At 39.5% G+C, this 144,179-nt stretch overlaps 4 protein-coding genes and 1 long non-coding RNA gene across 6 annotated transcripts; 2 read left to right on the top strand and 3 right to left on the bottom strand.

The window, feature by feature from the left end:
• Nucleotides 1-38,734: 38,734 nt before the first annotated feature.
• Nucleotides 38,735-55,745, bottom strand: LOC129452148 (uncharacterized). The gene is made up of 6 exons (XR_012358150.1): nt 49,494-55,745; nt 48,504-48,605; nt 46,475-46,922; nt 46,349-46,387; nt 45,979-46,198; nt 38,735-40,831 (listed from the first exon to the last, which is right to left on the bottom strand). It is a non-coding gene; the product is annotated as an uncharacterized lncRNA (long non-coding RNA).
• A 24,166-nt stretch (nt 55,746-79,911) lies between these two features.
• Nucleotides 79,912-113,141, bottom strand: rab3gap1 (RAB3 GTPase activating protein subunit 1). 2 transcript variants are annotated; one of them, XM_073854713.1, is made up of 25 exons: nt 112,997-113,141; nt 112,828-112,883; nt 112,397-112,470; nt 111,889-112,023; nt 111,733-111,811; nt 108,041-108,160; nt 105,615-105,780; nt 104,722-104,821; nt 102,938-103,019; nt 102,516-102,584; nt 100,034-100,107; nt 99,858-99,950; nt 99,511-99,680; nt 98,873-98,980; nt 98,568-98,740; nt 97,272-97,326; nt 96,497-96,814; nt 91,443-91,580; nt 86,468-86,698; nt 84,347-84,443; nt 84,159-84,262; nt 83,838-83,950; nt 83,018-83,120; nt 81,070-81,090; nt 79,912-80,692 (listed from the first exon to the last, which is right to left on the bottom strand). In XM_073854713.1, exons 1-25 carry the CDS (start codon nt 113,012-113,014, stop codon nt 80,468-80,470), a joined length of 2,922 nt encoding a protein of 973 aa, XP_073710814.1. In that variant the 5' UTR covers nt 113,015-113,141; the 3' UTR covers nt 79,912-80,467. The 2 variants fall into 2 exon arrangements, with proteins under 2 accessions (XP_073710814.1, XP_073710815.1); XM_073854714.1 differs by lacking the exon at nt 81,070-81,090 and having other exon boundaries at nt 112,997-113,139.
• A 9-nt stretch (nt 113,142-113,150) lies between these two features.
• On the top strand, nt 113,151-126,714 carry ubxn4 (UBX domain protein 4). The gene is made up of 13 exons (XM_073854715.1): nt 113,151-113,292; nt 114,125-114,221; nt 114,303-114,331; nt 115,413-115,531; nt 115,760-115,886; nt 116,108-116,231; nt 116,755-116,809; nt 117,383-117,547; nt 117,676-117,807; nt 121,465-121,563; nt 121,746-121,877; nt 125,175-125,407; nt 125,745-126,714. Exons 1-13 carry the CDS (start codon nt 113,205-113,207, stop codon nt 125,881-125,883), a joined length of 1,539 nt encoding a protein of 512 aa, XP_073710816.1. The 5' UTR covers nt 113,151-113,204; the 3' UTR covers nt 125,884-126,714.
• A 1,466-nt stretch (nt 126,715-128,180) lies between these two features.
• On the top strand, nt 128,181-136,946 carry nmi (N-myc (and STAT) interactor). The gene is made up of 9 exons (XM_055216482.2): nt 128,181-128,401; nt 128,478-128,528; nt 128,606-128,764; nt 130,050-130,166; nt 130,469-130,631; nt 130,814-130,920; nt 131,007-131,193; nt 135,866-135,969; nt 136,059-136,946. Exons 1-9 carry the CDS (start codon nt 128,375-128,377, stop codon nt 136,260-136,262), a joined length of 1,119 nt encoding a protein of 372 aa, XP_055072457.2. The 5' UTR covers nt 128,181-128,374; the 3' UTR covers nt 136,263-136,946.
• Nucleotides 136,947-138,009: 1,063 nt separating this feature from the next.
• Nucleotides 138,010-141,675, bottom strand: gpr39 (G protein-coupled receptor 39). The gene is made up of 2 exons (XM_055215851.2): nt 140,414-141,675; nt 138,010-139,885 (listed from the first exon to the last, which is right to left on the bottom strand). The coding sequence occupies exons 1-2, from the start codon at nt 141,177-141,179 to the stop codon at nt 139,353-139,355; spliced, it is 1,299 nt and encodes a 432-aa protein (XP_055071826.1). The 5' UTR covers nt 141,180-141,675; the 3' UTR covers nt 138,010-139,352.
• Nucleotides 141,676-144,179: the final 2,504 nt, after the last annotated feature.

The following is a 144,179-nucleotide window of genomic DNA, read 5'->3' as shown; positions in this document are numbered from 1 at the left end:
TGCATTTGGCAGATGCTTTTATGCAAAGCTACTTACAGCGAATTATGCGCAACACGTTTGATCAGTATGGAAATCAAACTCATGACCTTTTGCTCTGCCAATTGAGCTACAAGAACTTTGGTTTATTTGATCAGCTGGTGGGTTTAGTTTGTGTTTATCTGTTATTATGAGGGTGACAATATCTCGGTTCCTCTATTAAAACTGCTTCAAAAGATCAAGCACACAATCCAGACGCGGCTCATGATGATCTTTACTTGGCAGGAAGACACGAGTGCTGTAGATTTATCTTGACCAGCGTCACTGCCGTTGCTCACCGCAGAAGTCAAAGTTTCAAGGGCCAACATGTGTGTCAGCCAATCAGATGGTGTTATGCAAATAACCTAGTGCAGAGCCAGCCAATTACGATTATGCAAGACCAGAGAACAGAGGAACATGTGTTGCGGCCACCGTGATTGGCTGTTGGCCACGCTTCAAACACGCCCTTTGTCAAGCGTCAACGGTGGCGCACCGTGTGAATGCACCGTAATTGATTAAACTGAAAGAATAATGTTTGATGAGGCTCACGGGTGATAGGATGTGATTGGTGAGCTGGTGCTGCGTTTGTAGATTACAGCGCTGCCGTCTGGATTCACAAAAGACTGAACTGTGATGAGTAAAGATAACCAAACAGACAGAACTGAAAGATACAGTTATTTAAGCACCCAAACCTTTCAGTTGCATTTATACTGAAGTTTATCTGTCCTAAAAATACTAACAAGGTTTCTTTAGTTTATTATTGACTGTTTGCTTCAACAATTGCATCCTACAATTTAAAAAAAGTATTAGAATAAACCACTCATCTTCTTTTCAGATCTAGAAACAGCCAAATGGTTTATAAATGCTGGTGTTATGGGTCACTACTCACTGAAGGAGTTAAATACAGAAGTCACAGGTCTGAGTACAGATTATCATACACTTACAAATGTCTCACTTTCACTTAATAATGAAGAAGATTATCATGCAAATATCATCAAACTAAAACCCACTGCTGAGATCTGAGAAATGTCCCATTTACAAACAGTTTTATGAAAAGTGGATAAGCAATAGCAAACCCAAACTGCCTCTTTAAAACGTGTCACTGCCGGAGACAACAGCGGTCTCAAATGAGCTGCAATATTTTACACTTGTGTTATCACGACACATGACGATTACACTGTCTGATTACCCAGCAGCACCACAGGAACACAATCAGACAAACACTACAGTCACTGAATGAACGCTCGATCACTATACAGAGGAAAATATTTATATGAAGACAGACGACTCGCATTAAAAACAAAAGTTCACAGTTCTTGTTGTTGTGTGGATGTTTTGCTATTGTTTAAATGGTTTCATTATAAAACTGATCAAATACAATTGTATCAAATGCAGTTCTCTTATACAATTTGTCAACACACATTTAGATTTTTCTTTATATTTCAAATACTTTATGGTATTTTCTGTTATTCTGTAATTAAGTGCAAAAATCAAGTATGTGAACACTGAGGAAGATTTAATGATGTGGTATAGTGACTGATCTTTCTCTTTGTATATTGTGGTGTCTTTAAGTATTGTCATTTTATATAACAACATTCTGCCCAGGGATTGCAGCGTAGCTTTATATTTTACTCTGGGATTTGTGATATGTTAAATAAATAATACTTTATGTTCAAGTAAAATTGAGTACTTAATAGTTTAACTGTAGTCATATTTATTTAGAGTATCTGTTCTTTTACTTGATTTGTGTTTGACTGGATACTAACCTGTGTGTGTGTCTTCATGAAGTCCAGGTGAGATTCCAGGGGAGCTATCTGAAGGCTCACGGTGTAGACGGTTACTGGCGCTGACGGCAGGGTCTGTCGGGGGGGCCGTGGACTGTGTTGGGTCCGGGTCTGGTGAGAAAGTGAACCTCTGCTACTACAAGACTCTGAGCCTATGAATGAAATAAAGATCAACCTTAATTCACAAACACTGCAGAAGAGAGATCGGTTCTGTCTCAATTCACTGCTGATTAGTGCTGCCTCACGATTAGTCGCGACTAATCGTTTGCAGAATAAAAGTTTTTGTTTACATAATATATGTTGGTGTACTGTGTATAGTAATTATGTATAAATTCAAACACACACATGCATGTATATATTTAAGAAATATTCGCATGTGTATATAAAGTTTTATATTTATATATAATTTAAATTATATATAAATATAAATCTATGTATTTCTTTAAATTATTTATACATAATTATTATACACAGTACACACACATATATTATGTAAACGAAAACTTTTATTCTGCAAACGATTAGTCGCGACTAATCGTGAGGCAGCACTACTGCTGATATTGAAACATACTGAGAAAAATATTATTTAAATCATTTATTATAAGAAGGTAAAGATAGTGAGGTCAGATAAACTTCAAAGATGATGCAGAATTCAATTTCATCTCTAATTACTTCAGGGACCAAAGCAATGAAAGAAAAGATGAATTGTATTAGCTTAAAATGACATGTTAATTAATTTCTAATTAACGTCTTGGTTCATTTAGCATTTTTTCTCATATTTTCTCTCAAATATGTAAGATGTAGGTTTATCTCTCTTTAAACAGTAACTCTACCCAACAACACGAAGAGGACTAACAAATAATACAGTAAATAAATAATAAATTAATTCTGAACAAATAATGCTTCATGAAATATTACAGAATGTAAAGGCAAAAATACAGAGCGTATGCATACAACAGTAGCTACGAAAAAACAGATGAGTGTGTGTGTGGACATATACAGTATAAAAATACAGTAAATAAACACAAATACTATAATGTGTGTCTCATTGACCCTAAACTGAGTTTTATAGTAAAAGTACAAATGTAACATCCAGTATATGATATATTCATGTCCATTTGCATCCACGGTTCTGGCTTCTGGTCTGGACCTCACCTGTCTGTCTTTGAGAGACGTCTCGCTGAAGCTGCTGACTTTTGGCTTCAGGTTTGGACTGCAGCTGTCCGAATCCATGTCGCTCCACGGCCGAGGCTCAGAACATCTCGGTTCTTTCTCAGAGTTCTTTTCCCGATCGGCCGTCTTTTAGTCTGTGTGATGACATCATCAGACAAACGCTGACGAGCTTTATTTCAGATGAAAGTCATTTAAAGGTGGAAAGATCTGTTGTCTCTGCTGGATGTTGTGACCAGCCTCATCATCTTCAATCCTGTGGAGGAAGAGCAGTTACTCCTCATGAGACATTTCTTTATGAATAAGACATCAGTTAAACATATTATATAGAGTTCACATTGACTTCAAATGTAGGACAGACTCTGAACGGATATCACATAGACTACACTGATCAGACTATCCTGAATCAAAACGCTATCTGCTTGTTGACCAGAATTTCCAGTCCAAACGCTCCATCTGATGCCTTAAGCAAACAACAAACTACTATACTAATATCCAGTGTAAAAATCACCATCCTAACCTTTATCTCCACACTGAAATCCCTGATGGCCAGAAAGTCATGAATCTTTTAAAAATGGTTGAAGCTTGATGAATGTGCTGTCTGTAAACCTGTACAAGATTTAATTGACTTCAAAAACCTGAAAAATTAAGTAATGTGAACTAAAATAAGATTACATTTCACTTAAAGTCTCTAGTGATTTTAAGATAATTCAGCAAGACCAGTAAACTTAATTTTAAGTTGGTTGAATTGCTCTGTCAGACATCTCTATTTAGTTATCTGAGTTACTTTAAGTGTTATAAATGGCATTATAACATCAAATGCCTGATTAAAAGTCAATCATTGAATAAACTTGATTCCTCACAGAAACACACAAAACTGCATTTTTGACATGAATTGTTAATACTGTGGAGAAAAACACAATAAAATGTGCTGAACATGTAAGTAAACACTGATCATATGAACACTGATCATTTACAACAAAACATCATTAAAAATATAAAAGCTTAAAACTCTATGATATTTTATTAACAAATATTTAAGTAGTTAAAGTTCTTATTCTGTAAAAAGGCATAAATAATCAACATATTCAAGCACAAAGGATTATGGGTATTCCTCATACTGATCATTTTAAGTTCATTTCATTAACTGAATTTTATACACCTAAAGGGTTAACTCAACTAAGATTGCTTTAAGTATATTAGCGAAACACTAAATATTAAGTGATGTTAACGTCATTGTTTAAGTAAAGACAATATCTGGGTTAACAGTTTACACCGCAAGCTTATGAAAATATAAAGCTTAAATGTGTGATATACTGTAAATACATACAGCTCATAAAGTGAAGGGTTGGATATGGAAATGTTATTCTTTACATCAAGCGGATAAGCAGTAGCGATGGATCGGTATACCTCCAGTAAATATGAAATACGACCTCATTCAGATGAAAGTGATGGGACAGAACAGCGTTTACTGAGGGCTTCACGCTCACCTTTCATCAAATGTGTCGACTCAAAACCCTGTAAAAGAAATTCAAGGCTGTTAAGATGATGTCTGTGTGAAGTTCAGTATTGTCTGAATCACACACAGTATAATGATTATATTAAAGATGATGGACAGAGGCTCCAAAAAATTTAAATAATGACTCTAACCTCAGCAAATAAATGATAGTCCTCTTCTCGTCTTCATGGGGATCTGAAACTCAAAACCGTTTCTGTGCAGTACCATACTGTCCTGTACAGGTCTCAGTAAAGCTCGTACGACATCATGGGAGGAAACTTCTGCAACACAATCATTCACACAAAAGTTAAGTTGGTACCTCAGGTTTACACAGAGTGAAACATGTCAATGTTTTTGAATATGTTTGTCATATCTCAACATCAATAAACATGGCTCCTCTGTAATTAAACACGGATCTGTGTTTGGGAAACCCGTTTGAAATGACGCACTTTATAAAATGACAAATAAATGAAAAGGCATGCTGGTTATCAGTAATAAAGTCATGGACCTCCAACTTTACCAACATCATTCTGTCCCTATCAATCATTATGTTCATTTAGCAACACTTGTACGCATGTATCGTTCACATGACTTTATTTTACAAACATTTATGAGCAAAAAGACGTTTTACTCTTAACTTTTCAAGTCAGTACTCAGTGATTGACAGCATGATGCAGTTGTATTCCCCTCCAACATTCGGTACACCAGGGGTGTCCAAAGTTGGTCCTGGAGGGCCGGTGTCCTGCAGAGTTTAGTTAAAACTTCCCGCAACCTACCTGCCTCAAAGTATCTAGTCTGCCTAGTAAGACCTTGATTAGCTGGATCAGGTGTGTTTGATTAGGGTTAGAATAAAACTCTGCAGAGACACCGGCCCTCCAGGAGCAGGATTGGACACCTCTGCAGTACACAGTATAATGATATAACACTAAGGTTTCTCTGAAGGTTATTAAATGAGATGCAGGGCAGGGAGTGACTGACAGCTCATTCATTCATTCTGTTTTTAAATATTTCCTTTCTTTTAATATAGCGGAAAGTCATGGTGAGTGTTTAAAACACACTAGGCGTCGCATTCATTTTCACAATAATCCATGAGCATTTAAAGCATCAATAATGCACAGTCACTTTAATTAATCTGTAGGATGAGGACAAATACAAAACACATGACTGATAAGGAACTTTTACATTGTGAACATTATAGTGTCAGCTTATGAGAAACCATCAGGAGAAAGACTCATCCAGATCATTCACCCATCATCTCACCGGAGAAAAGTATGAAACAATATATCAAATCAACTTTCAAAACATTCATCTATCTTTACATCTGTAAATGTTTCTTCAGCACCAGAAGAGCTGACAAATGTTAACAGATGAATAGAGATGATAAGCATTAAATCAGCACATGCTGTCCAAAAAACAAACAAACATTGGACTGGACTGGTTATAAATTATTTTCTTTAATCATAATGTCAACAAAATCTCATCCTGTAAGCTTCATGCAATGACTTAACTGAAACAAAGGGTCAAGCTTGTGGGGTTGTGGTACCCTAGACAAGATCATGAAGATGATAGCAATGTAAATCTACTAGTGTGGATTACTCAGATTTATTTTAATATTAAATATTTGTGGGCTTAATGCAAAAGTGGCCTGCTCAGGCAAGTGGTTTTACTCGGGCTGCACCATAAAAAGTAAATAAAATAAACTAGCCTAACTTTTATACATTTCAAATATTGTTATTTATTAAGCATACGATCAGTAATAAAAGAACAAATAATCAGATTATGAGAACTAGCACAAATGTGCGAATGAAATACACAATGGTGTTTAGTTTTTTTTTTTTTGGTATATGACTAGTTTTTGGGGTTTATAAATTGAATAATAGTGATCAAATGTTAAATAACACCACCTAGTCTTCACTGTGTAAGTCAAATATAGATGAATTCTTATCAACGTTACAAAAGTAAATCATTCATCAATCATCCAATTAAATGTGTTTTATTTTTCCACTGTTCACATTTACTCGTCAGTACAGCCATTATTGTGACACCATTTTATGCTTAAGCGCACAAAGATGTGAAGGAGAATTAATAGCACACTATTTAAGATGCGGCTTTCTGGGCTGTTTGTGGCCAAAAAGCTTCACACAACACAGTCGCTCTCCTTTGTATCAAATGTTTAAGGCTTAAACAGTGACAGTTCTGTAAACTATCATTCACACGGACCATCGGGCAGTTCTGACGTTTCTGGGATTTTTATGTTAAATCTCTGCGCACATGGTAGTTGCTTCTGACTCGTGTCCATAAGTATACTGTAATACAAGTACTAATGTTGTGTTGTGGACTCGCGTGGGCACGAGTAAATACATGGACACAAAAAATAATTTGATATGTTATTAGCTCATTTGTAAGAAATGGAAAGCATTCATATTAAACTGTACTGCAGTAACCAGATGAGGCAGAGTTATTAGTTCAGGTGGTTTTGTCACAATGGTAATTTAGTGCTCAATATTTTGTGTGTCATATGTGTTGCTGTCAACATCAGACATGAACATCTTTGTGCTCTCTTCAATGCTTAGAGGACTTCAGAGATTATAAACACGATCTATCAGGATAATAATGATACATGACATGAATAATACGCGATACAATGTGTCACAAAAACAAAAAGAGAATTTACAATTTAAGGGTTTTTCCTTTCAGACAAGAAATGATTGTTTGTTTTGTTTTTTCAGACTAATGCAGACACTAGTGGTCATTTGTTATTAAAGCACACAGTGTCTCTACCAAATAATGATGGATGGTTATTCAGCCTTAATTGGCTACCTGTATTCCCTAAAGACTGATGCTGGCACAAAGACACACAAAGCCACAATGGCAAGCGATGCTGGAAGAATCCATCTGCCGTCCGGGGATGCAGGAATCGGCCAGATCAGCACAAGCGCTGGGAGAGAAGAGGCAGATGGCTGCAAAGCCTTTTGCTGTGAAACCCCCATACACCCCCCCCACCGCACGGCACACGGGAAGTTTCCGGATAATCTGTCACTCGATCATCTGCTTTAGTCTTTTAACAAGCGCTTGGTCATGAAGGGAATCAGACAGGCAGTCAGTGTACAAAGAGAAAGATTACAGATATTAATACGGTAAACCTTCAGACAGGAGATCTGGAGAGAGTTGTGGCCCATGTTTAGTCTTTTTCATAACACAATTAACTACAGATTGATCGTCTGCCGTCTCCCCTGAGATTCTGCAGCCGCTCGAACGCAACAATCGTTTGTCTGATCTCTGCTCTCCAAACAAACAAAAGCACAATCCATTTCTGAAGGCCACAACTAACCTTGATGATCAATATGTGCATTGCTAGCAAACCCACCACTACCCACTACTGCATTTCCACAGTGTTTCTTCAAGAGTATTCACATCTAAATGTGCAGCTGTTTGCTCAAGAAGACAACAACATCTCTTATGCTTTTACAATTTAAAACTCGGACCACTTCATCGATCAGCAGGAGATTTTTAAACCTTTCATAATCCTGAAAAATGTAAAAACACCAGCATTAGAAAGCACAACTAAGACTGCCATCAAATAATTCTCTCACAGTTTCTCAGTTGTGTAATCTCTCTTCTCGTCTCTTTCAGGATGAATCACACTTAGGGGGCGTTCACATTATAGCTTTTACGCCTGCGGCCGACGCATGTTTCCAACGCATTGATTCCAATGGAAACTCTGCGTTTTTCAAATAAGCCTGCGCTCACCCGTTTTTCCACGCTCGGTGCTGAGAGATTCAACTTTGGGTGAAAAGCTCCACTCGTCAATGTCAGTTCTCACACGGCTGTCCAAACACAGTGGAGGAGGGGCGGGACAAGTATCACAACAACCAACCGGCTCACAGCTCAAGAATCACAGCTACAAAGCGCTCGGCTGAAAAAACAGCTGGCATTCGGTGTCCTCCAGGCGTTTTCAGGTGCGTTTAAAAGTTTCGGTGCACAACCATAGATATGTATAAAGGCTAGATGTCTTGCCCGCGCTGCTGGCCAATTGAGTGGAACGTCCGCATTTTGGCGGCCATCTTACCACAGGGTGTATGTTTTCAATTGTTTCCAATGGAAGCGTGCCGTTTTTTCAAAAAAAGCCAGCAACTGGCATTTTTTCCGCACTGAAAGCCAGCGCTCTGCAGTTTTTCACACTGAGCACCGAGGATTGAAAAATTTTCAACTTTGATTGAAAAGCTCAGCTTGTCAATGTCAGTTCTCACACGGCCGTCCAATCACAATGGAGGAAGGGCGGGATAAACGTCACAACAACCAACCGGTGCATTGTTCAACAACAGATAAACAAAGCAGACGTATTACAGCAACAATAGCGCGTCCTGTGATTTTCAGACGTGTTTAAAAGCTTTGGTGTGCACATCTCCTTTTCGTTTATCTTATTTAGGATAAAAAATAAATTCCTCGCAACATGTTTCTCTCCCATAAGTCCTGTGAGTATGAATGAGCTTATGGACTGAGACTTACAGGACATTCTGTGAAGGAAAGATTGGGTGATGTCATGAGATTACAGTACCTGCGTAGTTCCTCTCTATCATGTTGGTTTGGTGGTGGCACTGATGATGTACGGCGAGGTCCTCCGCTGGATGAGAGTTTCATCTCACTTCTGTTCTTCACACTAACATCAGACATCCTCAGAGAAACAACACAACTCTGAGCTTCTCACAAGAGCCCACAACCTAAAACATACATGACCCCGCAAATAATGACATGTGAAGAACCGTTTACAGAGGACTGACATACACAATAACAAATATATCCAAATATTCAAGAGATTTTTTAAACCAATAAGCAAAGAAACAACGTGCTCTGACTGAGTGCTTCTTGTTAATTAAAAAAACTAGATGTACTTTAACAGTAACTAGTTTAGTGTAAAATGTCTGGCTGGGTGTGGGTCACATAAAGGTTTAAATTTCTGTTTGTATAAATGAACCCAAGCTCACCACATGCATTCTGTTGAGGAGCTGATAATGTTGCCTATAAAGACAGCGTGAAGCCTGAGATGACGCAGCCGAGCTCTCTAGAGAGACGACGTATCCGAGCTCCGCTACCCAAACCAATTAACCTCAACCATTATGAGCCGAGTGTATTGCAAAAGAATGCGAAGAGCGAACGAGCTAATGAGCATTACACCAATCTGGAGCTTTCATTAACACATTAACACAGAGTGAGATTTCTAACGCTCGGCGTGACGGTCCAGATCTCCAGTGAGATTCAGAGAGAGACGAAGCTTCGCCCCCAGATGGATCAAAACCCGTGAACACAGTCAGCTTTAACACTGCCTCACTCTTTTAATTCACTATAAACTAACAGCCTGCTTTCATTATAAAAACTCTCATTTCGTGCACACACACACACATGATGTTTCATTTAAAATCGTTTTCTGGCATGGTGCACAGAGACAAAGCAACTATATTATAAATTGCTCATCAAAAGACATTTCTAAGTAGACCTGCAGTTTTAGATTCATATAAATGATTTGTATGAAGCACTGACATGACTGTAAGAATACTACATTTATTCACTATTATTCACCTATCTCATCAAACCATGTTTAACTATTTCTTTAGCATTTATTAAATGGTTAAGAGAGGTGCCAATAATACAATTACTTCAATATTTAAAGCTATCATGTACAGTAGCAGTTTACAGTTATATGACTTTTTGTATAATTTCCTTGATTTGTTACGCAGTGTTGTTATGTTGTTACCCTTTTTCAAAAAATGTTTTAGTAATCTTATGGTTTATTTTCTGGAACAAACAAACGGTTTTAAAACAGCATTAATAATAATACAAATACAAATGATTGTTGACCCATGACATTCACCTGATGTTCTGCTACGTGCTCACGTCGCCCCGGTGAGACGACCGAACCCTCGTTCTTTTTGGCGGTCCTGAAAGCCCCGGAGCAGCGTCCCATATCCGTGTCACCAGCACCGCCTCAAGATCAGGAGAGGGCTGAGCGCTGAAAAGACCCTCAACATGTCCTTCAATGATCTGAACACAAAGACAAACCAAATAAAACTCAAGAGAGTCACACTTGCAGAGGTGCTCAAAGAGCGATCGCTAATTATTAGGAGTCTGTCTTCTGCAAACGCACACATATATATAAGACTAAGCGTTAAGTTATTACATAGTGATGCACATTGATTGAAACACACACACACACACGCACACACGCACACAGGAAATCAGGTTCCTCTCCACAGATAAAGGAGACGGTTGAATGGTTAAATGCAGTCAAGAAAACAGTCGGTGGACCCGAGCTCAGAAGAATGTAACACATTTATCACTCTAATGTGAAGCGGACATTGCTGCATTATTTAATAGACCGATGGCCACGGCTGATTTAGATTCATGAGATCTGTAGCCTCAGGGTGTGTGGGGTGTTTTCATTGATGGGGACAGGTGCGAATAGACACACACGCACACACACACACACACAACCACACACACAGCTCTCTGACAATCGACTTGCACAAGGTTACTGTCAAATCACTGCAGCAGTGCCGTCTGCGCACCCCATGTGACAGTGACAGGGATCTCAACATCCTTAAAAATGAATCCTACAAACTCCAGCACAGCAGGTGTGGTGGCTCTGCAGATTCTTTCTAAACACTCAAACAATATTCAGTGTATAACCCTGACATTAAAGGCCTGATGTGAACCATCCGCTGTACTCGCCAGCTTCACCTGTCCTGGACATGCCAGAAAGATGGAGTCTCGACAGGGGACGAAGACCCAAAACGAGACATGTGTCAAGGCCTGTCAATAGCACACGGTTATACCGACATAATCGACATCTTACAAACACAAGGCCATCTTAACGTTTAATTTTGAAAAATAATTCAATCCTATCAGCCATCGAAAACCATCAACATGAGTTATGTGAGCAGCACATGTATCTGCAGACCTTCAGTACAGTCACAGAAGTCTCAAGTGTTTTATGAGATGTGTCCACATTCAGCACTTATAAGAAACCAAAGTGATGTTTGAATGAGACATTAGAGCTTCACAGCTCAACGCGTATACAGATCCACAGATGCCATATCAATCAGATCTTCACATTACATCTGCGCAGATCTCAATCACACAAAGGTTTTGCCTGCTAAGCGTGACACGTGTATTGATTTTGTCAACGTATACAAATAAGCGGTTTGCTTTACAGGAGATTTGTAAAATGATGTGCTGTGTGTATTGAAATGTACAGATGACAAGACTGCTCTTCAGTAAAGCACTGACGTCTCACATGATAAACTCGGTTATAACGATCAGCTATTCTAAGATATATAAACCTGAAGTTCAGTTTATTTTTACAGGAACAAAATCTCTTTATAAAAAGGAACTCCAGCCCAGCAAGAATTCAGATCAACAGTATTTGTAGAGCACTTTTCTTACCGCACATTGTTTATAAGTACCTTTAAAGATGCATACAAGTTCATACTGTATAAAGCAACAAAAAATGATGTCTCATATCTTTATCTGTACACATCCACTGAGCGACTGTTGCAATGAATGATAAACCTAATAATGTGTTTGTAAAACATCGAAATTGTGCTGGGTTACGCCGATTGTTTCTCTTCTATCCATGCAGTGGGAAGAATGTTAGTTATGTATGTCAGACTTGGAAAAAACTCATTTATTCTGTGATTCAAAAAATTATCATGTAATAATAATAATAATAATAATAATAATAAGGGTTATCTTTCACAGCCAAGCATTCATTCATAGTCACAGCATCCTTATTAAAAAAAGCAACATTTGCGACACAAAGACTCATTATTTCAGTCAGTTAGGCTAAAATGACTGACAGCTGTCACAGTATAAACAAAAAAGTACAGTAAGTAAAAACACTTTTTAATGAGGACAAAGTGTATTACAAACTGAATTTTTATTTTAAATGACTGTATGCATAAGAAGAATACCGAAGAGCTATTATTAGATCAAATGAAAACTGATTGAGTTTGAAAATGAAATCGGTGTAAATCATTGTAAGAAGGTTAATGAAGTTTTTTTTTTTTTTGAAGAATTTAATGCTGTTTGTTGTGAAAGTTCAGAAGTGAGATCGCTTTCAGTTCACAGGTGAGCAAACTATCATTTATACACACACGTGTCATCCTCACATTAAAACACTGATTCACAGACCTATAAAACTCACTATCATCACATATATCAGACATCTCTTTTTAAACATTAACAGCCCAAATGAGATCCTGAAAGCTGAAGAACCACAGCGTCATACAATCTCTTGATAAAAGAGCTCATCTGCAGTACAAATGTCCTCAACTAACCCTCAAACACAAAGAGACCTGCTGTTAAATCACATACTGAAGCGCTCGGATGCTGGAGATATCTCAGCGGTAGCCAAATGAAAACCAGACAGTGCTTAGACGAATCAGACAAGACACTGATGATCGGGAATAACCAGTACTTGACTGAAGTTTTAATCTAAACACATACATGCCTGCTTGTGTCAACAAAACTATTGAGTGCAATGCATCCTAGTGCGCGTGGCTCTCACCTGATAGACGCTAACCATCATTATTTCCACCGGTCAGAGGGGTTTAGTTTCCATAGCGTCGGTCGCCACGGCGCTGATCACTCTCCTCCCCCTGCTCTTCTTCCGTTTCTCCTTCTGCACCTAACCGACAGAGCCCATGGCTCACGCTCTCGCCCCGAAGCCTCGGAGACAGCGCCAAATCAACGGATGGGTGCCGTGATGTCAGCAGCGCACTCAGCCAGTCAGAGCGCACGGCTGCGCTAGCGGCACGTCACTGGCTAAATTGAGCTCTTCATTACGGATACAGCCACAACCCGTGGTGTCAGGGGGAGACGTGGGTGGTTCACAACCCCCCTACCCCTAAAATAACACCCGTGCAATATTGGAGGGGGGGGGGGTGTACTAAAGTCCACAGAGGTCAGGCCACAAATGAGCTTCTGCCTCAATGTGTCTTCAGTCAATAACTGTACTGTAGCTCATCTCACTTCATTTCAGCGCTTGCACACAAATGTTAAAACATGAACAGATACTGTAAATAAATAAAAAACTGTTTGTGAGTTCTGTTTAAAAGAAACTACAATCAGTTTTGTGAAAAGAAAGAACAACACACACACACACACACACACACACACACACACACACACACACACACACACACACACACACACACACACACACACACCTATATTTACTGTATATATTTAGCTAAATGAACGAAACCCTGTGACACTGTGCTTCATATGGTCGAAAAAGTAAAAAATCTATTTCAGAAGGCAAATATGACAGACAACAAAACACTATTGTCACTGTGTTTCAAAAAGACAAGGACAAGACAGCAGGACGTGCCGTGTAGAACAACTCTCAACGTATGAGCAGTATTTGTGTTGTTTTATTGATGCACAAATCACAACGCAAAAGTCACAGATTAAAATCATCACTGAAGTGTTTATATTTGAAACTAAATGCTCCCAAACATCGGAGAAACGTCCCAGTGTCACGCACAGCCGGCGGGCGTGTCTGTAACTGCTCAAGGGGACAATGAGGTGCAGAAAACAAACCAAATTGACACGCGTGACATTGAGCTGCCACGCAAGTTTATTACCCGTGTTCATGTGGCACGCTCGGATTGACAGGCGGAGGTGCAGGTGGGCGAGAAGCGTCAACACATCAGGACACACGGGTAGAGCCGTTGCCAACAACTGTGGCACAACCTTCCTAAAAAACATCACCACCCGACCTGACAAACGCAGTGCGTCTTAAAGATTGATAAGCGCTGCTGTCACAGGACAATACTCACAACATGAGTCTGTGTAATTGTGCAGTTAAAGGGGAGGTAATAACATTGATACCAGAGCTTTGCAGCAGTGCTAGACAGAGAGGATGACGGGAAACACACGCTCAATCAAACTGGGAGAGCGCACCTGCAGCACACGTCTGCATACAGACAGATGTTCACAGTCAGAGATCACAGAAATCATGTGACATCGTGCAGCTGAGATGACGTTCTTGCTAATTGCTCCTGGCGGCTCCCTAAAGGGAAAGATCACTTACAGCACATGTCAACAGTTCAATACACGACAACACAGCATTGATCATCCATGATGAGTAGGATCGTCCTTTAAATAATTACAGACGCTGAGATACAGAGACACATTTACAAATACAGCACATGATTTATATTACACAATACCACAGCTGACGTTTTAAATACTCTACTATGCTACACGCATATGACTGACATCAAATTTCTTGAAAATAGAAATGTATATGATTTATAAAAATTGAAAATCAAAACATTTATAAGGTCACCCCTAACCCTAACCCTAACCTAACCCCAATCAGAGGTACAGGAACTTCTCTAATCATTTAAACCTACTATAAAAATATAAACCAAGACCAGTATATAACAAAGTATGGCATGATTTAAAGGCGGAGTCCACGATGTTTGAAAGCCAATGTTGATATTTGAAATCACCCAAACAAACACGCCCCTACCCCAATAATATCTGGACCTTCTGTTGATAGACCCGCCTCACACATACGCAACCCGGCATTTGATTTGATTTGATTGGCTATAAGTGTGTTTTGGTAGTCGGCCCGTCTCCTTTTCCAACGCGTTTTTCAAACATCGTGGACTCCGCCTTTAATGACAACATCTCTAGATCAAGCACAGCACACTTCTTCCTTCTCAGTCACTGATAGTCACAATATTTCTCATCATCATTCTCTGTTGGTTTGGACTGCAAGAGGAACATGCTACATTCCCCCCTTCATGATACCACCTGACCCTAAACTCGTTCACTAGCTGCTGAACTTTTTTAATATGAATCAAGTGCTAACCCCCACCCAGCTCCAAGCATTTTCACTCCAAGTCATGGATATCCGAGTATCAAGTTGTTCTGCGTTCTCCAGGAAGGTGAAAATGTCAGAATAAGCGAATTATAAGCATTACAAGATGACGCCTGACAGCCGCCACAATCTAAGAGTCAAACGGCCCGAACAAAGCGCCGCTACAGCGCTAAAGCTGTGGATCGAGAGGAGGGGAAAATCATCTGTTCAATAATTATAGCTCATCCTACGATTCCTCAGTACGCTTGTCTTTTCTTCTGCAAGCGAATGAAAAAAAGCACAGCAGCATTCAGCCAGCAAACACCTGGCACAAAGCTTGCGCGAGACAACAGTTCCAAGCGCTCGGCCGATTCATTTACATAATAAAGAAAGCATAATGGCAGCGCTTACTAATTAAGCCTCGCAATGCAATTTTTCTTCCTCAAAAAAGCGAAATGGGAGGGTGCCAAGAAGCAAACGCATTTATTTACATTTTTCCCTAAGGATGATGTGATTCCTACACGGAGACAGTGGAGAAAAGCTTAATGAGGTCCCCGGGGGCCGAGCGGAAGAGGAGCCTTCATCGGTGTGCTGAGGTACGTGACAGAGCTCCACGGACACTGTTCCATCCTCATTAGAGCCGGGGAAAGATGCCGCTCTGGTTTAGGATGTGTCAGCGAACAGCGACAGTGTTCCTCCCCGCTGTGACACTCTGGTTCTGTAACACACGACAGGTGGTACAGCACAGGAAAAGCAAATGGTGACAATATGATGGTTAATGCACACTAACTGACATGAGCTCGCGCACATCTCGTTTCCCCGTCTATCAGCAGGTCACGCAGAAACTATAGCCCAGGCAAAGTTTGATGGTTTCTTATTACACATGACTGAGGGCAGCTGAGGGTGCTCGTTCAATGGAGACTTATTCAACTTCATCTGATGTGACTGTTGTCTTACACTTTTCTCTAGTAGATTGTATTCTTCTTGCATAAATCCATCTACAAACTCATTTGAAAAAACGCAAACATCTACACTATAGACGACACAACAGCTAAAATAATAGCCAAGAACTTTTTGCTTATTAATGTTGTGAACACTTTGTGCTTTGGCCAGGTTTTGAAGTGCCCTGTTATGTTTATAGAGAGAATACCCAACATCGTATATATTCCACATTATTATGGCACATTCCTTTTTCATTCTTTACTACTGTACATGTTTTGTATTTTACATTTTTCTTATAATACTAAGCTACATATTTTTTCTTATCCTTAAAAAAACTTTCTATACTGTTCTTTATATTAGTATTATGTGGAACACTGCTGTGGACTGCATGAGCCTTAACACAAAGCATTTCAACATTTCATCACTGACATTATTTACATTGCCAACATGTAACTTATTTTAAGTTCACTTGCATATTGTGCAAATGCACTTTACATGCACATTGTAATTAAACTTTTATATTGTGTATCAAGGTTATCGGATTAATACTAGTTAGAATGCGACATGTTTACAAAGCACTTCCGTTCACTTCACGGTGTACGCAGTTATTCCTGTTTAAAATAAATGTTTAGTAGTGTTCAATTTCCTGTAATATTTTATGTGACATTGATTTTTGTAAAAGTGCTTCAATAAAATTATTTTCATGATCACAATGATGCGTACGCCCTGCCCTCCATGCATGTCCCGCCCTCGAGCACTCATTTTTCAGTCCTATGGAGAAATGAAAAAAAACCCTGCACATGGTCAACCAAATGATCAGCTATCACTGGCTCATCTGTATTATGTAAGAGAAAACATAAAGCCAGCCGACTGCAAATCTCGACAGGATGATCAAGACCCCTGCGCAAAGTGGAGGAGTCTTATATTACCCTGATCCGGGCTCGACAGTGGGACTATTGAATTTATTTCTAAGTATTAAATTGCACCTGTCAAGATGACTCGCAGTACACAGATGAAGCTGTGTTATTAGTTTCAGGTGGTTGTGTTAATCTGGGAATAACAAACCATGGAATGTCACCACTGGCCAATCAAAATCAAGGATTCCGAATTGCCTTGAAATAAAACAAATAAAGCTGCAAGATGTTCTCTGGAAACTATGCTATTTTTTCAAAATCCTAGTTTATTTACATATATCCCTAGCCTGGGTTTCCCCATGCGGTCTTGTGTGCAAATTTATTCACGCTGCAAGTCTAGCATGGAAACTATGGACCATTTTCCCCCCTGAAATAGGGAACCAACCACAGAACGGGGAGGGGGCAGCAAGGCGATGACGAAGTCTATGTGACACACCGAAGCAGTTTTGTTTATCCAACACGGCAGCAGAGGCGAAGTTACCTTTCAATGTAGCCTTAAATAGTGTTCGAAGTAGTTTTGAACGCAAGTTAATTTTTTAAAAAGAGCAACTTTTGGCGTTAAACAATTTCATATCCAAGACGGATGTTTGTATATATGGCAAGACATGATAGCCACAGAGATTTATAGGACCAACCTGCTAGGCATTGTCGTAGACAAAGTACAATTAACTTGGTAAGTGGTATTTATTAATATCATATTGTCATTATGCCTTTTCTGTGGTTGTCACAGTGCCACTAAGTTGTGTTGCTTTTCAATATCAATATACAGCTACCGGTTTAGTTGCATAGCTTTCGGCTATGTGCAAACGTACCCGATAAAAGTTGTTAAAGCTTGAATTTATGTCGCTCTATACGTCATCTGGTATAATTGAAACGATTGGCTATGAGTTACATACAGACGCATTTGATAGACATTCACCAATAAATGGCTCTGGGCATTCGTAAGCCACGCCTCAAATACGAGAAAATTAGCATATGGTTCCCAGACCACGTCTCATTCTCTGTGTGTTAGCCAGGCCTGTATATCCCTCTTAATTTTCATGAAAAGTTTCCAGTTTGGAAAATAAAACATGTGCAATGTCTACTTCCTTTAAAAAATCTCGTAACTGAAACACATGAAATGTTGCCTACCTTCTCATTTAATTATTTTCTTTTTTTATTGGACACTTAATGAACACAAACAAAAAACAGCCCCCCCTCTCTGAGTTTAATGGATGTCACTTGAGAAACGTCTGTAGCAATTAAAAACTGAAAATCACCTCATCAATTGACCAGTTATCAGCATCTGTGGCTTCTGGCAACACACATTTAAATCAAATCAACCTGTGCATTACAAATAGACCTCTAGCTGGATCTGACAGAGCCTTCATACTGTACTTACAGCGGGGGGGACACAAGGATTTCATTCCCATTCATGGGAACAGCAAGTGCAGTCGAATTGAAATGATGACATTGAGACTTCATCTCTCTCCTTAGAGATCTGTGCTAATTTTACAAATCAGAAAAATGCAGAATTTTATAGATCTTCTATTTCGTTGGACAGCTGAGCTCATGAACTACACAAAACACTTTTCCCTTCACGGCACAGAGGCAAAACTGTAATGTTGTGGAAACTTAATTGACTTTGTGACCCGCTGCATTGATGGATGGCTCTGGATACCTCAAGCATTCAGAAGACAAGAAAGACTGATGGGCAGAGCCTGTAATCCTGTTAAACCTGTAGCAGAGGTGGATGGATGCGGCCACCCACTGCGTCAAAATAAGAGCTCGACAAATGTCTGGTGTCAGTCGTTTCGTATAGAGATGGACCGTGAATGTCTCTAATGGATGATGGAGGATAAGATGCAGAAAAGGCAGAGCTCTTTTAACACAGATCACTTCAAATCTATCAGGAATTTTTCAAAGCAAAAGGCCAGGAGAAAGGAAAAAAAACTGCATAACAGAAATGCTGAAGGGTTGTAAAAGTAACCGTAGAGGGCTTCCACAAGGCCGGGCAATCTGCTGTGCTACACAATATAATACAGTAAAGCAGTGGTCTCAAACTCAAGGCCCATGGGTCATTTGCGGCCCTCCCTCCCCCTGCCCGCATCTGCTGTGACAGAAAGATTTTTATTTACTTAGTTTCATATTCGTTTGATTATTGGAGTAAACGTTTAAGAGGCCGTTCACCGTCGCGTCTAAAAAGGCCTGTTTTTGAAGTGTTCGGGAGGTTGGCGTCTTCCGTTGCTATGCAACCATGAGCCGCGTTCTCCGTGATGCTGAGGAAAACGGAACGCGTGATCGGATTTTAATTGCTCATCTGCTTCTCATGTCAATTATTTGAGTCACCATGCAATCAGATAATCAGGTCGGGACTTTGGAGTGTTCGTCCAGAGAAGAGCTGTTACTGAAAGAGCTGTGACGAGGTTAGTTCCTGTTAAGTAACATCTTCCAATGGTGACACTTCATATAGAGATGAAAAGGTGGAGATGTAATGCAACACATATTAAACATCGGATGAGCAAAAGAGCCGTCAGGTGCCCAGGTTAAGAAAAGAAGAAAGATGAGAAGAAACGTGCAAAAGATAAATACCGCTCACTCATCTATATACAAGTATAGTATGATCATTATGTTTCTTGCTATGCAGTTACACATAGAGCAGTAGCCCAATATACATTTTTACAGAGATGGAACATAACCAAGTCAAATCTTTGACTAAAAAAAATACTAAATAAATCAAAACAGAAAGACTACCTAGTTGCAAAAAATGTATAATAGTTAATAAATGTGTATTTGAATTTGTTAGATTTGCAAAGTTTTAATATAAAGTTATTTAAGATAATGTTATAAAATATTTATAGGGTTAAAATAAATAATGTATAAAAAAAGACAGAAAGCACTGTTTATTTTTTGTATGTATTATTTATGTTAATAACAGAAAAACTGTAAATTTATGTCACGGCCAGGGGCTGGCTGCTAATGACTAAAGCCACGCCCCTTCTCAACTTCCACCTCGAGGAGGTCCCCAAAGTCAACCCAATGACCAGACAACATGAGAACAGGTAAGTATAAAATAATCTTTATTTAGTAAATATTTAAAATATACTGGGGAGATGGGGGAAAGGGGAATTAAAACTAATATCGGGCTCTGTTCTCCAGGTAAGCCACGGCCAAGAGTGTGGCAGAGAGAGGGGGCAACGGGGGGGACCAAAGGGAGGGGGGACATGGAAAGCAGGCTCCTGCCTGTCCCCGTTATCCGTGGCGCCCTCCTCTTCTTTCCTGGAGGCAAATATAAAATAGTGTGAGTAATTTGGGGTAAACGCTCTTCTTCCGGCGTACCTGTATTGCGTTCTGCAGGGACTTCACCGCTCAGGGTTTACACAATGCCTATGTCAAGCTCACTCTCCTTCCTTCCTCGCTCCTCAGGCGGCGGTTTTTTGCTGTGTGCAGCTCTTGGCAGATATAACTCTCCACAGTTCGTCCTCCTAATGTTTCCTCCTTTTTCTCTCTTGCTCCACAGGTAGCCGCTTGAACACAAAGACACAGTTGAGTTGGACTTGGGCTGCTTCTCACCTTTCCGCTGATTACAGCTCTAGGTAGGTATAACTTTCCACAGGTTGTTCTCCTGACGTTCACTCTGTCCTCCTTTACCACAGGTAGCGGCTTGAACACAAAGACACAGTTAAATTGGACTTGGGATACTTCTCACCTTTCTGCTGTTTACAGCTCTTGGTAGGTATGACTTTCCACCGTTCATTATCTTAACGTTCACTCTCGTTCTCTATTTCGCTACAGGAGGCAGCTGGAACACAAGACACGGTTAGCTTGGGCTTGGGATACTTCTCACCTTTCTGCTGTTTACAGCTCTTGGTAGGTATGACTTTCCACCGTTCGTTTTCTTAACGTTCACTCTCGTTCTCTATTTCTCTACAGGAGGCAGCTGGAACACAAGACACGGTTAGCTCTGACTTGGTTGCTTCTCACCTCTCCGCGGATCTACAGCTCCAGGTAAGTGTCGCTTTTCCACAGCACACCCACTGCGCTCTAAGGTCAAGGCCGGATCGACACGTAAGGGGGCGGACTTACAACGGCTGCATGCACAGGGAGTCGAACGGGCTGCGATTTTCTCCACAGGGCGCCGGGGGCAGAACCCTCTTGGCGAGTCCAATGGTGAAGCAGAGGGGCGGAAATGACACGCCGTCTCGCCGGGTCAAGCGCTGCCCTATCCTCGCTACCCGTAGGGCGATCGAATACCACACAGGGGCGCCCTTTTGTAGAGACCACGGGGCAGCGGAACTCCTTCCCTCTAACTCTGCGACAAGGGCATACACACAGGTAAGGTATCACTGTAAATAACCCGTATTCGTACTCACACACACTGCCAGCTTCTAATCTTCACCGCCGTTCTCCGAAATCGGCCGACACACAGACGGGGAGGGCTTTCAGAGACTCACGTCGTCACTTCACACTCTTAAGTACTCCTCTGTGTGCCTCCGTCTTCCAATCACCCGGTGCGCCGCTTAACTAAGGGTCTCATGTTCGCTGTAAACTACAACCTTACATTTGGTGCTTAGCGCTACGTCACGCCTCTCAGCCCGTCCTCTTGGGCCGGCTGTTTTGAGGCCGGTGGAAAACGGTTTCAATGGGAGCTATCTCAGACTGAGTACAGAAGCAAAATGAAATTGAGCGGATGTGCGAAGTCTGACGTAGTCAGGCTACAAATCAGATACCCTGCCTTTAAAACTGGAAAAAGGGATTTGGTTAAAAGCTCTGTTAATATGAGACAGCCAATATAAAGACATTATTCCAGCAGCTATGGTTGTTTTTCACACGGCTTAAGCTATTTAAAGTCCAAAAGTATTAAGGCTGATGATTAAATATTAAACTAAATTAATTTAATTCATAGGACTTTTCACTCACTTTAGATGAAGGGCCTCAGCTACAGTTCAATCACATCAACACTTTTAATGAGTGCATTGAGTTTGTCAATGAAGAAACTAACCTGTCTGTCTCACATCTTCTTCTGCATACAGTTAGCATCATTAGCAGCAGATCTGTCCAAGCTCACGACAGACATGCTTAGCACTGCACACGCCTCTTTTAGCAGAGGCGCTAATTAGCGCCTGGTTAAACACACAGCACTTTCAACGTTATTTCAGGATTCATGGTTAAAGCGAGCTATGAATAATTCTTACCGGTTCCGTAAAAGTGTGACATGATGATAAAAAACTGCGTATGTTTGTTGATATTAACTGTGGTAATGTTCGTTGAAACTCACGATGATGCAAAACGTCTCTGACAAGAACAGCGTGGAATAATTGATTGACAGCTCAGTAGCACCAATCAGAGCAGTCCACTCGCTTGTGAGCGCGGATCACTGTACAGCAGTTTTAACCTGAGGGGCGGGATCTGCAGACACGAGAACCGCTGCGCCCGAAGTTCGTTCGTGCTGCATTCATGCTGCGTTTACACCAACCACGGTAGAGGCGTGTAATGCGAATTTGCGGCTGACGTCCAAGTTGAAAAATTCGAACTTTGGCGGAATTTTGCGCTGGGTTAACCAATCACGAGCCTCCTTGCTGCTGTGGTGGCAGCCCCACCCGGAGTCAATCACTCAACCAATGCTTGATATTGTCCATAAGCAGTCACCCGGAGCTATACGACACAATTATTTCTATAGAGGAGACAGGAATAAAAAAGACCTCGCTTGGAAGAGTGTCAGTGAGGACATTGGGCAACCTGGTACGTTGTAATACACACTTCACTTTTGAGTCACGTGACGTTTATCGACCTGCACCGTTTATTTTCCCCCTGTAAGGCTACCAAATACAAACTGGTAACGCAATCAACATCAGTCATCTTGCAAACAGACAACCAAGCACTTGCCCCTCCCACAAGAAGCGGAGTTTGCCTCTGACGCGAGTCAAATGCTTGCTTTTTCCACGTGTCTACTCTGCTCTACACGCGCGAATGCATTCAAATTGTTCAAGTGGCAAACCACGCGCGGTAAACACGATATTGACGCCTGAAACGCGGTTGGCGTAAACTCAGCATTAGACGTCCCGTTCTTTCTGTGTTTTTGAAGCTTTGATTGTGCGCAATATAACATTTCATATTTCACGTGTAACAAACGCGGTATTTTTCACACAATCTCTATACCGCTGTTTTCAATGTCCTAAAAACAGGCTGATGGAATTCCTTATTCAGAACATATCGAGTTCTAATTGTGTAGTTTGTTTAGAGCATAATAATCACGAACTTTGCTGCCGTACCATGGCTGCAGGAGGCGTAATGATATTAGGCAGTGCCCGAAAATAGTCCCCTGCTGTACAGACAGAGCGCAGTTATGCTAATTTGAAAACCACACCCACTGGGGGAAAGCAATCCAACTTCTCAATTAACTTTGTATTGCAAGAGGCCGCCTCCTTTTCATTTCTGGCTTATAACAAAAAGCAGAATAATGCCTAAAAGCTGCTGTGTGACAGAGTGTAAAACCGACAAGCAAAAAAAAAAAACAGAAATACATTTTTAAAAGCTGTCGACCCGGGTGTGCCTCATAAGCCTTGAAAAGTGAAGCCTCTGGCTCTTTGATCGCCCCCCCAGTGGCTGGCTGCAGTACAAGTCATAAACCCCGCCCTCTCCATTCAAACGAATGGGACTCTGCTCTAAATAAAAAACTTATTTACACTTCCTATAAAAAGTTCCCGAAAGATGGTTTTGGTCTTTTCAAGTAGTTGTTATCACGCTGATATATATTCAAGTGTTCATTATTGTGGTAAGTTTCATTTTAGCTAGTAATTTAATGCTATAGAAACGGGGCGTGTCATTTTGATTGGCGTGGTTGAATTGGTCGCGCGAGCATTTGGGCGGAAGTTTGATACAGTGGCTCCGCCTCTGGCTCCACGGACGATTCCTTCTGCGCATGCCTTGGCTCCAAACTGACGTTTTCACGTAACATGGCGGCGACAGTGGTCGGACATTTTTGGCTTCAATTCATTACAATGGTGGGAGGCAATGTCGCGTTGTCCATCTTTTTTTACAGTCTATGTGTCGACCCCAAAAAACGAGCATTTAAAGACAGAAAAGTGGATTTCCGATTATGTTTCCCTCCAGTGGGCGTAGTTCTAATAATAGTAGTACTATGAAAAGTTGCCTGTATCCACTTTTGTGTCTTTAAACACTCGTTTTTTGGGCTTGACAGCTCATAAAAAATGATTTCTGGGTTTTTGGGCTTGTTAGTTGTACATTCTGTCACACAGCAGCTTTTAGGCATTATTCTGTTTTTGTTATAAGCCAGAAATAACAAGGAGGGAGCCTCTCACAATACAAAGTCAATGGAGACAGATGGATTGTTTCCCCCCGGTAGGCGTGGTTTTCAGGTTATGACCAATGACCATAGACTGTAAAAAAATATGGACTTAGTGTCTGTGACGTCACCCATTGGTTAACCCTTAACCTAACCCTAACATGGGTGAAGCTGAGGTGACTGGTTGCTCAAACCACGCCCGCCTAGCTCGACTCTAGCAGTTGCAGCTCCCAAGTGGCCACGCCCTTAATTATGCAGAAGTTTAAGGCTTATTATAAAACGGTTAGTTCCAATCCTTGATTCTGATTGGTCAATAGGTGTGCTTTATTCATGATAAAACACTGCTATGACCGCTTCACCCAACAGTTCTATTTAATATCACTGCGCCCTTAGCAACACCCTTAGCAACACATAAACATATAATGAGACAAAGTCTTAGAACAGTTTGTTGTTTTTATTTGAGCTTTCATGTTGTTGTTCGCAGTCAGTGACTATTTTTTTCTAGCAAAAGGAATGCTTTTATTGATTTAACTTCATGAAAGTTGCACTAATATTTTTTTAAATTTAATATTGTGTAGTAACCGTTTTATAAAAGCAATAAGGTACTCGAGGCAAGTGCTGTATCGTGAATAAGTAACGGCTGAAGGATACAGCACAGCCTCTCGTACCCTATTGCTTACATATAATTTAAATGGATTAAACTTTTTGTACCAGGCTGTAAACATATTTATCTGCTCTAAAGATGGCCATTTATGATCGGAAGGTTGCCCCTCAGTTATGACGCGTTGCGCTCTGTCTCTATTAAAAATTATCAAGGGGACTGTTTGCTGTGTAATATCATTGCGCCTGCTGCAGCTATATTACGGCAGCAAAGTCCTTGATTATTACGCAAGAATGAGAGTGTAGTTCCTAGTCATATCTGCCTAGAAAATCACAACTTTTAATTTTACGTCGTCTTAGTACACGATGTAACTACAGAAGAGTCAAGTTTTAAAAAGGGAAAAATATCTAAACTCTTTGGTCATATTTTAGCTCGATGCTAATGGTCTAATCAGATTCAATGGATTGTGCTAAGGGTTCCCAAACTTTTTCAGCATACGGCCCCCCTTGTGTACATTGCATTCCTTCGCGGCCCCCCAAAGAAAATTTTTGACAAAGAAACTGTTCTAAAACTCAACATTTTAATAAAAAAAACATTAAATTATACAAAAAAGTAGTGCTTTTGGTTAGTAGCCTTGTTTTTTTTAGGGTTAATTACACAGAATTCATGATAAATTAATGTATTTCATAAAATGTCATAAAACTGAGGCCCCCCTGGCACTATCTCACGGCCCCCCTGGGGGCCCCGGCCCCCAGTTTGAAAACCACTGTGCTAAGCTACAGTGGGGCAAAAAAGTATTCAGTCAGCCACCAATTGCTCAAGCCCTCACACCCAAAAAGATGAGAGAGGCCTGCAACCTCCGTCAAAGGCACACGTCAACCATGAGAGACAAAATGAGAAAAAAAAATCCAGAAAATCACATTGTCTGACCCTCCAAGAATCCATTTGCAAATCATGGTGAAAAATAAGTATTTGGTCAATAACAAAAGTTTATGTCAATACTTTGTTATATACCCTTTGTTGGCAATGACAGAGATCAAACGTTTTCTGTAAGTCTCCACAAGGTTTTTACATATTGTTGCTGGTAGTTTGGCCCATTCCTCCATGCAGATCTCCTCTAGAGCAGTGATGTTTTGGGGCTGTCGCTGGGCAACACGGAATTTCAACTCCCTCCAAAGATTTTCTATGGGGTTGAGATCTGGAGACTGGCTAGGCCACTCCAGGACCTTGAAATTATTCTTACGAAACCACTCCTTCTTTGCCCGGGCGGTATGTTTGGGATCACTGCCATACTGAAAGATCCAGCCACGTTTCATCTTCAATGCCCTTGCTGACGAAAGGAGGTTTTGAGTCAAAATCTCACGATACATGGCCCCATTCATTCTTTCCTTAACTCGGATCAGTTGTCCTGGTCCCTTTGCAAAAAAACAGACCCAAAGCATGAGGTTTCCACCCCCATGCTTCACAGTAGGTATGGTGTTCTTTGAATGCAACTCAGCATCTTTCTCCTCCAAACACAAGAAGTTGAGTTTCTACCTAAAAGTTATGTTTTGGTTTCATCTGACCATATGACATTCTCCCACTCTTCTTCTGGATCATCCAAATGCTCTCTAGCAAACTTCAGACGGGTCCGAACATGTACTGGCTTAAGCAGGTGGACACATCTGGCACTGCAGGAATTGAGTCCCTGGCTGCATAGTGTGTTACTGATGGTAGCCTTTGTTACTTTGGTCCCAGCTCTCTGCAGGTCATTCACTAGGTTCCCCCATGTGGTTCTGGGATTTTTGCTCACCATTCTGGTGATAATTTTTACCCTACGGGATGAGATCTTGCGTGGAGCCCCAGATCGAGGGACATTATCAGTGTTCTTGTATGTCTTTCATTTTCTAATAATTGCTCTCACAGTTGATTTCTTCACACCAAGCTGCTTACCTATTGCAGATTCAGTCTTCCCAGCCTGGTGCAGGTCTACAATTTTGTTTCTGGTGTCCTTTGACAGCTCTTTGGTCTTGGCCATAGTTGAGTTTGCATTCTGACTGTTTTAGGTTGTGGACAGGTGTCTTTTATACTGCTAACAAGTTCAAACAGGTGCCATTAATACAGGTAACAAGTGGAGGACAGAGGATCCTCTTAAAGAAGTTACAGGTCTGTGAGAGAAAGAAATCTTGCTTTTTTGTTATTGACCAAATACTTATTTTCCACCATAAATTGCAAATAAATTCTTAAAAAATCAGACAATGTGATTTTCTGGATTTTTTTCCTAATTTTGTCTCTCATAGTTGAAGTGTACCTATGATGAAAATTACAGGCCTCTCTCGTCTTTTTAAGTGGGAGAGCTTGCACAATTGGTGGTTGACTAAATACTTTTTTGCCCCACTGTATGCTAAAAAAGTGGTACCGCCAAACCCGGAGATCAGCTGAATGGATTCAAAAACGATGAAAATGAGATGTTTAACTCTAGGGCAGCTGGAAAATGAGCATTTTCCAAAAATATTCTGTAGTGTCCCAGTCATCGACTGACTGCTGGCTCCAAAAAAACAGTCAATCCGATGTACCTCCGTGTTAAAATGCCCAACTTTACAGCAGAAACTAATATACAGCGTGGTACAAAAAGTGTTTTTAGTCTTTATAGCTAATTTTGGCCTTCATGACAACTGTGAGAGGGGTGATTTTTTTTGTAACACATCTGTTTAAATTATATTAAGCCTTAAAGTTCTTTAAAATTAAGGGTGTGGCCACTTGAGTGACAGATGAACTGCCACTGCTGTCACTCCTGCGTGGTTTCTGCAACTTGCCACCTCAACTCCACCCATGTCCCGCCTCTTTATTAGTTTTCAGTTATCCGCAAGTGATGCGCAGAGACGTGATGCCAAGGTGGCCACGGCAGGCCCTGCCAACTATTGGGTTCAAAAAAGCTCTTCAGGTTTGTTTGAAAAACAAAACCCATTTCAACCCATTTCATATTTAGTTATGAATTATTATAGAATCAAAAAACACAATTTGTAAACAAATATTTCTTGAGAGAGTTTGTATTGCTACGAAAGAGCAAACCAAAACTTCATCTATAACGAATTGTATTGTCTCTTTTGAACTAGGCCTGTGCAATTAATTTAAAAAAAAATTCTGATTCAAGCAATTACAAAATCATGATAATTGAGGTAAAGCATTTATTGTGAGAGTAAAATATAAACCGCATGACGCCAATGTGATGTGTTTGTAAGGCACCACTGCTTTGACACATAGCGTATTGCAACACTTACTTATATAAAGGTTAAATAAATGCATGTTTTCAAAGTAACGGTGTACACATGTTAAATAATTGTGATTGTGATTTTTACCAAAATTGAGTAGCCCTACTTTAAACTCTCATTGACTCTGTTAATACAGAAGATTTCCTCAAACAATGCTTTAGACAGCATCAACCGTAAAGTGACCAAAAGACATGTGCTTAACTCATTATTATTTTGATATATTTCGCTATCTGGTCAATTTCTTGAGCTCATAAAATCTTTGTTTAGCATATACTGAAAAATGTCAATAAATAGAGCGCACAAGCTATAGATAGCCCATGACTTTGTAATGATAAAGTTTGTGATGAATGCTGGTGTGTATATTGTCCCAGCAGTGAGGTACATTTAAGACTCCATTTACATGTGGATCTTCTACTATAAAGATTTATGACTGCACAAAATAACCTGGATCTGTGAAAACACTTTAGGAACCATCACTCTCCTTTTACAGTTGAACACCGAGTCTGACCCGGCAGCAGAGTCTAAAGAAGAGCATTTCCAGGTGACCCCGTGACTTCTTGCTTTGACCCTCAGTGGGCACCACACAGAAAGCTGGCTCTTTTCCTCTGCCTTCTCTCTAAATTGATTGATACCTTTGAGAATTCACTTACTGACGCCAGTACTCCTGTGAAGAGATGCTGTTAGTTTTATATAACGTTGTGTGGGAGGCCGGTGACGCCGCGGCCCATCCAGTCATGTGTGGGCAGCTGCTTTCAACAAATGGATACTGGCTCACACTCAGAATATGGGGGAGTACAGGAATGAAATTATGTAAATGCCCAAAGTAGTGGCGTGCAAACACACACACACACACACACACACACACACACACACACACACACACACACACACACACACACACACACACACACACACACACACACACACACACACACACACACACACACACACACACACACACACACAAACGCGCACGCACGCACGAATATATATATATATATATTTATAAATATCTAAATATCTATTGATTTTTGAATATGGGAAATATTGTGTGTGGGTCTGCCTAATTTGGAGTTGCCAATCCCAAAAAAATTTACTCAAGCTGTCAAGGTCTGAAAAACATAGTAAACTTAAGTAAATGTATGTTCCTGGGCTGCTATAGTTTAGACAGGACTTCACTGTGTTATACACAACACTTCATTATATTTATAAGTTATTCGAAACAAACGTTATGTTTTATGTTGAAGGAAATTTATCTACTTGTTGTTTATTTAGCTTGTTATCAGATATAAACTACTCTAAAATGACTCTGTTGTTATTGATTCTTTGTGAAGTTTACCGGAAGTTACGTTTGTTCCACGAAAGCCGTTTGTTTATGTTGTTACTGCTGAAACCGTCTATAAATGAATCATTGTATTATATAACATGATGCTATTATAAACTCATATGTGCTTTCAGACCAATTGATTTACTTGCAATATTTTCTGAGGAACTTTGGAACAGAAAAGTTGATTTGTTTACTTTATTAGTCTACAGGGAAGAGTTCAGCTGTTGTCTTTATCTCTTGCTGCTGCCATCGGCCGCTTTCTGAGCCCCAGATGACAAAGAAAATCCACGTTGAGGCGTCGGTGTCAAACTCCCTCAGCTGCTGTAAGACCTTCAGCTCTGATCTACGATCAGATTTACAGACTAAAGACCTTCTTATTGTCCACAGACACCTTATTTATCTGTAAATTGGAGTAGGCTGCCGCTCTCTTCTCTTAAAATTGGGTGGGAGTCTTTTCTCACACAGCCATGAGATGCTTTCTCCAATATTATTCATTCATTTTACCTCACTCGTCCCACGAAGCCATATTTCACACAGGAGTTGATCTGCGTCATTTATATTCATTTACCCTCCTGGGTTTATATTGTCCTATAGGGTGAAGATGATGGTGGCGAATGCACTCAGCCGATGAACCGTTTCATTTAGGACTGAGACACACAGATCGCTTTTAAATACTGATCTAGTCTCTTCTGAAATGTATTCATGCTGCTGCAAGAGATATGTACAGTAAAGGCGCATTTCTACAATCATAATCCTACAGATACACTTAAAAAAAGCACTCGCTGTTATGAAGCTCGCCACAGGACTTATTTGCACAATAATTATAAATTCAAATGTATTAAATGAAATCAAAAAGAGAGAGAGAGAGAGGCTGACTGTTCCCGTGTGGATGCACAATATAAGTACACTCACAGGCTGAACCTAGAACCTACAGATGTGACGTTACTGCCTTCATGAACACATGATCTAATATCACACGTCTGATAACACCATCACAAAGAGAAGCTGAAAGAATTTTTGTGTAAATGATTCATATCAGTTTTGTTGAATTAACCAGCACACCAGTGGAGATGTTAATCCAGCTCATCTATGCTGATCCAAGATCTCTTTAAATCTCTTAAATCTTTCTTTAATCTTTTAAATGAAGTGTAATAGGAAGAGACTGAGTTATCTTAGCCTATTAAACTCACACGCGTCTCCTCATGAGTTTCTGAATAAATCTCAGAGATTTCAATATAAACCTAAACATCCCTCACTGAATTTATCCAACATCAAATAGTCTCAGTTGTGGCGTCAACATTGTTTTATAGCCCTATACTTGTAGTGTATGTCAACAGTTGATTTGATTGGTTGTTTTTTATTTCTCAAGGGGAATTTTAGAAGAAACACCTGAGTTGATATTTAATCTCCAGTGAGTCTGTTGAGCGGTGAAAGAGCCTCACCTGAACAACCAAATGTCTGCTGATGTTTGTGATGCACTGGAAACGCTTTGGGTTCATTAAAGGAAATGTTCAAATGCTTCTTTGCAAGAAAAACTAAATGCCCCAAAAGACTTTAACACTACAGAGCTCATAATAAAGTAGAATAATGAAAAAGGGTAAGAGAATGACAAGAAACTAGGAATAAAGCACAAACTCAGAAGCTAAATGTCAAAACATTTACAAAACTATCATGCAGCTGAAAAGCATGCAAGTCATGTCGTCGTCCACCCGATCATAAACAATAACGTAAGATAAAAATCGCTGACCATCCTTGTTACCGGGCTAATCCATTATAACAGTTCACGTTAGGAGTTCATTATAATATTTGACAGAAATGCCCTGTGTGTCAAATTGTTTATCTGAAGCTTTTGTATTTGTGCAGTTTAAAAGATTTGTTACCTGATTCACATATTGACAGAACTACAAACCCATCCTTATGACAGACATCTTACTGTAGCTATTTTAGAACTATCATGACAACATTAATGAACAACCAAAATTTAAAACAAATCAAATAATTATTCCCAATATGTGTCACCAGGTCGACATATGATATTTCTAGCCTTCTTTACAGCTAAATAAAAAGTAAATATCTGTGTCTGAATAAAGTGAGGAGACAAAGGCGACTGTGAGAAGAAACGGAGAACTCAGTAGTTTTTAGCAGTGACGTAATGGATGTGCACTGTATGAGAAAGCAGAAATAAGAGCATCTACATTTGATTTAATATTTCTTCAGCAGTAGCAGCACCAGCACGTCTCTTTGTTGAATCGGTTCTTGGCAGCCCTGCAAAATATATGAAAGGTTTCTGTTTCTGAATCAATAGGCAAACACAAGCGAGTTGTAATTTGTTCCTCACGGGAGCAGAGAGATAATCAGGTTGGGCCGGATAGGTTAGTGTCACCGGTGGAGACTTTCCTCCCGTCAGGTGGCTGGTGTGTCGGTGAGATAACATTTGGAAGCGTCAAGCAACCGACCCCAGATGCGTCTTTCCGCGCGGCTGAGGCTACAGACAGGCATGATTAATGCTCGGAGAGGCCGGCGACACCGCTCTGAGACTCTGAGACCATTGTCTGCGTATCGTCCGACAGGGACAAAGAATCTCAGCAATTAAAAAGGAAAGGCCGCTGGCATTCCTCAAACGCCTTAAGCCAAGAGGTTTTTATCATTCTGCTCCCGTTGTTGTGGTGCATCATAAAGGTACAAATATGACAGCGTCTCTGTGATTAGAATGAAAATGGCCGAGGTTATAAGCCACCCAGTGAGAGCCAATAAAACCTTCAGCTTTGATTTGAACCCTATCCGTACAGGAGAAACGACTGTAAAAAATATATAAAACTAAACAGAGTGTCTATTAACACTAAGTGCACATAGCCTCCCTTGTTGGCAAATGCTATTTACACAGGACCACTAAAGTCTGTATCTACAGTTGTGCAGACCATATGACTTGTGGAAGTGGGTTTTTTGAAACCGCCTTTTGCTGTCCTTGCTCCTTCTCCCTTTTCCTTTCACATATCACAAGAAAAAGGCATTTATAGTGCAAATAAAGTGTCTAACGACTGTTTATTAATATCATTTTAAATAAATAATAAAATAGGATAGGTTTAGGGGTCATTGTGGGAAGTTTTTATTCCTCCAATAATGCAACATCCATTTAATCATTTTAATAAATATTTATTTATTTATGATAATTATTGCGTCCTATTAATGTACAAAATACTGAGCTGCACATAATATCTGCCAATATAGAGAGCATCTAATTATACTTATTGCAAATGTAGTAGTTTTATTTAAACTTAGTTTTACCTATAGTAACTAGTATATCACTATATTAGGACCTGTTTACACCTGTAGTAAGATGGTTGATCAACTAGATCTCAACGTTTTGAGCTCGTCCACTTTCGACCACATTCAGAGGTAGTCAAGAATGCATTTGGATTGCTTTTGTGATGTAGATGCTCATGTGGTAACTGAGCACAATGTTTAAAAGCAGCAGTGAATCAAAACATTTTAACTTGATTTTTGTTATATAAGAGGTCATCATACTAAAGAGTTTTTGGAACCAAGCCCAGAAAACGTCCGATCCAGAAATGTGCCAATGTGTGACGTTGTAGAGATTTTAAACACCACCTCCAAAGTGAAATGCTTTTGTAGCCCCACCCACAAAGTAACACATGTGTTCACAAGCAAACTGTATGCAGCTTTCCAAAGCACCAAACATGCCTTTAAAGATTGCCAAAGTTTGTACAGTGTTCGGGTGAACACATTCGCTGTATAACCTTCTCTCGGAAACTAACATTAGGAATGCGTGGTTGAAGTTTGCTTTAAAAAAGTTTCAGCTCGCGTTGGGAAAACAGAGTGTTTGTTTACTTCACTGTACCGTGGATTCATTTGTAAAGAAGTCAATGCTGGTGGCACCACACAACAACACACAAAGTCTTTGGCTACTATTCTGGCTAAAATTTGGCTACGTTTAATGAAGATTTTTTTACTGCTTTTATGACATCTGTGAGTCAAGTTTAAAGGACGAATCGTTAGCAGCCAAACTTGGATGAATAAAGTCCAGCTCTTATCCTCTAGCTGGCACTAAAATAACATTGAAAACATCACAGTCTCCAGATGCTGAGATTAAATACATGCCTTTATAACTTTTTGTGTTTGTTTAAGCAGAGCTGCAATAATGAGTTGCTTCTGTACTCCGCTGACATTTATTTTGTGTCTACACACGCACGCACACACACACACACACGCACACACAGTATTGCTGTTATTTCATTAACCCAACAGACGATTAAATCCTGATCTGTCATTAGCTCAATGTCGGGCGGGCGAGTGCTTGAATTGTTCAACTAGCCTCCATTGCAGATTCTTCACACGTTAAGCGTGCGATGCGATCTGATATTTGAGGGAGTTATTAAAAGCGCACAGACACTGCTTGTATTATTCAGTAGTGTATAATGAGCTCTATGAGACTTTAATACAGTAAGAATCTTTATCAGCCTTTAATCAGGTTGATAAATCACTTAAAATACTCATCATTGAAACTTAAAACTGATGCCATAGGTAATTGAGAGAAAACAATGAACAATGTTGGACGGTATTATTATTATTATGCAGAAAGGATTTTTGCACTTCTGCATCTGGCAATGTTTTTTATCTAAAGTGACTAACAGTGATTAACAGTCTAGTTATGCACTTTTATGTGTATATCTCTTCCCTGGGAATCGAACAGAGAACCTTTGCGCTACCCATGAAATGCCCTGCCAACTAAGCTATGAGAACATCTGTCTGATCTGTCTATCAGTAGAGTCCTTTGAATTTTGTAAGTATTAGAGACAAACTTTGAATTTTGACACAATATGTCCTCATTTACATTCTTGTTTGTTCCTTATGGCACATGTGTGTTTTGTTTTGACATCTGGAGCATTGTCTCTCTCATAAGACCCTGATTCATGCTTAAGGTTTCTCTCTTTCACTTGATAAAACTCTAGATTCTCCTCTGGGGCTTTCCAACCCTTGGAATAGTCTACTGTTACATTAGTGGATTTTTAACAAAAAATGATGCTTCCATGAGGCATTATGTACACAGCGATCTTCTTACATGGACAATTGTTCTGCAGCAGCTGGAATACCTTTATATTTTTTCTAGGAATTACAATAACTCCACACACAATCAGTGAGTGAAATAATGTCATACGTGTATAACCAGAGTAACTTTACTCGATAGCGGCTTATGTAAGAGTCCACCGTGAGGCCGAATCACAGCAACTTTATAAGCTCAGCTCACAACTTGTGTTATTTCTCTAGTGGTCGTTTCTTTTTCTGCTCATGTTTTTTGCTTATGTCAGTCCACCGTTCTCTATTAATAAGCAGAAGTCTTGTGTGAATTGTTTCTGCAGCTTGTATCTGCTGACCGCAGTGTCGGTTCTCACCTGGAGGCGGTTTTGTGTGGCTGCGTACAGACGGCCTGGTGCTGCATCAGCAACAACGCAACATCTATCATCTCTGGCTTTAGAGGAGCGGCGGGCATCTGGGTTCAGATCAAAGCGCAACAGCAGCACCTGCAGCTGCAGACATCAGACACTGATCTGTGACCTTTAACCTTTCATGAGTTCAATTTAAAATGAATGCCCATTCTTCCTTCTTTCAATTATGTAAAGTTTATCAGGACCATATGCTGAAAAGCAGCCCCACACCATGATGTTCCCACCTCCAATCATCACTGTTGGTATGGTGTTTTTAAAGAGATGTTGCAGTGCCATTACTTCTCCAAATATGGTGGCATCCAAACAGTTCAATTTGTCTGACCACATTATATTCAACTGACTACTAGTCCTCCAGACAGATGATGGACCACTTCTCTGCATGAGACGCTGTGAAGATCCTGGACATCCGCTATAATTTTACTTTAAGTCTTGTTAGCAGAGCATTGCTATACAGTATGTGGTTGCTTACCATCATCCATTGGAAGTCTATTAGATGCTGTGTATACCTGTTTTATAGTCTGCTAGGTAACAATTGCCGTTCTGATCATTTAGTAAATTAACCACACATCTCTCTTGAACAAACCACATTTCTCCAAAAATGGTGCAAATTCAATAATTAGCAAATTCGCTACTACAGATCAGAAGAAGAAGAAAAAACATGCAGCTATTTTAATGAAAAAGATGAAAGTGTCTAAGATACAAAATTAGACCTTAATTAAATTTAGGAAAAATGAAGAATACTTCAAGACATTTACACTTAAATCTGAAGAAAGCATCAAAGCAAGCGGTCATTGTGAGTGAGTTTCCTCCTCGAGAATATCAGCGAGTTGACCTGTGTCTATTGCTGCCATGGTAACATCTCAAAAAAACCTGCGTGTTTCTCGCTGATATTTATAACCATCCTGAGCTTCATGTTAGATTGTTAACCTTTAACCACAACAAGAATGTTATTACATTTATGTCACATTTCCAAGCCTTTAATTTAAGGGTGCAATACGATGAATCTCTTTTCTTCTGGAAAACGCACATGAATGTCTATCAGAATCATTATACCAAACCAATCTATTTGCAATAATTATAAGAGTTCACATCTATTGATGCATTTATTCAAAACGTAACCATTTTAAGAGTTTCTATTAATAGTCAAATAAGCTTTATTAAGTTTCTTGTACCCTATATTTACTACAGCAATGTTTTGAGTTGGAGTAGATTTTCCTACAGTGATAATTTAAATAATTATTTTGTCAATTAACTGCAACTATTTGAGAAAAAAAATATTAATAAAAATGAAATTAATATCCCACCACTGGTGGCATTTATGGTATTTTAATGCAAACTATCCTAAAAAAGGTGTTTGGATTAAGTACTAAAGAAGTGTATACGGTACTAGTACACCAGGTATTTTATTCCTTATACACACGCACGCACGCACATTTTGGTTTCCATGTTTTTTGGGGACATTCCATAGACGTAAGATCTTACAGATTTTCTCAGCTGCTTAAACTCATTTCTTAAAACTATGCCTCATATTCTCAAAACAGTAAACACAATTGCATAACATCTCACCCAACACTCCAAACATTATATTTTCAGGTCAAAATGAACCTCTACACTCAAAACCATTCACTCTTAGTGAAAAACCAGACTTTTCCCTCAGACAACACACACAAGCTTTCAAAAACACACACACACTACAACATAGTATTACACACTGGTGCAATAAATTCAAAACTGTAAAGTTGCTTGTAGTTTTCTCCCTGAAAAACCTTTTCATACGACCAAAAACACACAATCAATGTATGCATTAGCACATTTTTATTCATACATGTGCTACACAGCACAACTGTAAAATTATTTACAGTTTTTCTCGATTGCTAAGACACATTTCTTGAATGCTGCTCTCATTTTTTCTAAACTGTGAACACAAAACCCAATTTTCAAGCTACATTCACAAAACCTCAGACTCTTCTTGCAAAACCAAACTTTCACCTCAAAACAGTCCAATCTGTGCTCAAAACTGAACTATGTTGTCAATTTGTGCCCCGGGTCAATGAAAAACACTACGGAACAGTCACTAAACACTATGTAGAAAAGTAGAAAACACAATGTCAGGACATGAAAGGGATAGTTCATCCAAAAACGAAAATTCTGTCATCATTTGCTCACCCTCATTTTGTTACAAACACACATACATTTCTTTGTTCTGATGAACACAAAGGAAAATATATTGAGAAATGTTTATAACCAAACCATTCGTGGACCCAATTCACTTCCATAGTAGAAAAAAGTAAGTAAATGGGGTCCATGAATGGTTTGCTTACAAACATTTCTCAAAATATCTTCCTTTGTGGTCATCAGAACAAAGACATTTATACAGGTTTGTAACAACATGAAAGTGAGTAAATGATGACAGAATTTTCATTTTTTGGGTGAACTATCCCTTGAAGCCTGAGAAATAAATGTTTATTGTTTACTGTAGGCTAAATGCATGTTGCAAAACAAAAACAAACTGTGCATTTAGCACTTGTACAAAAAGACAAAACAGAAATCTTATGCAGAACATGGTCAATCACAGTAGCTCTGATTTCATCAGATAATACTGTTCTTTGTCTTCGCTGACCACCTCGACCTCCTCTCACACAAACTCTTCCTCTCAGATTTCTATCCATTGTAGGGCCTCACAAACCAATGCTCTCTGAACTAGCTTACTGTATATGAAGAGTTATATTGCAAAACGAGATAAATCCATTTTTTAACATTTTTGTCAAAACATGTTTATTATTATGTTATGATGTTTTTATTTCATTTTATGGTGCTACTTAGCTGTATTTTTCAAGTTATGAAGGTTTAAATCAAAACAAACCAACTGCAGTTGCATTGATATTAATTGGAATGCACAACCAAAAAACAAGATTTCTGAACAATTAAAAAAACGGTGGTTATCTCGTTTTGCAACGAAACTCTTCATATGTTCCCTCATATCATTAGACACAAGTGTGATCAATTTTGAATTGTTGTGTTCAAGTAGTGACACTTGTGCTTTACAGTTTTACCAATTGCTTACACACGTTTTCAAAACTAAGTCTCCTTTTTTCAAAACTCTACACACAATTCTCAAAACTGCACACACAAAATGCAATATAGCACATATCTCCTTCAAAATGCAACAACGCATTCAAAATGCCACAAACACATGTCAGAATAAAGCATATGCATCAAATGGCAAACACTTCTTTCATAATAATACATTTTTGGATATACCATGTAAACACTGCTGTTCTAAATCTAAAGCTCTTTAGTCTTTCGTGGGCTTATATCTACATTTCAATACAATGTTCTACAGTGAAAGTAATCTGCTGAGAGGGGTAACAAGTACACCGAAAACGCCAATGCAATGTAGAAACAGAACATATTTATTAGTACAAACATTACTGTTATATACAACAAAACTATAAACATGTAAACCAAAAATATATTCTTTACAGTAGAATACAGTAAATTGTGTCTGGTGTCCCGTTGGGGGGGGGGGGGGGGGGGGTGTGGTGCAGATTGACAAAACAGGTAATCTGACCTTTGACATATTTATAGGCCTATCTATACTACTGTAAAGTAAAGCAGTGATTGGTAAGTGATCAGTAAAGCAATTAGTGTTTGCACATGTGAGGAGTGTGTCTGTGTGACCTGGTGAATAAGTGTAGCATTTTGATTGGTTGTGTTTGGAAAAGGAAAGCAAGTGACTTCCTCATAGATCTTTGTGTTTAAGGTAGAGAATTGTGTGTAGTGTTTTGAAAAAAGTGTTTTATGGAATTGAAAACTGAGTCAAAGACTGAGAAATAGCTTATGCTTTTGAAGATTTGGCATCTAGTTTTGCATTTTGAGTGAGGGCTTTCAAAAATCGTGTCACATGAAAAGATTTTGTGTGTAACCAATCGTAAAAAACGAAAAACGAAAATTGTGTTTGACTTTTGTCACCTGTGTTCACCATTTTTCAGCACGGGTGCATCATAATGAAAATGTGTTGGCAAGTTGTGTCTAAACAGATGAAAAGTGCTTATGGTTTTGCCAAAAGAGTGACTGATTCAATCAGTGGGTTCAGGCAACTGAGCATTTGGTTCAGCCAATAGGGTTTAGTGTTTTAGCAATTGAGAAAAACTGTAAAAAAAAAAAGATTCCTCCTCATCAACATCCCGTCTTTGTTCTGGGTCAGGCCAGATAATCTCATCCACATCACAGGCTATATTGGTCCTAGCCAAACAGCGAGGGTAAAATCCTCTCGCATGATTAACCCCTGGCATTCATCTACTGATATGTCGATCTGTATGGAAGGCAATTTGATGCATTTCTTTATTCTAGTAGCATAGTCCAACAGTGTATGTACACTAAAGTTACTGTACAGAGCAGTCTTACTGTAAGTACATCTATCTGTTTTCTTCCCTGAAGGCTCTGAAGATGGAGGCAACAGTGAAGCGACACAAATTAGACTTTACTCGTTGCTCAGCCTCCCTCATAGTCATATCATGGACAAGCACATGGTCAGCTAGAGTGGCCCGAATTTCATCTGAGACTGCTGGTCACCTTGCCCTTCGTCTCGCTCCTCCTCTTTCCTCCTTCTCTTCCTCCTCCTTCACCACATCCTCCTTCTTTCCCTCCTCCTCTGCCTCCTCATCTTCCTCCTCCTTCTCCTCAACCTATTCCTTCATTTCTCTGTGGATCTATTGTTTCAAAGTGAACTGATTCGGGCCCTTTTATTTATCTATTGAAGGATCTGATTGATGTGTGTTTAATTTAGTGTTTCCATCTTGGTAATTGTTTGCTAATTGAGCCTAAGCTGTGCTGCTGACTTCAGTGAACATTATTGAAGGCTAGTGCTTTCCATATGACCAGATGGTGTAAGAAGTGAGAAATTTGTGTGTAGAGTTTTAAAGTAAAAGTTCACCAAATTTGACACATGTGTTAAAGCAGGGGAGTAGTGTTTATAGTTCAGCAAAATAATCGTGCTTCTTAAAAAATGGCGTTATGGTTTTGAAATTTTAGTTCAAAGGCTTGGTTATAGTGTTTTAACAATCGAGAAAAACTGTAATAACAGTCAAATTCAACTAATGTAGCATGTGTTGATATTTGTCAGACTGCAACAAAAATCCCAGCATATCTCAGATGTGTTTCTCTAAATTGTTTGCCATGACATTTGAGGTCAAAGCAATCCAATCCTCATTTTCCCAGTCCTCAATCAGATCAATAGCAGCGAGATTTCTTGTCCTCCCTCCCCGGTCGATCAAATATCATAAGAGTGTCGCTGACAGCCGCTGGGTCTCAGTAAGACACGTGGGCCGCACTAACAGCAGCTCTGCAGTAATTGTGAGTTATTAAAGCCGCTAATCACCCCCAGTGTGCAATGAGCTATAATGAACTTCACCGGTGGAGCTTTACCTAAAAAAAATTAAGAAGAGCTCACGGACCGAGGAAAGACATGCGAGGGTCTTTATTTGGCACGAGGCAGAAACCGATAGCGCCGTGTTTGTTGCAGTGTTCATCATCTGTACCCCCAGAAGTCTGTTTTCCCCGATCGGCACTCAAAGGGAATCAAAACATCATCGAGTGGAAAAGCTCATTCGCTGCGGCCCACGCGATCTCACCCACGCACGTCCACCCACCGCATCTCTCAAACCCCGCGACGGATGGGGGTGTGGGGATTGGGTTCCAGTGTCAAATCTGAAAATCAAGAACAAGACAACTATGTAAAACAGGGCCAGAGGAGAGAGCGCTTTCATTACCATTACAGAAAGAGCCGTGTCAAAAACCATAGAGTAGGTGCTCGCTGATATTAATGCATGTGATTCGTCATTTGTGATTTAATTGGGACCATCTTTATTTACCAGCAAATTTCTGTCGGAGACTCAGAGGTCTCGTGAGGGATCAATCGGTTTCAATTGCATGTGAGCCAACAACACAAGAGTGGATCAGCATTTCCAACTACTCCTATTTATTCATTCATAATTGAGAAAGTGATGAAAGAGGAATTTATGACAATGAATTAGTTTTTTTTGTCATCAGTACATTTAGATTAGAATCCGTTTATTTTCCTACATTGAGTTTCTCTACAGTAGATCCTCTGTATCCCCATGCAAATGAATCAACATGACAAAAGCGGCACAGTGGCTCAATGGGTAACAAGAAGGTCCCCGGTTCGAGCCGCAGCTAGGTCAGGTGGCCTTTCTGTGTGGAGTTTGCATTTTTTCCCTGTGTCAGCGTGGGTTTACTTCGGGTACTCCTCACACAGGCCAAAAACATGCAAGTTACTGTAGGTGAATTGGAGATACCAAATTGTCCTTCCCCTAAGAGATGGATTAACCGGTTCTCACCATAAATAAAGGCATGGAATGCGTTAACAATAATAAAACAAACAAAACTTATAAAATGGGTATGCAACTGTGGCACAACATGCAATCCGCCGTTTGGATTTTGCTGTATGTTTGTTCAGCACTATTAGGAGTCATTTGACCATTAAATTCCTGTGCGCAAGGATGTCAAGTCTTTCTCTTCCTCTCATTGTGGAAAGAGAAATAGGCGTTACGGGTTGGAAAGACAGACAGGCCAGAAATAGAAGCCATTACTTCATTATTACAGCCTATCGTCTGTTGCTAGGCAATGGTATCAGATTAACACTAATTATCATTTTATCACACTTTCTTCTCACTGACGGTCCTCTGCTTTCCGCTTCATTCCTCGGCAGAGCCGGAATTGCAAATAGGATCCAACGCGTTCAAGTCCTGTCGGTAGCCTGGGAATCCATTAATCAAAATATCTCTCTTCAGAGCTTTTCATTTTCTTCTCTTATTAGACGAGACTTAATGAATACAGAAGGAATATTGGCCAGTGCGTACGATAACGCACCTTGTTATTTTTCTTCTTGGAACGCTGATGGAAACGCACCATCTGGAGAAGCATCAAAACACGGCCAAATGCAAGCGCTCTGGTCTGTAATCGTGCGCGTATGAAGATTTCTTTTCATAATCGAACGTACACGACTGGCATTCGCTTGTGCTGCTTCTGGCAAAATTACAGCATTTTGTTCTTAAAAAAAAAGTCATTTTGGTTGTAATTGACTAAAACTGTGAGGCGGCTATTTAGGAAACGCTGGCTGTTGAATGTGAGCTGGCGACGGCACGTAAAAACACCTTCCTCCCTGCGTTTGGTGTGATTTATTCCTGTGGAAGTCTGGCATGTGAGTAGGCCGCAGCTCGAGGGCATGTGTGCGCTGTTCCCGAGCGCAGGGCCGGTAATGAGAGGAGAAGTGTGCAATACTGCTGTCACAGCCAGACACACACACACACACACACACACACACACACGTAGTAGCCATTTTAAAAGTGTGGGGGGGCTATGGTGATGTGACCTAAAGCTGATTTTCATAATAATGAATTCTAAATAGAATACCAATTGGCATTTTACAGCACCCTAGTGGCAATTTTGGGAACATGCCATGATAGCTTACATGAACCTATTTTTTTGAAATCATACAATTTAAAAATACTGCAGGACTTTGAAACCAATGGTAGACCATATATACTTTAATTTTATGAAATAAAGATATTTGAAGAGTTGCAAAACGAGATAACTCCGTTTTTTTTAATTTTTCAGAAATCGAGTTTTTTGGTTGTGCATTCCAATCAATATCAATTCAACTGCAGTTGGTTTGTTTTGATTTAAACCTTCATAACTTAAAAAATACAGCTAAATAGCACCATAAAACAAAATAATAACATAATAATAAACATGTTTTGACAAAAATTTTACAAATGGATTTATCTCGTTTTGCAACGAAACTCTTAATTTTATGATATTTACAATATTTCAGTTACACTACATTTGTACTTTGTGTTAATGAGCATACAGATTAGGGGAGACCGGGGTTGGTTGTCACAATTTTTACTCATGCATGAATTGCTCATCTTCAAAAAATCTTTCAGCAGTAAGTCCTACATGAAATGAAACCTTGGGGTCTTGGCTTTAATTGTGTATACGTTTTCTTTTAGTCATGGAAGTAAAAAAGCAGGCTTTTAATTGCTTTAAATGTATGGCTATCCAATATCATCAACAAATAATTTACAAGTATGTAAGAAAAGGTTTGTACTGTAAAAATACTTTATTTTGCAACAAACAGGAGAAAAAGAATTTACAAACGGCCCTCCGCAAGGTTCAGCACTTGGACAGCGTCAGTTTTTTTAAGGATTACTTAAAAATGTTTCTCATCTCACCATATCAACAGGTATAGAGTCATCATATATCAATAAATCCGTGAGGTAGCATTAAAAAAAACACATTTAAAAACAGATGCATTTGTTTAAAGCAAAGCATTTATTTACTTACCAGGCTACAGGTGAAGCAGCTCTTTATGCCTTCTAATGTCTCATAATTAGTCCTCATTTATGTCCAAGAGACTCAATAATAATCTTTTACATTCAATCCTTTAATCTTTCATATTTAAAAGCGTTTTTATGTATGTGATAAGCAAACCCGTGTTGTCCTCCCGTTAATAGGCGCATATTACTAATTCGCTCTTTAAATAACGAAAACACATAATGCGCCATTGACTTTAGACTTTAGAGCAGGTTTTTGTTGGTCAATGGCGTAGTCTATTTTAGTTGCCTCAAAATAGCAACGCGCCAACAATGCGCCTGAACACACCTCGTTTTCAGACCAGAACGCCCATGGGCGCAAAAGGGGGCGCAAATGCATTTGCTATTTAAACAACGCGGGCTAAATGTGAAAATTATAATTGCACAGGGTGGAAACTAGCAAAAGACACTTGCGTTGCGCATTGCACTGCATTGCGCCAGGTGTAAGATAGAGCCCAAAGTGTTTCAATACTATAATATATGGCGTAAAAACGTCTGAGTGCTGCCCTCTTCAGGTTAAACGGTGGGTACTGCACTTGAATTTTCCTATTGGATGTTGGGTCCAAAAAATAACTCGTGACGTAAGCAGGTTCAAGCTCACCACGCCCTTGTTACGATCTCACCACACACTTGGTACGAGCTTAGTTCGTCCCCTCTCTCTCCGTTGGGATCTGCCCACTTTTCTTGCAATTTTCAAATATTGCCAGTGGGTGGAGTCAGGCTCTGACCAGGGGTTTAGTTACGCTTTAAAGCCCTTTAAAGTTTTCGGATTGTTTGTGGTGAGGTGGAGCGGTTTCGACTGAGGTTTCGACATGTGCGCCTGCCCCGAGAGTTTTCGGGTGTTTGTGTTTCGCCTCCCATCTCTACGATGTGTGTGTAGGTGCACGGGAACAATCGTTTCTAAAATGCATTAAACTTTCATTTACAAAGACGTGAAACTCACCGAGTGGTCGGGGGTGTTCACTGGTGTGCTCACACGGAAATCGCTGCAGAAGATGCTTTCCAACAGTTGTTTTAGCATTCGTTATAAACTTGTGGACCTATTTTTCCAAACGCCTCACACGTGTACATTCTTCCGCTGAGAGCTTGAATAATAGACACTGCAGCCCAGGTGGTGCCGATAATCCGCCTTTGCCCATTGCAAGAATAGAAACAAAGTTCCCGGCGCGGAGTAATACCGTACCTCACAGCACATCTAATACAAGTCAATGGATTTAGCAAAAACTACGATAAAACCTGTTGGAATGCGTATTTTGCAGCGATTTTTGTGTGAGCATATCAGACCACTCGGTGAGTTTCACGTCTTTGTAAATGAAAGTTTAATGCATTTTGGGAAGGATTGTTCCAGTGCACCTGTAGACCCATTGTGGAGGTGGGAGGTGAAACACAAACACCCGAAAATTCTCGGGGCAATGTTGAAATTTCAGTCAAAACCGTTTTATTTCATCAGAAACAATCTGAAAACAGTGCTTTAAGTGTAAAATACCGAACTTGTCCTTTAAAGCCAAATTGGCAAGCAGTGGCGGCTGGTCAATAGGGGGTGCTGCCCCCTTAAAGTTGGCCAGAGTTGAAAGCTACTTTTACATGTTACCAAAAAGTTAACTATATAGCACAAATTAATAGAAAATAAATAATTTAGTTCTTCTATTTCACTGTTCATCATGTTATCATATATATAAAAAAAATCAAAACTGAGTTTGTTGTGTGTGTGTGTCATGTTTGTGTGTCTGGAGCGCCACCCAAACGATTGTGTATGTAGGTCAGTAAAAAGGGTAAAAGCAGGTGACTTGAGACGGAGCTCTAATTGGCTGGTTTAGATCCGCTTTAGGGCGCAACACTGTGTTTAAGTTTTTGACTTATGTGATTGAATCGTTCTCAGAGTCTCATAATTGCATTACAGATTGAATGTAACTTCTAGTTACTGTGCGTCAAAAAAGCTTGGTTACGACTGGTTGCCGCCGAACGTTTACGCCTTTCGTTTGGTTGCTGCCGAACCGCGTCATAGCTCATTACCATAAAGTTGAGATGATTTCAACTCTCCTTGACACTCACACCATACATGACGCGCTGGAGCTTGCGGCCGTCTCTCATTGAACTGTGTGCTTTTGTAGCTAACGTTAGCGGAGTTGGCTAACATTAGCTGGATGTTATGCAAGTCATATGCCTTTTATTGTTTTCCCTGTTTTTTTGTTTCAAAGTCTGCGTGATAGACTGCGTGAATTGTGCTTCAGTGTAATCGGCAGCACCGTTTCTTCATTTTGTGTTCAAAACTTAGTTTTCTGCAAATGTAAATATGCCAAATAAAGTGCAGTGGTTCCAGTTAACTCACTATATTAAGATTTACTTTATTTTATGGCATTCACAAATAGTTACGGCTCAAACTGCCCTCTTCTGAAGTCCATGCCCCAATTCCCATTTCCCGCTCACAAATTCCTGACTCTCCAACTTCCTCAACATCACCTTGAAAATGAGCCGTGCCGTGTTGATTTATAGCATCGGAGGGAAGAGTTTCCATCTTCACCCCCGAGTTGTCACAGTCGTTCTATAATTGGAGGAAGCGCGTGACTGACCTAGCCAGCGCTTTTAGGCGCCCATCTTGGGGAATTTTCTGTCTCTGCACCATATTGGAGGCCGAAAGTAGGACGTTGTTCGTGCTGTCATTAACTGCACTTCCAAAGCGCTGGATAAAGGAGAAAAGAAAAGCATTAAGGTCCTCTTAGGGGGAAAGCAGCTCACATTTAGAGCGAGTAAATGAATGTACATGGACTGTATAAACATCACCGATATTAAAATGTCACCTGACACATGATTCTCATCTCATCTTTCTCACCTCATTGTGTCATACCAGACTGTTCCAGAAACACTTGACCTGCATTTGAGAGAGAGAAATCAGACTGCTGGAGCGTAACGTTGGACAAACACTGTTTTTTCTCTGCAGCTGTTGAAGTTTCTGTACCTGCATCAACACACAGCACACAGATGACCTACCGACTCTCCTGCCATTGTAAAAGCACAAATTAAACCACAGGAGCAAATGGTTTCTGCTTTTCATTTGACATAGATTGACATATTGAAGTGAGGATCTACAGAAAGGCCACATAGAAATGACGATGGTCATTTTTTGGATGTGCACAGTAAAGCTATGACTCTAATCTGCCACATGTGTTTTACATTGATCGAGTCTAAAAGCTCTTTAACTATATGGTAAAATCACTGTAATGGGACCTCAACAACAAAACTATTACTACTAAAGGTTTGTTATGGGAACCAAATCTGGGATGGAAGTTTCTGGATTCTGTATCTAAAATGGGCTTAACTTTGCATCTCTGCAACTCTATCGGAAACGGTCGTCACGGCAACCGGCAGAGCAGAACTTTCTTTGCTCTTCTGCTTTTGAGAAAAGTCTGGGAAAGGAGGATTGACATACAGGTATCACATTACATTTGTTTATTAATCAGGATAAAAAAATATTGCATTCACACATATGAATAAATGGATGTCAGATTTATTCAACATTCCAAAGAGTCATTATGGTGAAATGGAAACATGATTTGACTGAATCTTGTGTAAAGTCTTCATCTTTATAACAAGATTAGCAAAGGATGAAAAACTTTGAGCAATGATGGAAAGCTGCTATCAGTGACCAAAAAAAACAAAAACACTGCTAGTTATCATTGCTAGAGTTACACAAAATCAACAGAACAACTTAAACCAGGCTTACAGTAGATTGATACGATGGTTTAGTTAGATCTCCACTGGCTGTCACAAAACTGTATATATAAAAAAAAAAATATATATATATATATATATATATATATATATATATATATATATGACTGTAATTGTCAACCTGTTGTATGTAACCGACAGCATTATAAAGTACAGTGGCACTGCATCAGCTTTACACACCTTCAAAAATGGCAGAACAGCGTGTCAGATAAATAAAGCATTATTAAAAATATTAGAAAAGAGACATTAAATAACAACTGGAACGTGAAATACATTTAAGCATTCAGCAGATGCTTTTATCCAAAGCGATCGACAAAAGTGAGGAAAACAACAGTGATTGGTCTTAGAGACTGAGAGAATACTGCGAAAATAAAATGACATATTATACAATTATTAAATTAATAATACACTGTCAGAAATAAAGGTACAAAAATGTACCTTTTCTGTCACTGGGCTGTACCCTTTCTAAAAGTTCAGCTTTGTACCTAAGGATTTAATTTTAGTACCTCAGAGGTACATACTGGGACCAAAGAGAGCTTATTAGTACCTCAAAAATACATATTAGTATCTCAAAGATACATATTAGTACTAAAGGTTTACATATCTGTACTAATGGTTCATACAATTACCTTCTTAAAGGGTGCTGCCCCACTGACAGCTAGGGTACGTGTTTTGACTTTTTTCTAACAATGTAGGTCCTTAAGGTACGGTAATCTGCCCAAAATTGTATTGTGTTTTGTATTCCTGTAAAGGTAGCAAACAGAAACTTAGGGTACAGCCCCAGTGACAGAAGAGGTACAGTTTTGTACCTTTATTTCTGACAGTGTAACCTGCAACAAGAATGAATGCACATATGTGTTAAGGAGCACTATTGCAGGACTACTGTACTGTAGCTCTAGATTTGTGTTAAAGCGTTTGTTGTGCTGGATTGCTGTATAGATTGCTGTTTTTCTTCTGTGGTTGATGCACCTTTACTTTTATATCGTCAGGTTTCTTTTCGAAAGCAATGAAGAAGTTTGGCCTGCTAAAGCAAATGAGATTTGTTTTATTAGCCCACCATGTGTGTGCAACCCTGGGCAAAGTCACTTTCCTCAGCTCTGAAAACGATTCTCATCGCTCAACGCTGCGTTAACATCGTGCCATCAGAAAGGTGTGAATAAAAGCAAAAGGGAGAAGAAATAAAAATGTGTCTGCTGTTGCGTGTGCAATCTCACCTCCTTCACGAACACTGTCACACACACACTCGCATTCCTCACCTTCAATTAGTGGGAAGAGGATCCTAAATATAGTCGCCCATCACATCTCCCATCAGATAGCAGCGCAAGACGAGAGGCGCGAAAGCTGGAGAACTTGATTATCTGGATGAGTGAAAGAAACAATGGAGGAAAGGTTAAAAAGTTAGCTGACCAGAGAGACTTGCCGGTGGCCGCACCGATCGATTACTTCCCACTTTACGTATAAATCAATGAAGGCTTCTGAGCGCTTCTACCCACAAATACACCCGAGCCCCATGGGAGTTAACTAGGTTTAATATCACCGTCATTTTGCACACAAGAACATTTAACTGACAAATGAGAAAAGGTCTGCTTACTCTGTTCCTATTGGACAGACACCATCTCCATCGTAATAGAACGGTCTCAGTTTTTTCCCTCTCATTCAAACATAGTATCCATCTTTATCTGATATCATCTCATTGCAACTGTTGCTACGGGCAACTCCATCGCTCAAAGTCTTACTGAGGTTCATAGTAGATGGCTGAAATCTACCCGGGTCATTCAGGATATCACATGCACTTTCTTTACTCAAATCATTTAATTCAATTCAATTTTATTTATATAGCGCTTTTCACAATTGTTTAATAGTTTCAAAGCAGCTTTACGTTAATAAAAACAAGAAAAAACGTAAAAAATCGGTGTACAACAAAAGTTGCAGAGTAGCGGCTAAGATGAAACAGTATAAGCGAGCATAGTAATAATGTAATGTATAGAAGACAGTTCAAAGTTAAGCCTATATGTCAGCGGACTCCATAGGGGTTAAAAATACTCCTAGGAGAAAAAAAACTCTCGGCTTTTTAGTCAGGAGGAAAAAATCCTATGAAGAAAAAACTCCTTGAGAGAGAGACAGACATAGCTGAATCTATAGAGGATGTACTATATACTATATTATGCAATTTTATGGAAATTAAAACTTTTAAAATAATAAAATATTTAAAATAACATTTAAAATAATAAAATATATATACACACATAAATTAAACAAGAAGTGGTCGGTGGTCGCTGGTCAGACATCGGGTGGGCTTCACATTGAATAAAGGCCAGTAGATCAGTGTTGTGATGAGCTTCACGGTAGCAGGAACTGGCTCTGTTAGTCTCAGTTGTCCTCGGGTTCGAGGACGAGACCGGGAAAGTAAAACAAAATCTTATTAGCTTGGGGCCACTCGCATATATTACAAGTGTCAAACAGTATAGGGGTTGAATATCTGCTCGGTTCAGGACAAGCTAACTATTTTGGCATCAGTATATTTACAAGATGAGTTCTGTGAATGCTTTGTTAAAGAAAAAAGTCTTTTATAGTTTAGACTTAAAATTATCGACTGGGTCTGATTCTTAAACATTGTGCACTAAGGTCCAGTAATATAACTGAAGTCAATATATCCTCAGTGTCAATCTTTGAGACAGTGGAGTCATTTAAAAACCAGTGACGGGCTTTTCAATGCACATTCTCACTTTGTTGTAACTAAAGTTGAAATACTTAACGCTACAGATGCATGGTTCTAGTTGTGCCCCAATCAAATGTATAAACATCACTAATGGTAGCGGTCTTTCTAAAGGGGGTCACCTGCTGTGTCATCAGGAGAGGACGTCTGTCATCATCTTTGCATTCAGGCCGTGTGCCATCGCCGGCCGTGATGACCAGAGCACGATCCCAAAAGCACACACCTGCTCCCTAAATAAGAAACATTTTATTATTGACATTCTGTGTTAGAAAAGGTTCATTACATGTTAATGTCAGCTGGATGAGATCATGTGCTCAGGGTACTGTAAATGTAGCTTGGAGCTAAAATAATCAAATATAAAAAAGCAATATCTTTGGAGTCGCACGGTTGTGATTAGGTCAGAGGTCATGTACAGAAGACAATCACAGTTATACCACACAACTACCAGAGCAATACTGCATTGATACAACAGTTCAACCTTCTAAACCTCTGCACCATTTTCTCCAACGTGACACTTTATCAGCTGTGCATTATCTGAGACTTGAACCCATGATCCTGATGTTGCTCTACAGGATAAACATCTCAGTCTTCAACAGGAGAGAGCAGTGAGAAAGATCATGGGTTTGATTCCCAGTAAGCCAAATCCTCAAACAGCTGCTATCGTGTAAAATCTACTGTAAGCTGTCTAGGATGAAAGCGTCTGCCCAAATGTGACAAATAAAATAAACTCAGCATTACAAAGTACACGGCAGAATCTTCAGTGTAACACATTAACCCCGCGTCATACATTAAAAAATGATATAGAGCCGAAGGCGAGATGAGAGCAGGCAAAGCGTAGCAACAGCATGTATCTGTCACACTGAGTTGAAAACATCCATCTGATGAGTACATTTCTTTTAATTGGTGGCAGTTGCACAGACGCCTCAGTGTTAGTCGCTGATATTTTTAGAGCGTGAGTCTCTATGCTGTGATTTTAACAAACCATACAGTGATCATCAATGGAGAAAAGGACCGTTTCTTTCTGCTATTAGAAGTCCCTTGATTTCCCGCTGGAGGTTATAGTGCCATAAAAATGCAGATTGTGACATTTTGTGCATCTCAGGTTGAGCTGCCCCAGTTCTCCATTCAGAGTAATTAACAGAGCCGGCTCGCAGTCCTCGGTTTGTCCTCAATAACATGCTGTGGGCTGATCCGGGAACAGGAGGTATTTTCAAGAACGTTCAAAGTCATGTTTTCAGTAGCTACTGTACGCCTGTCATCGGTCTCATAACAGCAGCAGATCAAATGACCTGCGTGATCTTGAGTCCATTGATATTTGCTGTGCAAGTTGGCCATTAAAGTGTCTCATCATCAGGTGTGTTTTCACTTCAAGAGCTTTACTAAACAGAACAGAATGGGAGACTTTGGTGCACACATGGATTAAAAACTGCTTTATGTCTACAGCTAAAGGACAAGTTCGATATTTTACACTTAAAGCCCTGTTTTTAGATGTTTATTCAATTCAATTTTATTTATATAGCGCTTTTCACAATTGGTAATTGTTTCAAAGCAGATTTACATCAATAAGAGCAGTGAAAAACACAGAAAATTGACAGATAGCACAACATAATACATGATAGCATAAGCAGCTAAATTTGCTGCAGCTATGAATCAACATTATAAGCGAGCGTATTACTAATCTAACGTATAGAAGAGGGTGATAAGTTAAGCCCAAGAAGGCTGCCTCCCCGGGTTGAAAAACCCCCTATGAGAAAAAACCCCCGGAGTTTTTAGCCGGGGAAATAAAAAAAGTCCTAGGAGGGAAAAACCCTTTGGGAGATATATATATATATGTAAATGGATAAGGAGATTAAGCGGAGATTAAGCGGGTTCTGCCGGTGGTCTATGGTCTGCCGGTGGTCGTTGGTTAGACATCAGCTGGGCATCACGTTGAATGACGGCCAGTAGATCAGATGTGTTGACTTTCACATTTACCAGAACTGGGTCTGTTTGTCTCATTGTCCTCAGGGTCAAGGACGAGACAGGGAGAGAGAAACAAAATCCTATTAGCGTAGGGGCCGTTCACATGTAATGCAAGTGTCACACAGTGATGTGGTTAAAATCAGCTTGGTTCCAGACAGGCTAACTATTGCGGCATAAGTATGTTACCCACAGTTGAGGATTTAGCAAATTGGGGGCCCAATGCGAATGTATCTATGGTAACTATGGGTCACCATCTAATCTTTAAAAGAAAATGAAACATGTCGACCCGTTTGACTAAGGCCAGAAGCCCCACTGTCATCGTTAATGCAGGTTCAGTGGCAAACAGGTCTATATGGCATACTATTCACAAGACATAAGAAAGTGCCAAAATCGCAACCCGACCATACGTGCCAACCCGTTTGACTAAGGCCGGAGGCCCCACTGTCGTCGTTAATGCAGGTTCAGTGGCAAACAATGGCAAACTATTTACCCCAATTCGTTTTAAAGTGTTCATGCTGAAAGGTTTTAATTTATTTATTTATTAGGATGGTCTGTGTTATGACCGTGAGTGCTTTGTTCCGTAAAAAATAACTATTGTGAGTTAAGTACCTTTACTAGACAAATTATGTGAATGCTTTGTTGAAGAGAAAAGTTTAAAGTCTAGATTTATAGTTATCGACTATGTCTGATACTCGAACATTATCTGGTAAATCATTCCAGAGCTTAGGGGCTAAGTAGGAGAAGGATCTTCCACTTTTGATATTCTAGGGATAATCAAGAGACCAGAATATTGTGACCGCAGTGTATGTGATGGATTGTATTCTGATAGTAACTCTCTAAGATATGAGGGTGCTAGGCCATTTAAGGCTTTGTAGGTGATTAGTGATATTTTAAATTGTATGCGATATTTAACTGGTAGCCAGTGTAAAGATGACAAAATTGGGTTTATGTGGTCATACTTCTTAGATCGAGTAAGCACCCTTGCAGAAGCGTTTTGAACTAGCTGAAGCTTGTTTACTTGATTTGCATGGCATCCCCCGAGTAGCGAGTTAGTCTATTCTAGAGGTCATAAAAGCATGGATAAGCTTTTCTGCATCAGATGTAAACAGTATATGGCGTATTTTTGAGATATTTCTAAGATGGAAGAATGCTGTGCGGCAGACGTTGGCGATATGACTATCAAAGGATAAGTTGCTGTCGAACATCACACCTAAATTTCTAACCGTGGAAGATGGCACCACCTTGCAGCCATCTATGGGCAACTTGTAATCTGACATATTATGTTTGTAGCGATTTGGTTCAATAATAAGTATCTCTGTCTTATTGGAGTTGAGCTTAAGAAAGTTATGTGCCATCCAGTCACTAACATCGCTAATGTTATCTTTGAAAGCGTGTGTGTTTCGCTGGGATGTGAGGAGATGTAAAGCTGGGTATCATCCGCATAGCAGTGAAAACTTATGTTATGTTTCCTGATAATGTCTCCTAGAGGTAACATATATAATGAGAACAGGCTAGGACCTAAAACTGATCCCTGCGGTACACCGTATTTAACCAGGGAATGATATGACTCTTCCGCATTTACATGAACAAAGTGATAGCGATTGGTTAGATATGACCTGAACCAGGCTGAAGCCTGACCACTGATACCAACATGGTTTTCTAGTCTATTGAGTAAGATTGTGTGATCTATTGTGTCAAAGGCTGCTCTAAGGTCTAGTAATATAAGGATTGAGATTTCACCACGATCGGATGTTAATAGGAGGTCATTTGTAACTCTAAGCAATGCTGTCTCTGTGCTATGATGGGGCCTGAATCCTGATTAATTGTCACAACCCTAACAGGTATGCGTGGGTCCTGTCATGTTTTGTTTAAATTCGAGAGAATTTAGAACATCCATCAACGCTAATCCTAATGTATCTTTTGGGTTATCAACGTGGATATTAAAGTCACCAACGATAAGAGCTTTATCTACAATGACTACAAGCTCAGACATGAAATCTGCTATTTATTTAAGGAAATCTGCATGGTGGCCCGGAGGTCTATATCAGACTATATCAGAATTAAGACTATTGTTCAGATTTCCAGTGAGTATAGCACTTCCTTCCGAGAATCGTTTGCATCGATTTTTGTGTGAGCATATCAGTGAACACCCCTGACCACTCAGTGAGTTTCACGTCTTTGTAAACGAAGTATACTGCATCTGAAGCAGCAGTTTAAAATATAAATCCAGAATTCAGCGAATGTCAAGAACAAGAAAACGGAAACGACAATCAGACCGAGACGCAGAATTTACATAATGTTACACAGACCATGTTTAAATTTCAGTGTTTCTGGACAGAAATACCAACTTGTTCACTTTGTTTGGTATTAATAAGCTGCTTCATTTATAATGGTTCATGGTTCAATCTTCCATCGAGAAATTGGCTCAAAACAAACATCAAAATGGTTCTCTGAACCCTACAGAAAATGACTGAAGAGGAGAGAGCAGCAACATATGAAGGGTCTGGAGAAATAATCTAAGATCACTTCAACCTCATCAGACATTATAATACATGACTCTGAGCTGTTTTCCCAGCAGACTTTGCTCATTTTTACCAAGTGTGCCACAACTGTAGACTTTCAGATTTCTTCTCCAAACAGAGAACCAGCATCTTGTCGATGGGACTCCACAGCTTCAGTCTCATATTAAACCCACAATTGGCTTCAGAAAGTTTGAGCCCACATTGTTCAGAAGTATTACAACAGATCATAGATGCCAAAGTTTCGCATCTGAATGAGTGAGCTGACCTTTTTGTTTCCTCTGAAATGACACTATGTGAATTTCATTTCTCACACAACGTCTGCCGAATGAAACTGCCGCTGCAAAATTTTCAAAAGTCAAAGAGACTCCTGAGCCTTGAACAACAGAGGTGTGAAAATTTTTTAACAAACAACATGCTCGTGACTGAAGGGAACCACAGATAACACAGTAGTCTGTCATTAATACCATTATTTTAATATTCACATAGTATTATATAAGCCGATTTCCTTATCGGGATGACGAAACACAATTTGTGCAAGAGAATACGCTTTAAACAGTCAAATATCTCTGAGGAGAAATCAAAGACTTCATTATAACTGAAGACTCGCAGCTGTTGAGCTAAAGAATTAAAGATATCGCGTCTGAAAACGATGACGTGCTGCTGTTACACTTCAGCGTGACGCAGTCTCGTACTGCAAAAACAACACTATCACAGTCAAACCTTAACAACCTGGCAGCTGCGACACATCTGATTGGACGGCCCTTATCGCCGTGGCGACACTGTCAGCGCATTATATTTTTAACCTGTGCCGAGACAATTGCGCCAGGTTTGGTGTCAATCACAAAGTTGGAGTCGCTGCGGTCGACTGGAGTGTGAATGTGTGTTGCCAACCCTCACGATGATGACACTGTGAAGATTTACTCCTCAGATCACCGACATACAGTAAGAAAGTTTCGCTTCCTAAAGCTCTTTCCAACAACGCCGAAATGTGATTCATCTGACTGAATAAAACAACTAATTCTGCTTTAATAAAGATGATTAAAATGTAGGTGGTGCATCAAGAAAATCAGACGACTAGCGAGCTTCAGTAAACTTCAGCAATCTCAGTGTAAATAATAATCAATATTAAAAACTTTGACATACTCATGTTTGGCCATGCAATACTCACTATGAGGTTAGGTTACAGTTCAGGTTTTAGAAAGATCTCAATGATGTAGAAATGACACAAACTTATCATCAGAGAGAATACTGAAATCAGGGGTAGTTTCTCAAGAACGCATATTGAGAGATGGCCACAGTGTTAACTGGTAAATCGGGTGTTGCAGAACAACGAGTGAAATCTTAGTGTTAGTGCAGATTAAAAATACCTTGCTTTATTATATACAGATCCACAAGACAAATCAAAGATCTCACGTAGTCCATCATGTTACACCGGCAGTTTAATTGTTGTGACTTCCGTGTCCTTTAGTGCACTAGGGGCATTATGGGAAAGGTAGTCATTGTCACAAGGCAAATCGAGCGCCGTATATGTTAAAGGTGCATTCTGTTACTTTTGAAAAAGATCCTTGACAAAAATGCTAAATAATATACATATCTATATTATCAGTGGTGTATAAGGATCTTACATAATGAACTGAATTGTTTTTATTACCTAAGAACAAGCCATTTTCATCTCCATACACCGTGGGTCAACATACATGGAAGCCGCCGTCATATCTCTACAGTAGACCTAAACGTACAAACTGGTCTACAGAGCACGTTTCTTCCCTACGTTGTCTCAGATGATGAGTACATAGTGAGACATATTATTTACCATTTTATTTGTTTAATGTAAAGTGTAAGATCTTATTTATTTATAAAAAATAACAGCTTAAAGATAACTATCAGGACTGAAACTAAAAACCCTCGTATTAGCTGTGTACATTATGAAACTGATTTTATTTCATGTGTTTTACAAGTTAAGAAAAATGTAAGCGCTCCACATAAGAAGCAAGAATTCCTTTTCCTACGGGTGCATAGAGCGAAGAGGATGATATAGAAAATACTGGGAAAGACCTTTCCCACTGACACTTTAATATTCTATAGCTTCATGGCTCGCACCGATGGCTGTGTGGTGGGGGGCGTGTGGGTTGCTGTGTTTGGAGGGGACGGGTCAGGATTTTTGGGTTGCAGGTCGGGGCCTGGGGCTTGGAGCTCTCGCGCCTCGGATGCGACGCTCTGGCATGTTCATTTGGCGGCAAATTTGAAGGCTACTTTCAGGAATTCTGCATTAAATTGTTTAAAGCAAAGTTTTTAACACGGCATAGCTCAACTGTGCGGGATTCAAGGAGTTGCAGACGCTGTTTTTGGGGACGGTGCAAGCACGACCGGAAGCTTAACAAAATCAGGGAGAGACTCGTGGACATACATCGTGTAAAGTTGTCTACGACGCTGCGGATTCTTGAAAGGAGAGAACAAATGTCACTTGAGCGTGATCACTAACGCAAGATGCCGTACGTGCGCGGTCCTCCAGTTTTTAAAGAAATGCTTTCAGAACACTGCAGGAGTGAGCTTGTTAATCTTTTTTATGCGGTAATATCTGCAAATGCTGATGTGTGCTTGCCGCAAAATTACGGTGAAACTGATGCCGTGCGCGTAACCAACCTCAAGAAAAAAACAGATGTCGTGAAAAGTCTGGACAAATCTTTTGATAAGATGGTTCAAGTGTCTGTTAACGCCGATGAACCGATCAATGTGTTCATCAAAAAAGCCCTAGATGCTATGTATGAATGTGATGATGAGGAGGAGTTTGACATTGCTAACATCCTCCTCATGTCTGCATATGTAATAGATGTATGTGTTGCCGTAGCGACAAAGAAGGACCAAATCAATGTGCGTGAAATTGTTGAAATTGCTGCTGACTTTCTGATCGACAAGGGTCTTGGCACATGCTTACGCTTTCTATTGTATCTAGACAACATCATAACCTTTGGTGATGATTGAAAACAATGTGAGTTCCTGGGACACCTCGTACACCTGAAAACACATTCACTTTTTTCACGACCTACCTTTAAACATTTGAACATGGTCTTTTAATTTTTCTTCACCTTCTTTCCATCTATAGCCTGCTTATTTGATAAGTTCTGGTTTCAGCTCTTAGAAAGTTCGTGATAAACGTTTGTGTGAAATGTTACCACTACATTCGGTCATTTGGACTTGTAAACATCTTGTTCATACAAAGTGTGACACTTATTATGTTATGTAAAAATAAAAGTGACTTGCATCAGTATGAAAAGCTAAATCCGTATGCATGACCTGATACAAATTTGGTGATTTTGTAACTTAGTGATTTTTACATAGACACGTCAGTTACTTTGCATAACCTGTATAACTCTATGAAACGTGTCCTTCAATAACTGAATCATGCCAACATTTTTACTCAAGAATTTCAATACTTATCAGGACCATTTTAATCACATTACAATATACCATCATTTATTTACCATTCGTAAAACAAAAGTATACATTTTTTACTTATCACACTGGTCCTCGCAAACAAACCAGGAACGTTATTCATCTGAACACTTTCACCAAACCTATGTCTTTGTTGTTTTTATTTAGACAATCTTTTGTTTTCATAGTTTTGATCTGTTCATGTCAACTTTCTTCTGTATATCTTTCTCAGATTTCATAAAATCACGCATTTACCTTTAAAACTTCTTAATGCCATCAATGTATTTATTACTTATCCGTTATTTGTTATACTGTATGTCATATTTTTTAGTTTATACCATTAATTTTTATAGAAAGTTTCAGAAACTCACATTTACATGGAATTATGATACATTTTACTTTTAATAATCTCCAGGAGTGAGTGCTGGTTTAACAGGGGTAAACTGTTATCATGCCACAATCCTGAAGGTTTATAAGCCAAACAAGAGTCCTTCAACACCTCACACCATACTGATTTCAAGTTCAATGATACTGAGTTCAAATTGTAAAAACAGTAGTAAGAAAACTAGTACAATCGTCACTTATAGTTTTGTCATATGATGATGATATGTTGTTTCATCTTTCAGGTGTTTGTTGAAGTATTTTGGCACAACTGTTTATTCCAATCTTTAATCAGCCATACATGACAAAAGTTTTTGTTCTTGTTTATTTTAGTTTAACTCATCACACTAATTTATGCAAACAGAAATTGTCAGATTTCACGTTTTCATGATTCAAGTGCACAACACATTGCGATTACTGTCTCAACTCGTTCTCTGATTTATCTAGAATATCTACAAAGTAACGATTGTTAAGATCTTCATGCACAGGGCTTACCCACAGAGTGTTTGCTCTGGTCTCATAAAAACAACCATTTACACTCAAAACCTATGGCTTCTCTGTCTTAATGTCATCAATTTATTATTTTGTCTACATCATCACCAAAATGTTTCACTATAAGAGTGTGCAAACTGTTTTACTTCGGTCTAGACTTTTATAGAAAGCTTCAGAAAATGTCGGGGTGCTAACATTTACAAGAATGATGAGGCATTTTACCTTTAAATGGTCCAAAGAGTATGCGTTGGTGTACAAGTACCATCTTTGTTGCAACCATCAAGAATATTATGTTCGTAACAAGAATTATATCAAACATATGTTGAGCGTGTTCTAAACGATGATATTGCAGAGAAACTATTCAAAAGAGAACCAACTTTAACATACATTTTATAGGGCCCCTTGATTTTAAAAAACAGCAAGCTGTACCCAGTGTTTCTAACAAACAGTTATAATCACATCACAAGCCTAAATGTTTAGAAACATAAATCTTTTTGAAGACCTCACACAATAGGGATTTCATCTATCTGGAAAACTTAAAAAAATATACGCACATGAGCTCAAATAGTAAAAACATTTGCAAGATATACTATTAATGCTCAACTAGTACATTGTATAAACTGTTCGTTTGTATAAATGACATGTCGCGTTGGTAGGGGTTGTTGACGTATTTTAGACGCAAGTTGTTTATTCTAATCTTTAAACAATTGTGTATGACAAAAGTTGTTCTGACTGAACTGACATTAAGGAACGGTACTGAAATGCTAAAACTAGGTAGATACAACTTCAACAGAATATAGATGTTTTTAATCTATTGGTACCGATTTTAAATGTGTCCAAACTATTTCAAACATTACTAAGTTGTAGATGTTTGCATCTTAATTTACAAGGTTTTGAACAAACCAACACACGTTCCTGTTTTGTCTTGCTCTGTTTCATAGCATTGCAACTACGTACTTAGGTACACAGCATTATGTTGAACGGATTACTAAGTTACAGCTAAACAATCTTCATTATGCTGTAGACGTATATTTTCTATGTAATTGATGAATTTACATATTCAAACATTACATTTTTCCTATATTTACTGTTTCACGGTGAAGGTTTTAGTAAGTAAATCTAAAACAAACTTCACTGTGTTGCTGTGTTCCCTTTATCGTCTAGCAACAATTTTCAAGAGATTACCAACATGTATGCTGTGCTAACTGTCGGGGGATCTGAGATGTACTTTATTGTTTTCTGAAGTAATTAAAAAGTTAACTATCTAACACTTACTGCACAATAACTTAAGCGATAAAGAGTTTGACAAATGTTACATAACCTATAGAAACGAAACAAACTGAATTACAAAGTCACTGACATAAAGTTTACACTTACAAAGAAAACAAATCACGGAGATGTTTAAAGTGAAGTTGTTCCACCCAGAGAGGTATGTCCCTTAACTCCAGGACTCATATCTCCGCCTACCTATTGCGTGCGTTAAAACGGTTCAAGTTTGGATCATTCAACGCATTTGCTTAACAAGTTTCAAGAAACTATGGACTCCTACTGCTACACCAACACATTCGCGCTACCCACACCAGAGCATAATTTTGCCGTAATTTTGCGGCAAGCACACATCCGCATTTGCAGATATTACCGCATAAAAAAGATTAACAAGCTCACTCCTGCAGTGTTCTGAAAGCATTTCTTTAAAAACTGGAGGACCGCGCACGTACGGCATCTTGCGTTAGTGATTACGCTCAAGTGACATTTGTTCTCTCCTTTCAAGAATCCGCAGCGTCGTAGACAACTTTACACGATGTATGTCCACGAGTCTCTCCCTGATTTTGTTAAGCTTCCGGTCGTGCTTGCACCGTCCTCAAAAATAGCGTCTGCAACTCCTTGAATCCTGCACAGTTCAGCTATGCCGTGTTAAAAACTTTGCTTTAAACAATTTAATGCAGAATTCCTGAAAGTAGCCTTCAAATTTGCCGCTAAATGAACATGCCAGAGCGTCGTATCTGAGGTGTGAGAGCTCCAAGTTTCAGGCTCTGATTTGTAACCTAAAAATCCTGACCCGTCCCCTCTAAACACAGCAATTCACACGCCCCTCATCACATAGTCATCGTGTGAGTTATGAAGCTATAGAATATTAAAGTGTCAGTGGGAAAGGTCTTTCCCAGTATTTTCTATATCATCCTCTCCGCTCTATGCACCCGTAGGAAAAGGAATTCTTGCTTCTTATGTGGAGCGCTTAAATTTTTCTTAACTTGTAAAACACATGAAATAAAATCAGTTTCATAATGTACACAGCTAATACGAGGGTTTTTAGTTTCAGTCCTGATAGTTATCTTTAAGCTGTTATTTTTTATAAATAAATAAGATCTTACACTTTACATTAAACAAATAAAATGGTAAATAATATGTCTCACTATGTACCAGTAGCGGAGTGGCAATCGGGAGAGTCGGGACTTTTCCCGGTGGGCCGGTAGTGTTTTGAGGGCCGGTCTCACGCAGAAAAACTATTAATCATATTTAATATGCCGCAGCGCCCAAAATTTATCTGGCCGCATCGCTCTATCAAGAAGCCGTCTCCCCTGAGCGGAGTTCCAGTCGAGAGTGCAGCTTAACAGCCAATCAAAAAGAAAGAAAGAGGCTACACGATAGCCAATCAGAAAATAGCACTGTTGTATCTGGGTACATTTTAACGCAACAACCAATAAAAAAGCTTATCCTCGTTCACCCACAGAGAAGACAAAACTCCAGAAATCAACAGGCTATAATGATGCTCATTAAATATAATTTTAAATATTTTTAGTAGAACATATCTGAACATTGGTACATCACTAATAGGGATAATTTACACGTGTGTTCGACTTTATGCTATAACATAGGAACCAACAAGCAGATGACATCAACGTGCCGCGAGAGCGGTTCGAAAGCAAACTCTTCCGATGATCTCTCGACTCACCCTCGCGGTACTTTGATGTCATCAGCCTGTCGTTCTTGCTTGCAGCGCAGCTTGAAGTCCTTGCAGGAGGTCTCATGATGACCGCTGCTGTTGTAATCTTTATTTTCGCAAGTAAATTCCTTTTTTGTTTTAAAATTCAAACAGACTCGGTTCTCCCCCACACTCGCGCCATGCATATTGCATACATTATTCCAGAAGTAATATGATTTGTTCTCTGTGAATAAATATACATGTTCTCTTTCACCGGGAAATTGTAGCGAAGTCGAAGTGAATTGTATTATTTGCGCGCATTTTTGAATATGGCCACTTGTGGAATGAAAACTGCACGACTACAAAAGGTAAGACTTGTTTTTGCATTTAGCCCTGTTTTACTTACTAGTGTTATAGTCTTAGTTGGTTAACTACGTGTGCTTTATCACATCATTTTAAAGTCTTTATTGTGTGTTTATAAGTGTTTATTGGCGGTTGCAATGACAAGATTTGTGAAGAGATGTCACAGTATGTTTTGTTTTGATATTATCTTGTTTTAGTTTATCTGTAGCTGGAGTTGCACTTAGTTAAGAATTACAACATTTGAAAAGCATTTTAAACAACCATGATTTCTATTTTTGTTTTTCATTTGTATTGCTTCCGTATTGTTGTCAGTAAGTGTACATCCGTGCAGTCAGTATGATTTTGTACAGGTTGATGGAGTACACATATAATGTGGTTTCATAGATTTGTTATTTGAGAATGGCCTTCTTGTACGAAGAATTTTTGCCATAACCTAGGTTTTCGTGAAAACGTTTTTGTTACAGAGTGTCTGCAACTTAGCCAGCATACAGCCTGTTCACTGACAACATGCTCAGAACAAGTAGTCCAGGCCTCGTTATATTTTCGTTATCACACGATGACTGACATTTTGTTACATTAAACATCCCTCTCTCCTAATAGGCTTAATCATTTTATAAGCAACTGCTTGGCAACCAAATTAAACTTTAGCTTACGTGAAACTAGGGACTGTTGTTGACTTAAAGATCTTTTAAAAATAATAATTATTATAACACTTGGTATTTCATGTTGTGCAGTCATTTCCTTCTTTTTTTTTCTACCATGGAGGGCTGGTGGTCTACGAAATGTCCCGGTAGATATTTTGGTCCCACCCCGCCCCTGCTATGTACTCATCATCTGAGACAACGTAGGGAAGAAACGTGCTCTGTAGACCAGTTTGTACGTTTAGGTCTACTGTAGAGATATGACGGCGGCTTCCATGTATGTGGACCCACGGTGTATGGAGATGAAAATGGCTTGTTCTTAGGTAATAAAAACAATTCAGTTCATTATGTAAGATCCTTATACACCACTGATAATATAGATATGTATATTATTTAGCATTTTTGTCAAGGATCTTTTTCAAAAGTAACAGAATGCACCTTTAACATATACGGCGCTCGATTTGCCTTGTGACAATGACTACCTTTCCCATAATGCCCCTAGTGCACTAAAGGACACGGAAGTCACAATAATTAAACTGCCGGTGTAACATGATGGACTACGTGAGATCTTTGATTTGTCTTGTGGATCTGTATATAATAAAGCAAGGTATTTTTAATCTGCACTAACACTAAGATTTCACTCGTTGTTCTGCAACACCCGATTTACCAGATTGTTTGTTACTGTTTTCTGTGATGTCATTTTTTATTTTTATGCGGTAAGTCGTATTATATTCTCTGATGTCATTTAAAGGTAAACATAACGGTAAGCATGCCGGGTTTACAGTGAACCAAGCAACATGTATAGGTAAGGGTTAAAAATCAGCTAGATGTTGGAATCTTTAAAAATCAACTAGTTATTGGAATCTTTAAAAATCAACTAGATGTTGGAATCTTTAAAAATCAACTAGATGTTGGAATCTTTAAAAATCAACTAGATGTTGGAATCTTTAAAAATCAACTAGATGTTGGAATCTTTAAAAAGTAAATTAATACTCAGTCCCCAAAAAGCTGACTAAAGTTCAGATAATGAATTAATCTAAATCTTTATACTATATACTGATTTATTTTTCTTATATTATGGTGTAATAAAACCAACGTCGCTTTAAGAATATACCTAGATGCTTTTGTGAGGGTATTTCGTATGTAAGAATCATCAGTTAGCCTATGTCTTTAGTGTTTGTCTTATTCTTTTATACATTGAAGAAATCATGTATCTTGCTTTGTCACCGCCGAAGAAGTAGATGTTATTCAGGGTAAAGATTAGTGCGAGTTTAATACACTTTATAAAAAATAAATAAATAAGTAAATAAATAAAACTTAACAGTTTACATACTACTGGCACAGGCATAACGGTAGCTAAGGAATGTTGTAACTTGATGACAATCGTGATCCATGGAGACCGCGACTAATGATTATAGGTTAGAGGGTCATCAGATGACCGTTAGGTTGGCATTGATTTACGAGTTAAAACATTTATGCGGTGCTCTGAAAAGGCTGCTTTTAATTATCTCTGAGAGACATAGTGTCACAGCACAGGCGTAGATGGCGACAGATGTTTTTGCAATTAGATCACCATCATATTGGAGGTAAATCTGAGTAAAAACATTTCATCTTTGTTCAAATAACCCCAGCCAACCACGGGGCACTGCCATAACGATTTACAATTGGGAGAGTAAGCATCTCTCCGGAATACAGCTTCATGGACTACGATCTGTGTGTAAGTGGCAGCATTATCACAGTGCGTATTGAACAATTTATTTGAAAAAACATAATTTCTGTTTTGAGAATCAGGTCATTTATACAAATTGAAGAACAGAACATTTAAAAATTACACCAAAAATGTTTATCTTGACAGAATTCATTGTTCATTATTCTTCTAGAATGTATTTCATCTACCTCTGTTAAAAAACCTTTTTTATTCTGTTGATACTTTTGAAAATGTTTTTTTTTTATCAGACATAGTGCTAAGATTTTTAGAGGAATTTAATTTTAATAATCTTTTCTAATCTTACTTTATTTAATTACAGTTTAATTTTAACACGAATATAGACTTAGAAGCCAAGACGACGTTTAAAAGAAAAGAAAGAACACTTAATTTCGCTGATAATGTCGTCAAAAATTGTGTTTAATCAAACTATTTACCCTGATCAAAATAATTTGTAGAGAGGCCGATTATAATGTTGCCACGCATTCCATAATGGAGCATGTTAAAGTTAAAGTTTTTCAGGCACTCGCCGGTGTATTGCACTAGCAGCATGGCGTATCCATGTTTGTGATTTTCGTAACTGCGGTATTTTCCCGGCTTTTATTATATTGTGGCCCCGCCTTATATAATTTATGATGGGAGCACGGAATGTGGTTTTAACGATGACCACCTGTGTAAACACTGTTTTTATTGTTTCATCGTAGGAAGACATGATGATTTATTGTGCCCCGGAGCTAACCCCGGTCATTGATGATTTATCGTGCCCATGGAGTTAACCCTGGTCATTGATGATTTATCACCGCCTGTCAAAGGTCATCCCTCCCCAGAGGTTAAAGGTTAATCTCTCCAGAGGTTAAAGGTCGTCATCAATCATGTTGGGGTCAAAGGTTACCCCTCCCTAAGGTCAAAGGTCATCATCAATCATTCGGGGGTCAAAGGTCACCCCTCCCTAAGGTCAAAGGTCACCCCTCCTGAGGTCAAAGGTCAAAGTCATCAATCATTTTGACAGTATGTCCCGTATATTTACTACTACCACCCGCCGCTGTGTAACTAGGTTAAAGAAGACCGCCTCGGTGCTTTAACATTTAGACCAAAGTCACCTTGGATGAAGTGCTTCTGCTCTGAAGATGAAAAAAATATCTTTCTCATATTATAAATAAAGATGTCTGAGGATGAGTTGATCTTTTATTTCCCTCTCACAATCCTTCACTTAGAGAAACTTTAAACCTGCAGACAGTGTAAAGTATCATCAGAGTTACATTATACTTGACTTCTTTCTGATATGGATTTAATCACAGTAAGTTTTGCACAATAAATGATCCTCTTGACTTTTTTATGTGCTTTAGAGATATTGTGACGTCGTGCAGGGTAGTGGTTTTGAGTGGATAGTTTACTATGCACGATCAGTTGAGTTTCAGCAAACGTTAACAACCACATCTAGTAGTTTATTTGCTTTGTTTTTGCAGGTACGTACCTTTAATAAATCACATCATAATGCTTTATCTCGTTATTGTTGCTAAACAGCAGAGCTCCGGTTAATGATGAAGTCTTCTTCAGGGTTTTGCACATAAAAACCTGTCTGATAAACACAGATAAACACATTGAGCTCTGAGCACTCGAGTCGACTCTCAGTAGATTTTTAGCTGGGTTTCAGGGAGCCTGAAGGTAAATGACATTTCACAAAATCCATAATCGCCATTGGCCTTTAGAGAAACAAACTTATGGGACGGAAAAGACAATTAGCAGCATTTCTGCAGTGATGAGAGCGGGAAACAATGCTCAATAAATCATCCCGAGCTGTCACGGGGGCAGCACACTTTCAAAAACTACACCATTGTACCTAAAGAGTTTATACATACAGTACAGGTATTGATGCATATTAATACATCAAAAGTACACCAAATGTATAGAGAACCTTTTTCTTTAAAGGTTACTTCAGTGACAGCAAGGGAGCATTTATTTATCATTTTTCTGACAGTGTGGTATAGACTTTTATATTTGTATTATCAATTAGTTTAACAGAACTGGATTATCTGAGCGCTAACTGCATACAGTCAACCAATCAGAATAAAGCATTCAACAGCGATGTGGTCCAATGTGTAATGAAAAGAATGATTTAATTATGTCCAGTCAAAGGAAAAAAAAATATTTCACAAAAACCTCATTTGACTACGTACAAGCAATAAGGCAATCAGACGAGTAAAAAAAGAGGAAAAATAATAAAGTAAATCAAATTGACTTATTTACTGTAACATTTGTTATATTCTTTGCTTTTCATCATTTACTGACTGTCCTCGTGTCGTTCCATCTGTCAGTCGTCCGTGCAGTGACTTTTACATCATACAGTAAGTGGTGATTTCAAAAGTGTTGACTATGTGCTGAAGTATTGCAGATTCATGTGTGAAGACCTGCAAATGAAACCAAGGAGCTGTGGGTTGATTTGGCAGTAGATATGCACATCTCACTGTCATCCCTTTTTGTGTTTCTTTTACATCTAATAGATTGATGTTCCCAACACAGATTACTTTAATCCATAAAATCATTTTGTGGTAATAAGGGAATCAGAGTTGATGAATCTCATCTAGTACTACATGACAAAGTGCAGCAGCATTGATTCTTCAACATCTTATAAAGACAAACGTTCTGACCTCTTGTGCTCCAGGTCCTCTCTCATTCACATCATTTTATATCAGTAGCCTTTAAAAGTAACAGCTGGTCAATTATTTTGTTCAGTGTTTGATGAGACACAGATGCTGACTCTTTGACTAGCTGTTGATGGTAGACTGATCTCATGGAAAGTCGTGTTATATTCAACGAAAAAATATGATTAATTTATTCGTGTCCATGGCACGAAATTCAGCTTTTTTTCCTGCCTTGAACATGAATGTCTTTTTCGTTTCTACTCGCACAATTTTCTATAATATAGTTTTTCATGTCCGTGGCATGACTTTCTTTTACGTGTCATTTTATGTATTGTTTTCTCACAGTTATTTCCTATTTTCTTACCATTGTTGCTTGGGGTTAGAATCACTTTTTCGTGACTATAACAAGACTTGCCGTGAGATCATGTTGGTTGATTGGCAAAGAATTTGTCCAACAGTGAAGAGTTTATTTTATATGCCTTTATTTGCAGTAGTGCTTCATCCATCACACAACACCTGAATTCCATCTTAATGTTTATTATTATTGTCCCTTATGAAAATAAACCATGGTTTTACTACAGATAAAAACATGGTTAGTGTAGTAAAACCATGGTTTTGGTGATCGTAATCAATACAGGGAGCTGGAGATCTGACTATAGGCGATAGACAACAATAGGGCAGTTGAAGAACAGAGTCAGATTGTTGCTACAGTAAGAATTACTGTTTCCTTACAGTTAAACAATGTTAGATTTAGCTTCATAACATGGTGACTAAAGAGCAGAAACCCATAAATAAAAGCTGCACAGAGAGAGAGAGATGAAAAGGTGAGAGACAAATGTGAATGCTAAACCAAATGAAAGGTGTCTCTTTAAGTGTCATTCATCAGGAGGTGAAAACACACATAGATGTGAGAGAAGAGATACTCGCTGTGTCGCACACTTACTTCAAGACTCCAATTAACACATGGTAAACGCCTTCAGATGCCCTTCAAAGTGCCCTCGGGAGCCTGCACGCTTGAACCAGAAGTGCAGCAAACAGAAAGATTTTGCATACTATCTTCTCTATGACGTGATGCTCACTAAGAGGTGTTCAGAAAGCCGCCTCTAATGGTCACTAATAGCCGTCTGGATCGGCGGCACTCAACCTCCTCCGCTGTCTGTCGCGCCTTCCTCAAGTCCACGTACTCGCTCGGTTCACTTCAATGGCTGCGCTTCAATCCAGGAATGAATGTTATGGCAAAGGTCTTGAGCGATTAGATAGTAAAGGTCATATTAAAGAGCTTGACGAATGGTCTAAAGAGCGATGTGCCTTGTTCTGCACATCCAGAAACGACCGCGTCTTGATCTTCAGGGCGAGAAAAACCACCACAAAGTGAGCAGAATGATCCAGCAGCAGTATCAAACTTCATTCATTCACATGTATGTGTTTAACAGACACTTAAGCCACAGGTTTATCACTACATGTGTTTCCTGGGAATCAAACCCACAACCTTTGCCCTCATAACTCATTACTCTATACCAGCTACAGGAACACTATATTCTTCATTACTGTCCTACCTGAAGTCCAGTTCTTCTTCATCACAAACTGCTTACATAACATGTAACGGGTCCGGGTTGTGCTGCAGTAATACACAACATTTACAAGTCACATTTTTTTAATAGATTCAGTTCTGATAATAAAATAAACTATGTTATCTGTGTCAAACCAAAGTCTCTTTAAGGGAGTCACATCACTCGTAACGCCTCCAGGTCCTGTTAGAACAAGAAAAACAAGACCAGTTAACTCAAAGTCCCTCTTCCATAGGATTCACAGTATGTGATTGGCTCTTTTTACTGGGATTCGAAACTAGAACGGTGGGTGGTGGTGATGGCGCAGTGGATAAGAAACTTGGTGTGAGCGACCCGGGTTCAAATCCACTGTGACACACCATTGTGATCGCCAATCATATGAATACCAATGACGCATCTTTGGTCAAACTCTCCATCATAGCTGAAACTGGAGGTGAAGAGTCTCTATGTGACTCCTTTAGTATAAGATTATTAACCGAATAATTAAAAATGTTATTAACCTGTGTGATCGGTCTCTAACATCAGGAAAATCTGACTTTTCTTGTCTGAGTCAGCTCCTACTCCAAGCTCTTGTCATATTAAGACTGGACCTCTGCTATGTCCTACTACAGTATTGACCGGCAATTCAGCCGGTGTGACCAAACCCCCTGTAAATGATCAAGAATCACGTCTGGTCTTCATTCCACTGAAAAATCCAGCAAAGACCAGCATAAGCTGGTAGGTGGTTTAAGGTGGCAGTAGCTGGTCTAAGCTGGTTCTCCCAGCCTGGCAAAGCTGGTCAGCATCCTTCAGGAGCACAACAGAAACGTCACCCTCTTACCTCAACAGACACCTGCAGACACGCGCGTGCCATCCTGCAATTTACGCTCGGTTAATGAGCAAAGTCTGATCGTTCCATCGCACCAAATCACTCCCAAAAACATTTCCTCGTTCTGTTCCTCTGTGATGGAGTGAACTGCCAGCATCCACCTGAGCTGCAGAGTCCACCACAACCTTACAACTGACATCGTCCCGGTTACACCTTTACCTGACTTATCACTAAAACATCTCTTCTATGTTTGTTCCTGTAGTCCTACTTGTAAACATGACTTTAAAATCATTGACAATGTGTTAAATGGTCTTTCATTTGTAAGTAATTAAAGCATCTGCTAAATAAAAACCTGTCAATAATGTTTCTATTTCAGCAATCGTAATATAGCATCAGAAATCACGCAGTGACTCCATCTTCATCGTGAATGCCACAGACACATCAATTATAGATGCATATGTGCCTCTTCTCAGCTGAGACAAACACGTTATACTGCAGCGTTTCACTATGTTTCTGCTTTTCCAGAGCCACTGTTGGACAGTCTGAAGATGGACTTAATGACCCAGAGAGACAGAAATGCAGGCAGAGATGCCTCACGTGACCTCTGGAGTCGTGCGAATCACACGTTAATGAACGCCACAGATTTCCTGTTCTGCTGACGCCCGTGTCTTTCAAACGCCCAGCGGCTCTTATCACTGTTGAGATGCTGACAGGATTCACCCCCTAAAAAACCCCAGAATGCAATAAAAATCTCTGTGTGCCAGCAGCCGCTTTATCTCTGGTGTCTGTGTGCTGTCCTCCCTCAGCAGAAGACATTTCAACACTCAACAGAGCTCAGCAAACACACACAAACTTCTCTTCAAACTTTCTGATAGCATGATATATGTGGCACAATTACAGGATAAGGTCACAGAAACGGGAAAATTCTCCCTTCAGTTCCTCCGCATAGTGCAGGTCCCAAAACCTCCAAAAGCACTCACTGGATTTAGAAATGTCCTCTGAATCAAAACCATAGGTGTGTGTGAGATGTCACACTTTCCTCTTGAGTCGTACATACGGAGATATCTTGTGGGGATTGAATTGGGAAAATAAATGATGAGGACATTTTCACTAAACTGTCATTAAAATCTGGCAACAATGCATGACAATTACAGAGAATCGACTGCACTTCAAACAAATACAAACACAGGCCAAAAACAACAATACTGTTGCTTTAAGATAAAACCCTTACATTTTTAGAAACCTTCTAATGTCAAAAGAAAAACAATAGATAAAACCTTTATCAAGAGATTATCATCTTTAATGAGATGATCAAACACTAGAACGTCACTATAATGTGTCCCTCTAACATCTGTCACTCTTATTGATCGGATGATATTCAACTGCTCAACACACGCACGGTGCGAGGGTGCAGAGTCAGTCAGTGACCGGCATCGATTGGCCATTTGTATGCAGTGGAACGTGCCTGAGCTGTTCTTTAGTGAGGATAAATTTGCTCATGGACGTGTGTGTGGGTGTCGGTGTGTCATTAGAGGGCTCGCTGCTGACTTCACTTCCCACTCGCTAGGATCCGGTCCTCTAAAGAATGCCGTAATTCTCCCAGGCCAAGTCAAAAGCGGATGGATGGTTGGTGGGTGGATAAAGCAGCGCAAACCGCGGAGGAGGAGACCGAGCTGCACGGCTTGATGCACAACTAGATCTCTGGGCCATCAAAGTACTTGTTTACGGGTGAAGGAGGCACAAGATTTTCCGAACGTCTGGATGAAACCTTTGTGGAACTCTGGAGTGAAAATAGACAAACGGTCACATGCACATGAATTCTGCATGATAATGAACAGTGATGCACAGCAATCAGAATTCTCATAAAAGATTTGCTATTGATAGTTTTCAGTCACGTGATCTACCAGGGGCTCTCCATCCAACAATCAAAACCCATGTTAAAACTCTCAACAGAAGAAAAATTCAGACACTTACGATCTCTACACACCACCCGATTACATATTTAATAGTCACTAAAACCATCAGATTACCTCCACTTTGGCTATGTTTATGTATTTTGTAGAAAATACTTCGTTGCCACCAGGATTAGAACAATAATATTATTATATTAATATAAAGTTCAGTCTAAACCAGTGGCGGACGGTGACGGGAGCAAATTCAAAATATGTGTTAGTTGAATCATGTACACTTATCTGCACACGCATCTAAAGGGTTAATAAAAAAGGCGCTGATGTTCACAAAATACTCGCAAGACACTAACTTAACAGTTAACTCTGATTACACATGAGATTTAGAGAATTTCTGGCAAACGTGAGCGTGTCTTTCATCATAAACCCCTTCAAAGAGTCTGCAGCAGGCACTTATTTTGACATGACGAGCTTTACATTCCTGCAGCCTCAAAAAACAAGTCACCCGCCGCCACACAGTTTAATACTCATAGCACAACAAATGATCTAATAAAAGTGCAAAAGGATTTACAAGCATTGAATTTTCACATCACTTTTGAATTCTCACATGACAATTTGGCTAGTCTCGCGTAGCCAGACCTTCAATACTGAAGGTCTGGTGTTTTTCGCTGCTTTTTCTGGACAAAGCCCGCCCACAAGCTGTTTGACCGACATGTCAAACAACCAATCATCTAGCTTCACGTTTCGGACTCCCCACAATAACGAGCCGGCTTGCAACAAGTCAGTTATTGAAATAACCAGCCGCAACCAAATAGCATCTAAATAAACAACATCACTCACCGTAGAACATTGTTGTGAACTTCATCAACAGCCACACCAATGAGACGCTCCCGTTAAACGTCTGTTTGAAGCATATCTCTCCACTTTTTAACACATACAAGCAATTCAGGAGAACCAAACTTTTTGACTCCACAAACTGCCTCAAGCAAAACTCTTGGACGTCTTTTAGAGAGTCTATGCTGCGAACGCGACACTTACGTCTCCTGGAAATCCGGTTTATTTCAACCAATCAAAACGACTTCAACATTCTCACAGGGTTTCCAGAAAAGTGTACGAAAATAATATCAGACGTTTAGCCAACAGTCTGTGGGCGTGACGTCTGAGGCTGAGACTATTTGGCTAACTTTAGCAGTTAGTGTAAGTAATCACTGTAGTTGGTTGCCTCATTAGGCGACAACAATCCAGGTAAGAAATATGATATATCCAGTGTTTATGTGAGGTTACCTTTGATGAAGTGGTCACTGTAGATACGAGTATATATTGATGGCTGCCATTGGGAACAGATGCATCAGGACTCTCTCCTCATTGGTTAGTGCATTTTTTGCACAACAACTATTCAGATTTTAGGCTAAAATAATCACTCACATCTTAACCTGTCGGACAATGGCACATGAAAACTATCAATAAAGACGATTATTACACGGCTTGTTGGAATGCTTGATTCTGATTGGCCAGTCGCGACATTCCCAGGTTTGTTATTCCCAGATAACTAGCGCTCAAACTAATAACACACGGTAACCTGGATGCTGCAAATTATTTTGACGGGAAAAATCTGATTCACAGTTCATTGTTCTGTGTTGCATGTTAAACGGTTTTGAGTGTTTCAACATCCCTTGAGTCTCAATGGCCAACAAAACAAAAGCACAGACGTCTATAAATACATGCAAAGACTTTCAGTGAGTTCAGCAAATGTGTCGATTACTCTGTGAGATTCACAAAGAGAAGCTGCTGTCAAACACAATCCAGAGGGGAAACATTGGTGTTATGTCTCTCTATAGCCCAAATCAATTCACACATCAGCTATTCTGTTCACCAGTGCACACACACACAACACACACACACACACACAGACCTGATTTTACCCCCAGTATAACTTCATAAGCATGTTTGACCCTATATATGTTTATACACAACACTGTATAGTGTCAGCTGTCAAAGCGCCAATAACATTTTACAATTATTATAAGAGCAAAAATGATGAAAGACTGTTCTGACTACCGTAGCTTTCAGTTAATATCTACTTCATATCAGGCCCATTTTACATTTGACAGATGCTTTTATTTAAAGTATATTTATTTATAATTATAGACGGTTTCATTGGAAAACGTGATACACGTTTGGATCCGAACCTTACTTCCGGTTTTGTTTTTTTTAATGCTCTGACTAGTTGCTAAACTAATCTCTTGAACAAATGCCTCATCGAAAATTACAAATGTTTTGGTTTCCTAGGTAACCTATGTGTTGTTTTTTTGCTTGTTATATAAATAAACTAAATTAAAGAACTTTGTTGTTATTTATTCTTAGCGGAGTTTACCGGAAGCTACGTGCAGCCGCTTGTTTATGTTGTTACTGCTGAAACGGCCTATACCACAGGTCTGTTGAACACTTTAATCTGATTGGCAGAAAAATGTTCCATGGGTGATGATTATTTTTCTATAAACCGCACACCTGACCTAAATGTCTTAAAAATGACCACCAGAGCAATGTATGTGGTAACCGTGATATAAAAGGAATAATTGACTCCAGTCCTATTTGAAAATAATGCACACGCGGTGTAACTCTGCTTCATGTTGTGCCACATTTATTTATTATTTATTTATCTGTGCATGGGGTCCCTGGGGATCAAACCCATGACCTTTAGTGCTGCTAACACTGAAAAGATTTTTCTTCATATAAAAAGTGTTGTTAAAGTTCTATATGAAAAAGTAGATTCAACGTTTTGATGAGATTGTGGACGTCATGCAGGATTCCGACCAATCTCTCCAGACAGCAGCACAGACTCACAGTAAGTAATGATGACCCTCTCATCATCATCATCATCATCATCATCATCATCATCACACACACACACACACACTGAATGTTATATTGGAAAGAATCAGCTGTTTGCAGAAACACAACAATCCAGTATGAATCTACGATCTATAACTAACTCATTGACACTCCTGAAACTGACGGATGACGACAGATTAATCCAGAACCTGAAAGGTAAGCAAGAGTTGTGAGCTAAACAACTCCTAAACAACCAAAGATCCTCCATTTATGTTAAGAGACAGAGAACTTGTGCAAGTCTAATACAGACGATGTGAAAACAAGCCCCAGCTCTTTCTATAAAAATTAATATTTATGTTACATGAATTCACATCTGGCTCTCGATGAGGTCTTAATCATGACTTAGTTTGAGAGAGACAGAGAATAATCATAAGCGATTTCTAAATGTCAGTGAGAAGGTCTAGGGGTTCATGTTCCTTTTCTTACTCTATGTAATAAAACCATTTTTCCCACCACTTACATCTTCTGGAGGTCTTCGTTGCTTGTCTCAGAGCCTTTCTACACCTTTGCATTTTCTTTGCATTACCTGATTTGCTAAAACCTTTCCATTTACACTTGGCCACATAAATGCATTTTGGCTAAACAAATATAGAAATAATCTTCTATTCTGCAACAAAAAGCATATAAACTATTATTTAACATTAGGAAACTTGCAGCGATACTTCTACAACAAAAGCAGCATTTATTATGTTGGCCAGTGGACACGCGTCTTCTCGGTCCAGCCCGAGCTGCAGCGCGTGAACAACAGGAGAGTGAGACAGCTCGATGATTGACAGGATAATGACAGAGGAATAAGCACTGAACAAAACGCTTTTGTCTAACAATTTTTAAAAAAATATTTCTTTGTTTAATAAAAGCGAGTGTAATTGTACTATTTTATCGGTTCTAGAAAGTTTCCGTTGCATACTTTCATTGCTCTATAAAGCATTGAGTGTGTCGTCTTTGTTTGTTTGTTTTGTCCTTGCTAACTTACAATTACTTGACATCTTTACGTTTGGGAGGAGTAAAGTGCTGACATATGTGGCTTCACCAAACAGTTTGCATTTACGTTTGTCCAGTTTCGTCTGAAATGCACCTTAGACCATCTCTTTTATTAAACAGACAGCAGCACCAAACAACACAAAGAATAAATCTATGTGACTAAATCTATGTGAGGGTGACAACAAAGCATAAAATCAATAAAAGTTGATAACTTCATGTTTTGCTACGTCTGACCCTCTACATGAACTACAAAAAACCTGCATGTTGAACTATCATGGATTTCTGTGACCACAGTAGCCAGGAAGGATGCTTGCAGAAAGAGAGAGAGGCTCAAAAAAGGAAAATGTAGGAAGGAAGAGGGGTACAAACAGCGTCTTCTCTCCTGCTATCTGGCGCTTTGTGTTGCGAAAAGATAAACATTTAGGAGCTGCGTGGGATCCATTCCCCCAGGAAGCCGCAACAATGCCAAGATACTGATGAAGGGTGCTGTTGGAGAGTAAAATAAGAGCAGGGGGCTTGTGTGGAGGAGGCAGTAGAATGGGGTGTTCATGTTGAGGTGGGAGCAGATCAGAGCATTTGCGTGGAGGAGAGAGCAGATCAGGGTGTTTGCGTGGAGTAGGGAGCAGAGTAGGGCATTTGCGTAGAAGAGGGAGCAGAGCAGGGGGTTTGCCTGGAGGAGGGAGCAGAGTGGGGCGTTTGCAGGGAGAAGGGAGCAGAGCGGGGCGTTTGCATGGAGGAAGGAGCAGAGCAGGGTGTTTGCGTGGAGGAGGAAGCAGAGCAGGGTGTTTGCGTGGAGGAGGGAGCAGAGCAGGGCATTTGCCTGGAGGAGGGAGCAGAGCGGGGCGTTTGCAGGGAGAAGGGAGCAGAGCGGGGCGTTTGCAGGGAGAAGGGAGCAGAGCGGGGCGTTTGCATGGAGGAAGGAGCAGAGCAGGGTGTTTGCGTGGAGGAGGGAGCAGAGCAGGGTGTTTGCGTGGAGGAGGGAGCAGAGTAGGGCATTTGTGTGGAGGAGGGAGCAGAGCGGGGCGTTTGCGTGGAGGAGGGAGCAGAGCGGGGCGTTTGCATGGGGGAGGGAGCAGAGCGGGCGTTTGCATGGAGGAGGGAGCAGAGCAGGGTGTTTGCATGGAGAAGGGAGCAGAGCGGGGCATTTGCATGGAGAAAAAAGCAGAGCGGGGCATTTGCGTGGGGGAGGGAGCAGATCAGGGTGTTTGCGTAGAGGAAGGAGCAGAGTAGGGCGTTTGCGTAGAAGAGGGAGCAAATCAGGGCGTTTGCAGGACAGCTGAACTTCAGGAATAGGGTTGCTAACCACTGGTGTAGAGGAGGAATTGAAAAATGGAATTGAAAAACTGTTAAAAACGATTACATTTAAAGTTTGATTAATATATTTCACATTGAGAAAGCCACAGAATGTTAATACAGTGGATGAACACGCAACATAATAATCTTAACATCCTCATCTTCGACAACAAACAATTTGTACAAGTGTATTATTACTCAATTTAAACACATTTTTTTCATAAAACTGCCTCCCCCTTTAATATTCAAGAGGTTTTCAACAGTAATAACAAGACTAAATTGGATTACGGTTCAAATTAATTAATAAATTTAGTCTAGGTGATGGATAGTGTCCTGATCACCCTGTTGGGATTTGTTCTGCAATAACAATCTGCTGAATGTACATTATCTTGCTTATTACACAGCTAACTGTCCTATGATTGTGTGTGTGTGTGTGTGTGTGTACGGACAAAATACTGATTTGAAGTGTTGGCGGGGTGCAGGAAGCGGGTTAAGGCAAAAATGGGATATAAGATTGGCCTCGACACTTTCCAAAGGCAAAGTGGGTTCTTTAGAAGCACTATTGAGTGCTGAAGGCAGTCTCTGTTTGCCATTTTGCTGCAGAGCTCCCCAAATACATCATCTTAGAAATCAATGGTTGGCAAACCCTTCCATCTCTGTGGAAATAGCTGGGCTCATAAACACTATCGTACGAAGCATGATTAGGACTGTGCATTGGAGATTGTGGGCTGTCAACATTGTCGCCATGTAAACCACTGTGGAACATGCTGGGTTTATGCTCAGGCAGGTAGGACAAATGCACATGAGGGACAAAAAATCGTTCACACTCGGAAGCACTTGGTCTTTGGTGGCCTTTCTGTGTTCCAGCGAAAAGTCCAACTAATTACTAGCTTTGGAACCCAAAAGCAGGATCAATATCTGCAGCTCCATTTCTCCTGGGGTGTCCGTGTCTAAAGAGGTGAATTGGCCCACTGGGTCATGAAACCGATTTTAAAAATGCCAACATTTACACTCGCGCAAACCTTTCCCCTCCCTAGCCTTGTGACCGTGTGAACGGTCGGCTCGGGACATTGAAGCACTTTTGTTTTTCTGCTAGCGGTGTGGGAAGTTACACACCAGTGTCAATATCATATCACATTCATCTGAAACCATTAAGCTAAGCATATTAGGCAAGCTCATGGCATATGTCTCACCAACATGTGGAGGGGTTAGGTGAGGACAACACCGAGATAAAACGTTATCAAAGCAGAATACAGCATATCTTTCTTTCTGTCACAGTTTCTTTGTGTAAAACATTTCTCTTGTACAGTAAGCCAATAAAGGGCGCATATTTGAAATAAAGCGCCAGCACTTCAGAGTCAGATTCCAAAAGATCGTCCATGTCCCATGACCATCCCTCCATCAATTAATCAACAAGCCCACGCCTGCTCTTAATTCTGCTGCAGACAGATGAATAGGAGAAAACCTGTACATCGCACAGAGCCCACCAAGGGCAGCCTGTCATGAAGAACTCTCGGATGGGATCGGGCGTGTAATGCTATTTCTTGTCTTGTATAATGGAAAATATAAGCTGCTCGCAATACAAGGTCTCTAATTCGCTTAAGGTGTTATAGCTGAACAACTGGAAGCGAGCACCACCTACACACTCCTATCTGCTCTTATTCAGAAATCATTTAATCCTGACACTAATCTGTACGTCTGGCTCTCACAGAAAGAGGCTACCGCGAATTCGTTTAAGAGTCGATGCCACCGTCATGGGCCGTGTGATACTCAAAATTAGGTCAAAATTCTGGAGTTAGATCCTTTACTGCTACTAGTCATTTATGACCAAATGTTTATGCGCACAAACGGATCGGACCGTTCCTCTCTTTGCAAAAGATTTTGAAACAGAAGCTTACGCAATCGATTGCATGTGGGAGTCTGTATTTGAGGCACAAAAGCAGATTTAGATTATCTTATATAGCACTTCCCACACACAGAAACAGATTTACACTGTGGTCAATGTGCTGACCTGACATTTGCGGTACTATACCGGCCAAGCAAGTCATGATATCACTATAATCATATAAAGATATCAGATTTCAATTACAGCTAGTGTTAACAGTTACTGCAGTTGATAGTTAGGATCTGTAGACTGTCAAAACAATGACAAGAGAGCAGATTATTCCAGCGACAGGCCTGGCTCTCTTATCACAACTGTCCCTAGGAAACCCAAAACTCAAGTTGTTTGTAAGGTGAAGACACCATAAATGATTTGTTCAAATCAACACTGGAGTAAAAGCAATGTCGTTTAAAAAAAAGAAGCTCTGATGCTTGTCTAAAACCTCAACCAATAAACCTTTAGACAGTGAGAATTTATTTTCTTGGTTTCATTCAGCTTTGACTCAAACATCAAGCATCATCTCAATCTCAACTATCTTTTGCCATCCGTCCAGGTAAAAGCACAAAGTTAATCACCGCACTATCCGTCACCCGGCCTGCATCCGTCTGTCCCTGATCGCGGTTTTTCATAAGAGCCACGAGAAGAGAGAGTTGATTTATGAGAGTCTGTGCGGCTCACGGGGCTTTAGGGTGAGAGAGACGAGGCTGAGCGGGGATGCAGTCTGAGGTGCCATCGTAAAGTAGAGCAAAAACTTTGTGAAAAATGGGTTCGCAAATCTCCACTGCTCTAAAGTTATGGTAACATTGTTTGGCTAGCATGCAAAGTTTCTGAAGCTCTTTTCATTTAACCAGCTCGGTGTTTTTGGACGCGGTTCGGCCCTCAGAAAGGGAATTCAAAACAACAAGACCTCCATCCTCCACAGACGTTTGAGAAAAAATCTGTCCATCCTCCCGAAGAGACCGGTGGGTGTGCGTACGGCCCGCCGCCCACGACGCTCTTAAACACGCATGTGTGTGCCAATGCGAAATGAAAAAGACCAAGAAAAAAGCGGGAAGCGGGAAAGGTTGAAGATGGAGGAGGTGCTGGATGTCGTCATGGCAACAAGCGGCGCACTGAGTGTTATAAGCGCATCTCTGTGTACGGCAACGTGCCAGCAGACAGCGTTCAAGCTGTGAAATGCATTGTGCCAAGCCAATGATATCTCAAGCTGTCTCTCGTTTGCGAGTGTAGAGGCGACCGGCACTTTACAAAATGCTGTAAAAATAAAGTTTTTTGGGGGCCTTTGTCACAGAAAGAGATTTCATTGCTCTTGACATTTAGAGAAAGTTATTTATAAGATCCTTAAGCAAAAACTAAATAGACCTTTAACTGTTCAATAATGTTCTTGCATAATCGCTTGTGAAGCACTAACATGATTTTGAATATAAATACTGAAAGTAATGTTCCGTGTATTAACGTCAGCGTTCGTTTCAATGACTTCAATGCAATTAAAACACTGCGAGCGGCGCAAGGCGTTAATGAGGCAAACATAAGATCATGAAAACATGAGACAAGTTTATGCTCAGAGAGTTTATTGTTTTTTTATTCATGTGACTCGTGACATTACACAAAGTTTGTGGTCGATCACTGACGAAATCAGAATCTTATCACAGGTGGACAGACCCATAAAGCTCACGTGATTACATTTCTGAATGATAGCCTGACACTGAACGGATGTCATTCACTTCTTCAGTTGTTTTTTTTATTTAATGGATAAATGAATGAATAATATGTGTGTCTGTGGGTGTTGTTATACTGTCATTAAACACACACGCTGGTGTGTTGTTTTCCTAAGGCAAAGCTTTGTAAATGAATTGTAAAAGCCCTGCTCAGAATATCCCATCAAGCACACAGCGGGGAAGTTATTATTATTATTATTAGCACGTGTGATACCACAATAAAGCATTTTTAACATCCAACCAAAGGTGATGACAAACTTCATCCTCTGCAAAGACAATACCAGAACCGTCCGTATCACCACTCTTGAAAAGTTGAATTATTTTTTAATTAGTCTCCCATGTCACTAAATAAACTAACCAAGCGTTCAGCAACAACAGATGATCAAATGGGATCAGAAAAAAGAGGTGTCAGAGGAAAAGGCCCCGGCGAGCCGAAACTCCTCTCGCGTGAGCACGCAGAAGAGCCGCTGCGGGAGCGCTTTGGAATACGGGGCGGGACGCGGCACGAAGGTGCGGAGCAGAATTTCCCGTCCGGCAGGGGCTGGAAAATCCACAACGGCTTTTTTGTCATCTGTAACTCCAGCAGTTTCCTCTTCCATCGGAGACAACAGGGCGGCCTGCACACATGAGTACATCATCTATAGTCATTATCACACACATTCAACAAATAATCAACAAACTATCAACCAACCAACCAACCAACTGTGTAGACTTTTTATTAGGACAAAAGGTAACAATCAGCTTATTGGTTGGAAATATTTCGTGGTGGTTTAAGAAGATCCAATCTGACTACATATCACATTTAAACAGAAACATTCGCTTCAGTACTGTATGTACAACAACATCCTCTGCAGAAAGCACTTTTAAGATGCAATGTTATGTTCATGAAATAAAGCGGTGTTCATCGAGGGAGACTAAAATTGCACAGCACTGAGATGAACCCTGTGAAGAGTAAACGTGTGGATCTGGGCAAACTGTTGTCAATGTGTTTTACCTCATCACTGCCGTCAGCCAACTTCACAAGAATGACAGATAGGGAGAGAAGAACAAACAAACAAACAAACAAACAAAATGAAACACAAAACTAATTCACAAGATTTGAAAACTGTTTCAGAACTCCTCATATACATAAAATATATTTTAATCTAATCAAAATATCAAGGATTACATTAAAACAATAACTGCATTGCAGTAATAACAATCCATTGAGAAATTAAAGCATTAGTCACATTACAGAAAAGAGACCTGTTTGGGGCAGTAGTTGCTTGCACTGATTTACTGTCCCGAAAACAATAAAAAAAGCCTTAAAGGGTCCTAACAAACAATCTGTTAAAGAAACAATGTTTTGATGTACCATGAACAATTTCACTTGTTTCAGGATAAAAAAACACAATGAAATCAGTAAATCAGACTTAAGTGCACGAACTGAGGCCATCACACCACAGACACCACACGTCTCACTCTCTCCTGCCTCATCACTGCTGTCTGTCTGTCTGTCTGTCCGGGTCTTTTCTCCTGGAAAGCTCACCTCATTTAAAGCCCTGATTTACATGGGGATGCTTGGGATAATTATTGCCTTGCTATTTGCAGCCTGGCAACACACAGGCTATAATTTAGTGCTCGTAGCACAGACGGATGGATGGTGGTGGGCAAATCCAGGCAACAAACTCTTCTCACTTTAAGTAAACTTGTGAGAGCTACACTTATTTCTGAGCGCATCTGATGAACGACTGAGCAAACAAGCTGCTAAATCTGACATTTTAACACTCATATCATATTTTCAGCCTGCTTAACTGTAAATAGCTGGGAATGACAATTTAAACATTAAGCACAAGTGCATCCCGTGAACGATATAGAAAATGATGAATATTTATAAACAATAAGATAGAGTATATGACATGAGGGAGTCTTGTAGTATTTGTAATGATCTAATGTATTTTAAAAGGTGTTTCTAAATAGATTGAAATGTCATTTCTAAAGCAGCTGAAATTATATTTTGCAAAAAGAAAATGAAGCCTATTTTTCAAAGCATTCAGTCTTTGCATTGTTTTAATTCTGGTTAGAGGAGGATTTTGTTTATAACTCGTGGCTGTATATAGACACGTGATCCTCCCGTGTGTCACTGCACATATACTGTAATATTCATAAAGATCATAAAAACAGGTATAAACGGTGTCAAGTAAAGATGACTGTAATGTAAAAAAACATAGTGTCAAGATCAGTGTAGTGTTCATGTTTCACAGTTCAGGTGTAACACTACATTACAGTCTTCATATCACAGTAATAGAAGTCGACACTACACTAATCTGGGTGAGTACATTTAGATAAAAGCATTTTTATCAGTCTTCATCCCATGACTACACAAATATGTCATTGTTTTCATCCCATAATAAAATATAAAATCTCAAACTGATCCACCTGGGAAAGCGTTTTGTAAAAGCTCAGATGGAAAGAAAGACCAAAACCTAGAGAATAAAAATCCCATCTTGATTATGGAGGGCTGAGGAAACATTCATAGGTGATTTAAAACACATTCACAGAGTTTCTCTTTTATTTGACAGAAATCTCTGGACCAGCGTGTTTAATTACCTCTCTGTCACATTCTTCTATTAGATCAAATCAAGACATCTGCTGCATCTCATTCATTTACTTCATTATGACAAAGAGCAAAAACAAGCTCCTGTATAGCAGCTTGAGCTGATCTGTAATTTATATTAAAGACAATCTTCATGCTGTTAAAGCCGGTATGAGATGTCATTGCGCTCGTCTCAGATTGCTGAAGGATCTACAGTATATTCACAGAGACATCAGTGCTCTATCAGAGGGATGCTGGGAGATTTCACACGTTACATTTAAAACCAGACGGCAACGTGGCAGCTACAAATCCAGCATCACTGTGGGACAGAGCGTGTGTGTGTGTGTGTGTGTGTGTGTGTGTGTACCCGCTGAGAACCGACGAAAAGCTTATGGATGATATCGCCAGCGGGACCCCGACCTGCACCAATAACAGACACCTCTGGTTCCTCTAACAGACAGCTCACAAACCTGAGACAAACAGAGAGAAAAAAAAACAAATGAAGTTTGCTCATATAAACACACGAGCGCACACACACACGCGCACACACACGCGCACACACACACACACGCACTCTTCCTGCGGGCAGCTCGAGGTCTCGTCTTAATGAAGCTGCTGTGTCTCTCCTGACCGGCCTGCTGTGGCCCGTGGGAACTAACGAGTATCAGGAGAATACCCTGACATGCCCTCGTGCCCCTGTCAACCAAACTCTGTTCAGCACCTCCCCTCTACTCCACTTTAAAGAGAAGATCCATTTAAGTTCAACAGATGAATGATGACCATGAACAGCAGGACGTAAGATTTGTGCCACGCTCCACAAAACAAACACAAACGCTTCAGAGAAACAACTGTACTGTACTGTACATCACTTCTGATATATCTGCAGTTACTGCATTATAATGTCTGATGGTTTTCTCAACAGTTTGAGCAGCACGCTTCTGCTTTAAATCGTTTACCAATCGGTTTCAATGCAATGAAGATTCACACTGAGGCCATTATTGAAGGAGAACACCTTTAAAGTAGAGAGTGATTACACAGAAGTCACATAAAAGAAGAAAATTGCTCGTGAGTAACTAAAACACCAGAAACTTTTTCGTTACAAACTTGTAAGTGAACAGCAGGGGACGGAGAAAATAAAAGTACATGAGCCATTTCATGTCAAGCGAGGTTTAAGTGTTCATCTTTACCTCTCCAGTTCCTCACAGTCGTCTTTCTCTGGGCCGGCAACCCCAAACTTTGCCTTGAGCGAGCGAGCGCGAGCGATGACGGCCTCCAGCGACATCATCTGATTAATAACATCCTGATAACACATCATCACAGGTGTAAACACCTAACACTATTTTCAGGATTTAACAACTCTACAAGAACTAAAACCACACATGGAGGCAAACTGCAGACTCCCTGTGGCTTTAGAAAGTGTTTATCTATTATTATTTACAGCAACAAAGTGAGTAGTAATAAAAATAAAGAGACTAGTATGTAATGATTAGGGTTGGGTAGAACCTCACCTCCAGTTTCTTGATGTCAGGACTCGGCTGGTGCAGAAGTTTGCCGGCTTGCGCCATCACCTGCTGGATGGTTTTACGCACAGACGGGATGTCCTCAATCGACTCTGAAAGAAGGATTATTTTAAACGTCATTTTTACATGACTGATTGTTCAGAGGTGCGGTGTATGTGTACGTGTTTGACACAAACCTTCATCCTTTATTTTAAGAAAAGAAGCGTGTAGGACACAGGGCAGCAGATGTCTCATCAGATCAGCCGGTTTCTGCACCACAAGATAGTGTAGCACCTACACACAGACACACACTTGTGCTATTGACACGGACATAAACACGGACTTGTGCTTTTATTGTATATAAACCTAACTAAAGTGACTAACCCACATCACAGCCCAAAAAATAAACACTGAGCTTCTTTGGGGAAAAATAATTTTAAGTTTCAATGATGGACATGACTGGATATTCACACAGGAAGAAGTTTTTCAAGATTTCACTTATCAATCATTGCTTCAAAGAGGAAATCAGGCCAAACTGTTTTTATAAAGCAACATGAGTGATTATACCGCTCAGAAATCTGTACATGAGAAGTCTGCTGGATTGTGATATTTATTACAGGGCAGTCATGTGGTCTTCATTTAATGTTACTTGTAAATGTAATACCCATCTGTGTCCAGTTGGTGTCAAGTGCGTATTATGCTCAGATTTAAAATATTTTCCAACTCCACACGGAAATATCTTTTATTGTTACTAAACAGAAATGTTTTAAGGTGGTAAATATCCTACTCCATTGTTGTCCTCTACACAGCATTAACAAGGGGCAGCGGTGACGACACGATCAACGTTAAGTTCTGAAAGAGCAATAAGCACCAGTTAATAATAAAATAAGCATTGATTCATTTGCTTCATGTGCTGTTGAACATGCGAATGAAGCAAATTAAATCAGCAAATTAATTTGACTGCAAACATTATACTGTAAAAAAATGCAGCCTGAAGTTAAAACAACTTGGTTTTACAAGTCAATTTAACCTAGTATTTTAAGTTTCGCCTCGTGAAAAGTTGACATAACTTATAAAAACAAGTTGAAATTGTATAACTTATTTTTTGAAATATATGTTGAGTTGACAAAAATGCTGCATATTTGTACAGTGTATGCTCTGAACTTCCCCAAAACAACTCAACAGCCGGACCCAAAGATGGGACGACCATTATGGGTGCTGCCGTTCTACCAACTCTCTCCCAGCCTGCCGCCGTGACCCATAGAGATATGTATAAAGGCTAGATGTCTCGCCCGCGCTGCTGGCCAATTGAGGGGAACGTCCGCATTTTGGGGCCATCTTACCACAGGGCGCTCGCTCACTCGTAGCATTGAGTTTTAATGATGCAGGTACTTTTAAATGACCATAACTTGCTTAATTTTCTACCGATTTTCAAACAGTTTGTTTTGTTATAAACGTCAAAGATGTACCTATGACACTGCATACTTATACTAAAAATAAATAAAAAAATCATGAAACTTGTTAAAGCAGCCAGAATTATAGCCACGTTAATAAGGTTTGTAAAAAACGAAACCGTTTGAAAATTGATAGAAGTTCAATAGCAAGTTGTGGTCATTTAAAAGTACCTGCACCATTAAACTCAATGCTACGAGTGAGCGAGCTGCCTGAGGTAAGATGGCCGCCAGGTGATGACGTTAGAGACTCTTAGAGCCTTTATACATATCTATGCCGTGACCCATTCCAGCAGACCTGACGTGTGATTGGCCAATAGCCATGCCTGTTTTTCACAGTACGTGTGTGACTTAAGATGTACGCAAGACTTCTAAAGGCCTAAAGCTGCGGTCACACTAGACTTTTTGTGCAATTGACTTCCATTCATACGCAAGCAAATGAGTCTGAACGGTAATACATGCGCTGATATTTCGCAGGTATTATAAATTTGTATCAAGTGGAGCGTTGTGACCAGTACAATCTTCTCTCTACTGAAAAGCACAAATTGATGAAGCCAAAGATCATATTAATGAGTCTCGTGTGACAGCAGCTTTACGGGAGCGTCTCTTGTCACGTGACTCTTCACACACAGCTGGTGTTTCTCCTCTTTTGTCTGTAATCTGAACATCGTATCAATAAACGGCGGAGGGAGCTTTCACGCGATTCAAAAGGATAAAAAATTGATAACTGTCATTTACTTACTCATTATTTTTATTTTAAGCAAAGTGTTGTTTTAAGATCTTTAAGCCCTAACCACACAAAGTCTAACTAGATCACAATCATGATGTTGGAGTGAGCGCCCCTGCTGCCGTGCTTCAGGTTTTTACCTTTTCAGCCTCTTTGGTGTCGTCAAACAGCCTCTTCTGTCGTCGTGCCGGCGTTGCCTTCGCCGTTTCCCACGCCTCCTCCCACATGTTACCCGGGATCTTCATGCGGGCGCTCAGGTCACCCCGAACCCCGATCGTGTGGCCCGTCTCATCGGTCACTTCTTCTTCCACGTAATCTCTTGGAGAATACCATCGCACGAAATCTTGCAGACAACAGCCTGGGTTCGCTGCCTTAAAAACACACAAAACACTTCATGTCAGACTTGTGTGGTTAATCTCATGAAAGAAAGTCATGGGTCATTTGTTTTCCCAAGTTCAAAAATTAAAAAGAGGATTTTCTTTAAAGAAAAGTAAGTCTATTTTTTAAAGGAATTAATCTATTTTTTTATTAAAAAAAACAAAAGAAAGACATTTACATTTAGTCCTTTAGCAGAGGCTTTTGTCCAAAGCGACTTACAAATGAGGTAACAATAGAAGCAATTATAGCAACACAAGAACAATAATACATAAGTGCACTAAAACTAATCTCATCAAGTCTAACACACTATACACAGACAAGGGTTATGTTTTTTTTTTGACAGAGAATGTAAAGATAAGGAAAGAAAAATCATGAGGGCATGGGCGTCAAAAGCAAAAAAATGTGGGTGGGTCCAAACATTTACTGTAGTAGATGCCATTATCTGGTTTTCTAGTGCCTTAAACAGCTAATTTTAGAGCCTTAAAAGCTTTGCTTACCTTGTTGTGTCGCAGGAGTACAGTTAGAAAAAGTAGTAAAAACACAAAATGGAGTTTAATTTATATAGACTCTAAATGAGCCAAGTGGAATGGATTTGAGCGTCACACGTGGACCAGAGTTTAATTTATTTGGGCTTTCCTCTATTGTAACGGGTTTGACTGACGACTCTCTGACAAGTGAACAGTCACATGCACAGAATTAAAGACGCTAAAGTGAGTGGGTCCAATAGCATTGGTCTTAAAAAGTAGGTGGGCCTTGTCTCACCCTCATATAAAAGTTGTATTTGTTTGTGCAGAACGTATCGATCTGATCTGACATTTGATTGTCTCATAATTCTCCAGCACTGAGACATAAATGAGCTGGGAGACAGCTTTACATCAGTCGCTCTGTGTGCTGGAAGACAATGATGTGACTTTTACCTAGAGTATATGTGAGACACCGTCTCTCATTTAAACACATCTCAATTCCTCATATTGATCCTACTGACCGCAGCAAAATCACTCAACACACACCTTAATGTTCATTTTTAAATGACAGCGAGACCTGAGCTAACATTAACAAACACTGAATCACTAGAAAATTAGCCTTTTCTGCTCATGCTGAACCATGAATGTTAAATTCATCTCACACTGTTTGTGCTATAGACTTGACTAACGCTACGTTAACAATTTTCATCTATAATGACATTTCAGACAAGGTGACTCCAATCCTGGTGAGCTTAGGGTTTGATTGGAGTTGGAGCTAAAATCTTCAGAACGGTAGCTCACCAGGAGCAGGTTTGAGACCCCTGATCTTAGGGCTGCACGATAAATCGTATGTGTTTGTCACGCGCATCACGTCAGTAATGCCGGTTCCTTGATAAGTATTAAATCGCCAACAGCTGCTTTCAGATGGAGCAGCTTTAACTACACTGAGCCGTAGTTCACTGACAATCGGGGCTATTCGCATTAATTATCGTGGACGTATCGCCTGCGATATGTATGCGGTATGGCCCAGCTTGTCAGTGAACTACGGCTCTGTGCAGTTAATGTCGCGCCATCTGAAAGCAGCTGTTGGCGATTTAATACTTATCAAGGAACTGGCATTACTGACGTGATGCGCGTGGTATCGCATGCGATTTATCGTGCAGCCCTACCTGATCTACATCTATACACGATCATAAACACATGAAATATTCACACATAGGCAGTCACATTGTTATAACTGTTTTAACCCTTTCAGCTGTTTGTATTGTAATTCATAACTGAGCCCCTGTCGTGAGTTTCTACTACACGTGACAGAGCAGCTACAGAAAGCTCTTATAAAACTACTGTATATATCCATCAAGATACGTGTTAAAAAACGGTCGCCTAATCCTAATCCTGCAATCTGATCTGGTTAATGAAAAGTTTGATCCAGGATCACATCCCACTTGGTGAAATCACATTCACCGTTAAAAAAAAAAGAGTCAGTACAGAGTTTATAATCTGTGGAAATAGTTGTACAGTAATAGTTGTGGTAATGTAAATATGTACTTATGCACTTGTTTTGGGTGTTTGTGTCATGAATAATTTAAGTCTAAACCAAAGACATTTCTCTTTAACGAAGCATTCACATAACTCATCTTGTAAATATACTTATGCCGCAATAGTTAGCTCTCTGGAGCAAAGCGGATATTAAACCACAATACTGTATGACACTTGTATTACATGCGAACGGCCCCTACGCTAATAGGATTTTGTTACTCTTCCCCTGTCTCGTCCTCGAACACGAGGACAACTGAGCCTAACAGACCCAGTTCCTGCTTCCGTGAAGGTCATCACATCACTGATCTACTGGCCTTTCTTCAACGTGATGCTCAGCGACCACTGACTGCTTCCCGTTTCATCACAAGTAATTGTACTTTCTTGTGTCTTTTTTAAAAACACCCATTAAACATTCACAGTGCCTTGGATTTAATAGCTTGTTGAACCTCCTTTGGCAGCAATTACTTCAAGCAAGCGCTTTCAGTAGATCTCAATCAGACCTGCACATCGTTCAGAAGGAATTTGAGCTCTTTCTTCGTTACAAAACTGCTTCAGACACATTTGTAGGATGTCTGGTGTGAACCGCTCTCTTGAGGTCATTTCACAGCATCTCTATGAGGTTAAGGTCTGGGCTTTTGACTAGGTTACTCCAAGTGGCACATTTTGTTCATTATTAAGCCAGTCTGTGGTGGATTTACTTTGATGCTTAAGGTCATTGTCCTGCTGCGTCAACCAACTTCTACAGAGCTTCAACTGGCGGACAACCACCCTGACATTATCCTGAAGGATATTTTGTTTAATTTGGGATTAAAGTAATTAATCTATCGTCACTTATATTTTCCTCCAGCACTGTGAATGTTTAATGGGTGTTTTTAAAAAATGACACAAGAAACTAGAATTACCTGTGTGTTGTCAGCTTATGCACATTGTGTTTGTCTATTGGTGTGACCTAGCTGGCCGCTTGAGGGCACTTAACCCTATAACCTAACTGTACGTCATAATAAGCTGCCTGAACAAACAAACTATGAGGTTATTATTTTTTGGGGGACACCGTCCACTAGGTTCAGCTCTTAAGTGTCAATCCGTTACAGCTACGGATCAAAAGAGACGCGCAGCAGGAACGGTGATCCACGGAGCGGTGCAGAGGGACGATGGGGTGCGAGCGTGCCGTCATCGCTACGAGACGCCCCATTCATCATATTCATATCTCTCTCTTCTCCACCCAGAGAGAGATGGTAATTAAAGCCAAAATGCCAAATGATGCTTGGCTAAGCACAATTAGATACAGCACTGCTGCTAAATTTAGAGGCCATCTTCAGCTAACGGGGCCATTTACTGCGATGGGTGCGCTCGCAGCAGTCTGCCACTGCAATAAGAAGAGATGGTCTGCTTAAGAAATCAGAGCATTTTGTAGGACAGTTGAACAAGCTATAGCAAGACAAAATAGACCCAAAATGTCACCCTACCGCATCGCTCTTGCCCCCTGGTGTACACAAATGAGCATCTTCGCTTCATAGCCAACAACACAAAGTTGGGAATAAAGGTATGCGTGCTGTGTTTACGGACGTCTCAGATTCCAAACGATACTTGGTTCTTTAATGTCTCTAATGTTTTGTTCACGACACAACACTGTGATATAACTTGCTGCTACCCAGAAAGACGGAATAAGACGCTAATGAAATGAATGAAGATTCTTACTTCTAGTCGTCTTTTGGAAAGTGAAACCTACGAATGAAAACACAAATCTCTGGGCTGAGCCAGCAAACAGCTTTCATACTGACAGTTTTTTTTTTTTCGGCTTCTCATCCTTGACATTTGACAGAATTCGACAATAATTATAGCTCAGTGGTAGAGCATTGTGTTTGCAGCAGAAAAGGTCATGGGTTCAAACCTAGGGAACACAAGTACTGTATAGCTCAGGGGTGGGCAACTCCTGGTCCTGAGGGTCACAGCCCTGCAGAGTTTAGCTCCAACCCTAATCAAACACAGCTGAAAAAGTCTAATTGAAGTCTTCAGGACTGTTTGGAAATGACATTCAGGTGTGTTCGATTAAGGTTGAAGCTAAACTCTGCAGGACTGTGGCCCTCGATGCCCACCCCTGGCATAGCTTGTAATGCACTGCAAGTCGCTTTGGATAAAAGCATCTGCCAAATGAATGAATAAATAAATAAATAAATACTGTAGTAAGGAATTTGCCTAATAAAAATATTTTTTAATTCACTTAAACAGCTATTTAAACAAGAAACATCATGTAATCATTTCAATTAAATTAATTAGCTTTACAATTTTAATTGTGTTAATTAATTGACTATTTTATTTTATATTAACTTTTTAAATGCAACATATTTACATGTGCGAAAATGTGAGAAATGCTTGTCTACAAAAAACAGTTGCTGGGTGATTACTGGGGTGGTTGCTGTGGCGCAGTTAAGGTGTACTGAATGGTTGCTAGGGTGTCGCTAGGGCGTTCTGAACAAACTCACATTGATTTATCGCACTTCTTTTCAATTCATGCACATGTTTGTGAAGAAACTTTCATCACTTCTTTAGCAATCATCTTCCAAAACAAAAAGTGTTGTGTTTTTCAAAAAGTGGTTTTTAAAACCTTGTCTAATCTTAGATAATGACTATATGAAAAGCTACACTGGCAGGTTCAACGCAGAAGATCTTTATCGATCTGTTTCCAAAAAATCATCTGAAAACAAAATTCTATTTTAGTCTTTAACAATCTCACCTTAAATGACTCCATGTCTGAGAGCAGACAGGCGCTCTGCATGCGAGCCCGGAGCTGAGCCCCTTCGGCTGATGTACCCAGTTTGGCCAGGACCTCTGACTGCTCCTCTAGCAGGTCTTCTGTCATTGGTGCAGGCTCCTGAGTGACCACAAGAACACACATTAATGAAACATAGAGGTGTCCGTGTTCTTCTCGTCCTGGATAAAAACTTAACCATCCAAATAAAATGAAAAGTGAAAATTAAATGATTTAAACAAAAGAATACACCATTACAAATGCTCCCTCCATATCACTGCATTCAGGTTAAAACAATGGATTTCTGACTGTCAAAGGGCAAGTGGATTACTGAAAACTATGTAAGCTGACGCATTTAGGGAACAATCGGCAATTCTCTGAGAACGTTTCAATAAAATTAGAGAGAGCGTCAAGTAAGGAGCATCACATGAGCCATTAATGATAAAGGGTTAGGGTTTATATAGACGGTTTCAGCAGTAACAACATAAACAAGCGGCTTTCGTGGTCAACGTGTAACTTCAGGTAAACTCCGCTACTAATAAATCACAACACCCTACTTTAAACGTAGTTTAATTATATAACAAGCAAAAACACAACACATAGATTACCTGGGAAACCAAAACATTTGTTATTTTCGACGAGGCATTTGTTCAAGAGATCAGTTTAGCAACTTAGGGTTAACCCTAACCCCTAACCCTAACCGGAAGTAACGTTCGGATACAGACGTGTATCACGTGCATCCAATGAAACCGTCTATAGAGAAACAACAACCCAGCACAGAAGGTACAGTATGCCATTGAGCTGTGGGTCTCCATCACACACACACACACACACACACACACACACACACACACACACACACACACACACACACACACACACACACACACACACACACACACACACACACACACACACACACACACACACACACACACACACACACACACACACGCACACACAGATTGTAAAGATGATAAAGAAGTATAAATAACACATTGGCACAGAACAATGTACAAACAGTTAGGTAGATGTTCTCCTCTTGGGTCACCTGCATGTGAAAAAGGAAAGCAGCATCCAGATCTCCAGCTCAGGCTCTAACATAAACGTGATACATAAACAGGCTAAAACCAAAATGTCTTACGTGTGTTGCATTCTGAGCAAGTCACCGTAGCAGACATTAATAAAATGATCTACTAGTCTTTCAACGGATTTCATAGTGAATTAACCTATTGAGCAAGTAAGTTAAAGCGCACATATTTCATTGCTAAAAAACAACGTTATTTTGTGTATTTAGTATAATCCATGTTTGCAAGGTTTATGGTTTAAAAAAACATTATTTTCCACATACCGTACATTTTTGTAGCTCTCTTCCTGAAAAGCACAGATTTATAAAGCGCTGTGTCTCTGATTGGCCAGCTAATCTGTACGTTGTGATTGGCCTGAATGACGTCAGACAGAAACATGACGCTTCTTACCATGTTTGAAAGATTCGTTGCTAACAGAAGTTAACTTACAGACTATGAGTCTGAAGCAAGAGGAATTATGATAATGTCGGTCTTTACTACATCACCAATCCCCGGTAGTAAACTGTTGCCTACAATCTCTGTGTTTGTTGTAGTCTAAGAAAAGAGATTCACTTTAGAGATGATAACTCGCGTCATCATTTACCTTGGGGTTTGTACCTTTTGCATATCGTTAACATGAACTAATACACACTTACACATCAAAAGAAACGTAAAAATCAAATGAGTCGGACAATAGGTGCTCTTAAAGGTGAGTTGTTAGTCAATTGTCAAGTTTACAGTACAGCTAGTAACCTGAACACGTTGCAAAGGCATTTAAAAGAAGCTATAGCGCCCCCTTGAGTTTGTTACCATCATGTTAAAGAGCCACACAGATCCAAAATCTAAAATGACCTGTATAGCAGTGTGTCATGTAGCTGTCCATCAATGTAAACAATGTGCAAAGTAGTTGAACCAAAAAGTGCACGATTAATAAAGTTATTGCCTTCTAAAGTAGTGAGTCGACTCTGAATCGCTGAAACGAGTCGTCATATGGATTGAATCTCCTGCCTGACTTTATCCAACACTTTGCATAATAATCTCCGCCTACAGCCTTGCCCGCAGGAGAAATGAAAACTATGACCTGCCCACAGCTAGTTAGTGTGTAAACATCATATCACGCTGGGTTTTCAGTTTGTGACCAGCAACCATATCACCATGTAGCCCAAGACAGCTTGCCCACTGAAGCTAAGCAGGGCTGAGCCTGGTAAGTACTTGGATGGGAGACCACCTGGGAAACCAGGTTGCTGCTGGTAGTGGTGTTAGTGAGACCAGCAGGTGGTGCTCACCCTGTGGTCTGTGTGGGTCCTAACACCCCAGTATAGTGATGGGGACACTATACTATACTGTCAAAAAAAGCACCGTCCTTCGGATGAGAAGTTAAACCGAGGACCTGACTCTCTGTGGTCATTAAAAATCCCATGATGTCCTTCGAAAAAGAGTAGGGGTGTGCCCCGGCATCCTGGCCAAACTTGCCCATTGGTCTACCAATCATCCCTCATACTAATTGGCTATATCACTCGTTCTCCTCTCCATTATTAGGCTGGTGTGTGGTGGGCGTTCTGGCACAATATGGCTGCCATTGCATCATCCAAGTGGATGCTGCACATTGGTGGTGGTTGAGGAAATTCCCCCATTCATATGAAAAGCGCTTTGAGTACTGAGAAAAGCGCTATATAAATGCAACGAATTATTATTATTATGTTGTTTTCACTACCAAAGAATGAAGATATATGAAGAATCTGTGGTTAAAATTACTTTTTCAAGGAGAAAAGATACCCATATGGTTCAGTACCCACTTTATTTGGTCTCCTAACCACAACCTATAAGTTACATACTTGCTTAAATGAGTGTAAAATGTTAATGTCTGTCGTTTTTATTCCTTGGATTAATGATAAATGATGTGTATTGATGTCGTTGTTTAAACTCTTAAAATACTGTCTGAAAGTCACGCTTGCAAGCGGCTAACATATGTGCACTTGTGTTTACATTTTTGCTATGGTCTGGTTAGCATACATACTTGCTTAAATGAGTGTAAAATGTTAATGTTGGTTGTCGTTTTTATTGCTTGGATTAATGATGATTTATGTGTATTAAAACTCTTAATATACTTTCAGGGAGTCACGTTAGCAAGCGGCTAACACATGCCACACTTACGGTTTTGCTATGACCTGGCTAGCTTACATAAATGCTTAAATGAGTGTAAAATGTTAGTTTCTATCATCATTTTTATTGCTTGGATTAATGATGAATGATGTGTATTGATGTCGATAATGTCTTCTTAGTAAATCATGTTAGCACTAGGTCAATGCATGTTGCACTATTGTTGGACTGTGTCAGTTGACCAATCAGAGCAGAGTAGGCTACCAAGAGGTGTGGTTTAGGCAGACGGAGTCATTGAATGGCTTCACGTGAATCGTTTGGGGATCTCTGAGAAATAAGATAATTTAAAATTTATATTTTGAGAAAATTACAGTGTTTTTTTGACTTTGCTGCATGCATTTAAACTTGTTTTCCGGGACTTATAAACAGTGATAGGATGCTTAAAATTGTCATCTTAGTGGGTCTTTAATGTGGGAGGAGAGCCATATGTTAACAATAAACTGACAAAACATTCGACAAGATCCTGTTTGAGTGTTTTTAATTATGACCACGAGTTAATACCTCAAATTCACAGAGTCTTGTGGCAGGACAGGAAAAATAAAATCTAATAACGGCAGAGTTCTGTGCAGTATTGTAACTGTACCGATCAATCTTACAATTCATATTGAAGTCATTTAGTTTTTCCATTGCAGTTGGGAAATAAGGAATTCAGCACATAACACACGAGTCGACTGTGGGGACATGAAACCATATCAACTCAGAAAAGCAGATCAGATGGGGCAGTCATAATGGTTAAAAAGCTTGTAACCCGAGATTTGCTGCTTTGAGAGCTGCCCACTGCTTTGAATGTCCCTATTTGTGTGTGTGTGTGTCTGTGTTTATGTGTGTGTTCACTACTTACTGAGATGTGGGTTAAATCAGTGCTTCTCAATTACTTTGTCACGCGCCCCCCCCCCCCAACTCTCCGCTGCGACTGTAAATAGTAAAATTTGTCTATAAAATTACACATCTGCAAAACATTGTATCCTTATTAACATTAAAGAAAACACAAAAAAGAAATATTAATCAACTAACAACAAAGAATAACTTTATTAACATTGTTTTTTAGTCTGTAACAGAAAAGACTTAAAATGCATCAATTTGCCTGAAATAAAAAAATCAATCCTTATTTACAGTATATTTTTTGACCATTTAATACTGAAAATTTAAATTAAATATAATCAATAAATAATTATAAAAAACGCAAGCGGCTTATCAGCGTCTTTAAGTGACGGTGCAAAAAAAATCACTTCCTGAAAAAGTATTTTCCCCGGGCTCTTGCGCGCCCCCCCTGGTGTCGCTTCGAGCCCCCCCTGGGGGTCCCGCCCCACTATTTGAGAAGCACTGGGTTAAATGCAGAGGTCACATTTTGAGTATGCACTACCATACATTGGCAAATACATCACTTTCACTTCAGATGTATTTATTTATTTATTCTTAACACTACATTCATTACTAAAACTAGTTCATCTATAAACAAGTTGATCAATACACAAGTTGTGGAAAGGGCAATTTTGACATTTCACCTAACTTTCATATTTTTGGACTGTGGGAGTAAACCAGAGTACCCCACGCTGACACAATGAGAACCCCATACAGAAAGGCAACCTGAACACAATCTCTTTCCTATATAACACAAAGTCTTTATCAGAACAACAGCCGGTTGTCAAACATATGAAGTAATCGCACCACACTGTCGTGCACAGCACTGATATACAAGAGAAAACAGATGAAGACTTATACTGGCATCTAAACTCGTACAGTACAGATAGAGGTGGTGGTCTAAATTCACCTCCAGCATATCAGACAGTAAATGTACTGAAGTCTACTGACCTGTGTGATGGGGATGTAAAGAGGCTCGTGTGAGTTCATCAGCGTCAGTTTTCCGTGTGGCTGTAAACGTCCCTCTGCTTTACTTTTATTGGTGCTTCTCTCAGTCTCCACCTCTTTCATCTCGTCCGTGTCGCTCAGGCACTCAAAGAACTCATCCTCACTGTCGCTCCACGACTCCCATGACTTTCCGGGTGAAACTTCCACTGGTCCGACCGGCTGCCCGGCGGCCTCGGGGCCCGCTCGCTTTCTTTCTGTGGCCCCTTCGGTCTTCTTCCCGTCATCTCTTGCTTTCTTGCGTTCGATGCAGCAGTTCAGCATCTGTGTGTGTTTGTAAGGGGGTGTTAGACTGAATAGAAACACACAACTCCAAATATAAAATAATCGAGTCTTGGGAATCATTCATACAATTGGACACACAGACTCATTCTTTACATCTCATTATGAACTTTCTATCTAACATGTCTGTATAAGAATGAGCTATACAGACATGTGGTGAGTAGGATTTGTCTGTTTATCTCTCTTCTGTGCGCCTCTCTTGGTCAGGTGAGCAGAGCTCTGGTTACTGATCCACATTACAGAAGTAAATTAACCCTCTCTACAGAAAAACGAAAAATGTTTTTGCATTATAGAATATATGTGTTGACATTCGTCTTTGAAACCACCTAAAGACCACCTAATCTGATCAATCGCATGACTCCCTTTTTCATGACACCTCAAAACCCAACCGAGCGGGAACAGACGATAAAACTTAGCAGAAGAGCTTGACGGTGCTCACCTGAAGTTTCTGATGAAGAAGACAACACCTGAGATCAGGAGCACCACTCGCCAGTCTGAAAAACACAACACAGACCTCATGTTCATACCGCACAGCACAAGAGTCGTCCATATGCCAACCCACTGAAGGTTTCACTCATGTACACACAATGGCGTGACATCATAGAGAAGCGTGTGGCTGCAGGGCTTTATTGTTCCTCAAGGAACATTATCACTGAACTGCAGCTTTATCCCTACAGACACTGAACAAACTGTGGCACCTGCACACCAGAATAAAACACCTGTTACAGGAGAAACTCACAGTATCAACAATATTCTGCCCACCATTGTTTGTTTGATCTATATTGGGGCAGATTTTTCCTTAAGAATATTGGCATCATTTCCTCCAATAGGCCTGTGTCAATCTAATAGCTGCACATTTTCTAATGTCAATAAGATATTTTTTATATTCACTTTTGTAACTTAAAAACTCCAACAATCATTTTTATCATATACACAATACTGTTGGAAATGACTGGACACGTTTACTTAACCCAGGGTCATTGGAAAGCCAAGGTAAATGAAACACTGGGTTGCGATATTTATGGTCATGATTGGATAAAAACAGCCAATAGCAGCTCCTGTCTTTAAATTTAAGTGGGGCAGATTCTGTGTGGTATTGTAGCCTACATAATTAACCTATGATTAACTGCTAGTGAATGACTGAACACTTAGGGCAGAGGTTTAGTGCTCTTGAGTAATCCAGCCTGATGGTGGCGCTCTAACGTTGATTGACAAGCTCTATAAATCACATATAGAAGACTGTGGAAGTATTCATGAAGATTGATATTGATTTGCATCATCTCCACAACCTAACAAATCTGTTAAGCTGTCACACAGACTTATTTGCGTTTTAATGATGTGTATTGATGAAACATTGTTGGGATCTACGATCACGTAGTGTAAAGATTAGCGGTGAAGACATAAATTTGCCATATGGCTCTATAGATTTACTTTGGGGAAAATAAGTAGAGCTGTTGAGCTCGAGAGGACAGAGACTCAAAGACTGCTTAGTTCAATCATTACATATAGTAGCCACCCGAGCCGTACATATATTCATCTTACTTAACAACTTAAAATAGTCTAGAAACTCAAAAACGTCTGAATAACGTTATACATTGCACTCGGCCTTCTCTAGTCAAGATCAAATGTAAGAAACTTTTGATTTATTCAACATTGTTTGGACTCACTACATGATTCACATACTTTCAGTTGGCTTCAGATGACTTTAATATGAAGAATGAGACGAGTTCAATACCCATAGATGAGACAGTTGTTTTCCCAGCGGTATCTCATCTCCAACACAAACTCCTGCCACAAGTGAGCGACCGCTCGCACTCCCCCGTGATAGATGTTGACCAAACACATGCACAAGGCCAGACGATACGTCAGGCTGTCTGAAGGAGCCGATTTCAGCTGATTACAGAAAGCCTGTTTACAGAAAGACACAGTTACGCACCAAACCTGTCTTCACGTCAAGAGTGAATTTAAGAGCATGACATCATCAGTAATCTGTCAGGGTGTCCTGGGCCGTCCAGCAGTTACAAACGACAAGAAGCTCACATAATCTTCAGAGTCTTTGTCCTTCTGAGTGTTTCTGCCAGGACTGTGCTGTGTGGATTTGACATCACCAGAGTCAAGTTTATCAAGGGCTGAATCTGGGAAGAGATACTGACGAACACACACACACACACACACGTTACATCATACAAATATGCAGCATAGATCATCTGATCAGTTTTAATCAGTGAACCAGACCGCCACTGCCAGGAATGACTCTTCGATCAGAAGTAAAACTAAATGAATCTAATAATCATCATCAGTATTTACGGTGGACACCTCCAAGTTCTTTAAAGCTGTGCAAACCTGTCTGGGATGGGATCCTGTATATACGCAATACATCACTGCAGCCCAAACCAAACATAATAAACACTTTCATTGCTGCCAGTTGTTTTATCAGTAGAGTGATTTTGAGGAGCAACATCCAGAAGATTCTGCTTAACTGCTTGTCGTGTTCTTTTATGGGCGGTTTCCCAGACAGGGATTAGACTAGTCCTAGACTAAAATAAATGTAAGAGCTCTACAAACTGAATACAACTTCCACTGACATATCTTAAAAGGCCTAGTCCTGGCTTAAACAAATCTCTGTCTGGGAAACTACCCCTTAAAGTTTACTCAAGTCTGTTATGTCAGCATCTCACCAGCAGGATTGAATTCAGCACGTCGTTGCTCAGAGGCGACTCCTCGATTCGACGGTGTCGGCGTATTCGTTTGCGTGCGCTGTGAACCATGTTGGACACAGACAGTTTGTGAATGGGCACGGCCGTTGGCTCAGTCAGTTTAGACAATGCTTGCGTGATGTCACTGTTCTCTACGGACACATTCAGGTGGGTTTAAATAAAAAAATCCAGACACACAAATAAGTACAGATTATGGATGAATATAATGTCAATGGTGTCTAAAAATGTACAGCAGATTAAGGGCACGCTATAATAATTCATGACAACTAGAGAGAGAAATGTGGTTAACCAGTGAGGTGAACACAGACCTTTCCCGTCCTCCTCGACCGAGTTCTTTCCCAGAATCTCTTCCGTGGTTTCCTTTCGACAACACAGTTTAAAAAACTCCATGAGGAAATCCCCTGATGGACATCACAACACATCAGACTAAACCCACAGCAACATCACACATCCCTCTGTCACAGTTCAAGATGCTCCATCATACCCAGCAAACATTGAGGATTCTCTGCTTTCCGCACTCTAACAGACCAATGAGGAGCTTGAAGCGGATCCAGGTCGCTGTGAGAGACAAAATCACATCAGAAACTGAGATGTTAGATTAGCAGACGGGCAGCAAAACATCTTCATATGCTCCTGACTGCAGGAGTGCTCAATGCAAACTACAGACGAGTACAAGAAGGTAAAAATCATAAGACGACAAACACCCAAACAAAGCACTGTGCGTATACGGTTAACATTTATTCGTTTAGCACAGGGGTTCTTAAACGTTTTGGTGGACCTCTTACAGGAGAGAAACATGTCCTGCTGATAATTATATAACAGTTATTATTAAGCATACACTTATTATAGACTTTCACATCTAGATATTTCAGACCGGTTTCATAGTAATAAAACACATTTCAACTTGAATCATATTAATAAGGGGTCACTGTGTTTAAACTGGACTTGGACTCAAAAACATTTATACTTTTCTTAAGTAAGTTATCTTAAAAGCTTTTATAAAATCAGTAGCAAAACTGACTCCCAAACATTAAAGTTCATGTGAAGGTTACTTTGAGTGCTTCAATCTCTGTCAATGTTATCAATAAAACAAAACTAAATATGTCAGTGTATTTTCTCAAGTGTGAGATATTTTTCCATGAACAGTTTATTTCACTTTCAGAGAGACTTTATTTTTAGGGAAGGGTTCAAGTGGACCATTTTCTTTTTAAAGGGGACAGAGAATGAAAAACCATTTTTACCTTGTCTTTGTTGAATAATGTAGTCTTCCCACATTCACAAACATACAAAAAGTGCTAGACATGCTAAACATCTCAGTCTCATAGAAATTCCTCTTTTATAAATGTCAGCCAGAAAACAGCCCAATCTGAAAAACTGATGCTTATGACATCATAGGCATCTAACTACCCCTCCACTTTAAAATAATTGGCTGCATTTTTTAAATGGCAGCAAAGTCAGCCAATCAGTAATGAGATTGCAAGTTAAGCCAGTAGGGGGAGCCAAATAGGTGCAAAACCACTTGTTTAAAATCCCTCACCCTAATAGAGCTATCTGAGAGAGGTTTTTAGGAAGCTTCTAAAGGGGATCGCACACCGGTCGCGCAGCTCAGCGCCGCGCAGCGCCGCGCAGTTCTAAAAAAATGTAACACATTGTTTTCTATGAGTGTACGCACACCGGCGCCGCCAGGAGGCGCCTGTCCGCGCCGTCCAGCTGTGACTCAGGAAGTTGTTCTAATCCCTGTCGCGCCACACAGCGCCACTCACATAGTTTAACATTAAATAACATCATAAGTGTCCCACATCATTAACTATTAACATTGGCTGCTAACGTATATTTTGCATTTTGAAGTAGACCCTATCTGACGAAGCTCACGCTATTTAATGTGCACTTCCGGTTTACGATAGCTCCGAGATCTCCTAGGCGCGACGCGGCGCTGCTCTGAGCTGCGCGGCCGGTGCGCGATCCCCTTAAGCCATTACAGACCCAAACAATTTTTTTTTTCTACATGTCACATCACAGAACAAGGATAAATACTCCGTTCAATCATTCTATGTCACCTTTAAACACTCTTAGTAGGGTTGTGCATATGGCCAATAGCGAGCCTTCATGACGATATTTGGCATGTTTGCCTATTATAGTTTTAAATTATTATTATGCTATAGTTATTATAATCATCATAATTTCACATTAACATTTCCGCATAACCCACATTAATGGCATCATGTAAATAAGCTTCTGTTTTTTGTCCACCAATCCAGTGGCTTGTCATACATGAGTAAAAAATGAACAAATAAATAAATGATTAAACTCTATATGTTTTATATATATCATTATGTGAACTGCACCAGTGTTGACTTGAGTACACATCACTGTGTGACCTCTTCTTATCTACAAGTGTGAATGTTTCTTCATCTACTTCAAATTCATTTTAAAAAAGCTTACCACCATATGGCCAAACGCTGAACGCAAACTCTGAGACTTGAGATAAAAACACGTCAGAAGAATTTCATCACAAAACTGAAAGGCGTAAAATCATTCGGCGTGAATACATTTTTGCATTGATGCCATTCAGAGAGACCTGCTTTAACGGCCCCCACCTCTCATTTCCCTCCTTACGCTGTCGATGGTGCTGCTGTGTGAACAAAATTATTATGGGTAACAAGTTTCTCACGAGGTGACAAAACATGAATCTGACGCTGACATCACCTGGAGCTGTTTTTGTGCTTTATGCATATTCATGAATTGCTCAGTCTTAAAACGAAACATCAACTTACTTGCTGTAGGGTTAGACTTTATCAAAAATACAACGCTGCTAAAAGTTAATTTGCGAAAACTTTCATTTGATCTATTTTAATAAGTTCCAAAGCAGATGAAATAAATATCCTGTCTATCACAGGCTTTTAACGCCTTCATACAGTTTTACATGACTAGATTGATCAACATCTTCTGTGAGCGAAAATACTTACGAATAAACGTCATTATCCACAACAATTCCCTCAGTCAGGTTGGGCCATGTTGTTGAAAGATGCAGCTCACTGAAAAAGGATAAAGAGAAACTAATCATCCTCGTAGTAAAAGAGTGGTGAGTCAGTAGTTTAAGTAGTTTAGTTTCTCATTACTGTAAAAGGAAAAATATAAATCCTACATGACCATCTATTATTTACATTATTTTACAGGTACAGTTCATCACAATTATAGGAATACTATTTCAGCCAAATGTGTTAAACTGGAAAACAAGGAATGTCCAGCCAATATAACAGTAATCTGAAACATTTCTGCATTTCCCTGTAACGTATCTTAAATATCTTTGGCCAAGCAGCTGTTAAAAATCACAGCTAACGTTAATGTTAACAATAAGCAGCACAGCGACCTGCAGACATCAACACACCTGATTGGATCTTCACATGCACCAAAAGGAAGTTTGCCGAACTCCACTCCGCCCACCTCCCCGGCGAGAAGAGCGTCAAAGTCTATGATAAAATAAAAACACCATCTTATTTTATATTAACTTTGAATTTCATTTCAGATTACGAGTGCCAAATACAAGATCAAAGTAATATATTGCGCTGAAATTAATCAACTGGGGATATACATTGAATATTATCATCTGCCTGGGCAAACATCGTCTGCACAGCTTCACACCGAGGTAAACACTCAAAGCCCATAAATCCACTGAGTAAATGTAATACTGATGGAGATGTGTATGGCAGTCACATTGCTCACTCACTCCATGGTAACAATCAAAGCTTTTCAAATAGTCAAATAAAAATATTCACACACACACGCACAGACCACAGAGTGTGACATCATCAAATGCACTGAAAAACTAAGGGTGATAGTGACACCTGATAACCGACACAATTACAAGGAACTAAAAGTTATAAAGAGTTGATTAAAGTCCCTGTAAAGTCAAGCTTGAAAATAGTTTCTAAAAACACTTATAAATGTTCGCTGATTTTTGTGTTCAGGATTATTTGGGAGGGGCTAAAACGTTGACTTGATGATGCACTGGAGTCACCGCACATGGCCCCGCCCTTCAACACAATAACAAGCATCCAATCAGGTTGTAGTTTGTATTTGAAAGTTGAGAGAGATGACAGCTGGGCCGCGAGTGAGTGTGGTTTTAGTGCCGACACGCCCCCAACCAAATTGAGAGCAAAGAATGCTGCCTTTTATTACAAGATTTTGAGAACTTATTTTATACTACGGGTCCGTTGAATGCTTGAATCTGATTGGCTGATGAACATTCTGAGATGTGCAATTATGTTCTGGGAAACTCCATTAGAATGCTATCAACGACTCAAGCCTCCATTGCCGGCTTTGAATGACGTTTTGGAGCAAGCAAAAGAGCAGTTGGATGAGACGCGGAAGAAATAGTCCTACACACAATAGCGATTTAAGTACAAAAACCAGACGAATCCCTTTAAATATATCATGTGATGGATGTCTTGAGATGTGGTTACCGTAGTATAAGCGTAATAATTGACTCCGGGCCGTTGAATTATTGAAAAAAAATGCACACGCGAGGTGTAACGTAACCAACTCGGGTATGCATTATTTTTCTAATAATTCCACGGCCCATCGTCAATTACTCCTTACTTATTTACTTGCTGTTTTGGCCATCATTCAGACTTGGTGGGGTAGTAAATAACAAATTTTTCTGTGAAAACATTTAATATCAGGGACTTTAACTGAACATCTGCAGTATGTCTAAAATGCTTCTGAATAAGGCATAGACTGATTTCTTCTGTTTGGCCACATCTCAGTGGATCCACAAGTTAATAATAAGAGAAAATAGGAGTCTGTCGACCAATCTTTCAACAAAGCCTCACCAATTTACGACTTCTTGTGAGAGGAACTACAAAAACATAACATAATATACAACAACACCATAACATATAAACACTTAGTTCTGGGTCATGAATTTCATAAATGTTACTGCACACATACAACAACGCACATTTACCACAATGTATACATATTAGGGTTATGACTGCTGCTGCTACCACTGTTTATTATTTCTCTTTTACTAATTTCTAATATAAAGCCTATTGCATTATGTGAAGAGAGTCGTACCAAGCATTTCACTTTGTCAAGTTGTACAGTCTATGATTGTTTATGTGACCAATAAAAATTCAAACTTGAAACAAAAGATGATTGTGACGAACGCACCTGGAGGTTGCTGAGGCCACGAGCACTGCTGCCAGTCCTGCAGGACATACGTGAAGCGGATGGCGATGCTGATGGGCGGCATCGGCGTCAGCGCACAGCCCTGTGACATCAACAGAAGTAAACAGAACCCAAGCACATCTTTATATGGATCATCTTTAAACATTCAGTATTGTAATCATGTTAAGATTATTCCCTTTAAAATAATAATAGTGTGAAACACTAGAAAATGCTTTGTGAAGCACACATTGAATCTCATGTTTTAAATTCTCATGTATCTTTATTTTTCTTGTGTGTCTCTTATTTTTACTCATTTTTTCTCTTAAGATTATTTTCTCATTTCTATTTTCTATGTAAAGCACTTTGAATGACCTCTGTGTATAAAATGTGCTATACAAATAAAATTTGTTTTGCCATTTGTATGCTTTCTCCTACTATAGAAGTGAATTGGGGCTCAAGATCATTTTGGTTTTTCATTTTCATGCATAAATGATCTCTTTAAATTACATAACAGGCATCCTAAAACATAGCTAAAATAGAGGAAAAATGAAAAAGTAAATGTAGAAAAATGTCTAAGATAATTATTTCATATTCAAGATTGAAAAACTATTAAGCAGATACACAATCTATCTTTCCTCACCTTTACATTTAGTCATTTAGCAGAGGCTTTTGGCCAAATGAGGTTATAATAAAAGTAATGATAGCAACGCAAGAACAGCGATACAATAACTAGAACTAATCTCATCAAGTCTAACACAGTTTACAAAGACAAATGTTAGTCCTTTTTAGGTAAAGATAAAGATAGAAAAAAGAAAAGACTAGTTCACATTTTTACACTGAAACATTTATAAAAATCAAACACTCTCATCAGCCAAAACCTCATAATCTACACTCACAATTTTGTTTTTGAAGATGTCTAGAAGGCCAGACAAGTGGTTGTACTGGCTTGGCACTTTACGAAGATGTACCATCTCAAAGTCAGTGCGCGCCCCGGGTCCCTGGCATTCACCGGAGTACAATCTTCTCCATTTCTGCTGAATCTGTACAAACAGAGGCACCTGACTACAAACACAAAGAGGGGCACGTTTATAAATGAACTGTTCACATTAGTGAAAACACATCATTCATACACAGTGCATTACAAGGTGTTTGTTTTTTCTTATAAGTATGTTTGTATCCTGGGGTCAAACCCATGACCTTTTGGACTGCTAACGCAATGCTCTACCACTGAGCTATACAGAAGCACAGCAACAGACACAATCACACTTATTAAACAATCACATTTATTTACACACCACTGATATCTTATTTTCCACTTCTGTTAGAAAAGTTACACAATGCACCTTGAAGTACTTTTGCAGCAGACAGATGTAAGTAGATTTCTGTATTTACTTTGATAACAAAACCAAAGGTTCAAATAAAGAATAAAGAGGATGCGAACAACTAATAATAACCAAAATAATAAATTATTTGATGTGAACGGAGACCAGCAGGGAAGCAATTGAACTCGGGTTCGGACGAGGCAAATTAACCAAAGTATGAAAGGTATTGATATGAATGTGAACGGTCAGAACGGCAGCTGAAGTCCCTCATTTAAATAAAAAGAGCCAATAATCAACCGTTAAAGAATGACATTCTCTGGAGGAGGGACAAGTCTTGCTTTAGCAAACCTGGAGGCGTTGCAAATATGGCTGTGCAACGACACAACTTCCTTAAAAAGACTTTGGCCGTGTTCAGACCGCCAGCGACTAGCAGTAGCAGTCTAGCAGAGCGACATAATCTCATTCATTTCAATTGAATCTTGGTGTCTTCCGATGACAGTGACTGTTTATGACAGGAAGTGGGCGTGTCTAGTGACGAAAAATGCTTAACTTTATGAGAACGATGAGCGTCTTTCAGGAGCAACTACCAATGAGAGCGAAGCAGTGGAGTTCACGTCGCCCGTCTCTCGTCAGTTACTGCAGTAGGTGGTAGTTATTTATTTATAATAACCAGACTAAGAAAACCAATCCTAACTCTTTTCTGAGAGTTTCGAGTTAACTCGTCAATTAAGACAAAACGCTTCTATGCCATGACAAGTTTTCCCAGCAATCCATTTTTCCTCTATTATCCACCAGGTGGAGCTCTTACCCAACTTATAAAACCCGGAAGCATCCCTATAGGGCCAAACAGTACAAATCGTTCTGAATCTGATCTCGATCAAAAGTCCTTCACAAAAATGCAATTATCTCCTTTTTTACTCTAAATTTGGCATTTTTAAGAAACCTACCCATATTTGAGAAATGATAAAAAGAACAAATGAAGTTGGAATGAAAAGTTTTTTTTTCTGAAAGCAGGTCTGTTCTTTCATTTGTTAAATGTTTATATATTTTAAGAAGAAAGCTTTCTGGAAGGCATTAAACTTTTGTAAAAATCATAAAAAAATGCTGGCACTGGCAACTTTTTAATAAATGCTAGTGGGGAAAGAGTTAACGACCTTATTTCAAGAGATGAGCGACACACAGCAAGAAAGTCACTGGTGGTCTGAACATGGACATGCTAATGACTGCAGAAACCAAACTCTGAGGCGCAGAAATACGTCTCTTTATTATTTATATTTATTATTTTCATTATTTACCTCTTGTAAAGAAATGTCACATTATTTAAATTGCTGCACACAACGTGCTGTATGAACATTCGTGTTACAGAGATAAAGGTAATGGACACTAAAACAGCTCGAAAGCGCCATCTAATGTCAGCACAGCCACAGTGCCACTGGTGATTTACTGAAGCAATAAACTTGATAGATGCTCTCAAAAGAAAGTCCTTTATGAAGGAAATAAGTCAATAAAATCAGATCTTAACACTTTCATATCAGTCTACAAATATTTATACAAAACCATTTTACTCACAGATAGTCAAAGCATCTGTCAATACCCAGCATTCATTATGTGAATGAATACATTACACATCCATCACAGCACAGTAACTCTGTCTCGTGTAGCGATACACATCACACTACACAATAAACTACCCACACAATAAACCCGTTTAAAGAGAGGCTGACAAGATCACTCCCCTTCCCACAATGCCCAATAAGGCACAGGTTTCCTCCACCATCAACGTTTCTATAAAAAATGTATGTAAATGATGAAAATTGAGACCTAAATGTGTCTTTCGCAACTCTGAAATAAAATACAAGCATGTGAATGTAAAATGAATTACAAACACTGTACCATGTGATGTTATATATTATTGTAGTAACCCAATGAAACAGGAACAATGAGGACACCCAACAAAAGCTTCATGACTGACTGCAGATCAGATGCTGATTGACACTCACCAGCCTGTGTTGGCCAGAGCGATGGACACTGAGCTCAGCAGCAGGTTACATTTGGACTCGCTAATAATGGCCTCACAGTTCGCCCCTGGAGAAATCACCACAAACTCACGCAAACCATACCTGCAAAACACACACACAGACACAGACACAGACACACACACAAACACACACACACACACACACACAGACACACATTAGGAAGTAACAGAACAGAAAACACCTGCAAATGCAAAAAAACTAAGAAATGGAATGGAATAATGAATAATAATAACGAGAACATTTATTCAGGTTAGAATCTCTTGGCTTAAACCCCAGTTTGAGTCTCATGGCCTGTAGTGCCCTTGAGCAATGCATCTTTACCCCAGTTGCACCATGGGCGCTGCAGTGATAGCTGCCCACTTGCTCCAGGTGTGTGTGTGTGTGTGTGTGTGTGTGTGTGTGTGTGTGTGTGTGTGTGTGTGTGTGTGTGTGTGTGTGTGTGTGTGTGTTCACAATGAGTTAAATGCAGAGGTCACGTTTTGAGTATGGGTTACTATACGTTACAAAACATATCACACTTTCAATGCTCTATTACTAAGCAATACAGTCACGGTCAACATTATTGGTAAATATGGCCAAAGAAGCCCATGGAAGTAAATCTGCATTGATAATCCTTTAGATCCTACATTCAGAAAAAAAAACAATCACAAAAATCATACCTTTCAACCGGGTAAACTAACAAACTGGGGAGAAGTCCCATTATAAAATCAATATTTTTCTCCAATACATGTTGGACTCAATTTTTGGCACAACTTCTTTATCAGCAAAATATCTTTGAAGTTTATTCCCATGCTTATTTACATTATTTTAATATAGCAGGGTGACTACAAACATGAAACTGCCTTTAAGAAAATAACTTTCCACCATCAGGGAAATAATAAACAAGTTCAAATTAACTGGAGATGTTACTAATCTGCCTGGAAAAGGATGTTTGTCTAATGTCTATATTGGCTTAATTGTGAGGGAAAGAGTTTGGGAGAAATGCAGAAATTACTTGAGAGGTGAGGTTTGAAAACCTAAAAAGATCAATCAAACGGCACCTGAATCACCATAAGCTGCTTGGGAGGTTTCAAGAAAACCAACTCCAGCATATTCGGTTGTCAGACACTACTGGAACTTCAAACTAGATCATAATTTATATAACAAAGCTATTAAGTCCCTTTATGCAGGTACAAAAAGTGTTTTGTGTTCTGTGCCATTTGGAGAAACAGAGAGTTTCTCATATAGTAGTTATTCAATTCAATTCAATTCAATTTTATTTATATAGCACTTTTCACAATTGTTAATTGTTGCAAAGCAGCTTTACATGAGTAAATGTAGGGGAGAACACAGAAAATCAATAGATAATATAAGAAGTAGAATATTGCGCCTAAGGATAAACCGTACAAGCTAGCGTTTTAATAATGTAACGTATACAGTAAAGTGCTTAAGTTAAGCCCAAGTTGGCTGACTCTCCCTGGGACGCAAAAACCCCCTAGGAGAAAACCCTGTGGGAAAAACTCCTAGAAGGACAAAAACCCTTGGGAGAAATTAATATATATTTATATATATAAACACGGTAGGGATAGGAAGCGGGTAAGGGGATTAAACTGGTTTAGCTGGGGGTCGTTGGACGAGCATCGGCTGGGCATCAGTAGATCAGTGGTGTGATGACCTTCACAGCAACAGGAACTGGGTCTGTTTGTCTCATTGTCCTCGGGGTCGAAGACAAGACAGGGAGACAAAAACAGAGTTCTATTAGCGTAGGGGCCGTTCGCATGTAATGCAAGTGTCACACAGTATTGTGGTTTAAAATCCGCTCGGTTCCAGACAGGCTAACTATTGCGGCATAAGTATATTACCCAGATGAGTTGTTCTAGACAAAATAACTATTGCGGGATAAGTACAATTACTGGACATTTTATGTGAATGCTTTGTTAAAGAAGAATGTCTTAAGTTTAGCTTTAAATTGATCGACTGTGTCTGACACTCGAACATTATCTGGTAAATCATTCAAGAGCTAGGGGCTAAGTAGGAAAAGGATCTACCACCTTTAGACACTTTTGATATTCTAGGGATAATTAAGTGACCAGAATTTTGTGATCGCAGTTTACGTGGTGGATTGTATTCTGATCTAGGCCATTTAAGGCTTTGTAGGTGATAAGTAGTATTTTAAATTGTGTGGAAAGATGCCAGAATTGGACTTATGTGGTCATACTTTTTAGATCGAGTAAGCACTCTTGCGGCGGCGTTTTGAACCAGCTGTAGCTTATTTACCTGATTTGCGTGACATCCCCCGAGTAACGAGTTACAAAGCTTTTCTGCATCTGATGCAGACAGCATATGGCGTATTTTTGAGATATTTCTAAGATGGAAGAATGCTGTGCGGCAGACGTTGGAGATATGACTATCGAAAGATAGATTGCTGTCGAACATTACGCCTAAACTCTTAACCGTGGAAGATGGCACCACCGTGCAGCCATCAATGGGCAACTTGTAATCTGACATATTATGTTTGGAGCGATTTTGTTCAATAATAAGTATCTCTGTCTTATTGAAGTTGAGCATAAGAAAGTGCTAATTAGTTATGCATGTTGCTTAATTAAAAAACTTAAAAAAAAAGCTTCAAGTGTTTGTATTACAGTATTAATAAATAATTTGAGTACAAGATGGGACGAGACTGCTGCAGAAGATAAAAACATGTCAATTGATTATGTCCTCCTTAAATATGGGCAGTCATGTGTCTTTAAAACAATGAATGAAGCTCAAACTGCAAAGAGCCTCCAGTCAAAAAAGTGAACGTAACAGAGCTCGTGCTAATGGTTAATATCAGCAGCAGGACTTTTTAACATCTGAAAGGATTAAATACTGGAGCAGAGTGTTCTGGCAATCCTCCTCATAGGGATTGGACGATAAATTGTGTAATTCTGCTTGCTATGCTTCTCAATGAATTACGGTGAAATGCTGCTACATCCAAAAGCCAGAGGGCGCTCTCGTGCAGAAACTCAATATGCGCCGCAGAGAAAGTACCATAATATGAGCCATAATAGAGTGTATGCATTGACGCCACTTTTCTACGTGACCACGCCGGATTTTGCCCTGTTGAGTGGCAAAACATTCAACAAAATGGCTGGCTGTTTTAGCGGCGGCCATGAAAATGTCAGTATAACTGACAATTATCAGCAAAAATTCAATTTAGTTGCACTTGATAGTTACCTTAGCAACTTTTCAACCCACTTGTGGTCTGTGGACGTTGGCATGAACGATCTATTTACGTCTCCTTTCTGTATTTCTTGTCAGTCTGTAAAACGATAGCTCCGAATTCTTGTTAAACTGTTAGTACAGTCTATCGTACAACAGCTTTTTCCCATTTAGATGTGTTTTCGCTGATTTCACATTGTACACAAATTCTGCCCCTCTGTCTTTGCCACTCAGTGGATGTAACCTAAGTCACTTTCAATGAAGGTGATGTCACGTGCATACCCTCTATACATGAAAGAGCTGTACATCATATCAGGTATTATTAGTATAAATTGCGATTAATTATCCCAGCCCTACTCATCACTGTGACAAACTAGAAGAGATAAGCTTAAACTAACAAAGGTTAAAAAGTCATTGTTAACACAGTGTCAAAATGTCACGATCACATCATCTGACTGAAGACTCATCCTTACCATCTGACCAGACAGTGTGCTCGTGGAGGAAAGTCATTGTTCATGGACATCAGATCCTGCATACCCAGCGGACTCGCGTCTGTAAGCACATTGGACATTAGTCTCAAGCAGGTCAAGGGTCAACTGACGAGGGGTAAAGGTCAGGATCTAGCGCACCTTCTTCTGGTTCAATCCTGCAGTCATTCTCTGCCGACTCTTGTTTTAGATAGTGATGTGTGATGGAGAACTTGAAATCAGCAAAGTTGATCTCTTGACACGTTTCCTCCCAGATGCCGCTGGTATATTCACCCTGTTCAAGTCAAAACTGTCAGTCTACTCTCTGACACATTTGTTTCCTCAATTCATCTAGTTGATTAACTAGCAACTATTAAAATGACGCACTTTGTTTCCCTATGAACTAACTGGTAATATATGTGAGAAGTGCTCAAGTAGTGAGACACGAGGTGATAAACTGAGAACATCTGGACCAAGAGAAGCTATTTACAAAACCCTAAATGCAAAGACAATCCCTATGTCTCTATTAACTCCAAACTACTTTCCTTAAAAAGAATTGACATCTTCCCACAACCGTTAAACAAATGCTTTAACTATCCCATAGCAAGTTACTTTATCTAAGGAATGTAGATGTTTAATGATGGGTTTTAATAGATTTGAAAAACACCCTTCTCAGGATGCTTTCCAACACGACTACCGATCAGTTTCCAGTCATTCAGCACTTCTTCAACTCTGGATATAAATCTACAGAGACGTTAAAACAACATTTAGATGATATCAGATTCAAGTAGACAAGACCAGTGTAAATAAATACAAACACAAAACAAAGACAACCAACATTTGAGTCATTTTACTGAAAGTAACTGGATCTGATCTGACAGAAAAACATCTGAAGAAAACAATGACAGATAAAGAGTTCCTTCCTAACACAGTAGTTAAGTTAGCAGCTGTCAAATCGACGTCAGCATTTCTAACACATCAGCGAATAAAAAAATGTTTTTACATGATCTTTTTCTTGAAGCTGCGTATATCCAGTTTGTGTTACCTAACAAAACCGTCAGAAACGTTGATGAATGTGTGTTTGTGTAAATATTTGTGTACCTTTCCCACTCAGATGCTGTAGTGAAATCTGTAATCTCAAACACTTCACACTCGGGCTGAAATACAAGCGATAGATTTCACTCGACTTTAAAAATCATATCAACAGAATAATACCACACGTTCATATAACCCAATCAAGCCATGTAAAGATACTGAAGAAGACACTCACATCACTGTCAGCCGCCATCTTTGCGCTGTGTTTATTTCTGTGTTTACGTCACTTGAAACGTCGACTGAAAATACATTTCCCAGGGTTCCTAGCGCTAATCTACTTCCGTGTTCTGACGGCTGTGAGGTCTCGAATCTTTCAGAACTTTCCTCCCAGTCCTCACTCACAGAGAGCGAAGCGTCGCGAGCGGCAGAGGTTAAATTAAATCATGCGCTGGTTCGAGGGTTCGATCCCGGCGGCCATCGCGTCAGCCAAACAGCTCAGATGTGTGTTTGTGGTGGTGATCACAGGGAATGCCTCACGTTAGCATTCGTGCTAATCATCTGCATTATCCAACTCACTCGTAACAGCTCAGATGATGTGTTTGTGATCACAGGTGGCTCACTAGCATTAGCATTCGTGCTAATCGTCAGCATTATCACTCAGATTCAGAATGACCTGTAATGTTTACTGTTGTGTTTTTTTGTCATAGTCGATGATGACAGAGACTGGTATTATACTGATCTAATGTCAATAAGAGGTTTACAATTAATAGTCCTATTATTTTGTGTTAACAACAGCTTGATTGATTAAGACATCTTTTATGCTCGGTAACATCGTTTGGATTTGTCCAGTCACAACCGTATCATTTCATCTAAAACGATCATGTGATTTCAGAAACAATCTGTATTTTGTTATTCGCAGCTGTCGCAAAGCAGCTTTAAGTGAAAGTGAAGTATGGTAATAATACTCATGCATCCAGTGAGTAGTGAACACACGGAGGGAGCTGTGGTGTGGTGTGATGTGATGTGATGTGATGTGATGTCACTCGCGGAGGAAATATGATGATTTGATCAAGGACATCTCAGTCAGTTCATGTTGGCATTAAGAATCAAAAACCTGCTTCCGTCGTAGGGTTGCAAGTACGACTTTCTAAACATTGGCCCACACCGACCCCTGTTGATTCATCTGAACTTGCACTTTGCTTATCTGTTTGTTTCTACATGTTTTGTTGGCATTGCAGATATTTGTACATTTGTTTGGTTAAATGCCAATCCATCTACATCTGTGCTACTGTGTTTTCGTGCATGTGTGTCTGTTTATCCATCATTGGACTGATCTCTGAATGTTTTGACATTACAGGGAATGATGATCAGTCCACTCAACTGATGTCCAGCTGGGAGGAGGACGGTGTGTCGGATGCAGCTCATAATAGTTGCGTTGCAATTCGAGTGGATGCTCAGAGGTCAGACATGTGTTTGTGTATAACTAACTGCTGATCACATGTAATGTCGTGTCGCTCATCTCTCTCTCTTTCATCTTACAGTGAAACATGTGTGCAGTTTTCTCAAATCTGTATCCTTACTGTGCGTTTGAGGCGAAACATCAGATTGCAGTCAGACTCCTATTCACACAATTAAAGAAATAAAGTAGGCAGAACTTTAAAGACTCCCAGAAGTCCTGCAGAGTTCAGCCAATCAGATGATGACTTTAAAATGTATGAAATGTTTCCAGTTGGTCTGCGTCTCTGATGTCATGTCAAGAAGCTGAGGGTTTGCTATACGTAGCTGTACCCATAGATATGTATAAAGGCTAGATGTGTTACGGCGGAGTCTCTAACGTCATCACCTGGCGGCCATCTTGCCACGGGCAGCTCGCTCGCTCGTGGCATTGAGTTTAATGGTGCGGGTGCTTTTGGATGACCATGGCTTGCTCAATTTTCTACCAATTTTCCAACGGTTTGGTTTCTTACAAACGTTATTTCAGTGGCTATAATTCTGGACATTTAACATGTTTCATGAAATATTTTTTTTATTATAAGTAGGCTATGCAGTGTAATAGGTACATCTTTGACATTTAAAACAAACTAACCGTTTGGAAAATTGGTGGAAAATTGAGCGGGTTGTGGTCGTTTTGAAGTGCCTGCGCCATTGGGGCTCAGTGCTACGAGTGAGAGAGCGCCCTGTCGTGGGATGGCCGCCAAATGCGGACGTTCCACTCAATTGGCCAGCAGCGCGGCGAGACATCTAGCCTTTATACATATCTATGGCTGTACCCTAATTACTGACAGTGACATATGTAAGGGATAGCATTTCCCAGCGACCTTAAAGGCACAGTTCATAAAAAATAAAATTCTGTCATAATTTACTCACCCTTATGTTGTTACAAACCTGTATACATTTCATTGTTCTGCTGAACAAAAAAGGAAAATATTTGTGTAATGAAGCAGGAAACAGAAGCACAATTGACTTCCATAGTAGGAGAAAATACAATCCGTTTGGTTACAAACATGGCTCAAAATATCTTTTTGTGCACTGTCTGTGTAATAATAATAATAATGTGATTTATTCCTCTATAGACAGCACCGTGTTAGTGAATGTAATGTATTAGATGTGACTGATCATAATGAAAAAGGTCTTAACTTAGACCTGGTAAGATCCGGTCGTGTGTATCCCGTCCTGTTTTTTTATCGGAGAGAACGGCGTCCCGCTGGAGGTCATCGCCGGCGCCATCACAGCAGAGGAACTCACACGGAGAATCAACAAAGTGAAACAGGTGAGAGAGCGGCTAAGCTCTTTTCTTCACCTCACGCTCTTGATCAAAACTCACTTGCTGATTGTTATGACGGCAGCAGGGTTTGATCCACTGATGTGGGTTCTGACTTCAGTGATTCTGAGCCAGATATATTGGTTTAAATTACCCTTAACGCTTGACCCTCGGAAATGATTGATCTGTTACTTATTAGTTACATTTAGCTGAATGAACGTATCTGTTTCCGTACAGATGCACACGCAGCAGATCGAGGGCCCAACAGCAGACACAGAGAGACCAGATCAGTCCGTCTCTCATGTGCCGGACGCTCGCAGCACGAATGACGTTTCATCTAACTGCAGCTCTGCCACATCTAAAGGTGACGGTCAAAATTAACGTGTTGACTTCTCTAGATGTCAATGTGTTTATATGTATTACAGGCCAGATTTGGTATTTTTCAGACACGATTGTGGTATATAATTCACAGACAGGTGACACATGCAAATTTCTAGCATTTGCGTGTTTCGATTCATGGTTTCATTGAGGCTCCAGTGGCTCACAGGCGTCTCATTGAGCCTGATCAGATGTTTCTGTTTGCAGAATCGCTGTCTGTGCCAGTGAAGGAAGAGAAAACGTCCGGCCAGGTGACGGCAGCCGATGAGAAAAGTCCCTCGTCAGAGGAAGTGCCACAGTCTACTGAACCTCTAGATGTGAAGGTGGAGCGGTGGGTGGAGCTACATTTTATATTTATGCATTTGAAAGACATATTTTTATCCAAAGTGCATTTTTCTTAAGGCTTTTGTGGCTTATGTAGCCTAGAAAAACAAAGAATCAGATTGTGATCAGAATCTGCTCACCCAAAAGTAGTAAGTACCGATTATTTCTCAGACGTAACATCGAAACGAAAAGTTGAATATGCTGCAACGCTAACTCAGAGGTTTCATTCCCAGGGGACACACAAACTGATTAAAAATGTATGCCATTAATAAATTAATTGTGAGTGACTTTGGATAAAAGCAGTAACCAAATGCATGAATGTACAGTTAGTGCTTTACTTAGTGATGCCTGAAACAAAACTCTGATCCAGTAATTCATTATTTCCTCACCGCGCTTCATCAAAGCATCCAACTTGTCACACTGGAACTGGAAATAGCCTTTGCTCTCTTTGTGTGCAGTTAGTAAATGGACTAAAACGCCTTTGTGTGATGTTTAAATGATAACGCCGTCTTACAAATCCTCATCTGTAGGTTAACAAAGAAACTTGAGGAGAGACGTGAACAGAAGAGAAAAGAAGAAGAAGAGGCAAGTCATTGTGAATGTTCAGTGATTGTGGGTCTTAAGGGGGTGGCACACCGGACGAGATGAATCTAAAAACAGAACACGTTATTTTCTATGAATGTGAATCAGTTCCTTTGCTCCCTAGGTGGTGGGCTCTGGTAAAGACATTGCCTCATTATACATTCGGTCACTTATGGGATGACTTGTTTTTTTCTGGTGATGTGACTATAAAATCACGTGTAAGGTCACCACTGATATTTCTCAGCAACAGGCAAAAACCATATCTCTTATTTTTGTTTCAAGAGCATAATATCAGAAGTAATGCCCTTTGGAAATGATCTAATCTTACTAAACATAACATTTTCAAGCTGTGACAGTTAGGGAACGTCTTGCGATGGCTAACTCTGTGATCAATGCCCTAACTACTGAGCAAGGGAACTGATTGAGTCGCAACCTAGCGAAAGTTCGCTGCATTTTTCCAGTTCTCTGACAGTGTTTCTTACTTTATGATGTGTTTTTGTAGCTGTAGTGACTCTTAAGTTGCCAAATATCTAGTTGAGTTATGTGAGTGAGTTTTAAATCCTGTCACATATGCAGATCGAGTTACAGAAGGAGGTGGAGAGACGTAAAGTGGGCAAAGAGATGCTGGACTACAAGAGGAAACAGGAAGAGGAGAAAACCAGACGTCTGCTGGAGGAGAGAAACCGTGAGAAGGCTGAAGAGAAAGCGGCCAGAGAGCGAGTTAAACAGCAGATCGCTCTGGTGACTTTCCCATACGTGACCTTTGATGCATGCTGCAGGAACTGTTGTTGGTGGTGGTGTTACGGAGGCGACTGATGTAGTAGCAAAACACACCGACCGTGGCTGATGTTTGTGCTTTTGGTTCACAGGACCGTGCTGACCGAGCTGCCCGTTATGCACAGAACCAACAGGAAGCTGAAGCATCCAGATTAACGGCTCTGCAGGCCAGAGCGGCTGAAGATGAAGTGAAGAGAGAATCCACACATAGAGAGCGAAGTGCGTCCACAGATCCCTGCTGATAATGAATTCTTGAAATTGAATATCTGGATAAATTTCTGTTTTCAGGCAGTAATGTGTGTTCTTGTGGTGTGTTAGTATGAAGACAGCGTCACATAAAAGCTGTTTGGACATTATTCCCATCAAATTTACTCAATTCATGAGTGAAGGTTTACAACAATAAACTGAGTATTGTATAGCTGATCATCATGTGATCTCAACCTGAAGCGACCCACACTGTGTAAAATCAATCTTCAGCTTTCATTGGGCTGGAGTCTTCGTCTAGATCAGAGGTGCAAAAACTTGGGCCTGCGGGCCTTTTATGACCTTTTATTTGACTCGTCATGCCACGTGAGATAAAGAAAAGGATGAACATCATTGATGCAGATGTGCATATTTCTAATTAAACATTTTCAAAAATGTATTTTTTTTTATTTTATTTGTACATTACAAAAATGGAAATTGATATTAAATGCTAGGAATTAAATTGAATAATTGTTTTCCAAATACACGCGCACCTGTAGGTCCACAGCATGCACCACGAAACTCAGTGAAGGCCGCCACTACAGGGCCAACAATGGAGAGGTCGAGGCAGTGGCACACAGACAAAAGGAAATTTAAAAATGATTGGGAAAATAATTAACATTTGAAAATTAAACTGCATTAGCTATGCATAAACAGAGTAATGTTTGCTTGTTTATTTTTTTAAATATTATAAATTAGGAGAATCAGGGCAACTTTAATGTTAACATAACAGAACAACACAAGGGAAAACAAAAGCTCCAAGAGTGTACCAACAGGAAACAAAACATTTGGGCACCCCTGATCTAGATGTAAATCTATGAATGTACATTGTTTGACGCATATTTTTAAAATCTACTGTTGGTGTGTAATTTCAGCGTGTAAACTGATAATTGTTTTGGTAAAATTTGAATGTTTTGTTTCCTGTTGGTATACTCTCCAAGCTTCTGTTGTCCCTTTTATTTATTTATTTAAACACAAAATCAACAAATAATTTGTTAAGTAACATAACACAAAACCGTGTGTAAAAAATGAACACATCCTTTCTTAAAGTGTAGGTCCAGATATTATCCCATTAGTTTTGAGTTTTGAAATAAATGATGAAATTATTTATATATGAACAGAAGTTGCTAAATGACACCTACATCAAAAATGAGATCTTAATATTAGCCGAGTGCTTTGGACACGTACTATTAGTCCATCAAATACGTTTGCTCCTGTATAGCTCAGTGGTACAGCGTTGTGTTAGTAGCACAACAGGTTCACACCCAGGGAACACACATACTGATAAAATGTATAGCTTGTAATGCACTGTAAGTCGCTTTGGATTAATGCATCTGCTAAATCTAAATCCTTCAAATCCTCCTAAAGGCGAGGTGCGTGTTTTTAAAAAAAACACTTTGGAAAAGGGAGTCGGGCCGACTACCAAACACTTGTAGTCAATCAGCAGTAAGGGGCGTGTCTACTAACCGACATCAGTGCCTGGGTTGCGTACGTGTGGGGCGGGTCTATTAAATGAAGGTGCAGAATCTAATGGAGTAGGGCCGTGTTTGTTTAGGTGATTTCACATGTCAACATTGGCTTTCTGAGATCATGGACCCTGCCTTTAATCTCGCCCTCAGGCCATTCATAAATACAGTTTTTATTAAGCAGAATCCATTAAGAGTCTGATAAAAACTGCTCATTAACAAAGAAATCCAGCCAAACACACTTACAGGTTTAACATTTGACTCTTCATACAGTCGTATGCAAAAGTTTGGGCACCCGTGACAATTTCCATTATTTGCATTCATAAATATTGGCGTGTTTGGATCAGCAATTTCATTTTCAAATAACTAAAGGACACAGTCATATTTCAGTAATGAAATTAGGTTTATTATCAAAACAAATTTAGACAGGTGCATAAATTTGGGCACCCAACAGAAAAATCACATCAATATTTAGTCGAGCCTTTCTTTAGCAGAAATAAGCCTGTCCCATAGCCTGTAATGAGTGTCTGGATTCTGGATGAATGTATTTTGGACCATCCGTCCTTACAAAACATCTCCAGTTCAGTAAGGTTTGATGTTGCTGAGCATGGACAGCCCGCTTCAAATAACCCCACAGATGTTCAGTGATATTCAGGTCTGGGGACTGGGATGACCATTCCAGAACATATCAGAATTAACCTCTGCATAAATCCCTGAGTAGATTTTGAGCAGTTTTTTGGGTCGTTGTCTTGTTAAAATATCCAGGCCCAACTTTGTGACTAATTTCTCAACATTTTTCTCAAGAATCTGCTGATATCCATGCGACCCTCAACTTTAATCAGATTCCCAGTACCGGCACTGGCCACACAGCATGATGAAACTTCCACCAAATTTTGATGTGGGTTTCTTTTGCCGCCATGCATAAAGCCCCTTGTTATGACCAAGGCCACTGCGCCTTATTCCAAAATGAAGCTGGCTTGTCCAAATGTGCGTTTGCATACATCAAACTACTGTAGCATGTGTGCAGAAAAGGTGCACAGTGACAGCATCTGCAGTAAGTTGATGTTGTAGGTCTTTGGAGGGGGTTTGTGGGCTGTTTTTGACCGTTCTCACCATCCTTCGCCTTTGCCACTCCAATATTTTACGTGGCCTGCCACTTCTGGCCTTAACTCATTCACCGCCATTGACGAGTTATCTCGTCATTTATGAGTTCATATTTAACTAATAAATATGCCTTTCTGGACGAATTTCAAAGTGAAAGTGTAATAATTCTTTTATCCACTGGATGGCGCCAAACTGAATTTATCAAAAACAGAAGTTAAAAAGATTTAATGATTTATTTTAACTGCCTTTATGTTTGATAGTCATTCTAAGTCTGATCTCTAACATAAATTCCTTTACAAAAACGCAATTTTTTAAGCTTTTTGCTTAAAATGTTGTATTTTTCAAGAGAACTATCCATATTTCAGTGGTTAAATTAAGTTGAAAAAGTAAATATATAATGAAACGTTTTTTCCCCATTTTGTTTGTTTGTTTATTGTTTGTTTGAAAGCAGAGGGTGTGTTCTTTAATTTTATATAATTTGTATGTTTATATATTTATAGAAGATAATTTTTCCTGCAAGGAATTTTGTGAAAATTTTGTTAAAATCACAAAAATGCAGGTGGGCAACCATTATGTTGAAGAATCTTTGTTTTCAGGTCATTTGAGAGTTGTTTTGAGGCCTCCATGTTGCCACTCTTCAGAGGAGAGTCAAAGAGGACCCTAACTTTCAATTGGCCACCTAAAATACCTTTTCTTATGATTGGAGGCATCTCTCTATGAAGTTCAAGGCTTCATGAGCTCACCAAACCAATTGTGTGTTTCAATGAATCAGTGCTAATTAGTTACAGGTATTCAAATCAACAAAATGAAAAGGGTGCCCAAGTTTATGCACATGTCTAATTTCGTTTTGATGCATATTGCACATTTTCTGTTAATCCAATATATTTCACTTCTGAAATATTACTATGTCCTTCAGTTATTAGATAGATCAAAATGAAATTGCTGATCCAAAAACCCAAATATTTATAAATGAAACTCATGGAAATTGTCAGGGATGCCTAAACTTTTGTATATGACTGTATGATGTGATGTGTGCTCACTATGTAAATCTGCTTCTCTTATAGTGCGGTCACCAGGATACAGTTTCGTCTGCCCGACGGCTCATCCTTCACTAACCAGTTTCCATCAGAGACTCGCCTACATGAAGCCAGACGCTTCGCTGTGCAGGTCAGTTTCCATGGTGACGACCTGCGTTTGACTATGAATCGACTTGTTAAAAGGATAAATGTTATTTTCTGTATTTAACCTTGTGCTTTTCCAGCTCTCCGTGACTGTCAGAATAGTTTAAATGTGCAGCGCTTGTTTTATGAGTATCACGTAACTCTATTGCCATTGCTGTCTTCTTACAGGAGGTTGGAAACAGGTATGGTAACTTCTCGCTGGCCACCATGTTCCCAAGAAGAGAGTTCACAGCTGAAGATCTGGACAGAACTTTACTGGAGTTGGAGCTCGCACCCAGCGCCTCCATCGTTCTGCTTCCTGTGAGAGCTATGAACACTAACGCCAGCACATCACTTTACTGTTACTGACAGGATTCAGGGTAGAGGTCTTCTTGGGTCCAAAGAAATGTACCCCACCCAAAATGACCCAAATCACTTTTTACCCGGCATGCATAAATCGTGTATTTTTTAAGACCCCACCCGAGACAAACCCGACAAAATTATTTCCGAGGCTGACCCGAACCAGTGGCAAATTTTTTACCCGATTGGACCCGAATGTAAATGGCACTGACGTGTGTACAGTCTGCAGCCCCGCACAAACCAGTCAGACAGAAAGAAACCCCGGTGGCATTGCGACCAATTTGGCCCGCTGCTCCATTTATTTTCATAATCCGCCAGCCATACGATGTCACAAGCACTCTTGGCAAACAAAGGAGGCGTTAGTTAAGGAAATCTATGCACACACGCGTGAGAGAGTCTGGGTTTTCCCGGGTGCATTCAGTTTATATTGCCCTGAGACCTGATGCCATTAATATTATACCCGACCCGTGTCCCAGGCACACGTGAAACTTTTAGACCCGAACCCTCTCGGGTCAGACCTCGGGTTTTCGGATCTAGGACCTTGTTCACACTAGGGATGGGCATAATTAATCGACGATCGATAATTGATTAAGAATTTCGTCGATTTCGTAATTTGTTATCAATTAATCTAATGCATTTTTTTTTATCTAACTCCTGTTTCACAAATACTCCGTATGCAGTGCGTTTGCGTATGTGTGCGGCGAATCCGTCAAGCACCCGTTGCTCCTGACCGCTTATTCTGCATATAAAACGTTCATGTGATTGACACTTTCTGTGAACACTTTTCCGCATGAACAATAGAACAAAGCATCATTTTTTTTGCAAAACAATATATTTTAGATATTATTTGACAGACTAGTAAGTGTGGATTAAGGATGTTTAAAATCTCTAGCCTGGTGGTCAGGATCTGAATGGACCAAATCAGCAGTTTTGCAATGCTTTATTTATCTCCACAATAAGCAGAGTAACTTTGCAAGTCTACCCTTCCACATTATATATTTCCTACTATGTATGTATATGATTTCCAAATAATAAACGAGAGTATTCAACGACAAAAAGCGTCTCATATGGAAATAAATCCTCACAATAATATTATTTCTCAAAACTTTATGACAAAAATAAGCAACTGTATTCCTACAGTTATTCAAAGAGGCACACATTATTCCGCATATAATTTGAATAGTATACAAAAGTATTCATATAACGGCACGTTTCATATGGCAAATAAATATCATCACATTAACATTACAGCATAATGAAATGAATAAACAGACAATGAAACAGGATTGAAATATAAATTGTATTATTATTACCGGAAAAAAGCAATATTGCTAAAATAATCTCTGAGGTAAATGCGTCAAAAACGCTGTTAGCCGCACAATAAGTCTAAATGAGCAATAAAAGTGAAAAAAAGCATTATTAGGCCATGTCTTAAAAGTTTATATGACAAACAAATATTTAAAAGAAATGTATACTTACAGTTATTCAAAGATGCACACATTATTCATATTACTCCCGTTTATGAGCACGTTTGTCTCTGGCCTCGCTCTGTTATGTAATAGATTGACAGGTGCGCATCTCCGTCTTTCAAACATATATAATTTTGTAATTACTACCTTAGGAAAATTGCCATGATTTTATCATTGTAAAAAATTTTTTTTTTTGCAGATTAAAAACGATTTGTATTTCCGCAATTTTACTACAAATACCATGGTTATGGTATATTGTGGAGTTGGAGACCATAGTAAATTTGTGTCTACTGTTGTTTTACAACAAATAACAACTAAAAGACTATGTTAGTATAATTATACAATGGTAAATGGGGCTCAGAAAACACACGCTGTTTCACACATACTCTGTATGCGGAATAAGCCAAGTTAGCGCTGAGGTACCTGTGCATCCCGGTCAGTCTCCTTGGAGCGGCTGTTTTCGGCGGCGGCTGGACTGGCGGTCACCATGGGTTGCGGTCGCATCTGACCCCAAAACATCCTTTTATTTCTCAAAAACAAAAATCAGTAGACTGGTGCAGAAGTTATATGCGAGTTACTAAAGTTAGTTATTTTTCACGAGGCTTTAAGTAGCCTAATTTGTTATAGCCTAATGTTAGGAAGGCTAATATCTTGCACTTTCTTCTGGCTTGAATAATTTTGAGTTACATTTTGACAAAACCTTTCAGATCTAAGTGTTATGTTTTTTGTTTAATTTAATGTTAAACATGAATCTGTTTTTAAATTTTTTTTGGAACTAATAATGAGGTCTCTGTTTAAGAACGCTGGCTCGCAGCTGCAGGTTCCGCTGCTTTAGAGCACCACACATGCACGCACATATATGTTTGAAACATAGTTTAACTGTCTGCCACAAGTTGATCTTGTAATAAAGGTCTCATCGAGGAAAAACACGCTGTATATTTATATTCATTGCCTTTTTTAAGTATAAAAGTTAAATAACAAATTTTATTATAAAAATATTAATGATTAATCGATAGTCGATCATTAATTCTCCTGACGATCGACAAAGAAAACTTAATCGAATGCCCATCCCTAGTTCACACTGTCAGTCCAAATCCGATTTTGGTGCATATCCGATTGGAATCCAATCACATTTAGAACGTGTGAGCAGCCAAAAAGCACATGCAATCCGTTTGGAGCAGTCCATTTCTGACTAAATGATAAGGGGTGTTTGGGAAAGTTGAGGCAGATTGTTGTCCCAGCGCCACGTCATTGATTGGCATACAAACAGTGCAGATAATCCGGAACACGACAGAACGCTACAGGACGCACAAATCGGATCTGAACAGTCAAATGGATATGCACCATAATCGGATTTGGACTGATAGTGTGAACCAGGTCTTAGTGGACCCGTGAAGACCTCTAATTCTGGGTTTATCACATTACAAGCATTACAGTACAGTTTAAAGCAGAGATATACTTTCACAACACTGTGACTGTGTGTCTTTGTTTCTGTTCTCGAGTTGAACCCTAAATCCCCTGATGTGCGCTGCTCCATTAATACGAGTTTATGAATGATCACAATAATGCTGATATACATGATAAACACATTATATATTAGCAAGCAATGATTTGAATTTAAAATGATTTTTTAGTGTTGTGTCATTTTTACATTTAGGCTTTAGACAAGAAAGGGCCTTTATTAAGAACGGGTTGTTATGATTGCAGTTACTTCCTGCATTATTCTTTGTGAATCAGATTATGGGCTTCATGAGATGAAACTTTCATTTGTCATCTCTCTTCACTACAGCAGTCCAGTCGACCGTCTAACACTATGGTCCACTCGTCTGCGGGTGGAGGCGTCTGGGCGATGCTGGGCTCTTTGCTCTTCCCCCTGCTGGCCGTCTGGAGATTCATAAGCGGCTTCTTGTTCCGGAGTCCTCCTCCTTCTGTGCCTGCTCGACCTCAAAACCAGCATGCGGCTAACACCTTCAGCACAGGCTCCTCTTCCTCCTCCTCTTCCTCCTCTTCAGAACCAAAGCGGTAAGTCTTCGTCTTATCTGTCTTATCTGATGCTATAAAAATCTCTGACTGCACCATCAACAACATAGATTAATATATCGAATTACTAAAATGCCTGCATGTCGGGAAGTCAGGTTGATGTTATCCATTTTAGGATCTTGACTCGTAAAGTTTGCAGTAACTTAAATAAATATACTAGAATTGTAAGTAAGCCACTTTTCTGATAAATAGTATGCAAAAATCTTTTATGATTAATGAATCTTTATTATTCATCCAAACAAACAGCAAGTAGAAAAAACCCTGATAAGGTTTTTAGGGTCGTGCCACATAAATGTTTCCGTCTCACGTGTCATTTCAGAGATGCAGTTCGTAAAAGAGTTCTTGAGAAAAAATCTGAGGACTTTAAGAAAGATGGTAAGATTTATCGGCTCCGGACGCAGGAAGATGATGAAGACGACAACAACACCTGGAACGGCAACTCTACACAACAGATGTAACGCACTAACTAACCCCCGTGTGTGTGTGTCTCTCTGAAGAAGCCTGATTTATTTTCTTTTATTTTGAGTGTGTATCAGTCTTTATGGGGTGGGTTAATGGTGGCTATTTTAGGGCTGCAATTTCTATTTTTGCCCCTCCTTTTCACCAGGTATCCCTCATTGCCCCGCATGGGTTATTAATATCAGGTCTGTGTCTTATCTTCGTTGTGCGTGCACACTAGTTTATTGAAAGCTGATTCTACCTGGCTTGAAAGCAGGTAATGTGTCTGTTCCTGCGCAGACCTTTACAGTTTATTTATTAACTAACGCTGTGAAGTTTTGAAACGCTGCAGGTTTTTGAAACGTGGTTTTGACCCCGCGGGATCATAGACCTCCTCGGCAAGGCAATAGTATGTCTAACAGTTAACCACAGCGCAAACATTTAATGATAGGATTAAAGATGTTTTCAAGGAAACCCTAAATAACATAATTGTTTTCTCATTGAATTTGTGCTGGGTTAGGTTAAAAGGCAAGAACTTGTCTTCATATTTTCATATTATTATGTAACTGCAAAATATAATGTAATAAATATTTGATGAAACAATCCATTTAGCAGCCATTATGTGTTGTGCTTTATTAGTACCACATGCATTTTTTGTAGGCTTATATTAAGATTCTGCTGTATTTCTGTCACATGATTTTTGTTTTCGGATGTTTGACACGTTCGTTTCAGATTTTTTGTTTAAATAATAAGTGTTTATTATTAAATAAAAATTCAAACCAACATGTACCTGGCACAGATTATATCAAGGTTTCTATGATTGAAAACATTAAAACATTTTAAATGTGCTACATATTCTTCTGTGTATATTTCAAAGATTCATGTGTTTTTGTTGATCAGATTATGTTGTGATTGGTGGCTGTAAGGATCTTTTAACCGAGTGGTTCTCAAACTGGGGGCGTGAGATTATTATAACATTTTATAAAATGCAGTTATTTATTGTAAAATCTGTGTAATTAAACCTCAGAAAAATAAGGCTACTAACCTACAGCACTACATTTGTATCATTTTAATGTTTTGTTTAATTGAATTGAATTGAATTAAATTCATTTTTTTGTAGTTTTCACAATTTTGCATTATAGCAAAGCAGCTTTTCAGTAGTAGTACAGATCATCGAAATATAAAGGAGATATGGCGTCATTACAAAGCACAAGTTTATTATCAGTATCAACAATCACACCGTTATATTCATACATTAACCCTGTGTAGCAAATGATCCATGATGTTTACATTAAAGCGATAGTTAACCTTAAAATGAAAATTCATTTACTCATCCTTATGTTGTTCTAAACGTATGAATTTATTTTTTCTGCTGAACACAAAAGAACCCTAACCCTATTTTGAGAAATTATGCTAAACACACAGCAGGTAGTGTTTATTGACTTCCATAGTAGGAAAAATTATTTTGGAAGAATTGTGATAAATGATAAAAATATTTTGATAAATGATGGTAAGCACACAGTTGACGGTTCCCATTAAATTCCATCATATTTTTTTATTCCTACTATGGAAGTCAATGGTCACTATCTACTTTGTGTTTACCATAATTTCTCAAAATATCTTCTTTTGTGATCATCAGAAAAATAAATTCATACAGATTTAGAACAACACGATGAGTAAATGATGACAGAATTTTCATTTTTAAGGTGAACTATCTGTTTAACAGTTCTTGTCTGGCCGACTTTTTATATTGCTATTAAGAAAATGTTTATCAAAACAATTAAGATATGAGCAATCCAATCAAATTTACTGTTTTCAGTTCAAAATATGTCAGCATGTGCAAAAATGAACATATTTATGATTTGTGCAGCTTTTTTGTGGGTTTCCCTGCTGAAAAAACAATAAAACCATTATAGAAAATTCTAATGGTTTTATTGGGAATTGTATTGGTGCTAATGAAATATGGCCCAAAACACACTACAGTGTAAGTTAGTAGTTTTAATGGTAAAAGCTAATGGTTCCTATTAGTATTTTAATGGAAACGATTAGAATTTTCTGTAATGGTTTTATTGTTTTTTTCAGCAGGGTTGTTAAAATGACTAAAACTGACCACGAGAATTTACAAAAAAAGTGTTTTCCCATTGTTCACTTTTTATAAACCTGCTAATGTGAACGTATTCGACCTTGTGTATAATCCACAGACTACTTTCATGTACCGTTATGAGGTGGTGAAGTTTATAGGGTTAAAGATGATGAGTTATTCTGGATACAAAAAACACCACAAGCAGCCATCACTCGACTCAGGTCCTCGCGGGTAACTTTCACTTTTGCTTCATCTCTCACGTGACTTCTGCATAAACAGATCAAGTTCGCTTGAAGCTTCAGGAAGTTCGGAAATAATTCGTGTTTATGATCAGTCGACGAATATCTGCGGCTTGTTTTTTTTTTCTTTACTTCAGATTTGATATTTTACTCCAGATAAACCACTGACTGTGTTTAGTTGTTGCCACGATGTCTAACAGCGCTACAGATCAACTGGTGCGTGTTTACATTCACACACTTTCTCTTTTTGTTTGATAAACTGTGTTTTAATATTTGTGTTCATAATGAACAGCTCGACGAGCAAAAGATGAGCGATGCGGCGGCTGAATTACAGAAATACAAGGTAAAAAAAAACCACACGATATAATAATTCAGACAAGGACGGAGCACGGTTTTATTATTATATTGTTGTTTAAACAGGATTTGATTGCGACTGCAGACGACGAAAAATCCAGACTGGTTCTGGAGAGAGCAGAAACAGAAGATGAAAAGAAAAAAGCCCAGCAAGAATACGAAGAGCTGCAAGCTATTGAAGACAAAATCACTGGACAGTTTAATAAAGATCTTCGAGAACTACAGGTGACGGACGCCATTACAACAACACAAATTAAGATCACATCCAATTTTATTTATATTGCGCTTTTCACAATTGTTTAATTGTTACAAAGCAGCTTAACATTAATAAAAGCTGGAGAAACAGAAAAATCAGAGGACAACAAAACTAGCAAAGTACATCGGAGATTAAACCGTAACGTTACTAGTGAGCAGAGTAATAATGTAACGTATAGATGAGAGTTAATATCAGCTGACTCCCTATGTGTTAAAAAAAACCTTCAAGTAGAATAAACCCAGAGAGAGAGAGAGAGAGAGCTGATTTGATCCGCCTTATTTTTGACATAAATGTGGGCGCGCTGCCATCTTTTAGCTCATTTGTGTAAGACTTCCGGTGAGCTGACACGAGTGTGCCCGTTTGACTGCCTTTTAATACAAGTGTCATACAGTATAGTGGTTGGACTATACTATATCTGCTCGATTCCGGACAACTAACTATTGCGGCATAAGTATATTTACAAGATGAGTTATGTGAATGCTTTGTTAAAGAAAAAATGTCTTTTATAGTTTAGACTTAAATTGATCGACTGTGTCTGATTCTTAAACATTGTTTGGTAAATCATTCCAGAGCTTAGTAGGAAACGGATCGACCACCTTTAGACACTTTTGATACTCTAGGGATAATTAACTCTTTCCCTGCCATTGACGAGATAACCCGTCAATTAAGAGAAAAAATGCTTCTCTGCCAATGACGAGAATTTCCGGCTTTCCGCAATACCGCTATTATCCACCAGGTGACAACTTATACAACCCGGAAGTAGCGCCTTATGTGAAAGAGAAAGAACTCCATGTAAAGTCCTTCACAAAAATGGATTTATCTCAGCTTTTTGCTCAAAATTGGGTGTTTTTGAAGAAACCTACCCATATTTGAGAGGTGATAAAAAGAGAACTAATGAAGGTATGATAAAACGTTCTGTTCTTTCAATTGATATATTGTTTGATTATATATATAAAGAAGAACATTTTCTGTAAGGCATTAAACTTTTGAGAAAATCATAAAATGCTGGCGCTGGCAGGCAACTTAAAAAAAAAAATGCTGGCAGGGATTGGATTGTATGTATGGATTGTATTCTGATAGTAGTTCTCTAAGATACGGAGGTGCTAGACCATTTAAGGCTTTATAGGTGATAAGCAATATTGTCAGTGTAAAGATGCCAGAATTTGGCTTATGTGGTCATATCTCTTAGATGGAGAAAACACTCGCAGTGGCGTTCATCAGATTCAGATGTGTGTTTGTTTGTTTGTTTATCAGGAGGAGATAAAGAGTCTGGATCAAGTCAATCAGGATCTTGAAAGAGAACTGCAGGATCTCCAGAAGAAGCTTAGCATGAAGAGAGAGGAAACTGCTTCTCTTCAGCAAAAGTTTAAGGTTGATCTACATTTATATTTTTGAGATAAGACTTTTGCTTATAGGCAAAGTTACTTGTATACATGCATTGCTACTGAAGCAATTATAAAACCTGATTTCATAAAAGTGTTTAATTATAGTGATGTAAAACTAAAAACGAACCCATGGCTTGTATAGTGCTTCTATTGTTACCTCATTTGTAAGTCGCTTTGGACAAAAGCCTCTGCTAAATGACTAAATGTAAAACACAAGGGGGGGGGGGGTAGAATTAGGTGTCTAATGATGGTGTTAATATCTAAAGACACGTTCCCTCTGATGTGCAGATAAAAGCAGAAATCCCAGTGAAAAGAATGAAGTTTACTCATGTTGAAACCGAAGAGATGGAGGAGAGAGATGAAGATGTGGCCTGTGTATTTACTGTCACCCAGAGACCCTCGCTCCTCCTGAAGGGCGGTCAAGCTCTCATCACGTTTGAAGAGGAGAACGGTATAGACTAAAAACTCTATGGGCTGTTTAACAAAAATTCTCTTACAGTTTTGTGCCATAGGTGTAAAATGCTTGTGCTTTTATTTGCATTCATGAGTTACTATAAAACAATGTTACTGTTCTGTCACGCAGCATAATTCATGTTATTTAGACCGTAGTTAATGAAGTCTTGTGTCCTTCAGTGGCCGAGCAGATCCGCCGTCTGCCCAAGTGCTCTGTTGCCTGTGACAAAACCAAGATGGATGTAAAGCCGTACCCCTTAACCCTGGAGCCCTCTGTGAAATTTGAGGTAAAATGATTTGAGAAATGAAACTTCCCTGTGTGACAGATGTGTGTTGCGTCTTACATCAGGGTGCGTTACTTCAATCTGTGCAGGTTCATATCAAGGTATCAAAGAAAAGCATCAAGTTCAGCAACGCTCCGCCCATTTTACCTGAGGAGCGAATGAGAGACCGGCTGGAGGTCTCCTTCTCCAAACCGAGTCGCGGCGGTGGCGAAGTCAAAAACGTGGATTATGACAAGCAGAGCGGCACAGGCCGCATTACTTTTGTCAACACTGGAGGTCGGTCTTTTCCCAACTTTGCACGTATTATTCGACTGTATATAATCAGGGGTGTGATTCTTCCAGATGAATCCAGAATTCCGGCTTTTTTCGACCTGAGAATGAGGCTCTCATGAATCATGCAAATCCAATTTTTTGTGAGTGTGTGTGGGGGGGATTTGCAAGGCACCGTTTGCCTACAAATAGTATGAGAGGAACACATCTTTCACTCTCAACCAAATAAAATGGGGGTTGGGGTCGTCTTTAAGGTGTGGGTGAGATCCAGCTGCAGATGCTGCGCAGCCGCGGAGAAGTCACAAGTAAACGTTGTCAGCAGGATGAAATAAAGGACTTAAATCAGTGGAACTGGGCATGGATAGAAGAAATAGGCAGAGACGAGCAGCATTTTAGTAGCTGGTGTAAGAAATTAAGAGAACCAGGTGTTTGCTGCTTTGACAAAACTGTCCGTTTCAAACCAGGCTATGCCAGTAATGTAAATATCAGATTTCTTGTCAACATGAAGTTGCGTTTGTGTCAAAACGTTTGCTTGCATTATATTTAAGCAATATCGCTCAAGTAGGAGTGTGATATAGCTCTATATCATCACGGCTGTGATTAGGCCAGAGGCACGAGGCCGAGAGCGATATTGCTTTTATACAACAGTTCGACGGCACACGTTTGAAAAACGAAAACTAGAAAACAACAACGGAGTTATTTTAAAAGCCTCTTTGTTTGAGAACTACTTCTTCCGCCACGGATTTGAGGGCGGCCAGAATGACAGGTAAAACTTTCGGCTGCTTTGAAGCTCATAACAACTCAATGGACAGAAAACCCTTTACTTTATATTGCCGTTTCTTGGTCACAAAGTGTAGTTTTAAGATTAGTTACACGATGTGACAAGACATTTCTCCCATTAACTGTAACGTAACATCCAAGAGCGCTGATCTTTGACTAATAACTTCCGATTGGGGATTCAGACTGATTTATGAGCTAGTAAACTAATGAGACACACACACGGAGAGTGATTCACACAGCGCGTCTGTGTTTTTCCATTCATTATTTGAATTAAGTAAATTTAATGTTACAGAATCCAAATTCAGTATTCAAATTCAGCGTTCAAATGTTGTAGTCAATAGTTAATCTGTATTAAATGCCCACCCTAATTATTTTAGAAACATTAAACATGTTTTGACCAATGGCGAATCTCATTTATCAAGTTGTGTATGTGGCTTGTGTGCATTATTATTATTACCATACATATGCAACCAAAGAATTCCTCATAGATCTAGTCACTTATTATTATTTTCAAAATGCACCACATTGATGTATTTACCTTTAAAAGCACAAAGTGACTGATTTTGTTCAGTCTGATGCAGTGCTGAGGCTACATAACAGTCAGGGTGGCACTTGCCCACGCCGATTGACAATTGGCCACTCGGATCGATAAATTTTAAGCCCAGATTGAATTTCAACTGTATTTCATTATATGTGTGTGTGTGTGTGCGTGCGCCTGGTAATGTTGAGATAAAGATAGGAATACCAGTAAATTTGTGACCTCGTGGGGACATTTTGAGGTCCCCATGAGGAAACAAGCTTATAAATCACACAGAATGATGTTTATTGAAAATGTGAAGTTTTCTGTGTTGGTTGGGGTTAGGGTTTGGGGAAGGGAATAGAATATACAGTTTGTATGGTATACAATGCATTACGTCCATGGAATGTCCCCACAAAACATGGAAACCAGAATGTGTGTGTGTTTCTGTCACCCTATCATGGTAGGTGTGCCATATATTTTCCTGCTTTTTTGTCCTTTGCCAATCACACCTATGTATAATGTATGGCGTAGATTTTGTTGTTCAATGTCATGATGTTACATAAGATTAAGCTCTTGCGATTACAGCTTGACTTATGTTTTCAAATGCATTGGCATTTTAGTTCTTTACTAAAATCCACATAACATGAAGCAATACAAAATACACAATAAGGTTATATTGTGTTAAATAAAAGACAAGGAGCAAGGAAGAAGGAGATTTTTTAAGTTCAATTATGAATTGAATGCACATGTAGTGTAGGTATAGAAAAACTTTAAGATAAATCCTGCCGAGGATCAAATCAAATATGCAGGTGGTGGACTTCAATATGGCACATTAAGCCGCTGTATTTCATTGGCTTTGTACTCTGCACAATGACAATAAAGTTAAATCTAATTGAATTTTCAACCTGACTGTATTGAAGTACAGCGGTGGAGAGAAGTATGTTTTACTTGTCTTGTTCCAACGCTGATAGAAGGTCAAGATTTGCTGATGTCTTTCTTTGTGTTGTTGAGGAAAGTTTTTAATGTAGCTGTTTTTAGCTTCATCTGTTTTATGACTGTGATTGGGGCTTTCTGTGTAATGTTGCCTGAGCTGGGGCTTTTCTGCCTCTTAGAAACTGGAGATTCCAGCCAAGTTCATTTTTATTCCAAGTTTTTTGTAAAGGAGGAAAGTATACATCTAATATTTTTATTCAGATTCTTCACAACCTTTTTGTGTGATTGATCCTACCCAGTCTCCTGAGGTTGCGTATAAATAGCACGAAGTGTAAAACTCGTGCAATACATACGCCAAACTCCACTTTGGCGTGCATATGATGCGCACGTCCTTCCCATTCGCTTGAACGGGGCATCTTTTTTTGTCGTTTTGTTTGTTGGTTTCTCAAATTTTTTCTGTTTTTTTAAACCATTTTTGCTTGGGTTTAGGGTTAGATTTCAGATTTGCTTAATAAGGTTATTTAATATACAGGTTTCTCTATGTTTTGTCCATATGTTCTCCAAAAAAATTGAGAAACCAATAAATGGAGCAACAGAAAAGGATGCCCCGTTTGGGTGAATGGGAGGGACTTGCGTGTCGTGTGCATGCCGGGGTGGAGTTTGGCGTGTGTGTTGCGCCAGTTTTGCACTTCGTGCTATTTGTACGCATTTTCAGGAGACTGGGCTGGATTAATCGCATGCTTTTTGTGAAAAATAATTTCCGTCATCATGGATGAATGTGGTGCGGTTTGAGAGTAAAAACTAGCAACAACTAGATGCTCACTAGTCACTTAAGCAACGGCTCAGAAACGCAGAGTTAGAGATCATTGCTATTATTGTGTAAGTGTAATGCATTAATTGGGTTAAATGATTTGAACGCACGAAAGACTCATGCGTTAAAGCTCCCATAACACAAGCTGTTTCTGCATATCTGATGTTAATCTGGAGTACATATAGAGTAGTATTACATCCTTTTATCTCAGAAGAGTCTTTAGTTTAATCAGATTTATAAAAGACAGATCCGCTTCACTGATTCTTTCCGATAACGTACAAAATAATTAGGAAGAAGGAGTTATGAGCTGCGGGAGGAGCGTCACGAGTCATCCAACACTTTATACTACATTGACTGAATAACTTAACTCTTTCCCCGCCAGCGTTTTTAAAAAAAGTTGTCAGCCATCGCCAGCATTTTTCATGATTTTCACAAAAGTTTAATGCCTTTCAGAAAATGTTCTTCTTTAAATATATAATCCAACAATATATCAAATGAAAGAACAGACCATCTGCTTTAAAAAAAAAACAAAAAAAAAACGTTTCATCCGACCTTAATTAGTTCTCTTTTTATCACCTCTCAAATATGGGTAGGTTTCTTTAAAAACACCAAATTTTGAGCAAAACAATGAGATAATTCCATTTTTGTGGGACTTTTGATAGAGATCAGATGCAGAGCGATCTTTAAACATACACGGAGTTCTTTCTTGTTCATGTGAGGTGCTACTTCCGGGTTGTATAAGTTGCGGAAGTGGTGGATAATAGCGGTATTGCGGAAAGGCGAAAATTCTCGTCAATGGCAGGGAAGCGTTTTCTCCCAATTGACGAGTTATCTGGTCAATGGCGGGGAATGAGTTAATGATTCACCACTTGTATGTGTCGTTTATATAATATGCACTTAGTGCCTATTTCCAACATAACACAGAAGTCTTACTTAATGCATGCATCTTATGACCCAGTTGAGACGCACTTTCATGCCATTTTTGAGTTTTGATATAAAACAAAGCTGTCGCGTGAGGTGACGCCTGTGACTTAGTGTCCTCGGTTCTCACTCTCTCGCTGATTGACGTGTGGGTGTGGTTTTCTGGGGGAAGTGCCCATAAAAAAGTGACACGTGACTTACCCCTAAAATGTTAGCTGGACCCGTATTCAATAAAAGGTTTCTGAAACTTGTACCAACCCTGGTGAAGTGCATTCGGCACGGAAATACTCTGTAACATGCCCAACTGTTTTATTGACACTTTGCATTTGTTTAGAATGTCAGAATGCATGAAATAGCGTTGAATCCCCCTTTAACATGTTACTTCTGACAGACCTGATTAACATTGATGCTGTGATAGTTTTTCTCTAGTATTACATTTATAGTCAAACGGGTTAATTCGACAGACGATATTAATCTGCAGCTGAAAGTCTCTGGATCTCTGGAATGAACATGAACATCACAGAAACTATTTTCTAGTTCATGTGGCCCATACAGTCCAACAACTTAGCCACAAATATGCATCAACACCAATTTATAGAAATGACTCAATCTGAATAAATGAATGTGCCTGTAGATGTTTTCATCACATTGATATCTGTGTGTCTGATAACCTTTGATGGTGTTGAACAACAGCACTTCTGCTTTGACTTTAGTTGCAGAGAATCTGGTTCTGAGAGAAAAGTTTCCCGTGGACACCAGCACTGACCTAATGGTTGATCTGCTTCCACTTTATGAATACCAGCTGAAGAAATTTCAAGTGAGTTTCCACAACACATGCTCATATTCATCTATTAGATCCAAAAGCAAAAGAATATTCACCTGTTTGGTTGTTTAATAACATTATAGACATACTCGGGGGTCCCAAATCGCACCGTGCTGCTGGGGGGAATTCAGGAGGTGATGGATGAAGAAGATCTTCAGGACCATCTAGAAATCCACTTCCAGAAACCCAGTAATTATGGAGGAGAGGTTCAGACCATTAAGTACATCCCGGATGGAAAATCCTGGACGGCGTTCTTCAGTGACGACAATGACGAAACCGAAGGCTGAGGCTAGATTCTTGTGTTCAGAAATCAGGCGGACACGTTATTTACGTGTGATTTGGTGAACGGGACTTGTTTTTTCTGATTTTGCTTATAGGCACATTATGAAACGGAGAATAATACAATTCAATTACAATGCGGGGAATTTAAAGTGGCTTTTTAACATAATTCATTATGGGAGATATATGTCTTGTTTAACCCTTAAATGCATACCTCGGGTTTTTATTAACCAGGGGCATCGTTCACTCACTACTATCCTCCTTCTCGTTTGTTTTTTAAAGTCTGACTCTGTCTTAGCAACAATTTAACAAGACAAAATGTAAAATATGTGTTTTATAATTAATTCAGAGTAAAAGTGTATAAGGTCACTAAATGTGTAAGTAAAATATTATAAAGTAATGTTAAACAAAATGATTTTTTTCATGTTTTCTTTTGTCATGGTGTCTAAAATGATAGGCATCACAGTGGTTTATTTGGGCAGTTTAGAGATGCAATCGTGTCCCGGGTCACTAAAGACCTGAATATGTAATAACAACTGCGAAACTCTTATGTATTTAAGGGTTAAAACATGATTAAAACTGCAGGTAGGCAGGCATCACTCATTATTGGTTATATGAAAGCACCGTAGTTGCACAAGATTGCTATAGGAATGATTTATTCAAATAAAGTTTCTCTAAACTTTAATGTTTAACTACCGGCTGGTGATTGGTGGCGTTTTGTTTGTGGTTGCATAAAACATCAAATGAATACAGTCATAAAACGTTTCCCAGCTACTAAAAAGAGAGATATGCACATAGACACCCTACCTAAATGGACTTTTTATAGATGCCTTCAGTTGTGAGCGCACACACTGAAAAGGTAAAGGCCTGAAACAGAGACTTTAGCTTGTCAACTAGACAGAATGTGACCGCTGTAATGTGTAAGAAGTGTAACAAAAGCACCATTTATACGTTATTGTTTTATGTTATTTCCTCTGGCTCTGTAGTGCCTCACAACGCTGTTAATGTTTGTTTCTTAATGCTACACATCTCCTATTACAGTCGTTTCTGTGCTTGATGAGTTAAACCAGTCTCATTCATAGAGACATTTAAGGAGGGGCTAATCCATGACTAATATTAGATAGTCAGGCTTGTAACCTGCAGGCCTCGAGTCACATGCCCCACAGGTTAGGACTAAGGAGCACATAAGACACATTTCCTCCATTGCTCCGTGTGTGTCTGTCTGTCTGTCTGTGTCTGTGTTCACTACTCATTAGGATGGGCTATACATGCAGAGGACACATTTCGAGTGCGTGTTACCACCATACTTGACAATTACGCCACTTCCACTTTTCACTTGACTGAACGTGTAGTGTTGGGGGATCTCCAGGAACTATCGGACTTTATAAGGCACTGACTCGCCTTCCACCATAGCTAATGTTAGCATGCTTAGCAGAAATAAAAACATTTCAGTAAATTCATCAGTTCACCAGCTGGCCCTGCTGAAAAAACCAGCATCAAACCAGCATGGGAATTATGCTGGTTTATGCTGGTTTGATGCTGGTTTAGCTGGTAGTCACCAGCATACCAGCACCAAAACACAACATATGCTGGTCTTGCTGGTATGACCAGCATGTGATGCTGGTGCTAATGCTGGTTTGGTGCTGGTTTAGCTGGTGCTGATGCTGGTTTGGTGCTGGTTTAGCTGGTTTGGTGCTGGTTTAGGTGGTGTTCACTAGCAAACCAGCACCAAAACACAACATATGCTGGTATGCTGTTTTTATTAGCAGGGGGGACAGACGTCCTCTATTTACTCATTTTAATTTACCTACTTTAATACAGATCCACACAACTGTTCTTGAGTTGAGTTCTTTGTAAACTCTTGCTCTCATTCCAGCACTGAATCTGGTTCTGCTTTATTAGCATTTCATTTTAATAACTCTCTGTCAGTATTATTAGTCAATGTGATTTCTGTGTGAGGCACTAAAACAGCTATGAATTTTTGGATATTTCACTTTTTAAAACAATTCATTCAAGGTGCACATGCCACACATAATGCACAAGCACTCTGATGATAATAACATTTACTTAGAGAAAGAGGGGAATTAAAAAAACGATACAAACCAAAACAATGTAACATTCGTCAATTAGTGTCAATAAATGTATAAGATAAAAAGATGACATTTAGTTTTCATTACTGCTGCTGACATACAGTACTGTGCAAAAGTCTTAGGCCACCATGCCAGATTTAGATTTGTTGTTTTTGCAATGTTATTGTGATCATATGTAATTGTTTCTCATTGTCTTTAATAGAACACATCCAGAAAATACAGGAAATGTGTATATAGTATTAAAAACTGTATGAAAGTATAAACTGATGTGTGAAGTTTTAAGGGTAAAATCCCCTTCCACTTGAGCAATAGCAGGAAACTACAGGATCTCTTAAACCTAAATGAAATTTTAAAGATTTTTACTTAATTCGGCTCAAAAAAGCTTAAGATGTGTTTAGTGCCAAGAGAGGTCACACTTAACACAGACAATGCATAAAGAAAACATTTAGTCCAGAAAATTTTATTTTTTAATTTTGTGTACATATTTCTTGTATTTTTTGTTTGTATCGTTTTTTTTTTCCTTTAAATAATGTCACTAAAATTATTTCAGTGATAGAACAACTTTTAACTGTACAAATTGTACTGTTGCTGCAACCTGAGCAGCCTCCTAGCTGCTACAAGCGCACTCTGAAAGTGGCGGTGGAGGGTAGAGCACACAGCCCCGCCCCTCCCCCTGCCTGCAGAAGAGTGTCTGATACCAGGCACTGTTGCGCTTTTCAACCACATGGGGGAGCTGTAAGTCATTTTTACATGGAAACTATATAGTGTAAAACTTCTAAAACAACAAGTCTGGTGGTGGTAGCCTAAGACTTTTGCACAGTACTGTATAACCTGGAGCTGATTCCTCTCTGTTTGTAAACAAAAGTCAGGTGCAGTCGGGTAGAGAGCAGTGAAGTCGGGTGGAGACCTGAAGCAGTCGAGTGTTCAGGTGGCACTGAAATGGTCAGCCAGTTTAGGTTCATAGAAAGAGATAAAAAATGTATTTTGAACGAGTTAATGTTATTTTCTTTAAACCATGTTTGTCTGTAGTACTGGACAGAGAGTTTGTTCTTCTATCATGGTCGTTGGATTTGTCTCCTCATTCGTTTGTTCCTCCTGAGGGTGAGAGGCGAGCCTCTCTATGGCAGCAGGATGCTCGGTGATGGACTGGTCTGTTTGAATCTCTCCTGACGACGGACCAGTCGATCCTTCCCCAGTGGCTCTTATTATACGGTTTAAAGATCTGCGCAGCAGGGGTCGTATCGTGTTACCGGAGCTCCTCGAGGCTTGACTGCTCTCCAGTGTCCGTTTGTTGACATGCTGGAGCGACAGACGGCACAGGAGTGTGTGGCAGAAGGCCGAGCGGAATTGGCGCGATGAGAGATTATACAGCAGCGGGTTCAGCACTGAGCTCAAATAGAAGAAGGTGTCCGCCACCGGATGAAGCTTCACGTAGCTGCTGAGATAGCTCACGGTCCACGAGGACTTGGGCACAGCCGCCGTCATCAGCCGACGGATCTGATTTGGCATCCAGCACAGAAACAAAGCACAGACGATCAGCACTGGAGAAATACACAGGCATATAGGGAGAAAGAAGAGAACGGTGTCAAAGTCATATTGAACTGCGTTTATGCATTAGGACGGTTATATTACAGCACGCTATGACAAAGAATTACTTTACATATTATCACATTTTATGTGTTGTATTGAGTCTGTAAAGGTTTGTTTGTTTGTGTATTCACACCATTCCAGCATTGATAGCTACATTCCTGGCAAGAAGAAGTTGTGGGAGGACAATTTGGCATCGCCAATTCACCTAACCTGCCTGTCTCCAGGCCCCCCCGAGTAAACCCATGCTGACACAGGGAGAACGTACTCTACCAACTCCACACAGAAGACCTCTTGACCCAGCTGAGGCTCAAACCAGGGACCTTCTTGCTGTGAAGCAACAGTGCTACAAGTCTACGAATGGAATGGAATTGAATTGTTTTCTGATTAACACTTAACACCTTGGCCTTATTGGCCAAAACTTTGGAAAGAATCATTTTAGATAACACATGTGATTTCTCCATTAAAGTAGAGTGACGTACCCAAGAAGAGGATGCTTGTTTTCCGTGACGCTTTTATCCGGGCACTCTCGTGTTTGGGGACGCCCCGCCCAGCTCCATTTGCTGCCACGTCGCTGGGGCCCAACGGGGCACGAAGCACGAGAATCATTCCTCTGCACATGAAGGCCACTCCACCCAGGACAAGTAGATAAAGAATAAACGCTGTGAAGATGCTGGTGCGATACATGACCCAGTGCTCGTTCAGGTTTGTGCAGAACGTCACGTTTTGCACCGGTGTGCTGTGGATTTCTGTTCCTGTGGCAATAAGCAGCGGCAAAGCCACGAAGGCGGAGCAGAGCCACGCCAAGAGCAGGAGTTTCACTGTACGGCTGCCACTTAAGGCTTTGTAACGAAACGGGTGGCAGATGGCAAGGTAACGCTCAAAACTCAGCGTGACCACATTCAGTATCGTGGCATAGCTGCACGCCTCAAATAAAAAGTTGTAGATCTTGCAAGCAGCATCACCAGAGGTGGATGTAAATGGAGACCAGATGGCACTGTAGAGCTCCACGGGCATGCCGATCAATAGCACCAATAAATCGGAGCAGGCCAGGCTCACCATGTGATCGGTGACGTTTTTCTGCAGGTACCCGTTTCTCTGGAGCAACTGCGCCACGTGAATGGTAACGCTGTTTCCCAGAATGCCGAGGATGAGGATGAAGCTGTACAGCACAGTGAGGAAGATCTTTACCGCGTATTTCGGCTCCAGTCTTTTCCAGTCAATCTGTGTTTCCTCGTTGTGCTCCATGATGTCACCCTTTTTGATATCGCTTTTGACGCGGCGCTCCCAGTCTTTGACTTTAGTCCTGCTTATCTCACCGTTATCAACATCAGGAATTGTCAAACTGCCTTGGAAAATCACATTTGCTTTTCACTGAAAAAATCACCACGTTTAGTTTCAAACCGAAAGGCCATCATCCAACACAGCTCTGCTCTCACCTCAACAAATCTCAGTCTTCTCCATTTCTCACGAACACGTCGTTGCTCTGTTTGTATGATGGTTTGGCCAGCAGCAGACTTGAGTTCTTCCTCTGCGAGTGGAATTCCAGTTATGTTTGAAAGCTTCGGCTCTACTCTTAGTTAATGATTAGAGTTAAACAAATGAAGCCCAGTACACGAGAGTTGAACACAACAGGCCCGTACACGGTGGAACCATTAGTCACGTAAACTACCTTTGGAAGGAAAGGGTGTGTCCTGATGGACCTTTCTCAGAGCTCTCTCTCTCTCTCTCTCTCTCTCTCTCTCTCTCTCTCGCCTCTCACAGCTCTCTCTCTCCTCTCTCTCTCTCTCTGTGTATATGCACACTTACATGATCTTTTACAGACACAGTAAATTGTTTAGAATGTCTTTACCAGATGTTATGATGGTAAAAGATAAAGTAAAAACTATGAATCCACTACAGCCATTGATGTTCAACAATGAATAAACTACACTGAGGTCAGAATAAACAGAGCAGAAAAATGCCATTTATTTTAACTTTCTTGAATAGTGAGAAGTTGCTAAAAATGATTTGAACTCCTTACTAGTAAATAAAGTTGAAATGAAGTAGTTACTTGTTTGGGTTAATTACAGTTTCACATTTTTGTCATGGAGTATTATACATGTGACAAATTAAAAGTACATCATGACAATTTTCCTAACAAATAAATGCTAAAATAAGTGCTAAACAACACTTTACCTCTGGTTGTTGTTGTTTTTGTTATAGTTTAAGAATGAGAAAGGAAGTAAAAGCTCAATATGTCAAAGCACCCATGCACCTACCAAAGAACTCAAGCCAGTAACCACAGATTGGGATGAGATGAATTGGGATTTCTGTAAAACATTGGACACTTTCTCACATTGCTGCCGCTCCTCGTACGCTACACAATCTTGGTTGCGGAGAGCAAAGTGGCATCTATCTGAAGTCTGACGCAACTGATAATCTGATAAATGCCTAACCTGGATTGAACACTTTGAGTAACAGTTCACACAAAAAACACTGTGGTATAACCCATACATAGATTTAAAAGAAAAAAGAAAGGAAAGGTTTGAGGGAAGTTCATAATAAAATACACACAAACAGAAAACAAGGATGAAATACAAATGGTTTTATGAACCAGTTACTTTGAAGCATTGTTGATGTTAAATTGAACTGTCTTAAGGCATATTAATTTGATTATGTTGTTAACTTTGTCCTTCTATGTTACAGTACATATCTGCCCAAACAACATTTGTGTAATCATGCTATATACTTCAATTATTGCTCAGAATTTCCAGAGGATTTGACCAAAAAGATTTTTTGTTCGATTACAATGACTTTTAATCACCACTGCTTACAATGAATCCTACTGTTTACTAGTCAGTCAAATCCACGTTATGTAGCTTATGGAAACAAACTGCATTTAAAAAAAGTTAAAAGCTTGTAAACGTCTACCTGTTATTGTAAGAAATCTCAGTTCAACCCTAAGTCAGATAAACACAAGAGTTGTAAAGCAGTAAAGCTGTCACATGTACCTACATGTAACTATATAGCAGATTGATATGTCGCTTATTTCCCCATGGTGGTTCTGTACACAAAATTTAGGTGAATTTTAGAAAACCTCTCAAGAACATCCTGGATTTGACCATGAAATCAGAAGTAAATGAGGCCTTTATGGGACCACTGAACACTCAAAAAAATTGTTTGTTCATTCAACATAATTGAATTAAGGAAAACTTTTCCACGAAATGAGTTTTGGCTTGTACAACAAGAATACAATAAGTTAATTTAAACAAAGAATCTTTTGTTGCACCAACTTAATAGATATATTTTCATTGGTCATAAAAATATCTTATTCAATAAAGTTAATTCAGTTAGGGTTAACTTTTCCACGCAATTAATTCTGGTCTGTTCAACAAAGACAAAACAAGTTAATTCAAGCAAAAACATCTAGTTAAACCAATTGTCAGTTTCTATATAATACTAATTAGCATAAGCACACGTTAGCATGCTAATGACACATTGGATGAACATGCCAGAAGAGATTGATCTTCAAACAGGCATTAACACAGTTAAAGAAATACGTACGTCACATCCACAACTTAACCACAAGCACCACTCTTCTGCACGATGGTAACCAAACAATTTGTAAAAATATAACACAAACTCTTCTAAATCAATAAGATAAACCAACATTAAACACTATAAAGTCTTTCTCTTTACCAAAAAATGCATAACATAACACTTAATTAAAAAAATTACTCTCTACAGGCAGTTGCATGCAAAGCATGCTGGGAAATACAGATTCACTGCCCAGTAAGTAATTGCTACAAAAATCATTAATGTGGTCCCAATATAAAATGATTAAGTTCATGTAATTTATACATACACACTCAAAGTATGTATCCAATAAGTCTCTCGTCTCAGTCTATATCTCTGCTATTTAATATCACATGTTCAATTCAGATGATCAGACACTAGGCTCCTCTTGGTAAGCCCCACATAAAAACGATTACATTCACATTCCAGTCTGTAGATAACATGGCTGGAATTACAATTAATAAAATCTGTGATCTCAAAGTTCTTGTGTCCTCAAATGTATTGTACTTTGTTATTAAGTCCTGTATTTAATTTTTGTTTTTTTGTTCAAAAGTTTGTACAAAACATCTTTTAAAAAACGTCTCAGTGACGTATTGCAGATAAGCAAACAATAAAAAAAACATTACAGATCTTGCAGATGTAAATGCAGATATTAAATAAACATGTGTGCTATCAGTAACAACAAAATAT

The sequence above is a fragment of the Misgurnus anguillicaudatus genome, chromosome 17, assembly GCF_027580225.2.
Source record: "Misgurnus anguillicaudatus chromosome 17, ASM2758022v2, whole genome shotgun sequence".
In the NCBI taxonomy this organism is placed as follows: Eukaryota; Metazoa; Chordata; class Actinopteri; order Cypriniformes; family Cobitidae; genus Misgurnus; species Misgurnus anguillicaudatus.
The sequence above is the reverse complement of the archived record's forward strand: the minus strand, read 5'-3'. Positions and strand labels throughout refer to the sequence as shown.

What these genes read in the sequence shown, in the direction of transcription:
- rab3gap1 (XM_073854713.1), bottom strand. An exon ending in TGTTGGAAAGCATCCTGAGA is followed by an intron (nt 112,024 to 112,396) that starts AGGGTGTTTTTC and finishes TTTGACTTGAAC; the next exon opens with AGGGTGAATATACCAGCGGC. An exon ending in TGCTGAATTCAATCCTGCTG is followed by an intron (nt 98,981 to 99,510) that starts GTGAGATGCTGA and finishes TGTGTTCGTCAG; the next exon opens with TATCTCTTCCCAGATTCAGC.
- ubxn4 (XM_073854715.1), top strand. Translation starts at nt 113,205, where the DNA reads ATGCGCTGGTTCGAGGGTTCGATCCCGGCGGCCATCGCGTCAGCCAAA. An exon ending in TGTGCAGTTTTCTCAAATCT is followed by an intron (nt 114,332 to 115,412) that starts GTATCCTTACTG and finishes AGACCTGGTAAG; the next exon opens with ATCCGGTCGTGTGTATCCCG. An exon ending in GAATCAACAAAGTGAAACAG is followed by an intron (nt 115,532 to 115,759) that starts GTGAGAGAGCGG and finishes GTTTCCGTACAG; the next exon opens with ATGCACACGCAGCAGATCGA.
- nmi (XM_055216482.2), top strand. Translation starts at nt 128,375, where the DNA reads ATGTCTAACAGCGCTACAGATCAACTG. An exon ending in TACTTTTGTCAACACTGGAG is followed by an intron (nt 131,194 to 135,865) that starts GTCGGTCTTTTC and finishes CTTTGACTTTAG; the next exon opens with TTGCAGAGAATCTGGTTCTG. An exon ending in ACCAGCTGAAGAAATTTCAA is followed by an intron (nt 135,970 to 136,058) that starts GTGAGTTTCCAC and finishes ATAACATTATAG; the next exon opens with ACATACTCGGGGGTCCCAAA.
- gpr39 (XM_055215851.2), bottom strand. Translation starts at nt 141,179, where the DNA reads ATGGAGCACAACGAGGAAACACAGATTGACTGGAAAAGACTGGAGCCG. An exon ending in AACAAGCATCCTCTTCTTGG is followed by an intron (nt 139,886 to 140,413) that starts GTACGTCACTCT and finishes GTATTTCTCCAG; the next exon opens with TGCTGATCGTCTGTGCTTTG.